The sequence below is a fragment of the Dipodomys merriami genome, unplaced genomic scaffold (genome assembly GCF_024711535.1).
Source record: "Dipodomys merriami isolate MVZ:Mamm:240054 unplaced genomic scaffold, mDipMer1.0.p SCAF_390, whole genome shotgun sequence".
NCBI lineage: Eukaryota > Metazoa > Chordata > Mammalia > Rodentia > Heteromyidae > Dipodomys > Dipodomys merriami.
Genome location: NW_027205493.1, coordinates 226285 through 370463, shown reverse-complemented (window position 1 = coordinate 370463; position 144179 = coordinate 226285). Strand labels below are relative to the sequence as shown.

At 37.3% G+C, this 144179-nt stretch overlaps 1 pseudogene; it reads left to right on the top strand.

Annotated features, from left to right (window-relative positions):
• Nucleotides 1-29920: 29920 nt before the first annotated feature.
• LOC138805376 (GATA zinc finger domain-containing protein 1 pseudogene) lies at nt 29921-82826 on the top strand (annotated as a pseudogene).
• Nucleotides 82827-144179: the final 61353 nt, after the last annotated feature.

Here is a 144179-nt window from a genome sequence, read left to right as displayed (position 1 = left end):
TAGTTTTCTCCATATATTTTTCATTTACTTAATAGTATTTTTTTTTGTTAAAATCTAGGTAAATAGAAACCATCCTGTTCTCTTTATCTCATTGATCAGCTTCATAGAATTATGAAATGATTATCATGGGAGTCAAGTGATAGTCTTAGCATGCTTAGATGTAATTTAGAGTTATATGAATCTGTAATATACTCAAGGGATTTTTGCAAACTAAAAAGAAACTATACAAAAATATGTAAGCATATTTAGGAAGATGCTAATGATTCTGATTTTACCTTTAGATCTAAGACCTTCCCTCCTTTTCCTTCTTAACAGTAATTCTTACAGCAAGATTATTAGGCTCAGTGCTGGAAGCGACACTCTCAATACCTCCCATGGACTCAATAGAGCTTAATTTGTGAATTTCAGTGGTGGTAGTACCTTATATGACAAAAATATTAGTTGCTAAATTGATCCCTAGTGCATTGCAATGTGGCTACCTTTTCAAACTATGCACAGGAAGCCACATTAGTTATTCAGAGTAATTTTTTCTCAAATCAATGACCATGAGACCCAAAAAAGTTCTGTGTCAAGCCACAGTACCACTCAGCATAAGATCTATACACTCTCTCTATTCACACCTGTTGACTGAGCATCTGACCGAAATGACATTTCAGCTCTCATTGTATAAATGACACAAAAAGAAATTTCTTGCAGGGTGTAATCATTATCTTGAAAACAGCAATAGTAAAATGAGTGATTGTCGCCTGGTATTGTGGTGCATACCTTTAATCCCAGTTACTCAGGAGGTAAGGTTTGAGTTTAAAACTCTGAGGCCACCTGGGCCAAAAAAAAATCATGAAATGGTGGCTGAATCTTGTAATCAGAAGACAGAAATTAGGAATATCCCAGTTTGAGAACAAGTAGAGAAACAGTGACACTTTTCATTTCAACCTATATAATGAGAATTGTGGCATTCTAGCTATGCAAAAAGAATGCATAGCAATTTTCTCCAGTTTCATTATTTTTCCTATGGAGTTACTGTAAATTTAAAAACATTAACATCTTGGAACTGTGAGTAAATTGCTTTGGTTTCTATTGTTACAGAGAGTAATGGATATACACTAAGCTATTCAGGAGGCTGAGATCTGAGGATCACGGTTCAAAGCCAGCTTGGGCAGGAAAAGCCGTGAAAACCTTATCTCCAATTAACCACCAGAAAACGGGAAGTGGTGTTGTAGAGCACTAACCTTGAGCTGAAGAGCTGAGGGACAGCACTCAGGCCCAGAGTTCAAGCCTCATGAGAGAGAGAGAGAGAGAGAGAGAGAGAGAGAGAGAGAGAGAGAGAGAGAGGAGAGAGAGAGAGAGAGAGAGAGAGAGAGAGAGCATTCTGGAATTGTGGCTCAAAGGACACCTGACATTTAATTCAGTTCCCAGCAATACACATAAATACACAAACACACACAACACACACACACACACACAGAGAGAGAGAGAGAGAGAGAGAGAGAGAGAGAGAGAGAGAGAGAGAGAGAGAGAGAGAGAGAGAGAGAGAGAGAGAGAGAGAGAGAGAGAAATTTACAAGAAAATCCCAGTAAAAATCCAACTCCAACACCAACCCCATTTCAACAGAAAAGGCTTATTGAGGCAGCATGTATGTGTGATTCAAGGTACAACAAAAAGGGAGAATAGGATTAGGGTCCAGGCTGGATGACCCAGGCAAACAGCAAGATTGTGTCTCAAAATTATCAGAATAAAAACTGGAGTTATGCTCAAGAAGTCAAACACCCACCTAGCAACTGCAAAGCCTCAACTTTAGAACTCTGGTTCTACCAATTAACAATGTTAAACTAGTCCTGTTTAAATTCTACAGTGAGATCCATCCACATTGTTTCCCCTCAGGTTAAAACAATGGAAATTAAAGAAAAATGGAAGATGGTAGAAATTGTCACACCTATGCCTCATTGGTTTTACAACACTAGCTATTACAAAGCTAAATTTTCTAGGGACAGCTACTGGGCATTTAGAATTTCCATATGATATCATCTGACTAATGGCCAGGTATGCACGGACATATCCTTCTGCTTTTTTAAAGTTATTATTGTTTCATTCAATGGTTTCTTGGCCTGACAGCTTCATTGTTTCCTTTCTGTACTCCTTTTTTTTGTCTGTCATGGGGCTTGAACTCTGGGCCTGGGCTTTTTCTCTGCACTCTTCAGCTCAAGGCAAGTGCTCTACCATTTGAGCCACAGCGCCACTTCCTTTGTACTCTTTTCTTAATATGAATCACAGACCAGAGATGCATTGCCAATATTCAACCAACATGTTGCTAGAGTTTTTAATCATTATTAGATTGTTTCTAATACTAATAGTGAGACCAGCAGAGCCAATGCCCACACAACTATCATAAATTAATTGTTCTTCAGCTTATCTCTGCAGGATCCTTCAATACCTTAGTGTATATTCACTACTCTCTGTAACAAAAGAAACCAGAGCAATTTACTCACAGTTCCAAGATGTTAATATGTTTTTAAATTTTCAGTAACTCCATAGGAAAAATAATGAAACTGGAGAAAATTGCTATTTTGATTTCAAAGAGTATCAAAGGAGATAGTGTTTTTTTGAAACCATACAATGGTGCTGAAAAAGTCTATTAAAATAGCAGCCGGTTATAGAGCTAATATATTATAGAATTATTATTTAAGTTATGAAGAAAGAAAACACCTATATGATATGTATTATACTTGAGGCATTCTAAAATTGAAAATATAGCCAAAATATTAATTTTCACCAAAGCTAGCCTTATTATTCCTTTGTCACTTACTGCATTGGTGTGTAATTGTATTTTTGTGGAAGAAAAACAATGACTGCTAATATGGCAGGGGATTGAAAAAATTAGAATTGGGATTTAACCTACTGATAATGCTACTAAATGTGCTTGAATATTAAGATTAATTTGTAAGACATTTTTGCAAAATTTCAATCAGAAAATTATACAAAACCATTTATACAATTCCTTTCAACACATTTAATCAATAAAACTGTTCTCATGGAGGGCACTTTTAACTAGGCATCTGCCTGTGAATATAATATATATATATATATTATATATATATATATATATTATAATATATATATGTATATATAAACAAAGAGACATGGCTGAATAGAAAACTTTTTCCCCCTTTATTCTTATGTGTCTGTTTCTATGTCAGTCCTGGGGCTTAAACTTCAGGCCCGTAGCTGTCCCTGAGTTTTTGTGCTGAGGCTAATGTTCTACCACTTGAACCACATCTCCACTTCCAGCTATTTAGTAAGTGTCTCAGAGCCTTCTCTGCCTGGGTTGGCTTCAAATCACGATTCTCAGATCACAACCTCCTGAGTAGCTAGGATTACAGGTGTGAGCCATCAGCTTCCATTTCTTTTTTCCTTTACTTTTCTTATTTTCGATGTGTGAGAACATACAAACAAAACTGACAAAAGATTAAGATGAAAAAGCCAAATATATGTAGCCCTCATGACCTCCTGGAGATGTAGCTCAAAGGACAATGAGATAATAGATTTGTAGGGTAACAAGTGGGGAATAAAAAAGACTGCTAGGGTTCCTGGTTAGGTATATTCGAATATATATAATATGTGTATACATGCATATGTATATATACATACGTATATATACACTTATAGATGGACAAAAGATTAATGAAGTCATCTTTCTTTGTGATGATCAGGATTATCTATCTTGGAAGAGGGAATTTTTGACAACCTTCATTAAGCTTCTGATTTCAGTCCAATAAAGGTTTCCTTTGCATCTGTTACATCTCATTTGGCTACAGATCAGCATAACAGGTATGTGAATTCCGATATTCTGTGGTGGCATGTGTGGATCTCAAGCACAATGCAATGTGCATCTATTTAAAAACCTTTAATCTGCCCTGCTCACCCACTGGCTCAGTACCTTCCTATCACTCACAAAATGCTTGCTCCCAAATGGAAGGCCAGTGCAGTTTGTCAGAGGCTGAGTTGTGATCTTACAAAAGTGAAATTCTTCTGAAGAACCAATGAACTTTTGACAAATATCAGGAAGCAGATATATGTTTGGGCAGAAGAGTGCAATAAGTATACAAATAGAGAAAGGAAGGGTGAACAAATACAGCCATTAGATTCAATGTATATTATGTAAAAATTGAACTACATGATCTGAGTATAGGAATGGAAACTAGGAAAATGGGAGAGAATGACAGCAGAAGTGACTTTGAGCAAGACGCATTGTAGATATAACTTGACCTATGGAACTGTAACATCTTTGTATAATGAATTTTTTTGAGTATAGATCACTTTAGAAGTAGAACATAAACATTATGGAAACTTTCTGGTGGTGGCAAATGTTTTTATCCTAACTTGCCCACCACCCAACATTTATTAGCATCAATTTGTACAAGAACCTTTCACTCTGACATGTCAAAATACATGCACAATTTATGTGCACCAGCCTCCTATCACTGGTTCCCTCCCTCATCTCTTTCTACCCTTTTCCCAAATCATTTCAATACATGCCATTGTTATTGGCTTTGTTTGTTCCTTTGTTTGGATGGGACTGGGATTTTGAGCTCAGTGCCTCACATTTTCTTGTGTGATTTGTTAAGCTGGTGCTCTACTAATTGAGCCACATCTCCAGATAAGTTTTGGTAAGTTGTTTTGGAGATTGAAGCTCTCAGACTTTGAACCACAATCCTCAGATCTCAGCCTTCTGTGCAGGTAGATTACAGTCATGAGCCAAAGGTGCCGGACAAAGCTTGTTTTCTTTACACTAACTGAGCTTTTAATTATTGGTTTTGAATAAGTGAGTGCTTAATGCCAAGGTGTCTCCATAGCATGATAAGATCAATGTGTCTCATTAATATTATGTTCTGGTCCCTAGGACATGAGTATTAGCACTTTTCTTGTTCATTGTCATTCCTGTCCCAGTTTTTATGGGGTAACTTGTCTTTTTCATGTTATTCCAAGAAGATAATAGAAAGAAGTTGTATTTCAATGGGAAAACTAGTGACCTCTTTGTTTTAAAAGGAGTTCATAGAAAACATTCAATGAGACTCTTGGAAACAACCTTGTTGATTGACATAGAATAGATGCATTAGAAAAAGAAAATGAAGAATATAGTCAAGACAGTAGATGTTCTGGTAAAAGATTAGCATGCACGTAAGGTTTGAAGTTCTTATTGCTTCCAGGTAGTGGCTATCAACAGAATGTTAAAATAAAATAAAACTCATGAAGCAGGTTTGATATTTTTAGCAAAAACAATTTTGAATTTTTCTTTGGTTTCCTTTTAATTCATCATTCATTGAAGTATATCCATTTTAATTTATTAATATCAATCAAATATTTCTTCCTTGAAATTTATCTATTTATCTCCACCACTGCACAGATACTTTTGTTTGAAAGAATTTAGATTCTATATATTATGCTGTGTAAAAATATTTCCTGTAATTTCTGGCCTTTTTATTCTAGATTTTAATGTGTACAATCCTTCACAAAGTTCTGTAATTTATTAAAACTTCTTGGTTAATTAAGTTGAATGATTATTTGAAAATATCTGTAGATCTTCATCTTTGAAGAGAGATTTTTAAATGACTGGCAATTAGATGAAACATCATGTATACCTTTAATAGAATGTATTAATTTTGGGATATATATCATGTTAAAGTCATAAAACTGTCATTTTTATAAGCTTTCTGTTGTATGCAGTTGTTAATTTTTTCAGTATTACATTATGTCATTGCAAAAAGGAAAACAACAAAGCCCTAAAGACAACTTTTCAACATTTTCACAGTTTTAATGTTTGTGACTATTAAAAGTCAGTATTTCTTTACAGAATTTTCCACAGACACTTGAGTTATTAAAGAAATCCTCACTTTACCTCACTAAAACGTTTGTCTCTGGTTGTCTTATTCTTCTTTCCTTTAGTATTAGGAACAGATGGAGAATCTAATAGTGGTTCAAATACATAATCAATGCTCACTAAAATGATGCCACACACACTTTATTCTTTCTAAAAATATAATGTGTAATGTAATAAATAAATGCAATCATTTCCATAAATATTTGACAATATTTGTTCATGTTTTATAATTGTAGATTTATAAGTGGTATTACCAATGGAGTAAAGATGAACTACTTTTTCTTAATTGACTTTAAGTTGAGATATTTATCATATTTGTAAACGGTAGGTACCAAGTCAATAGGGTTGAAAGTCCAAAATATGATTTCTCGGTTAACTTGTTGGTGGAATGAATGAGTCCCTGTTGTTGGTATAGGTGTTGAGTGAAAGCAGCACCTCTATTTTTGCTAACTACATTGTGTGTGCGTGTGTGTGTGTGTGTGGTGGTGGTGGTGTTGTTTTATAAGTAGAATCATTGGGGAAACTAGGGCAGAAGATGAAATGAAATTTAAGTAGAACTTTCCATTTTTGTACTAATCTTCTGAGAAAAGGAAGCAAGATTTATTTTGGCTTATAAGAGGCTTTTGCCCAAGATCTGTTTGGTTTCTTTTAGGCCTACAACTATGTTGAGGTAAGCAATGATTGTAATGACTATGGAAGAGAAGACTGATCACCTCGTGGCTGTCAGAAGGCAATGGAGTTACAGAAAGAGAAAAGAGAGACTTGCTATAACTCCCAAAGCCATGCTTTAAGGAGCCATTCTCTTTAAATAAATATACAACTCAAATTCCCATCAACTCCTAATATGCCATCAGGTTAAAATTGACAATTAATGCAACAATGAGGTCAAAATGCCAGCTTTAAACATCAATGCATTGAGAATCAACTATTCAGCATTGGATGCTTTAGTGAGCACTTAAACGTCTAAACTATCACATATATATGATTAAATTCCGTTCAGATACAATGTCAAGATATTACCCCAGAGAAATCACATCAAGAAAATACATTAATTTTTTTTCTTAAAATGTCATTTTCTCCAAAGAAAGTCACAAACACCCTTTAAAAGTCACATTGGTAGTGAGAATCATCAAACTTAGATAACAATTATCCTAAGAGAAACAGAGCATAAAATTCACACAGAAATTAGAGAACAACTGAGTTTGACCACTTCATAAGCCATATCTACAATTCATTCAAGAGCTAACATTCTCCTTTTATAGGCCTTAGGTTTTTCACCAAGAAAATTTTATAGCGTTGTTGAATTAATTAAATGAACCATGAGTTAAAGAAGTTAGTTCTGAGCAAATAGAATCGGTATGCAGATAACACTTAAAAACACTTAAGAATTTTGTCAGAAAAGAAAATAACATATATTTACGTTCTGGTCATAATATCTTGATATTCAGAAAGAAAAAAAATGTGTGCACCAGCTTTGTTAAAGTTAAGCTTATCTTTATAGTGTATGTTTTCCTACTCATAAATGCCATATTCTTAACTCTCAATTGAAATTCGTGACCAATTTGCTCTATATTTTCTATTTTGTTGACTTTTTCTCTTTTTATGTAATTCTTACACTGAGGATTTATTCAGGAAAAAATTTTTTTAATGAGGCTGTTAGCCCATATTAAAAACAAAAGAACATTGCTTTAGTTATTCTTTACCTTTGCTCTTGTAACTCATCATATAGGATCTTTCCACTTGGAAGTATTAATATGGCATGTTTTATGATTGGACTTTAAGTCTAACCTTTTAGTAGGCTTGGTACTGCTGTCTAGCAAGTACTAGTAAATAATATTTATCCTCAATTGCTATCTTTACAATTTATGAACTGTACTGTAAAATTTACAACTATTTTATACATGTTTTTATTATGAACAGTAAATTTACTTTATAGAAGGAAGTAAATGAAAAATGTTATGAAGATATAGTTATACTTATAAACTTTTGCTGATAACAGTCATAGTAATTGTACTGCTGAAGTATTTTATGCTCATTTCACCTCAACTTCACAAAGATATGTTTTAAATTAGAAATTCAGGTACCTACACAAATTACAGAGCAATGTCAATTCAAAATATATTCTATGCATTTCAGAAAATGTTGATAAATATTTTCTACTCAATATTATCTTCAAAATATCATAATACTAAAAAATGTCAATGCCTTATTTTCTCTTACCTGGTATTCCATACCAATACAATATGATCTCCATTATAATAACCAACTTTATGAAGATTAAATGCTTTTGCAATTCAAACATGGCAAAATTGTCTTAAAGCAAAATCACACTAGCTTGCTTGTTCAGGATTTGAATAGTGGAATGAGAAATCTCTCTTATATTGCTATTGTGCGCTGGTCAGCTAAGAAGTAATTGCTTTTAATAAGACAAATTTGCTTTTACTTTAATAAGGTAATGAAATGAACCTGAAACATTTTCTTGGAAATCAAAGTCACTATCCCTGAAATATCACCAGACAAATTTCATCATATAGGTTCAGCAAGCACATAATGAGAAAGTTGGGCTATGAGTTGATTGACAGTGTTCTATTAGGAAGCCTTCTCACAAATTCATCCATAATTATCTGTGTTGTACATCAATATCTATTTGACTTCTTCATATTTCTGTGCTGTTAACATGGAGAGGAAACCAAATCATATGTATTTCAAGGAGGAAAAAATGCAAAACATATGCAGATGTGTTAAGATGCCTAAAATGAGATTCTTGACCTATTTTTAGGTAATCTATCCAGTACTATAGTTGTTTGAAAAACTTATTAGCAACAAGCATACATGTTTGCATAAACAGCCTACACACATATATACATTCATATATATACATGTATATGTATATAATTTATATACATATATTATGGTGTGTAAAGAAAAGTTAATTCTATACCACTAATATTGATATAGTGCTGCCAACAAAACATGTTACTAACAAATGTTCAGTTCACCTTGATTAAATTATCACTTTATAAGTCAGGCACCAGTTGTTCACGCCTGTAAATCCTATCTATTCAGGAGGCTAATATCTGAGGTTGGCAGAAAGTCAGTGAGACTTTGCGCTTATAACCATCAAAAAGCCAGAAATGGAGCTGTGCCTTAAGTAGTAGAGTGCTAGCCTTGAGCAACAAAGCTTAGGGACGACACCTAGGCCCCAAGTTCAAGCCCCAAGATATGCACATGCGTGTGCATGTGCATGCGCGCGTGCACACAAACACACACACACACAGTTTGACTTGCTAAAAGTCAACTAATAGTTGAAAATATTCATATAGAAATTCTACAAATACATGAATTATGGTTTACAAAGATATTCACTGGGGTAGGAGTCTGAAAATATGAATGTTAATAATAACAGGATAGCATTTGTGTGTTGAATATACCTAAATAAATGACAGTTAAATGAAAAAAATTAGGCATGCAATGCATCTACATATTTCAATGCTATATTGTCTAGGTAGTATCTACTTGGGCTTTGGTACGAGTCATACATGCACTATGATATTTCCATTTCTCTCCTAGTTATACTTTCTCTAAAAGCAAGTTACTACTACATGAGTTGATTTTATTAGCAAGTTAGGAGCTTTCCCTTGGCAATTTGCAAAATTCCAGTCTTGTGAACTGTTTTATAAAAATATGGCATTCTTATGAAAGAAAATTGTGAACAGAATATAATAAATCACTATAACAGTAAAGGCAGGACAAAAGTATATAATATAAGGCAATGCAAATTTATATTTAGTATCAAGCCATTTACTCCCATTACAGTTTGTGTCACTAATTTTCTTTTTTTTCTTTTTTTATTTTTTATTGTGAAAATACTATACAGAAGGGTTACAATTAAAAACTTGAAAAAGGAAATCAAAACAGAACTTAGAAAGTGGCAAAAACTCCCATGCTCCTGGATTGGAAAGATCAACATCGTGAAAATGGCAATACTTCCCAAGGCTATCTACAAATTCAATGCAATACCTGTCAAAATTCCAACCTCATTTTTCAAGGAAATCGAAGAGGCAATCCAAAAATTCACATGGAACAATATAAGACCCCGAATAGCAAAAACACTCCTCAACAGAAAGAACAGTGCTGGAGGAATATCAATACCAAATTTCAAACTCTACTATAAAGCCATAGTAATCAAAACAGCTTGGTACTGGCACAAGAACAGACCTCAGGACCAATGAAATAGAATTGAAAACCCAGAAATTTTATTCTGCCTGACTCAGGATGCCTTGGGGATTTAAAAAGTTGTGCCTTATTGTTTGAATTCACATCTTGAGATGCAAATAACCTCTTCTATTTTTGGCTGCCTCGAAACTAAATATATTTCTCCCTCATTCATCTATCCATTAAGTGTATAATCCAATTATTTCCTTGCTGTATATATTTCATATCAACTATTATACATATATGCAACAGTAGCAGAAATAGTTCGTGCATATTAAGGATTGATTCCCAGGAAAATTTATGAAGCAGCTCCTTCAAACCTGATTGCACATAATTTTGTCTTATCTTCCTAATGTCAATTTTTTGAAGATAATTTAACTGGAATGAGAAGTTTTGTCAGAGAAAAACCCTGCTAGAAAGGTTGAAAGCTGGTGCTAGTGACTCACGCTTATAATCATAGCTACTCTGGAGGCTAGGAACAGAGAATCATGATTCCAAGTCAGTCTAATCAGAAACTCTTATCTTCAATTAACCAGCAAAGAAGCCAGTAGAGCTGTGGTTCAAGTGGTAGACTACATTTTCCAAAATATTTTTTTTTACCTTCCTTGTATGGCTTTATTGGCTATAAGTATATAGTTCAAAAGTAACATACAATTGGAGTTCTTTTTGGTTTCTGAAGGGAGTGAAAATAAATAATCTGTAAGATACCTTGTCAACCATCTGTACTTATAATGTAAAATCTGATATCATGATAACATTTCAGCAAAAATGAGGTAATATGTAGTCCTAATTAATGGGAATTTTCATGACAATATCTGTTGTTCATATAAAATCTATAGAAAGGTATAAGATTTTATTTTCCAGAATTTAATGCTCCTAAAAAATGAAAAAAGATGGCACCAAAATGGGTTATACTCACGAGTTGACATTGAATTTAAATTGTACGTTACTTAAACATAATAAAAATGAAAAAATACAAAAGCAATTTATGTTATATATAATCATAAATTACAAAAATGGAAAATGCTAAATAACAGACTCTCAAAACACGATGGTTTACCCTCAGAAACAAGTTGGAAAGCAATCGCTAGACAGTCAGGAGTGTTTTCACACCCCTCATTTCAATTGCATTATTTAGCGGCTTGATTCCTATTAACAAAAGGGACACTCACACAGCACGGGTTTAGGCCAGGCCACGTTCACATGCTTCGATTCTCACGTCCAGCACCCATGGCAGGGTGTTGGGGTAGGATATGGAGGGGAATCCATGGCACTGGGGTGCTGACCGATGTGTGGGATACCTCTCAACTCAGTCCCTAAATCCAATAGCTAGAATGGGATCTTTTGGACAATCCCACTGGTATTTAGCCCAACCACGTTGTGCTGCTCAACCTCCAGATGAGGGCCATCCCAGGTCTGAGAGGAGCCCTGGAAATGTGAAGTCTCTGTTGGTGGAGAGCTAGTGAGCCCCATCAAGAAGGCAGATAGCAGCCAAGATTACAAATGCAAGAATGGCCTCTGTCTTCTAAAGCCTCAGAGGTCAGGAAGGAGACCTCTCTAAAGGCATAACAGATTTGAAGCCATGTCACCAATGAGCCATCATATGTATTACTGGCTGGCTGTTGTTTTAATAAAGAAAAAGAAAAGAACCAAGGATATCTAATTGGCGCAAACCACTCTCTCCACCCACCTCACGGCAGCTGATAACTTTGTGTTTGAACCACGGTGATTGTGTTTGAGAAACACTTGATTTATGGATCAGTAGCAACAGAGACATAGGTACAAAGTACTAGGCTGCTGTGAGAGAGAGAGTATGGGAGCAGAGGCATGGAGTACAAGGAAAACTCATAGCCTGTGCCCAGTATCTCTCTTCCCCCCTCTCTCACACACACATACACACACACGTTTGCATGCATAGCACATTTTCACACCCCAGAACACAAGACTGACTTCCATTTCTCTCTGCCCAGTCCGCATCTTCGTGCCAGCGTTCAGGGCAGCAGGCCATTGGACCTAGAGAAAAATCCCAGCATTCCTTTGACCTCACCCCCAAAATAAAGCCACTCCTGCATCTGGGAACAACTGGCACCCTGGCTCCCACTTCAGTTTCTTTTTCATATTTAAAATTCTACTATGGGAACGGTATGATGGATATCCAGAGATCAAACAGCCCCAACTTTTGAGCCAGGCTCTGCTGAGATGGTGTTGATTGAGACAAGAATTTGCAGCGAAGATTTTCCTGTGATATGGAGTTTTTCTGCAAGGTTTACTGCTGTCCTTTCCATGTACATAAATACAGTCTTTTCCAAGGTTCTGCCTGAACTTACTTTGTAATGCCGTTGTTGGGACTTAGAGATGAGCAGAGCCAGATGAGAACTATAAACAATTATTAGACTGCCTTTACAAAAAAAGAAAATGTGCATTACAGTATAAGCAAATCAGCAAATGTACTTTAAAATTGGAGAAGGAAAAACTTTCTAATGAGGTTTCCACTGGCCCTTCACTTGTATAGTCATTATAGAAACTATATCATTTAATCTTTAATTCTTAGTAGCATATGTTAGCTCCCTAGAAGGTTTATTTATACATATATATGTATGCATGCAATGAACTTCAGTTTCACAAGGGAGTGGTATTGATTCATATCCTCAATTTTTTATAGTTTCTTGAGGAAACTACATATATTTCCATGAAATGAAATTCTCATGAATTGTGTATAAGTGTTCGATTTACTTCATTTTGCTAGTATTTCTTATTTGTGCTCTTGATGATAGACATTGTCACTGGAATGTGATAAAATTCAACCTCTTTTGGCTTTACGTTTCCTTTGTGCCCAGGATATTGAACACCTATTTTTGTTTTTTGTTTTTTTTGTTTTTTTGTTTTGGTCGGTCATGAGATTTGAACTCTGGGCCTGGGCGCTGTCCCTCAGCTCTTCAGCTCAAGAAGAGTGCTCTACCACTTGAGCCACAGTGCCACTTCCGGTTTTCTGGTGGTTTATTGGAGATAGGAGTCTCACAGTCTCTCCTGCCCGGGCTGGCTTTGAACCGCGATCCTCAGATCTCAGCCTCCTGAGTAGCTAAGATTACAGGCGTGAGCCACCAGCACCCGGCTGAACACCTATTTTTGTATTTTCATCAGCCCCTTTTACTTCTTGATTTGAGGAGCATCTTTACCTTTGCTTGAGGTATGGGCTTTGTCTACAGGAGGAAGAAGATACAGGATGGTGTGTTGTTTCTAAGCTCCATTTTAGCCCATGGCTCAGAGATGAGCCCTTTCACAACCTATTCTCATGACAGTGAAAGGAGGGCATGGAACATTCATACAAAGTTAGAGCTGATGACTCCTTTTTATCCCTTAATTCCTCCTTAGATGTTATCCTTAGTACCTATTTGGGTTTCCTATAATGTCACTGCCAAGGCAGAAAAGGGACTTAGATTTTGTTGTGCTAGTCTTTGAACTGATAGCAACAATCACTGATGCCAGCAACCATAGGGTGATGAGGGAGAATGAGGCCTTCTTTTGGGGTCAGGTTCTCTCCTATCTCCCTTAAGTGTCATCGGCTCCATCTTTGATGCATAGCTGGATTGAATACTCAGAGGCCTAACAATCCCCACAGTATACCTGCTCCAAAATCTCCTTACTCACCTGATATTCTATAAGCCTAAGTCAGACCTGAAATGCTGTGTCCACCTTCTACTAGTCCAGATGGAGTTCCAAGAGCCCTACAAAGCAAAGCATGATGGTTCAGATCCTGGAGCTGGCCAGGATATTTGGGCATGGATGATGCAGGGCACCACTAGGAAGAGGCTTCAACACTGTTGTTGATCCAGGAGTAACTAAGAGTCTGAAATCCAAAAGAGTGATTTTGAAGAGTTTTCTCTATGAAAGGTTGCAGATTGAGTATTATGAGTCTTTTCTTTGTCTTTTCAAAGACTCAGGAAATAGCCATAATGTTAGCACCATGTCACCTTATGTAGCCCTATCCACAACACAGTATACACTCTCAATGCAAAGATAGAGCTGGATTTAGCTCCCTCACTGACACTGACACTTATCCTAGTGGGAAAACCATGATCAGTGACATCTTCACACTCATTTTGATGTCCAGTCAACTGAGGTATTCATATTCTCATGCAGACAAAAAGAAATTTTAGACTCTTTCTGGTGCCCACTCTAGTGGGAACACTAGCATGAGTTCAAGAGCTAAAGCCAGAGCCAGCTGTAGCACCTTGTCTTGGCTTACAGGCTGAAACTGTGCAATTAATGTAGTGCACTAATCATCCACAGTACCTGTTTGATAGCCAAAGCAGATTTTCTGACTTTATTTATTATCTGAAACCAATCCAACACTAGTTCTGTCAGAAGAAGCTTATGGGCTGAGTAAGGAGAAGCCTCATCATTTGTCTTGCTTCCCCTATCTAATATCACATATTAGTTTATATGGTGAAGGACAAGACAGGGAACGATGGGTCAGAGATTCCTCTTATTCTTGTGTCTAGGATGAGTTTCCTTTGAAAATGTTTTTAGTGATACTATAAAGGTGATTCACAGAGGTGTTACAAGTACACAAGTTAGGACAAATACTGAAAGATTAAACATTAAAGTAGAGAGATGAGACCTTTTTCACTCCCAGTAGCTGTCAACAGTCAAGCACAGGAACAGAGCCAGGCAACCACTCAGATTCATCTGCTGGGGGATTTTTCCAAGCTCAGCATTTGTTGTGTCCCTGATATGTAGTGTAGCCCAGGGCACACACAAGGCTATCTGCTAGTAATAGGAAATATGTACACAGACCAGGAGATAGACAATTGCTTGATGGGCAAGGGCAGAAGTTTCTTCCATGGCCAAGAAGTCACATCTCCTCCCTGTGTTAGGATCGAGATTAGGGAATGAAAGTTTTGTTGTTCCTTTCCTATTTGCATTTCCTTCTGGGTACTCTTTTGCCAGGAACACTCTGTAGTTGAAATAATCTTGGCCAAGGAGGCAGAGTGAGCACAGTGACAAAGGAGTCTTTATTGGAATGCTAGTGGTGTGCATGTGGCCAATTACAAAGACCTGCAGCCATCAAATACACATAACTCAGGAAACAGACCAGGGGGAAACATAGGACAAAACAATACTAACAAACCCATTCAGCTCCAATGGAGAGCTGAATTGGGATGCCATGGTGACTGGAGAACAGACAGGAAACAGAAGACAGGACATGAACATGGAGATCCATGACATGGTGTAACGGCACCTGAGCTGGTCCACACCTAAATATAGTCAGGGGGCTGGGTCAAGAAAATTCCCAGTACCAGGCCCTGGACTGACCCAGAATTTCAAATTCTGCCATTACCAGTTTACTGTCTTATCAGTAATTTTTATACATTCTTTGTATTTTCCTTGTTTATTAATGTGTGTATCTTTTGGACTAAAAGACTTACTTCAGTTTTTTTTTTTCTTTGTCAGTTGTGAGGCTTGACTTCTGGGCCTTTGCGCTGCCCTTCAGCTCTTCAACTCAAGGCTAGTGCTCTACTACTTGAGTCACAGCAACACTTCCAGTTTTCTGAGTGGTTTATTGGAGATAAGAGTCTCATGGACTTTCCTGCCCAGGCTGGCTTTGAACCAAGAACTCAGCTTCCTGAATAGTTAGGATTACAAGTGTGAGCCACTGGTGCCAGGCTTACTTCAGTATTTTTTGTAGAATAGGTACAGTGAAGATGTATTCTCTTAACTGCACCTGTCTGGAAATATCTTTGTGTATTTGTCCCTTATCCTTCACTTGTGAAAGATATCTTTGCAAGGTAAAATAACCTTGGTGGATAGAATGCATTTTTTTCAAAAAGTACTCCCTGCCAACTGGTAGAGAAACAGAGGCACACCTAAGTGTTAGTTCCATTTCTTTTCTAGTCTAGAGAATCGTCCATACAAAATTCACTTTTGACAGCGATCATACATAGCTTGCTGTAGATGTGTAGATGTCATTGTCAAAAACTTGATTAACCTTTTATTTTTAAGTATCTTGGTATCATATTTTTTTTATCCTTGTGTATGTAGGAATTTTAAATTCTGTCATTACTTATTAGAATAAATATCTTAACTTGTTGGCACCATCAAACATTTACTGAATCCACAAAACACTAATACTCTTATATATACTTTATCAGCTTTTGAAAAAAACTTTGTCACATGACCTCATTCTTGGTTTTAATTTAGTCCTCCATATTTACATATTTGATTAGATTTTCTTCAACATACCTAATTTCTTCTGTTTAAAAGACATAACTAATCTGACAGGCATAAATTGAGAAAATTTAACTTTATATATACACTATATGTTGAAAAAGTTAATATTCTCATTTGAATTTTCATGTTGCCTCTAATGTTTTCTTTGAACAATTCATTTTGACTTCCTTATATTAATTCCCTTAGAATGTGCACACATACATACATACCTATCAATGCATGCATAAACATGACAGAAAAGAAAGAAATGTACTTTAATCCTCTCTACTCTTCTGTTTGCTTGCCTATGCACTTTCTCAAATTAAAAATATTGTGAAGATAATAATGATTACTACCTTTTATTATAGTGGCCTTGGAATTGGGATTTCAATGTAGAGTTTGCTCACAATTCTTTCCTCATCCCCTAGGTTGGATGTTCCTCTGTTCAGAATGAATTTCTTAGGGTTGAATGTTTCCCTTTGTTTGTGTTACATGAATGAAAATAAAATTCCCTCACCTGATACTTGAATTCTTGTTCTGGTTGATATTGCAGGAAATGTTGGTCACTATGTTGGGTCTGTGAGCAGAGCTTGCTATAAAATCATCCTTAAATGATACTTTGCTTCTGAAAACAATGTTCTTAAATTGAAAATTTGTTACTTAGCCTGAGCTCCCATGTAACCACATAACCGAAACTGTGTGACGAAAACACATGCTTTTCTTTTCTTTACTTTTCTTTTCTTTTTCAATACCCTGGCTTGAACTCAGGGCCTGGCTGTTGTCCATGAGCCTCTTTGTATTCAAAGCTAGCTATCACTAGAAACACGGCATCACTTCTGGCTTGTGAGTGGTTAATTGGAGATTAATATCCCAGGGGACTTTCCTACTCCTCCTGAGTAGCTAGAATTACAAGTGTGAAACAATGGTGCCAGGCAAAACAAATTTTTTTCACACACATGGAAATTTTTACCCTGAAATAAAGAGAACTGAATACTTGATGTCTAAAGAAAGTATCTTCCATATTTAAGAGACTGGTTTGTGCTGTGTTACATAGGGAAATGGAGATAAAGCAAGCTCCCTCACAGCTCAAGTTTCTGAATCTCATTCATGACAAATTTCCTTCATGTCCTTACCTATTCCTATTTACAAACATAGGTACACTATTTGCATTCCATCCTTATTGGGGGTAATGTTTTAATATATTCATTGGCAGAGAAGTAAGCATTTAATCCATCAAAATCTTAAGTTTGAAATATTCCTAAATTTCAGTGCTCATTATGCAGGTTTATTTTCAAGAATTACAATTTGTTTTTGGCTTGGTTTTTGCTAGTCAAGAGATTAAAAATAAAGTATAATCTTTTACATAACTTGATTCTGGGATTTGATATCTATGAGGTTCAATATGGAAGTTGCACAGCATTTAAAGATTCCCTTCATTTGCCTTGTTAGGAAGTACAAGATCTCTAATTACTCTTGTATGGAAGAATGTAAGACTGTAGCATTATTTACAGGACTATTGGGATTAAAAGTTGCCCAGACTGGGATACTACTGGACCTCTACAGGTTTCCATAGGTGTAAGTGGGATGAGTGAAGTGATATTTTAAAATGTCTAACTTGGTGCCCTTTCAAGTGTTAGAAAAGAATGAAAGGAGGCTGAGAAAACAGCACTGCTATGGAGAGGCAGCACACATCACAGCCATTAAGCCTCAAAAGCGTGGCTTAAAACAATTTATTGGACCAGAGCCTCAACTCCTGGCCAGTTTCCTTGCCAGTGAACCATTCACGAGTGAGTGATACCTGAGCTTGACCACCTCCACAGCCCTTGCGGGCTGGAGCAGGGCTACAATGAGGATTACAAAAGGAAGAAGCTAGCAGCTGATCAGAATTATTCATTTTTCAGCAATAGTTGGATTTATCTAGGTGTACATGACCAAACGGTTCAGGTGGGCAGTCTATAATTACAGCTAGATTTGCTTTTTTGTGTTTGGTGACAATTCCTCCATGGCCCATCTATTGACGACATCCTCTCAAATGGTTACCTATTCAAGACTCAGGAACAGAAGACAAGAAAACAGAGGGCAGAAAAATTAAGAAGCATGCTAAAAATAATTGATTGAGGTTTCATGACTCAATGCTTACTTTTGTTTTCTCTGCAGTGAGTTAAATTGCTATCACAACCAAATCATGAGCTTAAAACTCCCTGTGCTCATAAAGTTTTCTTTATGTTTCAAAGGCATTTAAATCTAAGTCAGCTGTGTTTGACTTAGAAATTCTTTAGACCAGGCTGGGAAGATGGCTCAGTGGTATAGCGTTTGCCTTGCATGCCTGAGGCCCTGGTTTCGATTCCTCAGGACCACATAAGCAAAAAGAAAAAAGCCTGAAGTGGCGCTGTGGCTCTAATGCTAGAGTGCTAGCCTTGAGCTGAAAAGCTGAGGGACAGCGCCCAGGCCCAGAGTTCAGGCTCCTTGACCGGACCCCCACCCCCACCCCCCCAAAAAAAGAAATTCTTTAGACCAACTCTTCATTATCTTGTTATGAAATGGAAAACAAAAAACACAAGTATGTAATGTTTCTTCCAGGTATAAATAATAAATGCTGCATAAATGACAGCAAAATAAAGAAAAGAAAGGAAAAGTGTTTATTTACAAACATTTCAAAGTCTATAATATCAAAGAATATGCATTCAAAGATAATGAGATATCTATAATCTAATTGGCTTGGAAAACAAAATGGAAAAGTTACAGCACAGTACAGCAGATTATTTGGAGTTTTATGCCTTATCAATAATTTCCTTTAAAAATTGGGAAGTTGTAAATGACTTTAGAGTTTTTGATAATATGATGAACTGGATGGTTCATACCTATTAATACTAGCTACTCAGGAGAATTATCTATAATTAACCAGCAAAATGCAGGAATAATCAATAGTTGAAGTGGTAAATTGCTAACCTTGAGGGAAAAGGCAAAAAAGTGAATGAGGCTCTGAGTTTGAAACCTGAACTAACACACACACACACACACACACACACACACACACACACACACACACACAAAATAAATATTCATGCTCATGTTCAAGGTATGTTGAATGAAGTAAGTCACTCTCAGAAAGAGAAATGGAGTGTGTGTCCTTTCATATATAATATTAGCTCTAAGATATGAACATGAAATATGAAAAATTAAACACATATCCATCTTCCTAAAGTATAGTTCATATGGTGGTAAAATTTTATGGTGTAACCTCTTTGAACAACTAACACAATCAAATGTGAACAGTACAAAGATGAAGCATATCTTGTCTGAGCAGGGTGTTAAAGGAGATGTGGAAAGAGGTAAAGGAATAGGGAGTAAATGTCTAGGAAAATACAACGTAAGATTCAATGTGCATATGTGGAAATGAAACTAGGAAAGTAAGGGGATGGGTGCCGTTTTATAGATTAGAAGAGTTGATGGAAACTGCGACAAATTCTGAGAGGCATTGTACAAACCAATTGATACATTGTACAACTGTTTAAAAAATTATTCCAGGTGCCAGTAATCCTAGTTACTCAAGAGGCTGAGAACTGAGGATTGTGGTTTAAGGCAGCCATGGCAGAAAAGTTCATGAGACTCATATCTCTAGCAAACTACTCAGAAAAGGCTGGAAATAGTGCTGTGGCTCAAGTTGTACAGGGCTAACCTTCAGCCCAAAGAGGTTCTTGAAAAGCACTCAGATCTTGATTTGAAGTGCCAGGACAGGCACAAAAACAAAACAAAACAAAAGAAATAAAGAAACTCAAACCAAATACAACAAAACATCTTAATTTTTACATTTTTGAAACTTACAAGAAAAACCTATGTTCCACATACTTCAAATAGTTATATAATATACATTATGATTGTGATTATGATGGATGGAAATTTTCTCATTTTTGTAGCCATCCAATAATCATTCCCTTTAGCTTATTTTGGAACTTTTTATCATGCCCTGAACAACAATAATATGTTTCCTGTTCTCTATCATATTGCTTAAAAGGAGACACCAATAGCCACTGCCCCGGTCTCATTATTGCATCACTTCAGCTGGGTGCGACTATTGTACAAGATGAGAATGGTTTGTGGATTCTTCCTGAATTGAAAGAAGAGTTGACTAAGAAATGAATTTTTATAACCTTTGAGATAGATAGAATTCCCAAACTCTGACATTTTATATATTTTCAAAATCATAGAATGTTGTAACTACATTAACACATCTTCATCAAATATCCTCATCATATATGGAAATAATGAATTCCTGCAATATTTAATGGTGTGTTTTGAACAATTTTTAATAAAATGCAAAGTTTGCATTATGAACTCACATTGGGATTTAACAATGAGAAGGAAGTATTTCATGCTAGGTTCATTGCATGTACCTCATTTTTTTTGCACCATCACCCAGATATTTCTGGATTCAGAGATTTTCTTAAGGCAGTTATTCCTTCCAAATACCCAGAATTTTTTTTTCCTTTCTGGGATATGGTTTCTGTTCTGATTGTGCAGATTCTAAGCCTGAATTTCTAATGTTTGAGAAATGTCCTCCTAATAACTCCTTTGACATAACTATGTGTGGACACAGTTACAATATATACAATGCTGTTCATGCTGTGATCCAGGCTCTCCAGGAGATGATTCTTTATCAAACAGAATACAAACAATGGGAAACAGAAAAGGGAGCATTCCTTTCCCTGTAAATGTAAGGCCTTCTGTTGTGGATAGTACAAACTGACAGGAAAGTCACTTCCTAGAGAGGTTTCTTAGTGTATAAAATTAAAAAAACTTATGGTATTTTTCCAAAACCTAACAAATTATACTTATTTAAATTTCTCTGAGATACTCTAGATATGGGCTCATGTGCTCAAGTAAAAACAGAACTTTAACAAAGACAAAATGTATTCAACCTTTCCATAATTCCTTTTAGCTACAAATAAGCTCAACATGCCCATAGCTAATGTTTTGAAAAGTAGTAACTCACCCTATCCCTATGAGTTTCATAAGTAAAAACCAAAGACAACCTGCTATAACTAATTATCCATATTTTTCAAAAGTGATCTAGATTCATTCTATTATATGTATTAAAAATTTACAAATCTCACACTGTAGACATAAATAAATTAGTTATTGTGGAAAAGTACGGCTGTGAATGATCTCATTCATGATTCTTTACATGGAATTGGCTTTTCTTGAAGAGTATATTTTTACTTCTTGGCTGAGTGATCAGGAATTCAAAAGATTATTTTGATTATTCTCCCTAGAATTTCTTATTTTATTAATAAGTTTTTTATTGTGAAAATACCATACAGAGAAGTTAACAATTACATGAGAAAGGAAAAGAGTACATTTCTTTTCAAGCATTGTTGCCTCCTCCTTTGTTCCCCTTACCATTCCTCATGATCATCTTATCCCCCCACCAAAGTTTTAAAGTACTTTTTTCTACATAACGTCTTGTACATTTCATTGTTACAAGGGGTCCACCTGTATCCCTATTTAGACAATTTGTTTTTTCTCTTCCTCTCCACAAATTATACCAACATCAAATACAGTTAAAACAGGGGCTATACCATGGGGGAGGGATCATACAAAGCAACAAAGAAATTATCTCATAAGTGGAGCTTGGAAGGTGGCTCAGTGATAAAGTGCTTGCCTTGCATGCAGGAGGCCCTGGGTTTGATTCCTCAGCACCATATAAGCAAAAAGAATAAAGCCAGAAGTGTCGCTGAGGCTCAAGTTGTAGAGTGCTAGCCTTGAGCTAAAGAGCTGAGGGACAGCGCCCAGGCCCAGAGTTCAGGCCCCAAGACCCATCTCCCCCCAAAAAGAAATCATCTTATAAATATGTTAGAAACAATAGCAAGAAAGAAAAAACAACCCAGATGCCCCTCAGTAGATAAATGGATCAAGAAAATGTGGTATATATACACGATGGAATTCTATGCCTCCATCAGAAGAAATGACATTGCCCCATTTGTTAGGAAATGGAAAGACTTGGAAAAAAATATATTAAGTAAAGTAAGCCAGGCCCATAGAAACATAGGTCCCATGATTTCCCTTATTTTCCATAACTAGTATATGTCTGAGACAAGCAGAAATGTTCAGACAAGTTGATGTTAGGTGAAATGTACACCAAGATAAGGACTCCCTAGAATTTCTTTCTTTCTTTCTTTCTTTCTTTCTTTCTTTCTTTCTTTCTTTCTTTCTTTCTTTCTTTCTTTCTTTCTTTCTTTCTTTCTTTCTTTCATTCTTCCTTTCTTTCTTTCTTTCCGGTTGTGGGCCCTGAACTCTGGGCCTGGGCGCTGTCCCTCAGCTCTTCAGTTCAAGGCTAACATTCTACCACTTGAGCCACAGAGCTACTTCTGGCTTTTTTCTTTTTGCATATGTGGTGTTGAGGAATCGAACCCAGGGCCTCAGGCATGCAAGGCAAGCACTTTACCACTGAGCCACCTTCCCACCCCTCCCTAGAATTTCTTACATGACAATTCATTAGAGATCTCTGCTATTTTCAAATTATGAATCTGAAATTAAACACAATCAGATTTTCTCTAGGATGTACTTCAATGTAAGATGGTATAACTCTTTTTGCTACACCCTTTCTGCTGAATATCCAATTTTACAATCCTGTGGGAGATCAAGATATTTTTGCATGAGAAAAGTAATTTAGAGGCAGAGTATGACATTGTGAATATTTGGATTTTTCCAGTTCTTCAACTTGAGGTGAAAGTAGGAAAGTTTTTTTCTGTATGCACTACGTGGTTATGACCTGTCTTTATTTGAAGATACGATAGAGTGGGCCATTGGAACTAGAGCATGTGTTGGATCTAACTCTAATGACGCAAAATTCACCCTTAAAATTGATTCTTGGTTGGTTTCCAGTAAATTAATCCTGTAATACAAGCGATTTAGATCGCTGAGATAGTAATATGATTTAAAATCATTAATAGCAGGGGAGCCTGTAAGATTCTTATCGCCAATTAATCACCAGAAGCATGGAAATGGAGCTGTGGATCAAGTTGTTCAGGTGGTGCTGCCTTGGACAGGACTCATAGCCTGGCCCGGACCGGAACAGGCAGTGCTGTCTTGGAAAAGAATCTGTGAACCTGGCCTGTGCCGGTCCAAGTGGCACTGGATTGGACAGGGCTTGTGAAGCTGACCCCGGGCTGTTCAAGGAGGAGCTGTCTTGGCCAGGGCTCTGTGAGGTTGGCCTGGTCCGGTCCTGGCTGTGCTTTCTTGGACAGGACCCTGTGAGCCTGGCACCGGCCAGTCCAAGAGGAGCTGGCTTCGACAGGGCTCTGTTAGCCTGGCTCAGGCCAGACCAGGGGGTGCTGGCTTGGACAGGGTTCTGTGAGTCTGCCAACACCAGTCCAGGTGCCACTGGCTTGGACAGGGCTCGTCAGGCTGGCCCAGTCCTGTCCAGGCAGCCCTGGCATGGACAGGGCTCTGTGAGCCTGGCTGGGGCCGGTCCAGGCAGCGCTGTCTTGGACAGGGTTCTGTGAGGCTAGTGCAGGTTGGTCCTGGTGGCGCTGGTTTGGCTCAGGCTCTGTGAGGCTGGCCAGGTCTGGTCTAGGAGGAGCTGCTTTGGGCTCTCTTAGCTGTCCCAGGCAGGTCCAGGTGGCCCTGGCTTGTACAAGACTCTGTGAGCCTGGTCCAGGCCAGTCCATATGGGGCTGCCTTAGACAGGGCCCTGTTAGACTGGTCCGGTCCAGTCCAGGAGGAGCTGGCTTAGGCAAGTCTCTGTGAGGTTGGTCCGTTCCAGTCTAGCAGGAACTGCCTTGGACAGGGCTCTGTGATGGTGGCCCGGGCCAATCCATGTGGCACTGGCTTGGACAATACTCTGTTAGCTTGGCCCGGGCCAGACCAGGTGGTGCTGTCTTGGACAGGATTCTGTGAACCTGGCCTGTGCTGGTCCAAGTGGTGCTGGCTTGGACAGGGCTTTTGCAGCTGGCCCCGGGCTGGTCCAGGAAGAGCTGACTTGGACAGGGCTCTGTGAGGCTGGCCCGGCCCAGTCTAGGAGGAGCTGGCTTGGACAGGGATCTTTGAGGCTGGCCCCCATCTGTCCAGGTGGCTCTGGCTGGGACAGGGATTGAAAGGCTGTCCCCAATCTGGTCCAGGCAGTGCTGGCTTGGACAGGGCTCTGTGAGGCTGGTGCAGTCTAGTCTAGTTGACCCTGGCTTTGACAGGGCTCTGTGAGCCTGGCTCAGGCCGGTAAAGGAGCAGCTGTCTTGGACAAGACTCTGTGAGGTTGGCCCCGGCCAGTCTAGGAGGAGCTGGCTTGGACAGGGCTCTGTGAGGCTGGCCCAGGCTGGTGCAGGTGTGGCTGGCTTGGACAGGACATTGAGAGACTGTCCCGCGCCAGTCCAGGCAGTACTGACATGGACAGGGCTCTGTGAGCCTGGCCTGCGTCGGTCCAGTTGGCGCTGGCTCTGTGAGGCTGGTGCAGGCCAGTCCAGGAGGAGCTGGCTTGGACAGGGCTTTGTGAGCCTGGCCTGGGCCACTTCAGGCAGAGCTGGCTTGGACAGGGCTCTGTGAAGCTGGCCCTGGCCAGTCCAGTTGGGGCTGCCATGGACAGGGCCCTGTTAGGATGGCCCGGTCAGGTCTAGGAGCAGCTGGCTTAAACAAGTCTCTGTGAGGTGGGTCCATTCCAGTCTAGGAGAAGCTGGCTTGGACAGGGCTCTGTGAGTCTGGTGCAGGATGGTCCAGGTGTCACTGGCTTGGACAGGGTTTGTGAGGCTGGCCTGGTCAGATTGAGGAGCAGCTGGCTTGAACAAGACTCTGTGAGGCTGGCCAGGCCCACTCTAGGAAAAGCTGGCTTGGACAGGGATCTGTGAGGCTGATTGGGCCTGTCCAGGCAGTGCTGGATTGGGCAGGACTCTATGAGCCTGGCCTGGGCTGCTTCAGTTGGAGCTGGCTTGGACAGGGCTCTGTGAGTCTGGTGCAGGCTGGTCCAGGTGGCACTGTGTTGGACAGGGCTTGTGGGGCTGGCCTGGACCGGTCCCGTAACAGCTGGCTTGGACAAGACTTTGAGGCTGGCACGGCCCAGTCTAGTAGGAGCTGGCTTGGACAGGGCTATTTGAGGCTGGCCTTCATCAGTCTAGGCAGTGCTGGCTTGCACAGGGCTCAAAAAGCTGTCACCAGGCTGGTCCAGGTGGCTTTGGCTTGGACAGGGCTCTGTGAGCCTGGCCCGCATTGGTCCATGCAGTGCTGGCTTGGACAGGGCTCAGTGAGTCTGTCCCAGTATGGTCCTGTTGACCCTGGCTTGGACAGTGCTCTGTGAGGCTGGCCTGGTCCGGTCCAGGAGGAGATGGCTTGGACAGGGCTCTGTGAGGTAGGCCCAGTACAGTCCAGGCGGCGCTGGCTTGGACAGGGCTCTGTGATCCTGTACAGGCTAGTTGAATAGGAGCTAGCTTGGACAGGGCTCTGTGAGCCTGGCCTGTGTCAGTTTAGGAGGCGTTGGCTTGGACAGGGCTCTGTGAGTGTGGTGCAGCCTCGTCCAGGTGGCACTGGCTTGGACAGGCTCTGGGAAGCTGGCCCCTTCGGGTATAAGAGCAGCTGGCTTGGACAAGACTCTGTGAGGCTGGCCCAACACAGTCTAGGAGGAGCTGGCTTGGACAGGGCTCTTTGAGGCTGGCCCCCATCAGTCCAGGTGGTGCAGTCTTGGACAGGGCTCGAAAGGCTGTCTTGAGGCTGGTCCAGGCGGCCCTGGCTTGGACAGGGCTCTGTGAGCCTGGCTCTTGTCAGTCCAGGCAGTGCTGGCTTGGACAGGGATCTGTGAACCTGGCACAGGCCAGTCCATGTGGCGCTGGCTTGGACAGGGCTCTTTGAGGCTGGTGCAGTCTGGTCCAGTTGGCACTTGCTTGGACAGGGCTCTGTGAGGCTGGCTCGGTCCATTCCAGGCGGTGCTGGCTTGGACAGGATTCTGTGAGCCTGGCCTGGTCCTGTCCAGGCTGTGCTGGCTTGGACAAAGCTCTGTGAGGCTTTACAGGTCCAGTCTAGGAGGAGCTGGCTTGGACAAGGCTCTGTGAGCCTGGCACAGGCCAGTGCATGTGGCGCTGGCTTGGACAAGGCTCTGTGAGGCTGGTTTGGTCTGGTCCAGGAGGAGCTGTCTTGGACAAGGCTCTGTGAGCCTGGACCGGGCCAGGCGAGGAGGAGCTGGCTTTGATAGGGATCTGTGAGCCTGGCCCGGGCTGGTCCAGGTGGCGCTGGCTTGGACAGGGCTCTGTGAGTCTGGCACAGGCCAGTCATGGAGGAGCTGGCTTGGACAGGGCTCTGTGAGCCTGGCCTGAGCCAATCCAGGTGTTGCTGGCTTGGACCGGGCTCCTTGAGTCTGGTGCAGGCTGGACCAGGTGGCGCTGGCTTGGACAGAGCTCTATGAGGCTGGCCCATTTGGTTCCAAGAGCAGCTGGCTTGGACAAGACTCTGTGAGTTTGGCCTGGACCAGTCTAGGAGGAACTGTCTTGGACAGGGCTTTTTGAGACTGGCCCACATCGGTCCAGGCGGCGCTGGCTTGGACAGGGCTCAAGAAGCTGTCCCCGGGCTGGTCCAGGTGACCCTGGCTTGGACAGGGCTCTGTGAGCCTGGCCCGTACCGGTCCAGGCAGTGATGGCTTGGACAGAGCTCAGTGAGTCTGGCCCGGTAAGGTCCAGGTGATACTGGTTTGGACAGGGCTGGGTGATCCTGGCCCAGGACGGTCCAGGTGGCACTGGCTTGGACAGGGCTCTGTGAGGCTGGTGCAGTCTAGTACTGTTGGCATTGGCTTGGACAGAGCTCTGTGAGGCTGCATGGTCCAGTCCAGAGGAGTTGGCTTGGACAGGGCTCTGTGAGGCTGGCCCAGGCCGGTCCAGGTGGCCCTGGCTTGTATAGGACACTGTTAGCCTGCCCCGGGGCCAGTTCATGTGGTGCTGGCTTGGACAAGGCTCATGAGGCTGGCCCCGGGCTGGTCCAGGAGGCTCTGTCTTGGACAGGGCTCTGCGAACCTGGCCCAGGCCGGTCCAGGTGGTGCTGCTTGGACAGGGCTCTGTGAGGTTGGTGTAGGCTGGTCCAGGTGGCGCTGGCTTGGACAAAGCTCTGTGAGGCTTTACCGGGCCAGTCGAGGAGGAGCTGCATTGGACAAGACTCTATGAGGCTGGACAGGGCCAGTCGTGGAGGAGCTGGCTTGGACAGGGCTATGTGAGGGTGGTCCGGTCTGGTCTAGGAGGAGCTGGTTTTGACAAGTCTCTGTGAGCCTGGACCAGGCCAGTCTAGGAAGAGCTGGTTTCGACAGGGATCTGTGAGGCTGGCCCGGGCTGGTCCACATGGTGCTGGCTTGGACAGAACTCTGTGAGCCTGGCCGGTGCCGGTTTCAGGCGGGGCTGTCCTGGACAGGGCTCCGAGAACATGGCCTGGTCCAGTCCAGGAGGAATTAGCTAGGACAGGGCTCTGTGAGTCTGGCCACAGCTGGTCCAGGAGGAGCGGGCTTGGACAGGGCTCTGTGAGGCTGGCCCGTTCCAGTCCAGGAGGACCTGGCTTGGACAGGGCTCGGTGAGGCTGGTGCAGACTAGTACTGTTGGCGCTGGCTTGGACAGAGCTCTGTGAGGCTGCCTGGTCCAGTCCAGAGGAGCTGGCTTGGACAGGGCTCTTGAGCTTGGCCCAGGGCTGGTCCAGGTGGCGCTGGCTTGGACAGGGCTCTGTGAGCCTGGCACAAGCCAGTCTAGGTGGCGCTGGCTTGGACAGGGCCCTGTTAGCCTGGCTGGTCCAGTCCAGGAGGAGCTGGCTTAGACAAGTCTCTGTGAGGCTGGACTGGGCCAGTCTAGGAGGTGGTGGATTGGACAGGGCTCTGTGAGGCTAGCCTGCGCCGGTCCTAGTGGTGGTGGCTTGGACAGGAATGGTAGCCTGGCCCAGGCCGGCCCAGGAGGAGCTGGATTAGACAAGTCTCTGTGAGGCTGGACTGGGCCAGTGTAGGAGGAGCTGGCTTGGACAAGGTTGTGTGAGCCTGGCCCATGCTGGTCCAGGTGGGGCTGTCTTGGACAGGGCTCCTGAGGCTGCCCCCAGGCTGGTCCAGGAGGAGCTGGCTTGGACAGGTCTCTGTGAGGCTGGCCCAGGCCAGGCCCATGTCGGTCCAGGCGGCACTGTCTTGTTCAGGGCTCGTGAGGCTGGACCTGGGCTGGTCCAGTCTGCCCTGTCTTGGACAAGGCTCTGTGAGCCTGGCCTGGGCTGGTCCAGATTGAACCACATATCGAGCTCTGCTTTTTGCTGGCTATTTTGGAGTGCAAGCCCTGTAGAGTTTTCTGCCCCAGCTTGCTTTGAACTGTGATCTTCTGGATCTCAGGCTTTTAAGTAGTTAGGATTCCAAACTGGTTGGATTTAGTTTATTTTAAAGAAAGGGCTCAGTCGGGCGCTGGTGGCTCATGCCTATAATCCTAGCTACTCAGGAGGCTGAGATCTGAGGATCACGGTTCAAAGCCAGCCGGGGCAGGAAAGTCCTTGAGACTCATCTCCAATAAACCACTAGAAAACCAGAAGTGGTGCTGTGGCTCAAGTGGTAGAGCACTGGCCTTGAGCTGAAGAGCACAGGGACAGCCTTGAGCTGAAGAGCACAGGGACAGCGCCCAAGCCCAGAGTTCAAGCGCCAGGACCGACCAAAAAAAAAAAAAAAAAAAAAAAAGAAAGGGTTCTATTTTTTAGATTGAACATGGCCACAGTGTGTGTTGTAAGCACATGTTTGAGGATGATGGAGGCTGTCATTGCTCTAGGCTGCAAGCGTAAATCACAGATGTGACTTTGTGGTTAATAGCTTGAATCCACTGAGACAGAAATACATAAACACAAATTAGAAAGCTCAGAACAGTCAAATTTACAGCCCTACCTTTGTTGAACAAATATCAGACTAATATTTATGGTGCATTGTATGCATAAAATATATATAGGATATTTTTATTTATAAATATAGTAAACATGCTGAGTTCAACAAACATTCTTGGTATGTGAGGTTTTTTTTTTTCCTCATGGGAATTGTTCCTTGCTTCTTTTTAGAAAAAGATGTTACCATCTTTGAGATTTTTATGAGCTCTTTTTACACGGATAAAATAGCTTTGGGAGGTTGGAGACATGGATGCTTTTGTGTATTGCTATCATTTATCAGGGGTATGTAGCTTGCCTATAAAAACTTGTCTTGCCCAAAGGAAGCTTGATGCATGGACTTGGTTACCAGGTGGTCTGCAAGCCCACGGGCCCTGCCACCTTCCTCCCTGTCTCCCAGAGCACATCCCAGATCTGGGGTGAAGGCCTGGGCAAAGCGGCTTAGAGAGCAAGGGAGGGAGGGAAGAAGGGCTGATGGACAAGTGGGCCATGGAAGCACCGGTTCCTATCTGGCAGTTCTGTTGGGCCTGGCTGTCCGGATGTCCCACTCAGCTGCTCCCTGCTCATATGGGGTCTTCTGCAAGTGGCTTACCCGCACGCTGCTCATCTTCTTCCACCTGGATTGGTGACTGAGCATCAACTTCCTCTGCCTGTACATCATGGCTTCCATGATGCTCAACGTTGTGCCTGCAGGTTTATATTGAGATCTACTGAAACCCCCTCTGCCAGACTCTCAGGTGCCCCCACCCCAGGCTCTTTGCAGCAGAGAAAACAAACATGAACGATGGAAAAGTGACCCTGGACACCTGCCTGGCAGAAGTGCAGAGGCTGGGAGGGGATGACTTGGACACACTTTGGTGTAGCCTTAAGAATCAGACACAGAAAGGGAGCCCCAGCTCTGCACATGTGGGGATAAAGCCACGTAGGTTTGATGGCAGTGGAAATTTCCAGGATGAGCAACAGACATGAAGCGGTGTTGGAGCCAGCCTGGCCTCCTGCTTCACTGGGCCAGCAAAGTGTCTCTGGGTCTGAAGGAGCTGATAGGAAAAAGTTCAGCCCCAGCTGCTCTGAGCCAGGCCATGGGGCCATGTGATGCCGTGTGTGTGTGTGGGGGGGGGTGTTTGTGTGTGTGTCCACCATTCCTGCAGAAGATGTTTGCTAGGGAAGCTCTCAGGTGGGACTGGCCAAAAAGATGGCCTGGAGCCCCCAACAGCCACAGAGGATCGCACCGCAAGGGAGAGCTCTGGGTTTCAGGAAGGCCCTCCATGTGTGAAGCCGGAGGTTTTAAAGGGGAACCACGAAGTGCTTTCCCCAGTGGGCTGGACCTACCTGTCCCCTTGTCCCAGCTGTCTGCAAGGCCACCTTACCCGGCCTGAAGGTCTCCCTGAGGGTGAAACCAGATGTGTTTCTCCTGTTTCCAGAGTGAACAATTGGGTACAAGAAGATTCTTCCAAGTGGCAAAAGTACATAAAGTGGTTTGCAGACAGCATTGGGATATTGGCACTATAGTTTTCAAATTACAAATCCCTAATGCCATAGTTAAGGTACAGTCATAACAGTAAAAATGCCTAATTTTAAGCATTGTCTTAGAATTAATTCTTTTGCATCAGTTTGGATAATGTATGCTGCTGCCTCATGAAACCAGACAAAGCAGGATGGCAAGTTGACCCTCACTCCAAGCCATTCATCTAGGAAGAGGATTTGGAACATGTTTTAAATTTTGCTTGACAGACATTCAGACTTGGGGAAGTCTCTCAGCAGAGGATTACTCGATGGTAGCTTGTCTGATGCCAGCATGAAGTACCATGGATTTCTGGATCTCCAGTGTCCACCCTGCAGTCTTCAGTCCCAAGCTCCATCTGTTGTTACTTCAGCTTCTCCCTGATCACCTGATGGGAGTGGAAATGTGCCACATTAGCCCCTCTGCTCTGATGAAGACTTGCTGAGTCCATGGCAAACTGTGCATTTTGGAAAATTATTTTGACCTGCAGCAAAATTTGATTTCCTTTCTCAAACCCTCTCCCTTCCAGCTTGAAATGCAGTTTGAAGAGAGGCCTGATGGTGAAAGTTGCAATATTAAATTAGCATAATCTTTTCAAATTAGGAACCTGAGCAGAAATGGAACTCTGACTCAAGTAGTAGAGAGCCAGTCTTGAACACAAGAGCTAAGATAACAGTACCAAGGCCCACTAAACGAAAGTCCAAATGGAGCATAATTTAAGCATTTAGGGAGTGAATGCATTCATAAGTCGGTATACATTTTTATTTATTATGATGCTCATGATTTTGGCAGTCTTTGGGGGTTTTACTCAGGGCCTTATGTTTATAAGACTGCCATGATCCCATAAACCCATAATTATAGCACTGTTCTTTGTTGGATAGTTTTAGGGTCCTATTTTCTGCAAAATATGCACCTGAGCTGCCATCCACCTACTTCTAAGGTTTCTGTAATCTCTAGCTATTCACTACTGTATCCAGCTTCCCTCTATACAAAAAAATCTCTGGACATTTTCGCTCTGGGTTGGCTTAGCATTGAGATCTGCCCAATGTCAGCTTCTACATGGGAATGATAGGTGCACATCATTCTGTGTAGCTGTAGTTCAGTTCTTCAATTTTTAGCTTCCTAACTAGCAAGAATTACAAGCATGAATCACCAACACCTAGATTATAAGCATTTTTAAATAGATTGCCTTCATTTGCTTTTTCATTGTATATCTTTCTCCCCTTGTAGTATTACTTGGTTCAAATGAAGTTTTTACCAGTATGCTGTAACATATGCAAGCCACACATCAGATAGAATCTGATCAAAATCAGAAGTGATAAATGATGGACACAAAGAGACCTGAGAATATTTGAATATTTGAATTTTTATGAAAGTTTATTCTTCTTTTTGAAACCAAGTTTGTCCTACAGTAAAATTCCTTTGAAACAATTCCAAAAGCAAGGTCATTCATAGTAAAAATTTGGAAGTTACTTCAATATTCACATTATGTATCTGTTAAATAAAGGTGCATTATATATCACTTAGTATTTTTTAATGTTTTGACATGCTATTAACTGCAAAAAGCAAATCTGTATACAAATTATGATTGCAACCACACACACACACACACACACACACACACACACACACACACACACACACACACACACACACACACACACAATATCTATTCAAAAATGTGGAAAGCTAAGCTGGGTGCCAGTGGCTCATGCCTATAATCATAGCTACTCAGAAGGATGAGATCTGAAGATCATGCCTGAATGGCAGCCCGGGCAGAAAAGTCCATTTGACTTTAATCTCCAATAAACTACTCAGAAAAAGCCAGAAATGGTGCTCAAGTAGTAGTGTGCTAACCTTGAGCACATAGAAGCTCAGGGACAGAGCCAAGGCCTTGAGTACAATCCCCATATCTGCCAAAAAAAAAAACCTGAAAGGAATTGGTTATATACTTTATATGTGTGTTACTTTTTCTATATTAATTCATAATTAAAATAACATCTATTATGTTAAAGTATATACTTTATATATATATACTTAAAGTATATATATATATATTATATTACTTTGATTATAGAATAAAATTACGTATATACATCATATTATAAAGTAACATATATATTAATTTAATTACAGAAATAAATTTTATGACATTTAAGTGAAATTAAGCCCAGAAGATAACTAATATCTGAACAAACCCTGGTGTTGAGTCATAGCTTTCTCTACCCATCTCTAGGTTATCACAGGCTTTTTCTCAATGCTCATATTAGTTTTCACTTATTTTTTGTGTGTTACTTAAAGCTTCCACGTGTTAATATAATTTGTGTGTGTGAAAAAGAGAGAGAGCAAGACCCCAACCACATGATAAGAGCAATGACCTGTCTCTGGAACTCAGAATTCAGAACCATTCCCCAAGTGTCCCACAGGAGTAATTTAACATTTAGATATTCTTTTAAATTATGCTTTTACAATGTAATCAACATGTATAAGAGAGCTACTGCATACTATTTTTCATATAAAATATCAGTGTATGAGACAAAAACTATTATGCCTTTTTATATATTAGAAAGTAGAGGTGGGTCTGTGAAGGTGGCTTAGTGGTAGAGTGCTTACCTTGCATGCATGAGGCCCTGGGTTCGATTCCTCAGCACCACAGAAACAGAAAAGTCCAGAAGTGGTGCTGTGGCTCAAGTGGTAGAGTGCTAGCCTTGAGCTGAAGAGTTCAGAGACAGTGCCCAGCCCTACACTTCAAGCCCCACTACTGACCAAAACAAAAAACAAAGACAGAAAAAAGAAACTAAATAAGTAGAGGCACAGAATAAATGACTTCCAAGAGTGCAACAGCTAACTAAAGATGGAATAAGGATATGAACCCAAGCCTAGTTCACAAACTCTCTGAAGCTATGACTTGGCATTTTTGAACTGAGTTTGAACAGAAACTGCTGTTTTCTCCAAGATGCTTTTAGTGGCACTAGTTGAGAATGCAGATGATGGTGGCTCATAGAGAATCAGTTAGCAGTTTGGCATTGCTCAGGAGACATTTAAGTCAACTTCATTCTTGTTTACCTCACGATTTGCCCGTTCTCCAACTATTTCCCATGTGCAGAATACTAGTTTCTACTCATCCTCCATTTGCAAGTCCAACAATGTAGGAATATTTCTTCCACTAACCAAACTTTTGTCCCTAAATTGCAGGTGGTCAAATAAAATAGCAGTAATAACTAGTTTTCCAAATGCAGACAGAAGTTATTAAGCTATAAACATTGCAAAGTTTTGACCAAATATTCTTTGGGTTTTTAAAAAATAATTTATAAAGTACCACATATAAAAACATGTAACAAATGGTACCATGAGCATCTGATACTCACCATTTAGTTTAAATATTAAGCAACAAGAATTTTTACAGTCTTTGAAGATATGCCTCTAATACCTTCCTAAACCCAACAGCACCCAAACCCCAATCCAGAGATCATCCCTATCCTGAATTGTTTCCCATTCCCTTGCTTTTCTTCATGTCTTTGGAGAGTTTATATAAATAGAATGAAACCAAATATGCTTTTCTGCAACTTGCTTTTATCACTAAACATTGTATCATTATGATTTACCAATAGTGATCTCAATGGCTACAGATTATTTTCTCTGCTATGTAATATTCCATTGTCTAAGTATAAGAATACACCATCATGTATTCATGCATACTATTGTATATTTACATCATTTACTGTTCTTTTATCCTTAGCAATAATGCAGCCACATTGCCCATGTCTTCTTGTATACTTGTTAGGAAGATGGATCTAACATTTAAATGGTTGATTCAAAAGTATGCCCATCTTCAATTTTATTAGTCAATGCCGTTGCTGTTCTAAACAATTATACACCTGTGACTCCCATTGCTGGAAAGCCCTTTCTGGAGTATATATTGTTTAGTTTCTTCAGTCCAACAGGTGCTCTGATTTAATTTGAGATTCTCCGATAAGAAGAAGAAGCTTATTTCTGTTTCTATGTTTCTGTTTCTTAAGACTGTTTTTATGATAGGACTATTTAAATATATGTCCACTTTTCCACCAGAGTGATGGTTCTGTCCATAGAATGCTGTGATGAAGGATGAAGAATTACTCATGAAACAATATATTGCCCAGAAGAAATGAGTTTAATCAGCAGACATGTTCCAACTGGAGTCTTTTCCACCCCCACATTTTTTAGGGGCTAAAACACTTTCTTGGGAAAGGTCTTGGTTGCAGATCAAAAGTCTCATTCCAAAGGACTGTTAACAGGATATAGGATGTAGTCAGATAAGTACACTCAGCCATTTGTCCTATCTTTTGGCAGGATTATTGCAGAAAATCAAATAGGCAGCAGGAATCTTGAGTCTTTACTCAGACACTGGATAAACATTCATACCAACAGTACTTTCCTGCTGGTATCGGGGACACTCCATGTGCACTCATACTTCCTGCTCCCAAGCATAGTTCTCATGAGGATATAGGGTTACACATATCTCCTGTTTTCATTTTGAAAACAGCCATTTGTTGTTGTGAAGAAAGCAGTATGATCATCTTCATTCTATTCTGTTCTGTTCTGTTCAGGATATAGCATCACATATTACTTGAAAGACTGAAACAATAAGAACAATTATTCCCATAGCATATAACCCAAATATGTAAAGATTCAGTTCAGAAAAGAAATTTTCAAGGTTTAGCCAATTAAGACGCTTTTGTGGTTTCTTGAGTACTGATTGATAAATATAGCTTTGAAGCTCATTTACTTTAGGTAATAAAGAATGTAACATTTCCATTTCCTGGTGCAGGGAATCAGAGAAAGCACCATGGAGATAATTTTTGTTTTTTTGATTAACAAATATTTTATTTAGCAATTTTGTATATAATTAGCTTCATACTTTTTAAGTATTTATTTATATTGTGAAAATAATGTACAGAGGGGCTACAATTACATGGGCAAGGTAATGAGTACATTTCTTATCAAGCATTGCCTCCTCCTTTGTTTCTCGTTCCCATCTCCCACCTCCCCCCCTCTGCCTTTGCCCCTCCCCCACCAAAGTTGTAATGGCCATTTTTTGACATAACGTCTTGTACATCTCATTGTTGCAATAGGTCCCCCTGTATCCCTATTTAAACAATTTGTTTTTTCCCTTCTGCTCCCTAAATTATACCAACATCAAATATAATGAAAGCAGGGGTTATACCATGGGGGAGCGACATACAAAGCAACAGAGAAATCATCTTATAAATATTTTAGAAACAATCGCAAGAAAGAAAAAAAACATTTGAATACTTGTCTTGGGGTTCGTTTCACCTAGTATCAACTTACCTGACCTTTTCTGCTTGTTTCAGACATATAGTAGTTATTGCAAATAAGGGAAACCATGGGACCAAAGTTTCTTTGGGCCTGGCTTACTTCACTTCATATAATTTTTTCCAAGTCTTTCCATTTCCTAACAAATGAGGAAATGTCATTCTTTATGATGGAGGCATAGAATTCCATTGTGTATATATACCACATTTTCTTGATCCATTCATCTACTAAGGGGCATCTGGGTTGGTTCCATATTTTAGATATGGCAACAAATAATGCTGCAATAAACATAGTTGTGCTGGTAGCTTTAGTATGGTCTTGTTTGTGATCATTTGGGTAAATGCCCAAAAGTGGGATTGTCGGGTCATAGGGGAGCTCTATGTGGAGCCTTTTGAGGAACCTCCATACTACTTTGCAAAGTGGTTGAACAAGTTTACACTCCCACCACCAATGCAGTAAGGTTCCCTTCTGTTCACATCCTTCCAGCATCTGTTGTTATTAGAGTTCTTGATTGTAGCCATTTTAACTGGGGTAAGGTGGTATCTCAATGTTGTCTCGATTTGCATTTCTTTTATGGTTAGAGAGACCTCATATCTAAGAAAAGCCTAGGACCAGATTGATTTACTGCAGAATTCTACAAGGCCTTCAAAGCAGAGCTCACACCAATACTCCTCCAACTCTTCAATGAAATTGAAAGAGAGAGTTCACTAACGAACTCATTCTATGAAGCCATCATAATCCTCATACTAAAACCAGGTAGGGACTCATCAAAGAAAGAGAACTACAGACCCATTATTTGAAGAACATTGATGCAAACTTCTTAACAAAATTTTGGCTAATCGACTTCAACAATTCATGGAGATGTTTTATCACTAGTTTCCAATCATGTTGGAAGGAATTATAAGGTAAAGGAGCCACACATTGTTTTTCAATAACAGGATCATACTGAGTTGCTGTCTCTCAAATGGAGCCTGCTGCCATTCAATGACTTACACTAAAACATCTAGCCTTGTCAGAATTATTTCGTCTGTATGAGTTTGTCTTACTCCCTGAATTGAGTAATTATCAATAGTGGATAAGTAAGATAAAAACTGATTTTCAGGATTTCAAGGACCTGAACTTGCTGGGTTCTTGCCAGGTCTACTTTCTATTTATGGCTGAGTTAAAGAACTGGTTTTTCCAGCTGTTGATAAATCTTGACACCGCTAGCGGGAACCACTACAGTCCTGTAGAAGAGAGAATACAAGCATATAATAATATGTACTAATACTTATTATAAGGTCCTTACCAGAACCTGCTTTCTTGAAGGTCTTTTGCCAGGACTTTGGGTTCAAGTTACTTAAACATGTATTTCAGCTGCTGCAAAACCATATTGGTCACAGTTAAAAATTTTTTAGGGTAAATGAGATTTTAGTTAATTGATCTCTAGGGGATGTATCCTTTTTCCTAGCAACTCTACCACTTGAGCCCTATCTTCACTTCTGTTTTGATTTTGGGTTGATTCAAGATAAGAATTCTTGTTCTTCCCAGAGTGGCTTTGACCTGTGATCCTCAGATCCACAGCTCCCTAACTAGAGAGGATTACAAGCATGAGCCACTGCAGCCTGGTCATTATTACATTTTAATAGTTATGGAATTCCCATGTGACTAAAAATTTCTAAGAAGTGAAATCTGAAATGTTTAGTTGCTTCTCCACTTGATGGAATGGCATGGAATGAGAAATGAGAAAAGTATCAATGAAAACAAAAACATAACATTGTCTCCAAACGAAGGGGACATGAGTAATATCAGTCTGGCAAATGGTATTGGAAATTGCAGAGTTTACTAGATTTAATTCTAAGTGCTTTCTCTTTTTTTAAAGTTTACATGACATGCATTTTATATTTTTTCTGATATTTGGAAAGACAACTGACTATTAGTTATCAAATTTTTGGTTTGACATCCATGCTTTTTATCGGTTTATATGTTCATTGCTTTGTGCTTTTTGTATTTCTCTAATAATTATATCATTGACATAGTATTTTTTCATTATCAGTAAATGTAATATTTTTTGCTTTCCTAACTTTATTATACCAGCCAGCAATTCAGAAATCATGGTTAAACAAATAGGAGTAGACATCTTTGCTTTCTTTCTGTCTCTAACGTGGATTCGTTTAATATTTCACTACTAATTATTAAGTTTAACATTGGCAATTCCTCTACATCCTTTATTACTTTATCAATGTCTATATCTATATATAAATTTATACATTATCTTAAATGAATATTAGTTTTTCTTTTATCATATGATTACAATTTTTTTTAATTGTGAAAATACCATATAGAGGGGTTACAATTACATGAGCAAGGTAATCAGTACATTTCTTATCAAGCATTGTTGCCTCCTCCTTTTTTCCCCTTACTATCCTTGCCCTCCCATCTCCCCCACCTCTATCCCCCTCCCCAAGTTGTAAAGTTCGTTTTTTGACATAATGTTTTGTACATCTCATTGTTGCAATGAGTCCACCTGGATTCCTATTTAAACAATTTGTTTTTTTCCTTCCCCTCCCCAAATTATACCAATATCAAATACTGTGAAAACAGGGGTTATACTGTGGGGGAGGGACATATAAAACAACAAAGAAATCATCTTATAAATACATTAGTGTATATAAATGTTACATAAACAAAAATTAAGCAAAGACAGTACATTTCTAGGATAGGGTATCATTAATTTCATTATAATATATTTCATTTCTACATATTGTTACTTTTTCAAGTACATATTATACTTTTTCAAAAATTTTCATTTATGTTTACAATTGAGGTTGGCCTATAAGTCTATACTACATTTTTCTCTGACTCAATTTTGTCATCAAAATTTGATAACTTCACAGAGTTGTCAGATAGCATTCTGCCTTTCATCTTATACTCTGGAATGATTGGCAAAATTATTTTTTTAGTTTTTTCAAAAAAATTAACTTTTGAAGCTGGTCATGATAATATGCATTTGTAATCCCAGTGATTCAGGAGACAGAGATCAGGGAAATTGTGATTAAATTCTAGCCTAGTAAAAAGTTAAGACACCATTTCAGAGAATGCACTGCGTGGCATGTCTTAATCCCAGCTAAGTGGGAGGCCGAGATGAGAGTACTATGGATCATGTATAAAATCAGGAGACCCTATCCAGAAAATAACTAAATCACAAGAATTCTGGGAGTATTGATAGATGGAAGAGCACTTGCTTAGCTGAATCAAATACCAATGTTACAAAAAAAAAAATAAACCTTCTGACATCATAAACTTTTAGTATCATTATTTTCTATTTCATTTATTCATACACTGTTCATCTTTTCATGAATTCTTTAGTTGGCTGCCTTGTCCATTGATTTTCAGGTTTTATTTTCTCATATAAGCATTTAAAGGTATATATAATCAATCACACCCACCAGTTGTTCTATAATCATTTTCATATCATTCAGATCTAACACATCTTAATGTCTACCAGACTATAAGTTATGATCCATGAGTTCCTTGTTTTTATTTCTGTATATGGTAACTTCATAGTTACTTTTTTTATTTATTTCTACCATTATTACACTAGGCTACATAATGTAAATATCGGTTAACGTTTACAAAGGCCCATTAGGTTTTAAAAATCCCTTACTTTTTTGAATGATTCACCTTATTTTCTATTTCTTTCTACATTTTTGAAGAAAAATTCTTATAAAAACTAAAATGTTAAGCCAGGCGCCAGTGTCTCACACCTGTAATCCTAGCTCTGAGGATTGCAGTTCAAAGGCAGCCCAGGCAGGAAAGTCCCTGAGAATCTTATCTCACATAAACCACCAGAAAACCAGAAATGGTGCTGAGGCTCAAATGGTACAACCCTATCATGGAGCTAAAGAGCTGAGGGAAAGCACCAATGCCCAGAATTCAAACCCCATTACCAACAAAACATAAATAAATTAACATGTTAGTAGCTTACATAAAAATAAGAAATTAAAATATTAGATCACTGGGAAAATGTATGATCTCAGAAAACAAAGGACAATGAAAGAAAAATAACTCCTGTTTCTGTTTTTTTAATGAGGTTTCTCTTACCTTTAATCATTTATCCATAAGACATGTTTCTGGAAAGTCCATGGAAAAGTTGATAATAATAATGTGTTCATGGGCATAAGCCCTGTAACCATGCTATATACACTGTCATTTGTTACCAAACTCAAAAATACTATGTTTATAAGGCAATGTGAAAAGAGTGAAGGGTAATTAAGCTAATCTGAATTGCATCTTAAAATATATAAATACCAGTTCAAGAAAAATGTATGAAATCTGGAAGAAGATGAAAACACACATGCAATGGCATACAGGCCAAAAATGTGGAAAGGTTTAATGTGAAGAATGAAGAATTACATTCTTTCTTCAGTGCACCACTGCCCTATGAGATGAGGGGTCTCCTGGGGCAAACATGTATTGTACCTGCCATCTGATTATCTCTGAAGGAATTCACTAGCCCACTGCCCAAAAGTTCACTCTCAGTAGATCTAACAGAAGAGCATTTTTATTTGAGGTTCTCAGTGCCTGAAAGGTTTGATTCTGCCCCTCCCCCCCAATAGCAATAAATTTGCTGGTGGTGCAATCCAATGACTACTGATTGGAATAAAAAGCCAAAAGCTGTTCAAGCCATGGTTCCTGATTTATCTGATTTTAATTGACCATTAAGCCTCTATAGGGACAGCTCACATCTATGCTTATCACTGCTATTTTCAGCCCAGAGGAAAACATTTTATGAACATAATAAGTACAAGAGACTGAGCTTACAAAGATAAATATGGTGACTCTAATTCTTGGGTAACTCAGTGTTCACAAAAACACAAATTTTAAGTCTTACAAGCCAAGTGATTTCAGATACACATAATTTTTCACATCTAATTTGTATCTTCACAACTTCTCTTTCCTATACCTTATCTCTCTGACAGTGTCAGGACCCAAAATATGTTTCTCTTTTCCTAGTGTCCAACCTATTTTTGTTTCTGTAAATAGTCTCATTGTATTGGAGTTATTTCACAATCAATTTATTTGCTTTCACATATAAATCTTACTAAAGAAATAACCACATGGATACAAATGATCTTTCTAAAGCACAAATCTAATCACTGAGTTCGCTTAAATTCTAACTTTAAAACTCCTCTCAGAGGCACATGGATCCTTTCTCTATCCCCTGACTAACCAGCTAATTATTGGTTCTGCTCCACCTAACAAATACTGTATCCAATCATACTAAAATATGTTAATCTCAATTTAGTCCTACAAACCTTGGACTTGATTAATCTATCCATAGGCAATTGACCATCGTACTTATATCAACTTATGCCTCCAAAATCAACACTACCTTTTTACTTACATGTCAAAGTCATAAGAAAATATACCTACCATTGATGGCTTTTCTGTATGCCAACATTGAGAAGAGTGCAGCTGAAATCAGGAAAGCAACTCCATTCATAATAGCCCCACAAAAAAAACTACCTAGAAATTAACTTAACCACAGAAGTGAAGGACCTCTATGATGAAAACTTTTAAAACCTGAAAAAGGAAAGTGGAAAAACCTTCCATGCTCCTGGATTGGAAGGATCAACATTGTGAAAATGGCAGTACTTCCCAAGGCTATCTACAAATTCAATGTGATACCCATCAATATTCCAACCCCATTTTTCATGGAAGTAGAAGAGGCAATCCAAAAATTTATATGAAACAATAAACGACCCTGAATAGTAAAAACGATCCTTAACAGAAAGAATAGTGCTGGAGGAATGCCAATACCAAATTTCAAACTCTAATACAAAGGCATAGTTATCAAAACAGCTTGATACTGGCACAAGAAGAGACCTCAGGACCAATGGAATAGAATTGAAAACCCAGAAATGATCCCACATATCTATAACAACCTAATGTTCGATAAGGGAGAAAGACAGCCTATTCAGTAAATAGTACTGGCAACATTGGCTAATCACCTGTACAAAATGAAAGCTAGATACTTAAACATTACTGTGCATCAGAATCAACTCCAAACAGATCAAAGTCTTCAAAGTCAAAGTAGACACCCTGAAATTATTATAGGAAGGGATAGAAGAAACTCTAGGGCTCCTTGGCACAGGCTTAAATTTCTTTAATAGAGACCCAGAAAAACAACAAATCAAAGGAAAGTTGGAAAAATGGGCTTCCATGAAACTGCAGAGCTTCTGCATGGCAAAGGACATAGCTACCAAGATCAATAGAAAGCCCATGGATTGGGAGAAGATCTTCACTAGCCATACAATGGATAAGGGTCTGGGAATATATACTTGGAACTCAAAAAAGTAAATTTTCCAACAACAAATCCTCAAAGAAACAACTGCCCAATAAATAAGTGGGCTATAGGCTTATAGAGAAACTTCTCTGAAGAGGAAAGAAGGATGGCCAATACACACATGAAAAATGCTCAACCTCTCTAGCCATAAAAGAAATGCAAATCAAAATAACATTGCGATACCACCTCACCCCAGTTAGATTGGCTAAAATCAAGAACTCTTATAACAACAAATGCTGGAAGGGATATGGCCAGAAAGGAACCCTACTGCATTGTTGGTGTGAATATAAACTTGTTCAATCTCTTTGGAAAGTAGTATGGGTGTTCCTCAAAAGACTCCCCACAGAGCTCCCGTATGATCCAGCAATCCCCCTTTTGGGCATTTACCCAAAGGATCACAAACAAGACCATAATAAAGCTACTAGCACGACTATGTTTATTGCAGCATTATTTACCACAGCTAAGAAAGATATGGAACCAACCCAGATACCCCTCAGTAGATGAATGGATTAAGAAAATGGTATATATACACAATGGAATTCTATGCTTCCAACAGAATGACATTGCCCCATTTGTTAGGAAATGGAAAGACTTGGAAAAAATTATCCTAAGTGAAGTAAGCCAGATCCAAAAAACATAAGGTCCCATGGTTTCTCTTATTTGCAATAACTAGTATATATCTGAGAGAAACAGAAAAAGTCAGATAAGATAATGTTAAGTGAAACGAACCCCAAGATAAGGACACAAGTGTTTTTTTCTTTCTTGCTATTGCTATTATAATGTACCACATGTTTTCTTTGTTGCTTTGTATGTCCCTCCCTCATGGTATGACCACCTATTTTCACTGTATTTGACGTTGGCATAATTTGGGGAGCAGCAGGAAAAAAACCACTTGTTTTAATAGGGAAACAGGTTGACCCATTGCAACAATGAGATGTACAAGATTCTATTTTGAAAAACAAACTTTACAATTTAGGCAGGAGGGTGGAGGAGAGTGTAGGTTTGGAGATGGGAGGGAAGGAATTGTAGGGAAAAAAACAAAGGAGGAGGCAACAATGCTTGATAAGAAATGTACTCATTACCTTGGTCATGTAACTGTAACCCCTTTATACAGTGTTTTCACAATAAAAAACTTAATGAAAAATATATCTGCCATTGATCCTACCAATGGACATACAATATTGTTATGTCCAATTTTCCTGAAGGCCTTTGTTTGCCAGTCATTTTGGTGACCTTCTTAAACTTGTCTACGTATGAAATTGTAGTATGATTATTACAAACCTATCATAATACATATTTAGTTGGATTGTATAACTAGGAAGGCTCAAAATTGGAGACTCTCAACTCTTCCCTCTTGTTCTCAGTCATCCAAGCATTGTCTCTACCTATTTCCCTACTTTTTCCTCTCTCTATCCAAGACACTCTATATATCCTGCATCCTCTTCTCTTGGTCTCCTGCTCCTCTCTTAGTCCCTTCCTTGACAATGTCCTCTTTCTCTACCTGCTTAGTCTGCTGCTCTGTTACCTAAGTGCTCTCTTGCTGTTTGCATTTTCTCTTCAATATTCTCTAGCGGGATGTTTCACCATTCCTATCCAGAGCCCCTCTATTTCAATAACAGCACCAGAGAAGAGACAAATTAAGCTTTTAGTTAAACCATGTTACATAACAAAATAAAAACTGGTCAAGTAAAAAAGTCACTGATTTTTCAAAATGCTGTTACCAATTTTCATTCAAAACCAATTACTATAACTGTGGTTATACAAAACAAACAAGTCTTAGTTAATTAAAAAATTGACAAATATGTCAAATTGGTTATAATGTGAAATTCAAAAATGAATTTCAATGATGTCAAAATATTAGCAAAACAGCAAATGACTCTAAGGATGATTTGAAAAAGTATACACTGAAAAACTTCTATAAGAAATAGTGTTAGTATATATTAGAAGAATATATTTACATACAAACTCAAGAAAGATGTACCTATAAGCATATGACTGAGTCTCACTATGAAACTTAGCTTTAAAAAGAATTGAACCAAGGGCTGTGGACATGACCTCAATGCTATGCATAAAGAAAAGGATATTCACTCACTTAGCAAGACGTCATGTTTGCTTGACTCTGTGTCAAAAACATTATGTTCTTATTAAGAAGACTAAATTATGACATCTAGTTGAGGTATATGATTTTTATTCTAGGACTAAGAAGGCTGAGGCTGGAGGATTATGAGTTCAAGGCCAACCTATGCTACATTCTAAGACCCTCTCAGAAAAAAGAAAAACCTTAAATATGTTGCCAAATAAATTTACAAATGAATTCATAAGTGATAGTTAGTTACCTATCTTAATCTGAAGTATTTTCTCCCTGTTGGATATATACCAAGGGAATCTAAATTTAAGTCAATGAGGGACAGAGAGAAAATCTTCCTTGCACTTGTACATTTTTACATACACATTCTCATAAATAATTTAGCTGAGTCCTAAAAGCAGATTTAAAGGAAATTTTCCAATGTTGGGCAAAATAAAATTGTACTATGTTGATTGCTTGGAGTGAAAATGAAACTTGGTTGAAAATGAAAATATTTTTGTTTATAATTATTACAAAGTCTTTAGCTATTCTTGGATTTATCCTGTAAACTTAGTATAACACCAAAAGGATTTTGAGGATTCTAGAAAAGGTTTTGAAGAAAATGTTCCCTGTGTCTATAGCAAATATATATGTATATGTGTTTGTATATGTGTGTACGTATGCATATATAATATATGCATATATACATATAGTAATAAATTTGTAAATATGCATTAATTGTATGTATGTATATATGCATATATTATATATTCATATGTATTTTTAAATATGAATTATTTGTACTGACTTTTGTTCTCTTATTTCTCCCACCACATACCCTACCCCTCACTCTTTTCAGGTAGCTTTATTAAAATATATAAATCAGGAATCAACTAAAAGCTGAAATACTAGCTAAGTAAGCCGCAAGGTACAAATATTTCTATTACAAATGATTATGCTTAGAACTGAGCACAAAATAATGGCATCTTGCTTTTTCCACCTATTATTGAAGGTAACTGAGGGTAGAAGGGAAGATACCACTTGATTAACCCATTTACAGACTGTAACCCATCCAGACTGGAAACACACTTTTCCACAGCTTTTTAGCGGGCCATAGGAAATACAAAGGCAATTATAATAGGACTATTTTTAAGTGCGTCACATAAAGGCAGTAACTTAAAAATTCAACCAAAAAATGTTCATCACCTACTGATTTCCTGGCTTTGTTTTCCACGTGAACTCAATATACTAAGTTTGTAGGAAGCAAGTCATGAATATATAACCACCTCTTCTCCTTAGCTACAATGCTCACCAAAAGTCCTCTCTTTCAAACATGAAAGTGAGAGAAAAAAGGGGACTTTGTCTCTCTCAAGCATTTCTTTAAACATCCAAGCTAAGCGCCAAGACATAAATATAAACTACAATCTAAAATTTATCTCCTAAGGTTTTCTCTCTATATCCTTTTTTTCTTTCTATTCTGCCTTGAGCTCAGATGTAGCCCATATTATCCTCTCCTAAATCAACATGTCTTCCTATTTCTATCTCTGATGTAAGTTTTCTCCCATTTTTAATGTACTAGCCACACAGCAACTACAGTGATCATTCTGTAATTCAGTTGTGATCCTGTCACTCCCTAGTTCTCATTAACTACAGGATAAAGGCCACATTCTATAGAATGATTTATGAAATACTTCAAACTTTTCCAAACCTACCTCTTCTTCTACAACACACTCTACCGATTATCATTAACATGTTTTTATTGTAAAAATACTGTACAAAGGGGTTACAGTGACATGAGTAAGGTCATGAGTACATTTCCTATTGAGCATTGTTACCGCCTCCGTTGTTTTTCCTCTACTATGCCTTTCTTCCCCACCCCCAAAGTTGTAAAGTCCGTTTTCAACATAGTGTCTTGTACAACTCATTGTTACAATGGATCAACCTGTATTATTTAAGCATTTTTATAATGTCTGATATCATAAATTTTCAAGTCTCCATTCATGTGACTCTTCCTATCAAACTATCTTCAATTCTTCATCTCATTTTGTTAACTCTGAATCAACCTTGAAGATTTCCATTTAAGACAATATTCATCAAGGAAGCCTTGTCTAACATCAATCCAAATCATGCTGGGATGCTACTTGCCTCCTGTAATCTCAGGAATCTTTAATTTAATTTCCCACTTTTTGTGGATATTTTTTCTTCTATTGTTTTGGTGAAGGTACTGGAGCTTGAACTCTAGGCCTGGGTGCTGTCCCTGGGTTTCTTTGGTTTTCTTTTCACTTCTGGCTTTTTTTTCTTGTTAACTGGAGATAGTTTCACAGATATTCCTACTTAGGATGACATCCTACTCAACATCCTGAGTAGCTAGGATTATAAATTTAAGCCACCAGAACACTGATATCTTCTTTCTACCTTTTTTTAATTGGGCAGGGACCATAACCCCAACCATAAGAATTTATCAGAACTCTTTTGCTCCCAGATTATTAGTCCCTTTATTAACTACATCAATTCAGTAATCACTAAGTGAACTCCATGGGTATAACTCACCTGCTTACCACTTACATTTTGCTAAGTAATATCTTGATTTACCAAAGGTCCATTGGCTATATAGAAATCAATTATTTTTTGCTCCTTTTTTTTAGCATTGGAGAATATGAAGACTATTTGTTAACTATTCTCAATTTCAAGTGTGAACTGATGGCCATGGCCTGAGCACTGTCTTTGAGCTTTTATGCTCAAGGCTAGAGCTCTATCACCTGAGCTACAGTTCCACTTCTGGCTTTTTAAATGTTTACTTTATTAAATCTTTTAGTAAATGTCTACTCCTTTGTACAACTACCTAAATATATATTTAAAGTCTCACAGACTTTCCTGCCCAGGCTGACTTCAAACCACCACTCTAAGATTTCAGCCTCCTGAGTAGGTAGGATTATAGGTGTGAGCCACCAGTGCTAGTTGTGATTTGTTTTTAAATCACCCATTTGAATCATTTTATACTTTTTATTCTTGTGATGTATCTGGCTGATTATGCTTCATCTCTTCTGTGGCTATGGAGTAATATAAATGACTTGTGGGACAGCCTAATACTCCAGGCCAATGCTCATCCTTTCCTGCTGTCCAACTGCAAGAAATGCAAATCTTAATGACAGTCATCATAGCTGAATACATGTTGGTAGATAATATTAGCAAAACAATAACATGTAATTGTTTCATTTCACAGAAAATATTTGAAGCTATTTGGCCTCAGCCTTGTCTTCCTACTTCAGAAGATTTCTTGCCTACTGTTCTTATCTTCTAATGGTAACAATTTATTTTCAAGTTTGCAAAGGATCAAGTTTAAAGAGCTTTTATATAAATCCTATATCCCAATAAAATCTCAAAATGTATTGCAGAAACTTAGAGGGTGAGTGATTGTCAGTCTGTGGAAATTAAAAGCAGAAAAGGATAGGTAATCCAAGAACACTTTTCTTGGGAGCTGGAAAATAATTTAAAATATGATTTTTATGCCTCTGATCATTGGCAATGAGTATCCAGTTGTGCATGAGGGGGGGAGGGGGGAAAACCTGGCAGTTCGTGGGCCATAAAAATGTAACTAATTTAGATATGCACTGAGGCTAACATCTGTAATGCTAGCCAGTCAGGAGACTATCTTGGGCAGAAAGGTCTGTGAGACTCTTATTTCCAATTAACCAATAAATAACAATAAATGAAGGTATGGCTCAAGTGCCAAATTTGAGAAAAACAACACAAGAGAAAGCTTATCACATTGAGTTCAACCTCACTATTGGCACAAAAAAAATTAGAAAAAAAAGATAATTTAGCTGTGATTCTCCACCTGCAATGGGGCTCTTTCCACTCATTGAAGAAAGAGTAAGATATACATAAGCTACCTCACAAGTAAACTCTAAGCAGTAACAATAAGCTAATTACCTAAGTGTGTACACTGGTAACCAAACTAATCAACAGTTTCCCCAGAATCTTCTGTAACTAAATATAGATCCAAACTCATATATTAATTTAACAATGATCCCATATTCTACCACCCAATTAGAACAGAGTTTAAGGTGCCATAAGCACGAGAAAGTGCAGTGGAGCACAAAGCTACTTATATACAGGTGTGCAAACAATGAACATCTTGTTCATTGCCTACAAAGTTGAATGCTAGATTCTACTCATTTCTTCCTCCAAAAAATATGAGTAATTAGGAATAAAAATCTCAAAGGAAACTGATTGCTTTGGTTTAAAGCTGAAAAAAATGACAAAGGGCTTTTCTATCCATTTTTGGGGCATTCATTTTTTTTCTCCTGTTTTCTACACACAAGGCCAGAAACATTTCCTCTACCAATGTCCTGATGTCCAAAAACATCCTTATCTAAGTAGAAATCAAGAGAGTGGACTTACCAGGCACTGGTGGTTCCTCTACTCAGGAGATTGAGATATGTGGATCAATGGTAGAAGTCAGCCCTGGAAGAGTTCATAAGACTCTTATCTCCAATTAACCACCAAAAAGCTGGAAGCTTTTGGCTCAAGGGTCCAATGTCAGCTTTGAGCAATAAAGCTAAGGGGACAGTACAGGCCCTGAGTTGAAGCACACAAAAAAGAGAGATTAGACTTTTAACTTGATGACCAGTCTTTCTGGAATTCTTGAGCATTGCCTTCCAATTCCACACTTGTATACAACACTCTGAACAACCAACACAACACCCCAGAATTTCTCATGTTTTTATACTATCTTTTCCAATCCAATCCCTCATTACTAAGAATTAAGTGATATTCATTTTCTTGCCATTTTGTCTTTTAGAAATCCTTTGGAAAATGATAGTAGTGTTAAGATGTTATAACATGCATGACTACCCATTGCTCTCCATTCCATTTTCTAATAAAAAGACTTATTAAATACTTACATGTCAGTTATTCTTGGATAATTGACCTCTGTTGTCTTATGCAGCAATAGGTCATTGAAACATTAATTCAACTCTGTAGAAAACTGGGGATCAGAAATATTAAGGAACTTGTTATTGATACACAGACAGTAGATGGTAAAATTAGGACTCCAACCTCATTTATTCATCTTATCCTTTTGCTCCAAAACAAACAACAAAAACAAAAGTATGGTTATAAATCTCAAGTCAATAGAGCCCAAAGCTATCATAAGTTTGAGACAAATATTAACCATAATAACTTCTATCTCTACTGAGGAAACATAAGGATTAAGTTAATAGATTCATAATATATGTTGTCATTTATTTGAATTCATGATTAAGTAGATAAAATTCTAAAATCTATCTATCATAATCACCTTGATAGATGGTAAAACCAATTAATCCAAGGTATTATTTTCAGAGTAAAAGGGATTGCTTTCTCTAGAATTGGAAAGAAGTAAATTTAATGGACTGTTAATATATGAGCCCCAAGGTAAAGACAGAATGGTAAGCTCCCATTCAGTTGGTGTGTTTATGTGTGGTTATGTGTGTGTGCTTACATGTGAGAGTATACATATATGTATGTGGGTATATAAGATTTCATGTGTTCATATGCTTTGGGAAGCAGTTGCCACCAATTGGGATTATACTTAGGCTGTTTTTAGAGAGTGCCTCTACATCTATCAGCCCTAGAAATGCAATGGCAGAAACTTTCCTGTAAGGGAAGAGTATGCTGATTAACAAACCTTCATGTAAGAGTCTATTGTTTTCAACTTCAGAAATGTCTAACAAAAAAATCAGGGATCATGACCTCCTGGACAAAAGTAAAACAGTCACAGCACTTACACCTGGAGAAGACCGGGCCTTTCTCTTGAAACTAGCCATGATGGTTTGCTCCATCATGATGTACTTTCTATTGAGAATCACACTCCTATGCTCATACAATGCAGAGGTAAGTTTGGTGGCTGGAACAGGAGGTTTCCCTATCCTCTCCCCTCTTCCTTTGTTCTATCAACCCTAAGGTCACTTTTCTCACCTTCTTTCCTTTTTGCAAAAAATTTCTGGTGTATGTGTACTTGGTGTTACCTAATAATAAAAGTAAGGATGACTTATGTTTAAATTGCTTACAATGTGCCAGAGACTTTTCATCTATGATTTGTTTTATTCTCATAGGCACTCCATAAAATATTTAAGTATTAATATAATCATAAAATGGCAAAACCAAGGTTCAAAAGAGAGATGTTATTTGATGTAACACAGCTCTGGATGTGGTAGACCTACCTAAGATTCAAACCCATATTCTACAAGTTCCAGAGTCAATATTCATGGCACATCATGCCTTTGTCTGCATTCCCCCTCATTCTTTTTCCACCCCACCCCAGCTCTCTCCTCTCCTTCATCACCCTTCAGGTCAGAAGTTCTCAATTTTTCATTCTAACTTCCTCAGAAACTTTGAAAATATTAACACCTAAGTCCTCCATTACTCACAATGGTCACATGAAGTTGATTAAAATAGCAATCCAGTCAGACATAGCTTTCAAAGTTTTCCAAATGATTCTAATATATTCTCAAGGTTGAAAAGCACTGTTAGGCATCAGATTTTTAAAATACCAGATTTTGGAACCCTTTTGAATATTTGCTCTACATTTGCTGAATATATAGGGATGTATACAATTAGGGATGTAAACAATTTCCTACTGAATGAAGTGTGTAAGTGCCAGCAGCATCTCTGGCTCTCTAATGGTCATAAATTTACCCCTTAGAGCATAGATGTACCTGGCATTTATTAAGTCTGACAGTTGTTCAACTTAAGGAAACAAGATCCTTTCACATAAAAAATTGAAGATTCATTCAAAAACAAAACCAGTTTTCCATGTCATTCATTTCACTATCAAATTAATACTTTCATTTGAGAAGCAAAATCTAGCTGAAATACAGTAATTTGCTAAAATTAAGACCTCATCTTTTCACATTCCTGGCTACTCTGCTAATTTTCCAACAGCCTTCAGCTGTACACTTTCTCTATGAGAGCACTGATGCCTTTAGCTCATTCCAAAACCTCTTTCAGAGTCAAACATCCACTTACAAACAAATAACACATTCTCATCTTTATATTAGTAAAATCGGATGAGATGACCCTGAAAAATACAATTTGCCACAACAAAGTGAGTTGGGTACAGGACGCCTACTTGTGGCATAAATCCTCACAAATATAATAGCCATCAATTCATGTTCATCAAAAGAGAGTGTATTAATATGCACAAAATCTTCTTGTTTTCCAGCCTCTATGGTAAATAGTGTATATCCAGAAGCAAAACAGTGATTTACCTGTGATACTTCCTAATTAGAACTATTCATCCTCATCAAAAAATTAAAGGTATCTTACAATGTACTTTTACCAGTGAACAGCAGGAATCCTCCAGTTGCGAGGCCCTAGGGGAATAGTAGTTTATTAGTCTAATATGAGGCTTTATTTCCCATTGCATTCCTGAGGAGTCATCACTCAATAGAAGAATGATCCAAAGCCTTACAGAAATATTGCATTGGAAGAAATCACAGTATCTTTCAGTGACCAGAAATACATTTTTGTGTATGTTACCCCAAATCTCTCTCTCATTCTGAATCCACTCACCTTTGTAAAGAATGAATATACTGCTTGTTAAGAAGACTACATAAGATATGTTTGGTAAAATACCAATTAGAGTTAAAATAGACATAATTATTGCTATTACTACAAAGTTTGGTGGTATTGAATAGTGTAGAAATACAGTTTAAGGACAAGTTATTTTAAAACATGCTTTGTGCTTTTCGGTGGATTTTATAAGTAAATAAAATTAGTCGAGCGTGAGTAAATATCATAATCTATTGATGTCATTGAGAAAATTCTCAGAAGCCCAAGTCTGTCTATGGTATGTTGAGTTTGCCTAAAGCTGCTCTTCTCTAGGATCTAAACTTTACACAAAATTGGAAAGGATTTCTCTGGTCCTGGAAATGAACAATGATTCCCACCCCCATGACTACTCCCTTCCTTGTATGTATCCCTTAGATTTGTGCTTATTCCTCTCTTTTCTCTATAGTGTGTGAACTGAAGAGTCTCAATGCACCTTGCTAAATATGTCCATTACAGAAACCTTTAATTGATCCTTCAACTGTGGTCCACACTGTTGGAAACTGTCTCAGTACCCTTGCCTCCAAGTATATGTGAACCTGACTTCCTTTGGGAAAAACTCATCCTCGACCATACTGAAGAGACAATGAAAATGAATCAGAAGGTAGGAGTGCATTCTAGTCATCCCTATAATTCTCTATGCCAACTCCTCTCTCCCTTCCACTACCCCACCAAGTTCCTTTTGTCAGCATTTCAAAGAAAATTCCACCAGGAAGCAGATTCAGCCTGTTCTATTCATAAAATTTGTTCATTTTACAGGAAATTTTTATTTCCTGTAAAAGCTGTAAGTCATTCCAGTATTTGTGCTAGAGTAGATTTGGTTCTAACTTCCATTTGTGAAGATAACATTTACTTATTTATACACAAATAGATTGATTCTTCAAAGAAACACCTGAGCTTAAAGATGGATGTACATGCCCACACCTGATATTTCAGCAAAGCATAGAATAAATTTCTATTTTACTATTTACAGTTAGTTCTTTTTTTTCGGGGGGTCCAGTCATGGGGCCTGAACTCTGGGCCTGGGCGCTGTCCCTCAGCTCTTCAGCTCAAGGCTAGCGCTCTACCACTTGAGCCACAGTGCCACTTCCGGCTTTTTTCTTTTTGCTTATGTGGTACTTAGGAATCGAACCCAGGTCCTCTGGAATGCAAGGCAAGTGCTCTACCACTGAGCCAACTTCCCAGCCCTTACAGTTAGTTCTTAAACTTTGGGAATGCATCTTAACCTTTCTACAAAATGATAAAAACAAATGCCTATTTGCAGGTCATTAATAAGAATTAGAGAAGAGTATGTAGTACTTGGCACAGAAGGGAACATCAACCTATGGCCACAGTGTGTGTGTGTGTTTGTATGTGTGTTTATGTGTGTGTGTTTCTTAATGTATACTACATTCATAAATGCTGAATTCCCCAGCACTGATATATTTGTCAACATGGTTGAGGTTAACACATATATACTGTGCTAACACTATACATAAAATTTACCACACTTATTACCAGATTTATCAGACTTATGGCTTATTACCAGATTTACCATTTATAAATTTGAAAGCTTCTATTAAGTTTTAAATGAACAATAATTACAAAATGTATAAGGTTTGGGATAATCAGTAGTGTTACATTCAACCTGCCATTATCAATTAATTATCAATTAAGTTAATCAAGTTTAAGTATATTGAGCTTTGGATTTATAGTAGCAATTTATATATCCATAATACTGTGTAAGATCAAGGTAATGTGATACCAATCTGTTATCCCTAGGAAATAATCTTTATAAACCCTAGTATTAAATATCAGTGGTGGCTCAGTCTGTAATTGTAGCTTTTCATAAGGCTGACATCTGAGGATTACAGTTTGAAGCAAGCCAGGGCAGGAAACTCCAAGAGACTCTTAAAACTACTGAAAAAGAAGTGATGCTGTAGATCAAGTGCAGAGCACTAGGCCATGAGCAAAAAGAAGCTCAGGAACAATGACCAGGCCCTGGGTTCAAGTACCAGAACTGGCAACAAACAAACCTTTCATTACAATTGCCAGCACTTAAAAGATGTAACTTACTGAAGGAAAATATAGTAGTTTAGCACTATACTAGAATATAGGGTGTGAGAACATTTGTTTTGGATACACTGACACCAGGAATATAACCCATCTTTCACATTCATTACAATAACTTGAAAGACTTATTGGAAATATATCTGAAGATTCACCTTAATGAATATTTTAGAAAGTGTTATTTGAAATCATTTTGTTCCAAATTTCTTTTATTTTTACTAGGCATAAACAACTGTCCTATTTCTGTGATGCATACTTATAAAGCATGGTTCCTTTACAAAATGTTTGGTTTTCAATAGCGCTTCCCTCAAGGCAGAGTTTTAAGTCAAAGCCTTCTGATAACAATGAATGTCTTATACAAACATGAACTCTCCAAGGAACTGAAAAGTTGCTACAGTTAAGTAGGCCTTCAAAATATTTGATCACTACAGCCCTGTGAATGTATTATTTAAGCTATGAGCAGTTTATTTAACTTAACAGTTGAACACTTATTTATTAATTGTAGTTAGCTACACTTAACAGTTTACTTATTTAAGCTTTATACCAAGTTAAATGTTTAGGACAAGTGTCTTGTCCTAGGTCACCATATGGTTTTGTCCCACTATCTTCTCTGTAAATATAACCTATAGCTCACATATAGGAACATACACACAATGAAAAAGTTTAGCTCAAGCATATATTATAAAGAAAATTTCCCATGTAGTCACTACAAAGTAAAACATTTCTTATAAGTAAAAGACATGTCATGCCTAATTTTTAAAAATGTAGGCTATGCCCCTTGCCAAAAATGATTATTCACCTAACTATTATGACAACATTTTCTCATTTTCTTTTCTACTTTTGTCACTTATACATACATATTTGCATTTTTTGCCAATACTGGGACTTTAACACAGGCCCTAAGCACTATTCCTTACCTTTTATCATACAAGGCGGGTGTTCTGTCACTTGAGCCACAGATTACTTCTGAAATTTTGGTTGTTAATTGAGGTAAGAGTCTCATCGACTTTCTTACACAGGATAGCTTTGAACATCAATCCTAAAATCTCAGCTTCCTGAGTAGCTGGAATTACAGTCTCAAGCCACCAGCACCCAACGTCTTAAGCACACACTTTTAAGCAGTGTATTTTAGTTTTGTCTCATTAAAAATTACATAAATGGAAGCACATAGGATGTTTTTGCTTATCTGGCTTATTCCATGCAACATGTTTATCAGACCTCATCCATTTGGTTGTAGTTCACTTGTGCACATTACTGTACCATATTCTATTGTATGGGCCTATTATTGACAAGCATTTTGTGCATTATCTTTGCTTTGGAGAGATATTCTTGTGTATTTCTCTTGGTACAGAAGCATACACATTTCTGTCAGGTATAAACCTGAAAATAAATTACCTGAATCATAGGATATGCCTATATTAATACAATTCCAAATGTTTTTCCAAGTGCCTATACCATTTACTTTCCCACCAGCCCTGTGAGTTCTTACTGCTCTGAATCTTCAGAACTTGCATACGTCTATAATGAAACTAGTTGCTTATGTATGGCATACATATATGCTTTTATATATGATTATATAAATATATCTACCTTTGAATTACATTTTTACTCTCTTGATCAAAATTTTAATGAAACCACATCTTGTCAGGAGGATTGTGAATTCAACACCAATTCAAGCTAAATATTAAAGCCACCTTTCAAAAAACAAAACGATTTTCAAGTGTTACCAAACAAATGCAAGATTTAGATTAATCTAGGTATTGTCTTATACCAAGAAATCTATTCAGTTTCTATCTTGTTAGTGGATTACCCTCTCCCAGTCCTTTAAACTTCTTTTCTGACAGAAATAGCGCATATGTAAACAAATGTAGAGACAGCCAACTCTTCCTTAAAAGAACTTCATCACAATACTGAGAGAAATGTTCATATATAGATTATAAATTGCTTTCTTTTTCACAAACACTTGTTTAAGACCTTGATTACACAAATTAAGCAAACACCAATGCAAACTAAAGAAATCTGAATTAAATTTGAGAGTATTTACCATTTTTAAAGTGATAAAAACATGAAAACTATGTCCCAATTTACTTTCCCAATTACACTGACCATCATTAATTTAAAGAATATTAAAAATGTAATGTATACAAAGTATTCACATTAACCCAAGGTATGCATTGTTTATTTCTACAGTCTTTTGGCATAGATATGTTTTAATTTCTAACCCAGAAAATGAAATCTGGCCTATTGTATATACTTAATATGTGATTATATAGTCACTCTTCAAAATGCTAGAAAATGTTTTGTCTGCTTTTGCGACAAAGAATGTTTCCTATGGGCAATTTTACTTGTTTGGCTCTTGGATATTGTAGATTAAGAGAGACTGTGTAATGGGGAGGTTTTAGAGTAATTGTAATTATTCATTGATCATATGGGCTTTGCTAAAATGCTTTGGAGACTTACTATGCCATCTTATTACTTTAACTCAAACTTGGTTTGTTTTTTTGTATGGCTCACTCTCTTGTATTGGTTATGTTTTAATTCAAAGACTTGTGCCTGCCAGGCAGGCAGTCTAACACTTGAGCCAGAACTCAGTGCTTTTTTCTTTAAACTTTCAGATAAGGTCCCATGCCTTCACCCACGTGACCTGAAATTGCAATCCTGAATGGCTGGGTTAAGATGTGTACCATATTTGGCTTGTTCTTGGTGTACCCTATTGTGTACCATATTTGGCTTGTTAATGAGAAAGAATCTCACTAAATTTTTATGGCCAGAATAGCCCCAAATCACAATTCTTCTATTTCCAACTCATACGAATCTGGGATTGCAGGTCTGTACTTAGTTATGTTTTTTGACATCTCCATCCAGTATGCTAGCTGGCATAATGGCACAATATTTTTTGGCACACAGTAAATATTTGGCTTTTATTAAACTTCTAACCTCTTCCTGATGAGAAACTACCTTTTTTTTTTTTTTACAAAAGAATAAAATTAAGAACAAACTCCACTTTTGAAAGGGTCCTGAGCAGCCAATAGCTCACTTCTCACTATCACAAGAAAGAAAGAGGCTGTCAGTAAGGTTCTTCAACCAGATCCTGATCCCACTGCTACCTCCTCTCTCCACATCTTTAATTTGTAGGATGAAGGCTTGTCACCCTGCTTCAAACATGACTAGTGGATGAAGCATGCCTAAGAAAACCCCAACAGGTATTTTCTCAAAATTTCCTGTCCATCATGAAAGTAAAAATAACTCAATCTTACAGGTTTTGTAAGTAAGGCTAAAAGAAGAAATAGTAGTCACATTCCAGAGAAAGTGTAATCGATGTATCTTCATTGACCATGTTAAAAAAATATTCAAGAAATTCTAAGGAGCCACCTTTCTACAGCTGGGATATAAATGTCATGCAGTTTTAAATACTAAATAGAAGTTTCTTTCCTTCAACTGTTTAAAGGCTGGGAAAAGAGCAAAGTCTACTAACAAAACTGAAGATTTAGAAAGTTGTAACTTTTTACATTTTTGGTACCATAATTGTTTCTAAGAAAGAGTATAGTGAGTTTTTCATCATATATTCTTTATTAAAATTTCTCAATTCTTAATATTCCAAATGCAATTCTACTGTAAAATTTCCATCAAGGGGGAGAATTCAGTCATAAAATTCAAAGCATATACAAAATTAAGAAAACAGAAAGGATGGGATTGGGAAGGATGGGGAGAATGATGACAGGGGTAATACTGATCAAGATGCATTGTATTCAACATCTTTGTTGAATAGCAACTCCTTTGTACACTACTTAAAGATTATTTAAAAATGTTTCCATGCACTTGTAGCTTATGCTTATGACCCACCTACTCAGGAGGCTAAGATCTGAGAATTTCAGTTGCAAGGAAGCCTGGGCAGGAAAGTTCATGAGACTCTTATCTCCAATAAACTAACCCCCCAAGAGCTGGAAATGGAGCTGTGGCTTATGTGGTAGAGCACTAGCCTTGAGCTAAAGAAGGTCAAGGACAATGCCCAAGCCTTGAGTTTAAGCCCAACACTGGGGCTTAATGTCTCATGATTGAAAAAAGTTTTAAAAATGAACAATAATTTTTAGTGTTTTTAAAATTTTTCCATCATGGATAGGAGAACAGAAATTTTGTCTAGATTTTGTAAAGTAAACAACTATCCTGAAATATGAGTGAGATGAGAGAGACAAAGAGAAGAGAGACAGAGAGAGAATGACAGAGTACTTTAAATCTTCTGCTGACCACCTATCTACATCAATAGTTTGGTTAACAGTAACCAAAAAATAATTACTTGCAAGCATAATACCTATCAATTAAATTTGACTGGTACCTAAATATATTTTGTTTTTAAAATAAAACTACTATATCCCTTACAACACCAGAACTACAAATCTAAAACTTAAGTGTTAGCCAGGTATGGTAATCTCATTAATTGGGGGCTGATAAAGGAAGGAGATGAGTAAAAGGCCAGCCTGGGCTATGTAGAGAAACTCTGCTTCAATAAATAAATAAATAAATAAATAAATACTAAATCTAATATCATACCTCCCACTAAATTAATATTTATCTAAAAATGCTGTTATTTTAGCTCTCCAGCTACACTACATTTTTTCAACTAAGTATAGATCAGATCATATAATTTCATTTGATGAAATTTGTGGTGTGTGTTTGTGTGTGTGTGTGTGTGTGTGTGTGTGTGTGTGTGCATGTGTGTGCTGTGTGCGTGCCACACGCGTTTGTATATGTGTGTGCTTGAACTTAGCAGCTAGTTCCTCCCCCCGAGTTTCTTTTGCTTAAGGCTAGGCTGGCTGCTAACTGCAATCCTCAGATCTCAGCATGAGTATTTTATGTAGCTAGGATTAGTGTCATGAGCCCCCAGCACCCAACTTGAAACACATCTCACATCTCTCTCTCTTTTCTTTTTGTCCATCTTGGAGCTTGAACTCAGGGCTTGGCTGCTGTCCCTAAGGTCTTTTGACTAAGGCTAGTGCTTTACTAGTTTGAACCTTTCAATTCTACTTCAGGTTATCTGGTAGTTAATGAGATAAAGTCTTGGAAACTTTATTGCCCAGGCTAGGATTACAGGCATAACTCATTAGCACTCAGCTTGAAACACATTTTTGACATTCAAAACCAATCATAAAATTATTCATTAAACACATGATAAAATCATAAAACAACTATATCTTCATTTTAAATTCACACCAGTCTCAGAAACATTTCCATAGCTACAATTTGAGCCAAAGAAAAAGCAGAATCCTAATGTGGAATTCAGCACTGAGTGCAAATCTAGATAAATAGATACAAGAGTGTAAGTTATCAGAAACCTTTTATCAGGAAGCTGACAAATGATTTGGCTGTGGAGGAACAGGAAAGAAGTGTAAACAAATAGAGGCTTATATTCGATGTGAAGTAAGTAAAAGACTGAACTATGTCACCTGAGAGTATGGATGGGTAGGGAAACAAAAGGGAGAACAATGAAATAGTTGGCATTGATCAATATGCATTATACACATAATTTTTTGTGAAGATACATTGCTGCCTTTTTTGTGGTTTTGAACCAGTAACTTTCTGGTGTTCTGTTACAGAAGCAATAGGAACTAACATTCTTATCCACATAATCATGTATAAGAAATAATTACAAAAATATTTTTCATTGGAAAGAACCATTGTTTTGTGTATCTAGTTTTCCATATGTGCAGCTTTAGTTCCATATGGTTCTATAAGATTAGACACATTTAAAAATAGCTTAATTTCCTGACTTCTTTGAAAGGCATTTGGCTCACAAAATGGATTGACCTCTGATACACTCCACTTTTTACCAGAAGTAAAAAGACACAAAGTTTATTTCTTTTCCTATTTTTTTTTCCATTACTCCATTATCAGTCACCATTTTATTGTACTTAAACATGAACAAAGCTTACAAACTCCAGTTTCATGGTTTTCTATGCTTATGATTAGGCATCAGAGAATAAATACATGAAATAAATTATGTATAATCTAAATTTTCTTCTGTGTACATCTATTTACCTACAAAGATGTCTAATGATTTCTGAACATTCAGTGCAAGTATTTTCTAAGATGTTCTGGATATTTCTCACACATACTCCAACAATCAGTCTTTTTTTTTCTTCTTTTTATTTTTTTCTTTTTTTTATTGTGAAAATACTGTACAGGGGGGTTACAATTACATGGGCAAGATAATCAGTCTTTTACCTCGGTTCATAGTTACTATGCCTTGGCATCGCTGGGAAATGTCCACGTTGCTTGATGGACTGCTCATAATTTCCTTAGACTTTGTAGGCCAAAACTTTGTGAAAGAATATTGCTAGAAAAGAATCTAAAGCATTGACTTTGGCCTTTGTACAAGATAGATATAAATGTAATGTAGTTATTTTAAGAAGTTAGGAATGAAGGGCATCTATATGTATTTATGACAAATAGCTATAAATTTACTATTCAACTCAGGAATGAATAGGTTATCAATAAATTTGAAGATCCTTGAGAAACTACTCCTATAACTTTCTTATCTTTGCTCAAATCATTAAATAAGTTACTATGCATATGTAACTTTAAACAAGAAAGCCTCATTCAAGAAGCTTATGTCTTTCAAACTTCATGCAAATTATAGTATGTGAACTCAATAAAGATGCAGTAGATATACCTTACAATATCTACCTGTTCTTAGCTATCCATTCCTTGTCTTTGGCCAGTATTATTATTTAGCTCATTACCAGCCTGGACTTCATAATTCAGCTCTGCTCTCCTGAAGCCCTCCTCCTTTTTTGTCACTTGTGGGGCTTGAACTCTGAGCCTGGGAGTTGTCCTTCAGCTTGTCAGCTCAAGCCAAACACTCTACCACTTGAGCCTGACACGCTTTCCTTGCCCAGGCTGGCTTTGAACAGCAATCTTCAGATCTCAGCCTCCTGAGTAGCCAGGACTACCACCAGTAGTAGGAACCACCAGTGCTTGGCTGGACCTCATTTCTTTTCTTTTTTCTTTTTCTTTTTTTTTTTTTTTTGGTCGGTCCTGGTCTTTATTAAGTTCTTAAATCATGTTTCGCTCCGCCAACATCTATATTAAATTAAAATTGGAATGTAATAAATACAGGCCTCCACTTCTAGTAACATACTTATTGTTAGGATTCTTGTGGTTCATGAACTATGCAAATACCTCCAATTTCAGCTTTTTAGGTTTTGCTGGTTAATCAGAGATGAGTGTTGCACATGTTTTTCAGCACAGGGTATAATCTTATAGACCAAGGCCCCTGCCACTTCCACCTCACTTCACCCAATCCCCACACTCCTGGACCCTTCTTCAGTAGACCCTCACTCCTGAACTTTGTTGTTGGTCTCAACTCATGGAAGCCTCCTGCAGCCATATATGTACCTTTTCTCTGACTAAGAAGCTTTATCAATGAGCATAGGAACCCTAAAATTAAACTGCTATCAGTCTGGACCACAGAGTTTGCTATTTAACTGAATCTCTGCTCATAAACTAAGTTTCCATAACAGGTACATTCCTAAATATTCCTACAATTCCAATTCTTTCAGCACACAAATTTTCTTCTGTATTTTCACTTGAAACAATCATCAAGAAATCACTTCAACTTCCTTATACTCTTCCTGAAAAAGCACACTGATGAACAGTTTCTGTTTCATCATTTGCCACTATTTTTTCTCCTTTTGCAACCATGTTTCATTTTATGCCTACAATAATTAGCCTGTATCAACCTTTTCCTATTTTTCATTCATTCTTTTCCTCCACTAAAAATGTCATATTAAATTAAAATAAAAAAGTAATACATATATCACCCCCAATTTATTTTCCCAATAATAATTATTGTTGCATTTTTATGTGCTTTGTGAAGGCCATTTTCTTCCTCTCTTATTATTCTTTCCTTCTGTTCTCTCATCTCTTCTCTCTTCTACCTCTGTCTTCTCTTCTCTCTACTCTTTCCTACATCTTCTATCTTCTCTCTCTTCCCTTCTCCCATCTCTCTCTCTTATCACTTCCAAGGTATACTTGAAGCTCCCAAATTCTCTTATTGCTTTTTGAGCTAGAACTAAAAACACAAACTATACCACCAGTCAAGTTCCTTTTTTGTTCTTCCTTAGTTTTTAGATTATTGGAGATAGATTCTTATGCATTTTTCTGAACAGGCCTGCTTTGAGTTCTGTTCCTCCAGTTTCCATCTCAAGGCCTCCTAGAATGACAGACATCATTTACCAGGGCCCAGCTTGTGCTAATTATCTACCACAACCTCTTATGGGCTGATACAATTTTTCTGTTCTTTTCACACGCGGAGCCTTGAAGGGTATTCATAAATGCTTCATCCCAAAATCTAGTGGATTTTGTGAGGTTCTCACTGGAATGGTCTTTTGGCCATTACTGAATTCACTAATGTTGCCCTGAACAATTTCTACATTCTCTGACTTATCTCATTTTCACCTTCACTTATAACCCTTCTGATTTTATCTGTTCTTAAGTTTTCCTTACAATGATTCTAGGAAGTGTGAATGACAGAAGTTTCCAGTAGGGTATACTTTACTGTGCTTACTAAAAATAGAAAGAAGAAAGTTAAGACTATCTTGTGAAAATTTTAAAAACTCAAAATCTTATGTTGGCATAAAAGAAAATTCTTGACCTTCTGAAAAAGTTTAGTTTTCTCCATAAGAAGAATGCTTCTAAAGAAAGACATCATGAAGCAAGGTGATGATGGCTCATGTTTGTAAACCTAGCTGGCATTCCAAGAATCTTAGATCTGAAGATTATAGTTCACAGTCAGCCAAGAGTAGAAAGACTGTAACCATCAAAAATCTGGAAGTGCAATGTGGTTTCAAGTAGTAGAAGTGGTAGGGCACTTGTCTTGAGCAAAAAAGCTCATAGAGACAACAGTGAGTCAAGACTAGGCACAGGCTTAAAGCTACTTGCAAACACTAGAATAACTAAGAGAAGACCCATACTTTTCAAGTGGAAACAAAAAGAATTCAGGAAGAATTCCAGAATCAGGAACAGATACCTGAATATGGTCACACTGTAATTTTATCTCAATAGCAATCTATTATGCTTTAATTCTGTAAGTTTTTTTATTGTGAAAATACTGTACATAGGGGTTACAATTACATGGGCAAAATAATGAGTACATTTCTTATCAAGCGTTGTAGCCTCCTCCTTTGTTTCCCCTTTCCATCGCTTCCCATCCTCCCCTCGCCCCCAATCCTCCCCGCTCCGCCGCCCACCTGCACCAAAATTGTAAAGTTCATTTTTCGACATAACGACTTGTACATCTCATTGTTGCAAGGAGTCCACCTGTATCCCTATTTGAAAGATTTGTTTTTCCCCTTCCCCTCCACAAATTATACCGACATCAAATACAGTGGAAGCAGGGGTTATACTGTGGAGGAGGGACATACAAAGCAACAAAGAAATAATCTTATAAATGTGTTTGAAACAATCACATGAAAGAAAAAACATTTGAATACATATCTTAGGGTTAAATTCTGTAAGTTTTTTTTTTTTTTTTGTTTTTTTGTTTTTTGGGTCTGGTCATGGTGCCTGAACTCTGTTCTGGGCGCTGTCCCTCAGTTCTTCAGCTCAAGGCTAGCGCTCTACTACTTGTGAGCCAGAGTGCCACTTTCAGCTTTTTTTTTCCCTGCTTATGTGGTGCTGAGGAATCGAACTCAGGGCCTCATGCATGTAAGGCAAGCGCTCTACCACTGAGCCACCTTCCCAGCCCCAATTCTGTAAGTTTTAAGAAGATAATTTTTTCCTTTTTTTCTCTCTTCTCTTCTCTCTCCTCTCTTTCTCATACTTTCTTTGCCCCTACGCTTATCCTCCCCTTCACCTCATCCCACACACAATGCTCCATGTGAACGACTTCAGGATTGTCTTTAAAACTCCCAGAAAAAAATCCTTATTTTACTGATCTTTGCAATAAAAGAACATATAGCACAACAAGGAATTAAACCGTAGATAATAATGCCTGCCTGGCTTGCACATTACAAAATAAGGGTAACCCAGAGCAAGATGATTAATACATAAATGGTATGTTAAATTTTAATTTTTTCATAAAAACATTTAAAAATTACAAATTTGTTTCCATTATTACCAGCCGCATTTAGTTCAGGGGAATAAATTTCTGGGTATCAAAGATTGAAACATATGAGCCTGTGAGTTAACTACATTAACTGCAATGTGCTATCCTTGGTTTCCAATATCTCTTGGCCATTTCATATCACAAACTGTATTTCATACACACTTGCAAATTTACGAAAATTTCATTTGTTTTATCATTGTTAAAATTAACACCAAAGCCTTTAACAGACTTTTGTAGTATCCAAATCTCCCTAGACTATGAATACAGTGGCCTCTAAGTGTTTGGGCAGGTACAACCAGAAAAATACAGCTGAAGATATTCTTCTAGAGCAATTTCCAATACAATCCCTCTTCCATCTGAAACGTGTCCATATTTCTGTCTGTAGGCTGATTTCCTTCAATCTCAACAGATTTGCCCATTAATCTCTGGGGACATTATTTTAGTGCATCTTTAGCCAACATCTCAAAACTATTCAAAATACTTTCTGTAAAACAATTCCAAAGACTTCTCAACTACATCATCAAGAATCACTACAACAACACAACAACTATATTTTGGACACCAACTTCCTTCATTAACTACTTCTCTATTCACTGTTACAAAACGCATCATAAAACCACTTAAGAAACAAATTATATTGGCTTCCAATTTTCATTTAACATCTATGGAAAAGAATGGTAAAGTAAAGCAATTCATACCACAGTGGCCAGGAATCAAAGAAAAGGGAATACAAAAATGGGTTAGGCATAGTATACCTTAAGAAGATATTTCTTGGTGAACTACTTCTAGCTATGACCCACAAGAAACAATTTTGAGGGAGAGAAAAACCTGTTAGGTAAAAGATTTTTTTTAAAGTTGTGAATTGACATGGTAGGAGATAACATGTGTGCTCTCCCATGTTTCCTGATGGCTACCTATGGGGCCCCTTGAAACAAAGATTTCCAGAGCATAAAATAAAAATCTTTTATACTTAAGGTTGGCCACATATCCCCTGGAGGAAAAAGACAAACCACTAGTGGGACTTTCTTGCCTGAAAATAATATTGTGTATGTCGTCCTCCTCACCCTCCTCTTCCCGCTCCTCTTCCCCCTCCTCCTCCTCCCTTCTCCTCCAGCCTCTTCCTTCCTCCTTCTTCTTCTAAAACAGAACACTGTTAATTTCATTGTTGGGGCAAAAGCTCAGACACCTTGAATGCAGTGGTTTAATGAACACATAAGGAACCAACATCCCCGTCTCCTTCAAAAACTCCTTTTTTAAAATTTTGTTAGCCAGAAGCCTGTAGCTTACTCCTGTAATCCTAGCTACATGGGAGGCTGAGATCTGAGGCTCGAGGTTCAATGCCAGCCTGGGCAGAAAAGTTCGTGAGAATCTTATATCCAATAAACCACTAGAAAACCGGAAATGGTGCTGTGACTCAGGGGTAGCGCACTTGCCTTGATCTGAAAAGTACAGGGACAGCACCCAACCCGAGTTCAAGCTGACTAATAAATAAATAAGTAAACAAGTAAGTAAGTAAGTGAATAAATGTTATTGTAAATATGATGTACAGAGGAGTTACAGTTACTCAGGTAATGTGCACATGTTCTTTTGAATTGTGTTACCCCCCCCTCCTTCATTCTCTTCTGAAAGACCAAGGCCTAAGCCAGAGTATACTTCCCTTCCTACCCAAGGAAACAATGTCTGAATGAAGAAAAGAATCCTATTTCAGTGTACCACATACTCTCTGTCATTTACAAAAATCAGAAAATGATCATAATCTTTCCCTAGAGATATTTTCTTCATGGTTAAGTGTCCACAGAGGCCATGTATCCATCTTTCTGAGAAATTAATCATGTTCTATTGCTCTAACTCTGGATAGACTTTGTGGTTCCATGGATTGACAAAAGTTAAAGCACAGGCAAATCAGTCATATCTTGGGTATTCAACAAGCTAATTCTCCCTAATTCCAAAGAACCCTTTCTCTAAAGAATAGTCCTTTATCTTCCATGCTCAGGCCTAAATTTTTAAAAAAATAGTAATCATCTTTTGATGACCAAAAGGTCTATCTAATAATACCCTCAATTAATATTTACATGTATCATTCTTGTACACTGGTCAATCAGGGAGTAACTGTGAAAAAGGCTTTCTTTGCCACCAGAATTATAGAAAGCAATTGAGTAGTTGTTATGGACAGCTCCAATTTGGAGCTCAACATTTATGCATGCTTAATGCAGTTAGACCCACACTTACTATGCACACTTATATTTTAATATGAAATGGCCTTATCATAAAGGTCATTATCAATTTTAAGGTTGGACACCATATCTCAATCAGGTCTAATAAAAATACTGACCTTTTAAAACTAACTCTGGGCACTGGTTGCTCACACCTATTATCCTAATTATTCAGGAGACTGAGATCTGAAGATCACAGTTCAAAGCTAGCCTGGGCTAGAAAGTCCCCATAACTCTTATTTCCAATTAACCACCAGAAAACCAGAAGTGGTTCTGTGGCTCAAAGTGGTAGAGTGCTGCCTTGAGCAAAAGAGCTCAGAGACAGAACCCTGCCCCTGTATTCAAGCCAAACAACTCAAAACAACAACAACAAAATATAAGTCTGGCCAAACCAAGGGGAAAATAGGGGACAATTTTAAGTTCAAGTATCAAACAAAGTTTTGAGATTTGGTTAGTGATAGTTTATGGATTTTGATAAATATGTTTTCTAACTTTTACAATAAACATACCAGTAATATTGCTTTTCATTCTAGATATAGGGTTATTTTATTTTCTCTAAAACTGTCATCTGATCCAGGAGCCAGTGGCTCATGCCTGTAATACTAGCTATTCAGGAGGCTGAGATCTGAGGATCACAGTTCAAATCCATCCTGAGTACAAAAGTTTCTGAAACTCTTATCTCCAATAAACCGCCAGAAAACCGGAAGTGTCACTTTAGCTCAATGGTATAGTGCTCGCTTTGAGCTGAAGAGCTGAGGGACAGCACTCAGGCCCAGAGTTCAAGCCCCACGACCGACAAAAAATAAAACAAAACAAAAACAAAAAAAACTGTCATCTTAGTTCAAAAGTTTTAAAATACAAGCTTTACAAAGTATAAAGTTTTAAGAATACAAACTAAAGAAAGAAAAAGATCGTGAAGAGGAGATGAAGACATATGATGGAGAACATTTTTAGAAAAGGTTTCATGATTTTGTATAAGAAAAAAATCCTGGGAAGTGGCACTGTGCTCAAGTGGTAGAGTGTGACCCTGGAGCTGAAGAGCTGAGGGACAGTTCCCAGGCCCAGAGTTCAGGCCCCATGACTGACAAAAAGAAAAAAGAAAAAAATCACGAAAGAGTAAGGTTACTATAAGAATTAAGACAAACCCCAGAAAGTTCAAGGAGATAATAAAGGGTAGGGGAGTATGTTTTCAAATATAGGTAAATAGATAGATAGAACTTACAAAATAATTACATGTGATTAGATTGGCTATAATTCAAATAATTGTCCACGGGTCTTACTTAGGTCATATTATTATGAAGCAAATGAGTTCTTTCAAATATTCCAAAGTGACTTAGAAAATATTATCAAAGTAATTTCTTGTGTACTATTGAGTGATATCAATCTTTTGACTACTTGAAAAACTGTATCCTAAGTCAATATTCAATCAAGTGACATCTATCTCAGGATCTTTTATTGATCATCCTACAACTAAGTATGTAAAAACTGTTGTTATGAGGCTGGGAAGGTGGCTCAGTGGTAGAGCACTTGCCTTGCATGCTCGAGGCCCTGGGTTCGATTCCTCAGCACCACAAAAGAAAAAAGAAAAAAAGCCAGAAGGGGCGCTATGGTTCAAGTGATAGAGCGCTAGCGTTGAGTTGAAGAGCTGAGGGACAGCGCCCAGGCCCAGAGTTCAGGCCCCATGACTGGACCAAAAAAACAAAACAAAACCAAAAATATTGTTAATTGTTGCTGTCTTTATATTTTAGTTCCTCTTTATGAACCCATTTTAGGATACAAAGCTGACAAGATAGGATACCAAGCAGGTACCCTTAAATTAATTATACCACACCAATCAAGCTTTTGTCCATGAGTCCCTATTGCAGTGATAGCTTTTCAAACTTAATGGGTTCAAGGTAATCCCTGTTTGGGAGTCATTTCTATTTATCATACTGTTGCTGCAATTTGGCCAGTTTTATTGACAGATTCTCTCCTTCCTGGCCTGTTAGTATTCTGACTGAAATGTAGAATATTACATGAACTGAGATATCTCATCACAGCACTGAACAAAATCACTTTCTGGATACTTTCTCAGCAACAAGAAAGATCAAAGTTTATCATGGGACAAAGTTTATCAAGGGAACAAAGTTTATCAAAGGCCAGCACAGAGCCACTTGAAAGAAATAACTGCTCAGGTAAGAAGTGATACTCCAAGTGAAGTCACTTGTGCTTGTAATTTCAAAATTAACTAAAGGTCGAGAAAAATATTTATAAGCATAGTACCTGATGCTGATGCCTGTCTATGCCCCAACAAGATGGGAATTTGTACCCTTGCCTTTCTTTTTTTTTTTTTGTATGTAATATATTTTTATTGTGAAAACACTGTACAGAGGGGTTACAATTACATGGGCAAGATAATGAGTACATTTCTTATCAAGCATTATAGCCTCCTCCTTGGTTTCCCCTTCCTATTCCTTCCCATCCTCCCCCCCCACCCAATCCTCCCCACTCCCAGCCCTCTCACCAAAGTTGTAAAGCTTGTTTTCGACATAACGACTTGCAAATCTCCTTGTTGCAATGGGTCTACCTGTATCGCTATTTAAACAATTTGTTTTTCCCCTTCCCCTCCACAAATTATACCGACATCAAATACAGTAAAAGCAGGGGTTATACTCTGGGGGAGGGACATACAAAGCAACAAAGAAATAATCTTATAAATGCGTTAGAAACAATCGTATGAAAGAAAGAAAATTTGAATATATATCTTAGGGTTCATTTACCTAACATCACATTATCTAATCTTTTCTGCTTCACTCACACATATATTAAATATTGCAAATAAGGGAAACCATGGGACCTATGTTTCTTTGGGCCTGGCTTACTTCACTTAATATAATATTTTCCAAGCCTTTCCATTTCCTAACAAATGGGGCAATGCCATTCTTTCTGATGGAGGCATAGAATTCCTTGTCTTTCTGTCACCAGCTATTAATAAGGCTCCACAAAAAAAAAAAAAAAAACAAAAAAAAAACTGAGATATTCCTTTCCATATACGGTGCTAACAACTTGAAATACCATGAAGCCTAGATTAAGAAATAGAAGACATTTTTCATGTGATCTAGTCAACAATAATTTGTAGCTAATTACTTAGTCCAAATGTTTATAGATCTACAGTAACAAACTGACTTCCTAGCAGCTATGATTTCATTTTTAAAAATTCTCAAATACAGATATGTGGATACAGGCAAAGGGCATGTCAAAGGGATGTCAGAACAAATCTTGTTCAAACTAACATCTAGAATAATCCCCACAACACATATCAACTTAGACAGTAAGATCCTCAACATGGGTCTCAGGAAAGATACCTGGTTTGGGTTGCCTTGACTATTACCTTTCCTGAGACCTCTATCTAATACAATATTTCTGGTATTTGGTCCCTCTAGTTTCAACCTGATTATTAAGCTTGAGATTGGAGCCTATCAAGCTACAAATTGCCATTAAAAGAAACTTAATATAAATTGTCCTTTGCAGTTTTAATGTATTCCAAAAGGACAACACACAAACTATATGCTATCTGCCTAAAAGACCCTTTCTTCTAGGGGGATGACAAACAAACTTGCTGCACTCTCCTCTCAGAAAAAGTGGCCTGGAGAAATCATTGCCAAGAGAGGCAGCATTATAGGGCAGGTCTCTAACAACCTGAATCTAATGTTTAACAAAAATAACAGCTTCCAATATTTTTCCAAACTTCAGTTTACCTGCACAAAAATAACAGCTTTAAAATTTCCCAAACTTCATTTTTATCCTGTGGAACTTTATCCACATGAATATCTTAGCAATAGAACGTGGTTTCATAAGAGCCACGAAACTTCCTCTCCACCAGAGGAAATACACTCATCGAAGCCCAACTATAGAATGAATCCTGTCACTGAAGTACAGATTATATAAAACAAAGAATTTAGCCAACCTACAGAAGCCCGAAGAAGATAGAGCACACCAAAAGATAAGAAAAAGGCACATCTTGTTGAAAAGAGATTCACTATGTCACATATTATTTAACAAAGAAAAAAAGGTACAGTTGCAGATTGAGAAAACACTATCCAAGGTCTGCAGGCTTGGGAATACCTGCCTGAGAGGAAAGACCAGAGGACTGTGAATCTTTATCACTAGGGCGCTCTAGGAAATCTGTGTCTATGAGAAAAACAGCTCAAATAAATCAAAGAAATGGAATCATTTGAATGAGAATGAAGCTGGTTTCTGCCAAACAGGCTTGGAACTCCCTGCTGAATCAAAGAATAGACACATAGCACCAGCCAGCAGCAAAATCTCAGAGGTCCTTTCCTCCACCTAAAGTTTCAATTAAAGTTTATAATACACACAGAGGGCAATATTGCCAGAACCAATACATCAAAATTACTGTGTTTTATTTATTGACTCAATTGTTCAACTCTGGTTTTACCAAATTGTAATTTATAATAAGGCCGTTTAACTTCACCAATCATTTAATCCATTTAATATTTGATTTCTCTCTTCTTTAGTCTCTATTTTGTTTATTTTTAAAATGAAGCTATCACATCTGAATCACATCCTAACAATCCTTTCTTTGAAATATATTTCCATCCCTTCATTGCCACTTCTCCTCATCTATACTACCCATACCTCATCATCCAAGATATAAACAAATTCAGAGAGGATGGATGAAAAAAGACCTTACAAAAATACTCATCAGGAATTAAGGAGTAACTATACTTATAACGAAATCAATTGCAGGTCAAAATCAGTAAGAATAGACTAAAATGTTATCACCTCATATAAAAAATGGAATGAATGTTCCATGAAGAAGAAATTATGGAGGTCAACATGTATTCACTTAATAGAGGAATACCAATTCAACAAACAATCCTGGACTTACCAGTACTGACAAAATCCCAAATAAATAAAAAATAATAATAAAACCCATTTTGTTTTATTATTATTCACATCTAAGGTGAATCTCTTCTTTAGTTAACTGGTTTTTTGGTGAGAGTGAAATATGGATATGAATCTAAGTAACTTGACTGCCATCTTGGCATCTTGCTATTAATTATACATGGGGACTTTCCAAACTCTAGAGGTTATAGAGGACACTCTTTGGACTGTAATAATTGTCATGGGCTCCAGGAAACTACCACTTCATCTAGGTAATTGGGGTCCTGATTTTCCTTTATTTTCCCTATGAATCATCACTTTATTAAAATTAAGTATCCCCACCTAATCATTTAACCTATATATTATCACTTTGTTAGAGTTAACTATCCCCACCTATTTTGCCTATGTATAACCATTTTATTAAGAATAAGTATATTCACTTTGCCTTTGTATAACCACTATTATTAGGAATAATATCCTCATTTAGCTTGTTTTGTTTTATGAATGACACTTTTGTTAGATTGTTAAGATTTGGTCTTCACCTCAAGTACACGTCCTTGTCTTTAGAAACTATGTGCTAGCTCTGTTCTGGGCTTCTGGTCTTTCAGACAGGAGTCCACCATGCAGTCGCTGGCTTTTTAATAAATACTCCAAATTCGACCTTCTAAATTGTGGCATCTCTGAATCCCAATAATTGAGAATACCTTACAACAAGAGTACATAAAGTCTTCCATTAACAAACACATTTTACAAACATATATACATATAGATATACCTATATATCTATATGTATATATACTTATATATCTGAATGTATATATATATATATATTTCCTCTAATATCAGGAAAAAGACAGGATATTCATTTTCTCTACTAATTTCCAATAAAGTGCTGAAATTCCTAACCTCAGCAATAAAAGGAAATGATACAAAAGGAACCCAAAGAGGGAAAGAAGTAAGGAAATTATCCTCATAAACAGATAAAAACTTACTTCTGAAGTACCTAGATAAACACCTCATTCTCAGGTGCTGAAGCCAATGAATACTTACAACAAATGAGCAGGAAAAGAAAGGAAAAGTAAAGGAAGGAAAGAGAAAAAAATCCATTCTTTCCCATATATGAAAAAAAATGAAGTTGAGGATTAAATTGGGAAAGAAATGCTCTAATAGTCTGAAAAAAGTAAATTAAAATACCAAGTAATCAATATATATGTATATATATATTGATTACTTGGTATATATATATTATATATATAATATATTATATATAATATATATAATATATTATATATATATATATTAACAGTTGAAGGACCACTACAATAAAACTATAAAATATTGAAGAAATAAACTGAAGAAATGATTAAGAGTGAAAATACCTCCAAGTTCTCAGACTTGCAAAATTAGTATTGTGAAAATGGACATACTGCCAAAGGAAATCTACAAATTCAGTACAACATACATAAAATCCCAATATCATTGTTGACTGAGATAAAGACAATATAAAAATTCTAATGAAAGTTCTAGAACAACAGAAGGAATTTTGGGTAAATTAGCAATAATGAACGAAGGTATGACATTCCAAAACTTTAACTTTACAATGAGCTACAGTAGCAAGTAAGATTGGTACTGGCACAAAAATAGGTTTGAAGACCAGTAGTATAAACTAGAAGTCGCATTAATAAACCCATATACTTGCATGCATCTGAGATTTGATAAAGTAGTAAAAAGTACATGTTGGAAAAAATGGCAATCTTTAACCAATGGTGTTAGGAAAATTGGATATTTGAATATGGCTGGCACCTTATTGGTTACAAGGTTGGGTGGCAGGACCTAGCATCTTGTCTTCTTGCTGGGGGAAGGAAATGCCCCCACCCATCACCTACCTCCCAGGTGATGGGCATGCCTGGAACCATGGAGGCTGTAGCCAGCACTTGGCTGAGAGGTTAATGAATCTGTCAGTCCATTGCCTGGGACTGGGAATTTCCTGTGGCCCTGCCCTGGGCTTGGGCCCTATTTAGGCCCAGACCAGCCTAGCTGCCTCTACCATCATGTCTCCATGATCCTGTCCTCTGTCCTGTCTTCTGGCTTGTCTCTGGTCATCATAACATCCCAAATTTTGTTCTCCATCAGAGCTGAATTAGCTTGCTGGTATTGTTTTTGTTCTTTTCTTCCTCTTTCTCGTTTTTCATAATTCTGTTTTGTGTAGTTGAGTGCAGCAGGCCTTTGTAACCAAGGTCTGCCTGTAGCCTGCTAATTGTATAATAAAGACTCCAATATTTTATATTCGAAAATGTGGCTTCTGGGATGATTAACCTTATAACACATCCATATGTAAAAAAACCAAAGCTGGATCTCTTGAGTGTCACATTGTCTACTCAAAATGGAACAAACACTTCAATTTAAGACCTAAAATCTTGAAACAAATACAAGACTGGTTAGGAGGAACACTAAAACTACTGGCATATTAGGAAGGAACTTTCTGAATACAGACCAGGGGTTCAGCTTATTGATAATTGAGAAATCATTTTGTAACAAGGCAAAAAATGTCTGTACAGCAAAGTTTGTATTTAATCAAGAAAAAAAATCAATGTACTGATAGCCAAAGTACAGCCATTCTGGACTTTTGAAGGCCTTTACTGAAAGTATCCATTGTAAAGGCCTTTACTGAAAGTATCCAATGTGAGGACTTTTACTGAAAGTATGAACTCAGGTTCCTGGAAAAACTGCAAAATGTCCTAATAACATTCTGCCCTAGCTACAGCCTAGCAATAGCCATCAGTGGATGACAGGAAGGTACCTAAAGCTCCAGATGTTTCTTAAGATAACATAGTTAACATAGTTTGCTGCTTAAAAACTTAGCTCATGCACGCCAGCCAATAAGATTGTTACAAGATTCACTCACTAAATTTCAACCAATCATATAACCCTTAAGTTGGAAACCCCCTACCCTTGCTAAACTGGGAAGTCAGGGCTCTCAACTCTGACCTGCTCCACAGGTGCCCGTTGTGAGTCCAGGCTGGAGCTTGCAATAAATGACTCTCTTGTGCTTGCATCAGAATCAGTTCCTTGGTGGTCTTTGGGAATCCTTATCTGGGCATAAGATCTCAAAATGGAACATCTTTATCAGCTATACATCTGACAAGGGCATAATATCCACAATAGACAAGGCACTCCCAAACTAAGCTGTCCTAAATTCAGTAAACCAATGAGTGGACAAAGAAATCACAGAATTTCTCACAAAAAGAAGAAAGAATTACCAATAAAGACATGAGGAAATGCTCAAAATTCTCATTTTAATATGAATCAAAGTAATATTGCGATTTCATCTTACCCCTGTGAAAGCATCCTATATCAAGTATACAAAAAATAAATGCTGGTTGTGAGTTGAGGAAAAAGGAGCTTTATTATACTGTTAGTGGGAATGAATGTAGTGTAATATTCAGGAAGACAGATTAAATATTCCTAAAAACTCAACATAAAACTAGCTTCTGATCAAGCAATACCATTTTTGGTCATCTATCCTGAATATTACAAGTCAGTTTGCAGTAAAGACTCTTGAACATCTATGTTTCTTTTTTCACAGTTTTCTATAACCAAGGAAATCAAACCGCCCAATGCTTTCTGAACGGATAATGAAAATGTTGTGTGTATTATATATGTGTGTATATATATATATATATATATATATATATATATATATATATATATATATATATATATAAACACTTTTAAATCAAATGTATAGCATAAATTATTACTCCTTTTAAATTCTTTAATAACTGATTAATAAGAAAAGTCAAAGGAATAAAATTGTTCTCTTGCTTTCCCTTATCTAGTTTTCCTGAATCATGTCTCTCTACTTTGTGTGATCACCTCCAACCATAGGCTACAGAGAATTACTAAACCTGGAAACTTGCTACTCTCTTCTTGAAAGGTTCTTCAGTTGTTCCACTCAGTATGATTATATCATCTTCTGCCATCAAAATAAATATAACACAATGGCTACCACTCAGAGTGCTATTTATTCATTCATTAGTTAACAGATTTAGCTGAGAGTAAATCACTGGGTAACTGTATTCATACACACACCTGTTCTCCTATGTCAGTTGAGGCCTCATTATCAACCAAAATAAAACCTTAAGTTCTATGACAAACAGCTGCTTGTCTCAAAACATGGCAATTGGTTCTGAGAAAGCAAATATTTTTAAGCGGTCCACTTAAGAGGACTTCTTAGGGTAACAAAACTAAACATGTTGCAATGTACAGAGAAGACATTATAAAATCAACTAAGACTTCACAATTGCTGTATGAAAGACAATCAGTCATTGACACTTTATTGGTTCAAACGTATTGGGTGGTCTATTTGTTCGTTGCCAGACTTATCAATCACACCAATCAACCATCTATGTATTATTCTTGACTTCCATATTGCACCCTCCCTCTCTGTTTTCTTTCTCTTTTTCTTTTTAAAATGGAAACCATCACATCTGAACCATAGTTTCTACAAGTTAATCCTCTTTCAAATTGGGCTGTAGATCCCAACTGTGTAAAATGTTAAGGGATCCCAGAAACCTAAAGAGGAGAATGGGCAGCCATCTTACAACAGCCTGAAAAGACCACTGACAGCAACTACTATAGGAAAAGTATTTTGGAGAACGACAGTACACTATCTTCTAGAGTCTGGTTTAACAAGGAAAGCTACAGCTAAAGATTCTTAAAATTACTCTTTGTAAGCCTATTAGCTATTAATCTGTATAAGATTATCTCTGGTTTCTCCAAGTTGTAAATCAGAAGGAGGTGATTCACCTTTCAATCTTACCACACTTTTCCCCATTTTTTCTTCCTTGCTCTTCTTAAGGGAAATGATTGTATCTGAAATATAATAGCCACCAATTATTCCTTTCTTCCTTTCTTTTTCTTTCTTTCTTTTTTTTTTTTTGCAGTCACAGGTTTTAAACTCTGGGCTTCGGCACTGTCTCTGACCTCTTTTGTTCATGGATGATGCTCTACTACTTTGAGCCACAGCTCTACTTCTGGTTTTCTGGTGGTTTTAGAGATAAGAATCTTACCAATCAACCTTCTCCATTTAATCCTTGAGCTTCATATCACCAAACTTTTCCCCCTTTTTTTCTTTTTCACACTTCTTTAATGGAAATCATCTTATCAGAACCATATTTCCCAACAATTATTGCTATCATATCTGAGTTTCAATCCCTGTATACAGTAATATATATTACTCATGTATCTCCCACCTCCATTCCCTAATTTTTATCAATAACAAACCACCTCCTAATAATCTGCTCAAATAATGATCATTTGTTTTTCTGTTCTATTTCCTTTGCTGTGTTTTTTATTTCAGCCTTCTATTTCCTGTTTCTGAATGTCCTATTGGCTAATGTACTTCTTTCTCTTCTTCTATTATCCTTTCGCTTTTTTCCTTGTCATTCCTCAGACTCCTTATTACTGAAGTTTGCACCTAAACATCTGTGTATGCATTTATTCTTTTCTCCACAGTTTCACAATACGGGGTCAATACCACATTAGATACCTTTCCCCTCCCCTGAATAACTCATTTCATCTCCCCACTAACCTGTGCTGTAAATACCTACTCTCAATACTTCCCAACCAATATTGTAAAATACTTCCAATTATTCCAACAGAACTTCCCCTTCATCTCTGAACTACTCCTACTCTGTGAATTATAACCTTTAAGAACAGGAAGTCTCTCAGGAAAATTCATATATTTATAGTAATTACTTATTTTTTTTCAAAAGTCAAGGGTACAGGATAGATTCTATTAGTGTTACAGGGTACAGGAGAAATCATGAACAAATTTCATGTACTTGAGTTAAAGTAAATTGAATATTGAGTGATGTAATGACAATAAAAGTAAGAAGAGTTGTACATATATTTAAGAGATGATCCATGACACACACACACACATAAAATGAATTCAAACAACACTAAAGTTCTAAAAATGTCATATCCTGTATTTTAAAAAGTCCTTGATTCCAACACAATAGTATGATATGTACAAAAATTGGTAAATAAGTACACAACAAGCATGAAAATAAAAAATACAAATAAGAAACCACTATGCATGGTGACAAATGCTTCTTATTTTCAACATGCTTTGTGCTAAGGCAGAACAATTGAGTGTTTATGGACAGCCTGTGCTAAAATAATAAAATTCTGTGGGAAAACAAAACCAAACAAACATAAGAATAAAAAAGTTTGTATGTGATCAACTCAAAGAAAAAATAAAAGTAATAACTCAGGGACACATAACATAGCAACAGATTCTCAAGGGGAATAAGGGAAGATAAAATTTGGCATATAACCAAGAAACCACACAGAAGAAAGTCAAAGTAGAAAAGTACATAGAGGGGGAAGAATGCTAACAGTTCTCTGGACCAGGAGAGGGAATAAGAAGTCAGCAAGACTTTTGATTTTTATCAATTTTTATCAAGTTATCCAACCTAGGGATCCGTAAACTCAGTGGTAGGAAAAATAAACCAAAATAAAGAGAAAATAAGTGAAATGAGGCAAAGCCCTCAATCAATTTTCTTATTTTTTAAAATATGTGGTTTCAACTAGAGAGAAAATAATGCTAATAACAATACCTAACTGCTAGCCAGCTACTGGAGGTTCACACATGCAATCCTAATAACTCAGGAGACAGAGATATGAGGACTGCAGTTCAAAGACAGCCAGAAGGTCAATCAGACCTCTTACTCCAATTGCACAGCAAAAAACTGAAGTTGTGATGCAAGTGGTAGAACTCCAGATTTGAACAAAGAAGCTGAGGAAATGAGATCCTGCATTGAGCTCCAGTTCTAACATAAAGCACACCCCAACAAATAACTAGTATGTTGCTGGCAATAATAGGAAAGGTACTACATTTAAATCTGTATTTCATAGCTAAAATGTAAATAAATTCATATATAGTTTAAATGAAGTCATGAAAGCATTTGAAGAAAACAGACATCAAGTTTTCTAACTGTGGTGTCAGGGAAAAATCTAAAAGCAAAACACAAAAATTAAAAGTAAGAAAATACCAAAAAATATTTGAAAAAATCATTTTTATATGCATGATAGGGTGACCTCTACAGTGATTGGTTAGTTCCTTTTCCTCCCCTTTTATGCCATGCAGGTTTTTTTGCTTTAAAAATGTTTGTTGTGTGATAATAAATTCCTGCTTGACTTGACTCCCTGCTGCATCTGTCTGTCTCTGAGGCTAAGGGAGGCTGGGGAATGGGCAAGCGGCCCACTTACCTTTCCTCGGACCCTGTCCATCTTCCATGAGATGGACAAAAACCCAACAGATATGTTTATGGTTTATAAAAATTAATTTGCAATACATTTGATAGTTAATATCATAAACTTTTTAAAAGGTTTTAAAGCCTTTAGATACAAGTGTGCAGGCAGCAAAATGAATACTACAACTTTTTTTAGTTGTTTTTCAAAACTCGCTAAAATGAAATCTTTCTATTCTACAGTAGTGGCTCACACTTTTAATCATAGCATCTCAGAAGGCTGAGGGTCTTAGCTCAAAGACAGCCCAAGCCAGAATGTCCTTAAGACTCTCATTTCTAATTATAAACCAAAAAGCTACAAGTAGAGTTTATAGCTCAAGTTGTAGAGGACAATAAACTACAAAGCACCAGTAAGGCCCTGAGTTTCCTCCCCAGTACTGGCACAAAAGACAAAATAAAACATATTTGTAATCAAATGAAATAAATTCATGTATTACTGAGAGTAATATAAATTGTCATAAATTTTCTAGAAGGCCCATTGAAAATATGTATAAAAAGTACTAAATGCACAAATGTTCTTTAATCAGTTGGCCTTTTACTCAGTGTAGCATACATTAAAATTAAGGCAGCTTGGTAAGATAAAGTAATACTTATCTTAACTTAAAAGTACTATTCTAAGATATTAAAAGTTGCCGCCAGTATTTCTCATTCTCATTTCTTGCTTCCTCCCTCAACATATAAGATTAATAAACTAATATTATTAAATAACCAATATTATCTACTGGTTAGCAAGAACTTATCCAGCGACTGAAGGAAAATAAACTCCTCCAACAGCTCACTCAAAAAGTTCACTTCATCTTCTACCACAAAGTACATCTATTCACTTTCAATTCACCTATTGCCTTTATAAATATAATCCCTTTCCTGCTTCTAGTGACTAAAAATCCAAATGGTCATCTTCTTCATAAACAACCTCAGTAAAGATACAGCACAATTACATCCTTGGACTCACATGACTTAACCAAAAGAAAACTTCAATTAAAGAGGTAGCAAGGCATTTGTTAATGGAATATATAAATTAATCTATTCCATTACCATTTGCTCTATACCTGCTGCATGAAAGCAGGACATATTTTCTAGAGCTAGGATTAGAACTCAGAAATCAAGACTCAAATTCAAGAATAAATATAACAAGCACTTTGGAAAAACGAGGAATGGAAGGGTATCAATTCGTTATCATCACAGTGATTGAGAATTGTATCCTCCCTTCCCTCCCTGAGTCTCACTGAAGATTATGTGACAGGGAATTAGTTCTTTGCAAAGAGCACAGAGTTCATTTTTGAGATTCCAGCCAGCAACGTTTTCTGGATTATGAGGGAGATAAGTAGCTTAGGTGCTACCTATCATCTGTACCTAGATACTGAATCCCCTTACATAAAATCCTCTGTATTTCTTCAACATTTTCAATGGCATGCTAATTTCTTTTATTGTTTCTTTGTTCATTTTTTTGGTTTTTGATTGTAAAAATACTGAACAGAGGAGTTACAGTTACATGAAGATGGTAATGAATACATTTCATATCAAGCATTATTAGCTGCTATGTTTTTAATATCTTAAATTTCTTAATTATTTTATTCATGCCTTAAGAGGACTAGAATGGAAAAAATAACATTTTTCCACCATGAGCTCATATTTACTCTAAGATACCAAAATTGCTTATAATTGTATATATTTCTCCAAACTCATTTTTCTGCTATGGCTCCATGGATTGTATATCTTTATATGCCAATTAAATTTGGTATGCCACACATGCAATAACTGACCTAGGGTATGAGGTTGCCATGTTTCTATTTCTCACTGTATATGTATAAACATATGTATGTTTATACAGAAGCCAATTTCTTTTCATTCTAATTTATATGAATTGGACTTTTGTCCACTTTCGTCCAAGTTTTCTGGTGTCAAGTAATTTTTTCTACTTTGAACACAATGTGAATCACATGTCATACACTCAACTTTTATGGAGAAATTTTTGCCAACTGTGATGTGGTTTATCTACCAGATTCCATCCATGCGGGAACCATATGGCAAAGGTGCTTTCTATCTATGCTACATTTCATTTTGTTAGTCACTGAAGAGTTAGTGACTGCATTTTAGGTACAGGTTCAATAGTAACAGTGGGGCAATAAGATGCCTTAGAAAATAAGACTATTAACATGTGATAGTTATACTGGCATAAATTTGTGTGCATATGACATCACAAAGCTGATAGCTCATCACAATTTTATCACAGCTTAGTGTTCAGACAAACATGAATGCTAGAGTTGTACTAAAAACTGCAGATGCTAATCTTACTGAATTCTGTTCAGGATGTGACACTGCTGCTTGCTATTATAGCTACAGTAATCCAGAGGGCAGTGGATTTCAGTATGGCCAAAGATTACTTCATTTGTGAATCTAGTCATTTGGGTTGAAATCATTGACTATTTTTTGTTTCAATGCTCATTTCGATAATGCTGCTCCATAGCTATTTTCACCTCTTGGACCACCAAGACTTACTGAATTAATCTATTTTCATTGAGAAGCACCATATAAGGTACTGTATTATTTTGTTTCTGATTATTTCTATTTATTCATTTATTTAAAAAGCTTCCAGAAAGAAAGTTTCCACTAAAGGAAAAGGGTGAAGACATATTTTTATTTTTATTTTATTTTATTTGTGAACATACTGTACAGAGGGGTTACAATTACATGGGCAGGATAATGCATACATTTCTTAACAAGCATTGCAGCCTCCTCCTTTGTTTACCCTTCACTTCCTTTCCCAACCTCCCCACTCTCCCGCACCCAATCCTTCCCCCATTATCCCCCACCGACATTGTAAAGCTCGTTTTTGACATGAAAATTTGTACTTCTCATTGTTGCAACAGGTCCACCTGAATCCTTAAACGACTTGTTTGTCCCCATCTCCTCCACAAGTTATACTGACATCAAATATAATGAAAGCGGGGGTAATAATGTGGGGGAGGGACATACAAAGCAAAAAAGAAATAATCTTATAAATGCGTTAGAAACACATGCATGAAAGAAGAAAAAAACATTAAAATACATATCTAAGGGTTCATTTTCCTACCATCACATTATCTGACCTTTTTGGCTTGACTCATACATATACTAGATATTAAAAATAAGGAAAACCATGGGACCTGTGTTTCTTTTGGCCTGGCTTACTTCCCTTAATATAATTTTTTCCAAGTTTTTCCAATTCCTAACAAATGGGGCAATGCCATTCTTTCTGATGGAGGCATAGAATTCATTGTGTATATATACCACATTTTCTTGATCCATTCATCTACTGAAGGGCATCTGGGTTGGTTCCATATCTTAACTATGGTAAATAATGCTGCAATACACATAGTTGTGCTGGTAGCTTTAGTGTGGTCTTGTTTGTAAACATTTGGGTAAATGCCCAAAAGTGGGATTCCTTGGTCATAGGGGAGCTCTATGTGAAGTCTTTTGAAGAACCTCCATACTGCTTTCCAAAGTGGTTGAACAAGTTTACATTCCCACCAACAATGAAGTAAGGTTCCCTTCTGTCCACATCCCCTCCAGCATCTGTTGTTGTTAGAGTTCTTGATTTTTGCCATTCTAACTGGAGTGAGGTGGTATCTCAATGTTGTTTTGATTTGCATTTCTTTTATGGCTAGTGATGTTGAGCATTTCTTCATGTGTATATTGGCCATCCTTCTTTCTTGTTCAGAGAAGTTTCTCTTTATGTCTTTAGCCCACTTATTTATTGGGCAGTTGTTTATTTGAGAATTTGTTGTTTGGGGATTTAATTTTTTGAGTTCCAAGTATATTTTAGATATGAGACCCTTGTCGGTTGTATGGCTAGTAAAGATTGAAGACATATTTTTAAATTAAAAAATCCCATCAGAGCTCCTGAGTCTGTTTCCACCATCATCACTGCAAAATCAATGTTCTACAACGGAGTATATTACCAAAATGGTGATGATGTTTCTGTGATTGATAATCAACATGGAAAGCTCTACTATGCTCAGATCAGGGGTTTTATCTACGACCAGTATTGAGAGAAGAGCGCAGCACTGATGTAGCTCATTCCCACTCTCTCTAACCCCACAGATCAGTTTGATCCTTTGTCTCAAATCATATGGCCAGAGGAAGACCTTCCCAGGAAGATGGAATACTTGGAATTTGTTTGTCATGCACCGTCTGAGTATTTCAAGTCAAGGTCACCACTATTTCCCACTGTCTCCACCAGACCAGAAAAGGGCTATATATGGACTCATGTTGGACCTACTCCTGCAATAATGATTAGGAGACAGTTACCAAACACTTGTAGTTACAACTAAATCCGAGGCTGGGAAACTCAGTAATATATCCCTTACCCAGCATGCCTAAGACCCTGGGTTCAAAACAAACAAACCCAAAAGTGGATTTTTCATTTTCTTATATTTATACAACTCTGAAGAAGATAACTTCTTCCACGAATTGCTTTTTTTGGTCGGTCGTGGGGCTTGAACATGAGGCCTAGGTGCTGTCTCTGAGCTCTTTTTGCTCAAGGCTAGTACTCTACCACTTTGAGCCACAGCTCCACTTCCAGTTTTCTAGTGGTTAATTGGAGATAAGAATCTCATGGACTTTCTTCCCTGGCGTGGCTTTGAACCATGATCCTCCTTGCTAAGTAGCTAGGATTACAGGAGCCACCAGAGCTGAGCCCATAAAATTCTTATATGGGAAACTAAAAAGTGTGTTCCCAATGACCTAGTAATTGTTAACAAATTCTGCCAAGTCTAGCATGGGGCAGATTCAGCTCAACCAGTCATGATGGAGGTTCTTTGATCAGGCAGGACCCCATTTCCCTGTTTGGGGTGGATATGTTCTGCCCTCAGAACAATTTCCAACAAGTCTTTCTCCATCTTCTGTATCATCTCTATGAGGAGCCCTGGTTGTCCCTTTCAAGCTAGCATCCCATCTTTGTGTCTACTATTTCCACGCAGACATTTCTTTGTCAGTACATGGGCTTGAACCTCACACTTGGCATTGTACTGCTTGATTCATGCCTCAAAAAGTCATGACTTAGAGAAAACAAAATGTATTTGAAGGTGAATGTTAGCTTTCTGTTTGTGTATCTTCCCAGGCAAAGGATGCAATTTCTGAGAGACCATTAGGAGTAGGCACGATCTGTTTTTATTCATAATTTACTTCCAGAAACTCAAAAAATGGATTATATTTTTATATAACTACAAAATATTCAATTTTAAACTTCTCCTCAAAGGTTTAATCAAGTAAAATGTTGCCTTGATCAACAATAAAAAAAGTAGTGTGGGCTTCCTTTAATGATTATTTCTAATTCAGATTAAAATAGGCCTGAAGAAAGTTTATCTGTAAAGCTGGAAATTCTGATAATTACTCTAATTCTCTTATAAATAAAATATTAAAGCTTTCTATACATGTTCCTAATAATTAAATGTACCTGATTTGTATGTAAAGTTCTTCTTTTGAAATTTTATTCTATACAATGTTTTCTATATATGACATACATATTTTATATCTATTATACTATTTTATTATTGAATTAGATGTGTACACCTATTATGTTATGTTTTTTATGACTTTATTCTATTTAAATTTCAATTTTATCAGTAAGATTTTGACTTCCTCACATCCTTACTTCTGATCTTATGCCAGCTACTCTTCTTATTCTTACTGTCCTCCACAGGTGCTCATACGTACTATGTATAGTTGAAATCTCCTATGGTGTGATCTTACCTTATGGTCCTTATTCATTGTCCCTTTGCTTTCTTTCCTTTGTATTTTAATACTTGGCAGCTTAGGAATTTTACTTGTGCCATCTTACCCTTTTTGTGTGTTCTAGATGAAAGTGTATATCTGTGATTATTTGTGTCACTGTAGGTTTTAATATTTGGCTCTCTACCTTAATATTTTGTGTTAATATAACTAACTGGTTGCTGTAGTTATTTTCTGAATTATAAATTTGTTAGGCCAATTTGAATTTGATAATTATGCTACATATTGTGAGCTTCTTCTAATTCTAAATTCTTCTAACTCTAAAGATCTTTGCCACTGATTTCATAAACATTATGTGTCCATTTGTGTAATCACAAGGCTTCACCATCTGTGACAGCCTGTAAATACATACCGCCTGTTGCTCAATTACATACTGAGTGCAAGTACCACAGCAATGATTTCTGCATGTCATGCAGACAGTGAGGTGCCTTACTCCATGAGGCATGTGCCGTTCTGAGGTTTGGGGCATGCTGCTTTCCTTGGGCCATGGGGGCTAACCCATCTCAAACAGGGATTAGGGAGGTTATTTGACCAGGCAGGACCCCATTTCCCAGTTTAGGGGTGGAGTTGTTCTGCCCTCAGAACGAATTCTAGCAAGTCTCACTCCTGGCTGATACAGCTCAATCAGCCATGATGGGGGATCTTCGACCAGGCAGGACCCCATTTCCCAGTTTTGGGGTGGATATGTTCTGCCCTCGGAACAATTTCCGGCAAGTCTCTCTTCATCTTGTGTATCTTCTCCTCTATGAGGAGTCCTGGCTGGCCCTTTCAAGCTAACATCCCATCTTTGTGTCCACCATTTCCAGGCAGACACTTCTTTGTCAGTATATGAGCTTGAACTCACACTTGGCATTTTACCACTTGAATCATGCCTTTACTTTTGACATTTTGCTGGTAAATTGGAGATAAGAGTTTCTGGGATTTGTCTGCCCATGTTGGCTTCAAACCAAGATTCTCAGATCTCAGTCTCCTCAGTAGCTAGGATTACAAGCATGAGCCACTAGTGCCCAGCTTTTTAGCTAACCAGGTTTTGATCAATCTGGATACCAGCGAACTGTTCAGGACACAGCTCTATGTACTGCAGCAAAGGTACCATACATCATATGGTAATAAGTCTCGCTTGTTTTTATCTTGATCAGCATGGGGTTTCAGCTCAGGGCATGGCACTATCCTTGAGCATTTTCCAAGGCTAGGGCTCTACCACATTGAGCCACAGCTACACTTCCAGTTTTCAGGCAATTAATTGCAGATACATGTCTAATGGTCCTTCCTGCCCTGGGTTGGCTTTGAACCTAGATCCTCAAATCTCATCAACTTGAGTTGCTAAGACTATAAGCATGAAGCATCAACACTCAGCATCCATATTGTTTAATAACTCAAAGCTAGCCAAATATATTTTTCAAAAATATGTACGTTTTGATGTATGTGGAAATTCTCTTCTGTGTAACCCTTCTGGAAGAAATTATTTTCTTGGTCCTTAATGACCTGGGGCCATAATCTTGTGTCATCATGATATCTAATTTCAATTGAGCCACAAGTGTTGCATAATGTAGAGTTCTGTTTGGAAGGAAAAGATATATGTTCTTACTGCATATTGTTATTTTGCTCTCCCTGTGAAGTACTGTGAATTCTTTGCAGTTTTATATGTAGTAGTTTGTCTGGCTTTTGTTTCCTGGTTAGATATAGTGCCTCTATTGCCATAGATTTGTCAGTCACTGTCTTTGGTGTATCTCTGAAATATGATGACCATGTAACTACTAAAAATTTGCAAGTGGTATCTTGTCAGATTTTCATTCCCTCAATAATTCACATTCACTTTCTAAATTCCTCGATAACGTGCATTTTTATGCTGCTAATATTTCCCTGTCTTGCTCATTATTATATTATCTATCTATGATAAGATGAATTAGTTTTGGAAGAATACTATTGAATACACTATTGTTAAATAGCTAGTGGGAGTATTATAAGTAATATTGTTTATCATATGGAAATTTGATTCACTATAAGTATTACAAAGCACTTCCCAATTTTTTGACAATTGTTTAATTAAACTTATTGTACAATAAGATGGAATTCTAATTATACCAATCTATCCTGAACAAACCATGTGAGAAGCATTGATGGATCTTTCTACAATGTCAGTGTTAAGTATTACTTTCTAGCATTAAAAAAAAATATGAATGAATTATTCTATATGAAGAAAGACACATGGGAGTTTACTGCCTTGTTTAGTTTTCTCCACTGTACTGTTAATATTTATCATCTATTAGTTTGCAAAACTTTTTTTAATGTGTTACACTTCCAGGAATTTATTTTTCCAAGGGCTCCCATAATCTATATATAAATAATTTCACAGGAGTAGGAAATGTGATAGGTACTATATTTTTGCTAATCTACATTAAACAATTTTACATATTTTATTGGCCATCTTTTTTAATACTATTAGTACAAATTTAATGTATATTTCTACCTTCGATGATATTGGGTCACTATTACAGCAAATTTTCCTATTTTTGTTGGACTATGAATTTTCTTAGTGATACTATGGCTTTTATCAGGGATACTGTACACTAAAAATATGTGTGTGCTTATTTTTTCTTCTGAATTTCTATTGCGAATTATATGTCAGGCCTATTATTCACTGACATTATGAAGCTATTTCTGAACTGCATCTCATTTGGCTTTTGAAATTTTTTTCATGTTTCTATAGCTCTCATTTTGCATATTTCTTTGTTGATTAAGAAAGGAACTTTTTCTCTGAAAATTATTTCTATTTTCCTGAATTTGATTTCACATGTAGTTATTTAAGGTCCAGTTTGCCTTGGTTTTAGGTTGTGCCTCATAGTGTTTTCTCTGTTGAGACTTAGTAGTAAATGTGAAGAGTATAGGACCTGATTTGGGTGTAAGTTTCTCCTAAATATGATCTGGTGTTGTGTAGAGAGTTGTGATAATAATTTAAAGGCTTGTAATATATCATAAATCATCTGGCATGGCCAATTGTTTTAAATTTTTTGAACAGTTGAATTAATTCTACATGGATAAAATTCTTAGTTCACCAATCTATTCTGAGCAAATGATGTCAGAAACATCAATGGCTCTTTCCACAATGTCAGAACCTATCAGGTAACAAACATATTCAAAAGCTGTATCAGGGGCTGGGAAGGTGGTTCAGTTGTAGAGTGCTTGGCTTGCATGCATGAGGCCCTGGGTTTGATTCCACAGTACCACAGAAAATGCTGGAAGTGGGGCTGGGAAGGTGGCTCAGTGGTAGAGCACTTGCCTTGCATGCCTGGGGGCCTGGGTTCAATTCCTCAGCACCACATAAGCAAAAAGAAAAATGCTGTAAGTGGCGGTGTGGCTCAAGTTGTAGAGCGCTAGCCTTGAGCTAAAGAGCTGAGGGACAGCGCCCAGGCCCAGAGTTCAGGCCCCACGACCGGACCCCAAAATAAAAATTCTGGAAGTGGCATTGAGGTTCAAGTGGTAGAGTAGTAGCCTTGAGTTGAAGAGCTGAGGTACAGTGCTCAGGCCTGCGTTCAGGCCCCACGATTGACAAAAAAAAAAAAAAAAAAAGCTACATCCATTAACTTTGGAATAACTTAAATTTCCAAGCATGACTGAGGTTACATGATAGTCAAGATATTGACAATACAAAGCTCTTATTTCCCCAAACTTAATTGCTAATATTAACTCTCAGATCATACAGTAAAATTCACCTTTATATGGTCACTGCTATAATTTTAGCAAACTGTTATATTGTTCTTTCCTAATTCTTAAAAATATAATTTTCCTCTTTATCTCCCTGTCCCATCCTTCATATGAAAGAATTCAAGATTGTCTTTAAAACTCCTTATTTTACTGAACTTGGAAGTAAAAGAACACTCGGTACAACAAATAATTAAACTATAAAGATTGTTTAGCCTTCATATCACAAAATGAGGTCACTATGATCAAAATTACACATAAATAAACATGTTAATAATGAAGTTTGTTGTACAAATGTGTGAGGACTGAAATTAATGTGAAATGATCAATAAAATTCTAAAACGTTCACAAAAGTAAAAGGATATTCTATTTTAAAAATGTCCTTTAACTCCCAACCCACTAGACTGTGCTTGGGGACAGCCCATGGGTCCACATTTTGCCTGGAAATAATTAGTACACATTTATTTTTTTTATTTATGAAACCCAGATCTCATTACTAGTACAATTTTGTTGAGTTAGGGGGACTGAATTTCAGGGTTTCAAAACTCTTAACATATGAGTATGTGATTAACCATTTATATTCATTGTAATACACTACACCAAAATTTTTGCTCCCAAAATCTGTTGGCCATTTCACATCCCAAACTGTATTTCATCCACACTTTCAAAGTTTCCCAGAATCTCATCAATTTGATTATTGTTAAAATTAACACCAAGGTCTTTATCATAATCTTATAGTGTCCAGATCTGCCTGACTATCAATACAGTAGGCAGTAAGTGTTTGGGCAGGTGGAAAAAGGAAACTATTGTTTAAGATGATGTTAAAATACAATTTCTAATAGTGTCCTTTTTACATATGAAACAAATGAGTTTTTACTATCCACATTTCTAACTGTAGTCTGATTTGTTTAGATTCTAACAGATTTACCCACTAAGTTTGGCTGGCAGCAATATAGAGGAGACTCTAGCTAACCACTCAAAACTATTTAAAATACCTTCTGCAAAACAATTCCAAAGATTACTGAAGCACATCATCAGTTAGACCTGCAGCAACAACCCCACTTTTGCTACCAATTTTCTATATTAACTACTTGTCTCTTCACTGTGACCAAATGCATCATACAATCACTTAAGATGGAAAAATATTATATTGGTTCCTAATTTTGGAGATGTTAATTAATCAACCAGGGAAATAAATGGTAAGTTAAAGGAATTCACATCACAGTGGCCAGGAATCACAGAAAAGGGAACACAGGAATTGGGTCAGGCAAGATATACCTTAAAAAGATATCCCTTGGTCAATTGCTTCTTCTAATTATGACACAATACCAAAAATTTTGCGAGAAGGAAAAACATTTGCTAGGCAAATAAAGAAAAAAAGAAGCAAATATAACATGAAACACTGGGAAAGTTAGGATTTCCAGAGCATAAAATAAAACCTTTTGCTGAGGATTGGCCATAATATCCCTTAAAGCCTGAAAAAAATTAAAAGAAGACCCCCCCAGAAGGAAGGTCCTGGCAGCACTGGCTTTCTTGCTTTGAAAAATAATCTCTTCTTAAAGGCCATGGCCTAAGTTAGAATATACTTCCCTTCCAATCCTGAGGAAACAAAGTCTGAATGAGCACAAAAATCAGATTTGAGTATACCACATACACTCTTTACAAGATCTTAGGCAGATTAAGGCTCACCTAGAGAATGCTCAAAGATCAATTTAATATTCTAATATAAAGGCTCAGTTCTTTTTCAAATCAGTCCTTTTAATAATATTCTATTCATGGTTAACAGCATTTGTTTTTAGGATTTCTCTCATAGTTACATATGACCTTTTTCCAGACGATGTACAATGATGTCCAGCTCTTTTCTGATCCTTTATGGTGTAAAATATAGTTTCTTGTCCTTTGTCCTTTTAGCACAGGACATGTGGTTTCTCTCATCCACCTTATGGTACTAGCCTGTCAATCAAAAATCAAAAAGTGACTTAAGATCATTTCCTAGAGAGAGGTTTTTGATGGTTAAGTCTCTAGTGGATCCTCTTTTTTGAAAAAAAAAATAACCATGTTTTCTTTCTCTAACTCTGGACAAACTTTGTGGTTCAATGTTCCCAGAAAGGTATTCACTCCATCTTTGTGATACCAGTTAAAGCACAAACAAATCTGTCTAATCTTGTTCCTCAAAAGGCGTTTTCTCTCTAATTTTAGAGAGGCTCTTATCTTGATTCCATTCTCAGACCTTAATTTTTTAAATAGTAATTATTTTATGATTAAAGAGTTTTTCTAATAATACCCTAAACTAATATTTACACATATTTATTTTTGTGTTTTCACCAATCAAGCAGTGTGTAAAGCCTTTGTCACTAGAATTAATAGAAAACAAATACTTTGACCGTTTTTCATTTTTGAGCCAAATATTTATGCATAATTCAAGTACACATGTATGTAAGCATTTTTAAATGGCTTATTTTTAATACATAATGCTATTAGAAGAGTTGGACATCATATCTTAATCAGGTTTAATCAAAATACAGTCTTTCAGAAATTAATAATGGGGAGATAGGGGATAAAGGGTACAATTTTAAACTCAAGTGTCAAACAAGGTTTTGAGATTTGGTTTTTGACAGCGTATAGAGATTTTAACAATAACTTTTGCATTAAAAATACCAGTATAAGATTACTTTTCTTTCTAGATACAGAGCATTTTATTTTCTTCAATAGCAATATAGTATAATTTAAAGGTTGTTTCAAAGACATTTTAAACTACTAACAGGACAATGACAGTGAAGAGTACATATAGAGGATATGCTTTTAAAAGGACTGCTAATTTTGTATAAGGAAAAAACTTGAAAAGAGAGAAATTTATCTTAACTAGTTATCTAACAAAATTAAAAGATATATCCAAATGTTAATAATAATAGAAGGTCTGATAATAATAGATAATAATAGAAGGTCTGAGTATGTTTCCAAATAGAGATTAGATAGAACTTACAAAATTTTTGCATGTGATTAGATTGGTTGTAATTTAAATGATTATGTATAAATCAAGGTTAATATAATGAAGCTAAACTAGCCACCAATTCTTGTCTATAATGGTGGTATGTCTTAAGAATATTGTAAAACTGACAGAAAATATTACTTATCAAAGTAATTCCCCCTGTACTATTAATTAGTGTGTCAAGCTACTGACAACCTGAAAACTGTCTTATGTAAAATTCAATCAAGTGTCTGTCTATCTCGAGGCCTTTTAGTGGTCAGCTTACAACTAAGTATATAAAACTATAATGTTAATTGTTGCTGTCTCTATATTTCAGTTCTCCAAGTAGGAAACTTTTGTAGGATACAAAACTGGCAAAGACAGGATACCAAGCAGATACCCTTTAAATTATACCACACAAATCAAACTTTGTGCATGTATCCCTAATTGTACTCCAAATATTTACTGGCAACTAAAATGATATCAATCAGAATGAATATTCTAAAATACTATATACAATGAAAATAATTAAACTGTGTATTCTTTTGCTCTTTTAAATTTTAGCCACAGCTACTCTTGTATCTTTTGCTATTGCAGATTAAGTCTTATTCATATTTGCAGTCAGGACTACATAGGAATGTTTCTTACAAGGAATTATTTGTCAAAATTAGCTTTTCAAACTTAATGTGTTCAAGGTAATTTTGGCTTGAAAGTTAATTCTATTAACTCACTGTTACTGAAATTTGGCCAATTTTCTTGACACAGACTCCTTCGCAATTTACCTGTGTGAATCCTTGCTCCAACAATGGATTACACTAACTGGAATATCTCATCAAAACAATGAACAAAAACACTAACTCGGACAGTACCTCAGAAACAAAAGGGACCAGTTATAATAAAACTTGTCCTGGTATATACCGACCACACAGAGTCAGCTGAAAACACAACTGTTCAGGTAAGAAGGGATGCTCTAAGATTGTACATGGAGTTACTTGTAATAGCCCTTTCAGAGTTAACTAAGGTTGATTGTCAAGAACAAGAATTCATAAGCACTGCCACCTGATCTTTATGCTTATCTATGCTCCCAGGAGAGGGAACTTGTGCCCTTGCCTATCTGTTACTTACTATTTCTACAGCTCCAGGAAAAACCCAGATTCTCCTTGCCCTATATATGCTTTCAACTTGAAATAACATCAAACCTCTAGTAAAAAAAATTTTTTTTTTCCTTTGGCTCTAGCCTACAATGTGTTGCTAGATAGCCAATGACTTATTCTAAACCATTATAAATCTACTGGAACAGATTGACTCCCTAGCAGTTGTGATTCACAAAACAAAGAAGTTTTTAAATATAGAAAGGGGAACACAGGGGAAAGGCTTGGGATGTCAGAACCGATGGAGTTCAAACCAATAAACAATAATTCACAAGGCCTGTCAACTTAAATAAGCTACATAAGGATGGCTCTCAGTGGAGATTCCTGGTACAGGTTGTCTTGAATACTACCTTTCTTGACATCCTCGCTTTGTTCAGTAATTCTGACAACATTTGTCACCTCTATTACCTATCTGATTGTCAAATTTGATTCTTCTAGATCAGAAGTCCACCAAGTGGCAAATTGTCATAAAAAAGTAGCTTCATTGAAACCGTCCTTCACAATTTTACTCTAGTCCATAGGAACAACACATATACTGCATGCTATATGCCTAAAAGACCCTTCTTCATGGAAGGTCTCAGACTGCCTTACTCCACTCTCCCCTCACAACAGAAAGTAGCCTGAAACAGTCATTCAATGTCCCTATTCCTTAAGAGCAAGTTAAGTTTTCCATCAGAGAGGGAGGATTAGCGACCAAGGGAAACAGGAATTTAAGGATAAAAGGTGAAGAGTGTAACATAGTGGCAGGTAATGCATCCAGTTATGGTACTTCTTATTCCCATAGTATTTCTTTTTTCCATAATACTGTGAGCTCCTGCTTAAATGCTTCTCATGATGCCCTGGGTGAACACACAACCAGTGACAAAGTAGGGACAGGCTATCTACAAGCCTTCAACAAATCTGTACAAAGCTAAGAAGAGGAAATAAAAGAGAAACCCAGTAATATAAAAGCCGCTCTCTGAGAGGGCTCCACTGGCCTCCTCTGAGTCCCCTCTTTGGATGAAAAGGCTCTATTTTCCATTCATACCTTTCCTTTCATTTTCAAATAAACTTACTCAGTTTATCTCAATTCTATAATATGTGGAGGGGAATAATCTGTTCCCTTAGATAACATCTCAAAATAATGCTACCAGATAGGAACCTATCTCTGGTAGACATTTTGTAGTAAAACTATAACACTATGTTTAAAGCTAGTGAACTGAATCCACAGCTCCCAATTTGTTTTTTCATTGTCTTCTCTTGAATGCTTACTCCAATATAATAATTTATCTTCTATTGCATGATTAAATCTTGTTTCTTCATTCTAAATCTTCTAACCTTTCCAACAATGCATTTTACCTTTTTCTAAATCACAATGGCCTCTCATATTCTGATTTTTATAGCTATCTATGGAAGGATGTTGAACCTCAAGACATAGGCTATGTATGTGTATGAATCTTTTTTGTTTGCTATCTTTTGTGTTACCTAGCATTTATTCCTATTTTTCTCCCCATGTGAAGTTATTTATTTGTAATTTTATATGTAGATGTTGATATATTAAAATAAAGAATGTGATCTGTCTGGTAAGTAATTCTATATTTTTGTTGACTAGTGTCAATCATTTGACCACTTAAAAAATTGAGGATTAATTAAATCAGGACTCATCTAAGTTTCTATTTCAAGGTCTTTTAAATGGTCATTATATAACTAAGTATGTAACACTATAATGCTAATTGTGACTGTCCATATATTTCTGTTCTGCTAAAGACTTCTAAGATACAATGCTGAAGAAGACAGTATACCAAGCTGGTACTCCCTAATTTAATGACACTACAGCAAGCAAACATGTACCCATGCATTCCTAATTGTAATGACATAAGCTTAGCAGCACCTACAGTGATGTCAGTCTTAATATACTAAAATGCTGTATGCAATAGATATAACTTGATAGTTTAGTCTCTTGCTGCTTTCAAACTTTAACCATGGTTACTCAAGTTATTTCCCATGGAAGATTTAATCCTCTGATGCATTTTCAGTCAGTACCACAGAGGGATGGCTCTTCCTGTAGTAGCAAAAGAAAGACTACATGACAGGGAGCAACTCTCCCTTTTTGTTACTTTTTTGCAAGCACAGTCCATAGAGGGCTTCACCTACAACCGTACTAACTATTCACTATGCTCCCACAATAATCAACATACCTGTTTCAACCCTAACTACCAACCTCAAGAACAATGATTAAATGTCCATAATTCTTTTAGTGACCCAAACAAGCCTGGGTATAATATCTAAAAACATTGCTGTTTGGGACTTCTCACATGCCTAACCTGAAAAATTACCTATAAGCTAGATGAAAATATATGTATGAAGAGCATACTAGTTCTTAGCTCGGCTGTGCATACTAAGAAGGTTTCTTCTGCCCATACTAAAATTATAGGAAATGGACAAATTGGCAGGGAAAACAAAACTACTGCCCTTTACCAGAAAAAAAAAAAAGGAACTTCTGACTGCACACTAAGCACGTGAAAATTTCACCCAAGCAGGGGACAGGAAACTCTATTGGCATTCAAACTGATTTTTTTAAGGGTGGGGGGTACAGACCTAATATGAGGAGCCTGCAGCTCAGGTCTGTAATCACAGCTACTCAGAAGGCTGAGATCCTCAGATCTCAAGTCAAAGTCAATGTGGGCTTTGAGAGTCCTTGAGATTCATCTCCAATTAACCGCCAAAAAAAATGCTGGCAATAGAACTGTGGCTCAACAGGTAGAGTGCTAGCCTTGAGAGCTCAGGGGCAGTGCCCAGGCCCTGAGTTCCAGCCTCAGGACCAGCACACACACACACACACACACACACACACACGTAAACACACACACACACACACACACACACGTAAAGGTATAATGACCTTACTATATTTCAAACTTCTCACAATCACCCATGTGAATTCCTAATACAAAATCTTTCTGTCATTATATGAAAAATTGTGGTGTGAGTTTCTTATCTGTATAAAGGTTAAAGAACTGTTCTTCTAACTAGCTAAGTCTATAACCAGACTGAAGGTCACTATATGCTATTTTTGTGAGGATACCAACCTGGAAGACTATTGGCCATGGACAGAAAAAGATCTGGATCATAGCAATCCTTTAATAATCACTTGCCCCAACCAGGAAAAAGTGTCTGATTTAAAAACTTCTATTATCAGAAATTATTGTACCTCTTCCGCAAAAGGCAAGTTCACTAATTCAGTGTGAGGTTTAATTGGGTAAGACAAAAGTTTTATAACACTGCCCAAAAGACTCAATTATGGAGAATTCCAAATCACACAGAAAACCCCAATCTCACCCTCTAGTCAATTTCCCCAACCTCCAGCTGGCACCCAGGTGAACACCCAAGGGATGCACTCTTACATACTGTGACTCAGCAGCTGATTTCTTGCATACTATTCACAATCAGGCTGTCCTTCTACTTGATTCCGTCAGACAGTGTAAGAAGTTGGAAGTTCTCATATATAAACAAAGAGTAAAAGAACAAAAGTGGGGTTCCCATAAAATTAAAACAAAATATAATGAGCACATCATTCAGTATTATGGTTCTGCCTCTTGAGCAGAACAGTTGTGGGACTATTATGCCCTGATTTGTATGCTGAATCACATTATTTGGCTCCACATGGAAACTGTGATTATAACTACAAGCCCATAACACATAGGCAAAAAAATAGCAAAACAAAGCAGGCAAGGTAGTATATCAAAACCCCTTAGCATTATACTATTTACTTGCCTCTGAGGAGGTGTAGGTAAGAAATTCAACTGAAGTAACTATTATTTACAAATTAGTAATAAGGTAAAGGTTATAAAAAATCACAGACAGGATGATGAAGACTGCCCATGAATACATCCCAATTCAGAAAGTATGAAATCCAAATTATCGGCATGGAGGGTAGTTCTCTGCCTTGGATAGATTAAATAACCTGATACAGGCAAAGATCCTTGTCTTGGGAGCAGGTATATTATTACCCTGCTCAGTTCTCTTGATAGTGTGATCTATCAAAAACCATTATGAAGGTCATTTTAAAAAGACAATAACCCATGTAATGAAGCTACGAAAATACAAGCCTCTAAATCAGGATGATGAACTTTGATACTGGTTAGGTTGAGGCACGAAGAAAGAAATGTAATAGGGTATAGAAAGTCTAAGGGACAGGGAACAAGTTTTACCTTGTCAAGACTAGCCACTATTATAAATTGTCTTTTGTCCTGCTAGAGCTACCCACCACTTAACACTACCAACTCATTCCTTCAGGACTTATTTGCTGCATTTGTGAGTTAGAAATTTTCCATTGCTAGCCCTTCTGTTCTTTGATAATCACAATAGATAATGCTGTCTTTCTTCAGTAACTGGCTTACAAAAGCATTTAATTTAGCCAAGTATCCTTTGTTCCAAGCCTCAGCATTTGGGCACAAGTCAGCTTGGGCCTCTGGAACACCAATAAAACTTGCTTCTTGAAAAGCCCTGGTGTCCTAGTTCTCTTTTTGGGTTTCCCACAATATCACAAGTACTTGTCAAAGCTTAACATTTTTAACTTAAAGTGTATTAGGTAAGATCTGCTTGGATGCTATTTCTATTGATACCTCCTTTGCTTAAATTTGATGAATATAAATTTTTGGCAAACTCTCTCTCTCTCATTTGACCTGTCAGTCTCTCACATCCAACATGGGATCACATCAGCTGGAATATTTTATCTCAGCAATTAAAAAACACTAACTGGAACATCACACCAGCAAAAAGGACAGATCTACTAAGACAAAGTTTATCGTATTTTAGAAGGGACCGTACAAAGATATTATGGGAAAAAAATGCTCAAATAAGAATGGATGCTGTTAATTTCCAAATGGAGTCAAGCTTAATTGCCTCTTTGAAACTACTAAACTCAAGAGGTGAAAAAAAAGTTCCAGGCACTGGCTTGTCCTTGCTCTTTAATAAAATGCATGCTAGCTGAGAGCTTGTGGCTCACACCTGTAATCCTAGCTACTTAGGAGGCTGAGATCTGAAGATTGCAGTTCAAAGCAAGCATGGAAAGGAATATCCGTGAGACTCTTTCTCCAGTAAACCACCAGAAAACTGGAAGTGGCACTGTGGCTCACATGGTAGAATGCTTGCCTTGAGCTGAAGAGCTCAAGAGTTTCAAGCTCCATGACCAAAAAAAAAGATAGTAAGCATTATTACCTGATGCTAAAGCCTGTCAACCCCCCAACTGACTGGAAATACACACTTTTACATTTATGTCACTTCCTATTTCCTTTTTTTTTTATTTTGTCGGTTGTGGGGCCTGAACTCTAGGACTGAGCACTGTCCCTCAGCATTTCAGTTCAAGGCTAGTCCTCTACCACTTGAGCCACAGTGCCACTTCTGGTTTCTTCTGCTTATGTCGTGCTGAGGAATTGAACCCAGGGCCTCATGCATGCAAGGCAAGCACTCTACCACAGAGCCACCTTCCCAATCCCTCATCTCCTATATCTAAAGCTAAGTTTCAGCACATGTAGGAACATGTGCACCATTTTAGAAGAAGGATATCTAATTTGAAATACATCGGGCCTAGTTCCAGAATCATTTCATGCCTTTCCTTGTACTGTCAAATAAACTTACTCTGTTTACCTTAAATTATATCTTGCCTTTTAATTCTTTAATAGGTGGAGAAAACAAATCCATTCCCCTATACAGCATCAGTTTCTGCATCTCCCAAAATACACTACCGGATGGGTACCTAAGGATATGTTGATGGTTTCACTTATAACACATTGTTTATAGCCAGTAAACTGAATACACACCTCCTCCAAACTTGTGTATCCTCTTGATGTTCTTCAATTTATTTTATTCTTATATTATAATCTTTCATTATATGATAAAACATGTCTCTTTTCTCAGTCAATATCTTATCTAACCTCCACAATAACAATCCAGTATTTTATATTTCTTTTAAATTTTCTTTCACCTCATAGTCATGTAGGTTTCAACTGAAGGAAAAGCTTCCAAAAGTCATATTCTATGTAACACTAATATTGAGGGTGAAATATGAAATATAAAAATTTTTGAAATAATCAATTAAGGAAGAAAATAGGAGTTTCCTTAAAACAAGAGGAGGTACAGAAATTTAGCAAGGATGTTCAGTTTAACCCAAGATTCCATACAAAGGATAAACAGAGTCTAGTAGACATCAATATTTGAATTTTATGCTTCCAAAAAGTGGAGAATAAAACCATCCAAGTAAAACTCTTTACACAAACAGATACTGACATGGTTAGAGTTCTGCTGCACCTGCATAAATCCAGGTGTTTTTTTTTTTGTTTTGTTTTGTTTTTTTTTTGGGGGGGGGGTTAGGTCATGGGGCCTGAACTCTGGGCCTGGGCACTGTCCTCAGCTCTTGAGATCAAGACTAGCACTCTACCACTTGAGCCACAACACCACTTCTGGCTTTTTTCCCCCTGCTTATGTGTTGCTGAGGAATCAAACCCAGGGCCTCATGCATGCAAGGCAAGCGCTCTAATACTGAGCCACCTTCCAAGCCCAAGTGTTTTTTTTTTTCTTTTAAATCTCCTGGTGTGTCCCACACATCTTCCACATTTGCAAAAGCAAACAAAAACAGCAAAACAGCATTTGGAGGTATGAGAAAATCCATGGCACAGACAGTAACAGCCATTCACTGAGAACAACAGAAGATCAGTAAATAAAAGAACTGTATGCTGTACCCAAGGAGAATCTCCATGCTACAACAATAATTATACCATCAGGTATATCCAAGAAAAAAGCCATGCTAATATTCAAGGCAAGTGAATCACACTCCCCTACCCAACCCACAGCACTCACTAAGATCTACAGAGCCAGAGACAGGGCTGCTAAAAATTCACACAACACAAAACTGCACTGACTTAGTGGGTCCCAGAAGTTATCACTGCCAAATAAAGTTATAACCCAGTTCCCCACATAACATATCACATATTTATAATGTACTATGTGATTTTCTTTTGTTTCTTTGGTATGTTCTTCCCCCACGGTATAACCCCTGTTTTCACTGTATTTGTTTCCGGTTCTCAGCATCTTGTATATACATTTTTCTAATTTGGGGAGGGGAAGGGAAATAATAAAATGCTGAAATAAGGACACAGGTCGACGCATTGTAACAATGAGATGTACAAGGCACTATGTTGAAAACAAACTTTACAACTTCGGTGGGTCAGGGGTTGGATGGGGAAGCAGTGGGGGAGGAGTTGGGGAGGTGGGAGGGAAGGGATGGTATGGGCAAAACAAAGGAGGAGCTAACAATGATAGGAAATGTACTCATTACCTTACTCATGGGACTGTAACCCCTCTGTACAGTCTTTTCACAATTAAAAAAAAAACATTTTAAAAAGACCTAACAAAGAAATACAAGAAATATGAGAAAGCTGGAAATACAAAGAGAGAAATAAAGAATTCCATTGAGAAAGTAGATAAACTGCTAAAGGAAATCCAAATGATTACAAAGAAGTGAGTTCAAAGGGAATGGGACCATGCAACTAAAATAAATTTTAAAAAGCCACAGCTAAACTAAGTTAAGAAGTCATTACGGGACATTAAACATAATCCTGAAAAGCAATCAAACTGAAGACAGACAGAGAAAAACATGTAGAATATTTCACCAGCAGAAAAGATGATATTAAAGACCAAACTTCCTGAGCTTGACTATAGAGTAGATATAAAAGAGAGAGAGATAGTAAACACACACACCTACACACACACACACTCACACACACACTCACACACACACAAATCCAAGAATTGTGAAAAATTATTGCAAGAACTTTAGGACTGGATTCAAAGACCAAAATCCCTAATCAATTTTAAGGAAGGAGAATAACAGATAAATAAAAGCATACTAGATATATTTAAGTTTCTTCTCAAACAATGAGAAATAGAAGCTCATGAACTTCAAGAAAATTTTAAAACACCCAGAAGACCAAATCAAAAAAATAATCTTTCCACAGATAAAGAATACTCAAATACATACTAGTAACTAGAATATGAGCACAATTTTTTTGTTGTTTTATGCTGTTTATATGTGATATATTTTTTGTTCTTTATGCTGTTTGCCCTATTAGAGTGTTTACCTGTTTCTTTTATATGTTCCTATTTTTTTTTGTTTTTCATAACTTCTATTGCCTTGAACATTAGTATAACACGGCCCGAATTTATCTGTGTGTACAAACATTACTTTCTTTCCACTGTTTGGTGATTATAATTAACATCTCACCATCCAAGATAACCACAAATTCAGAGTGAAAGGGCAGAAAAAGACCTTCGAAGCAAACTCATCCTGTGAAAAGGTAGGAGTAATCATCCTTTTTATTTTGTCAGTCCTGGGAGCTGAACTCTGGGCCTTGGCACTATCCCTCAGCTCTTTAGCTCAAGGCTAGTGCTCTACCACTTGAACCGCAGCACCACTTCTGGCTTTTTTCTGCTTATGTGGTGCTAAAGAATCAAACTCAGGGCCTTATGCATTCGAGGCAAGCACTCTACCACTGAATATCAGTAAGTTGCCTCATATTAGTAAGAAGTAATTTGAGTGGTCTACATATATGCATGTAACAGTGCCACACCCAAATTCATTAAACACTCACCCATGGACTTACAAGAGCTGATAGATAATACATAATAAAGAGAATTTCATGCTGCACTCTTTATAAAAGATGCGTTAACCAAATAAAACTTAAGCAAGGAAATCTCAGAACTAAATGTTAGTATAACATTTAATATATAAAACATTTCTTTTAGTAACACCCCAATACATATTGGACTTTTTCCAAAAGATATATCCTAGGACATTCAGTAAGCTAAAAAATGCTGGCTCTTTGAAAAAAATAAGATTACCAACTTTAATCTAGTATGACTATAAAAATTTAGAGACCCAAATAAACAAAATGAGATATTAAAAAAGAAATGACAACAAATATCAAAGAAATACTAAAGACTATATAAGTATTAGAGTTTTCAAAAACTTATACCCAAATAAATTGGAAAAACTTATAAGAAATTCATAAATTTCACAAGGAATACACACTGAACTAAAGACAAGAATCACATGAATATCGCAATATTTGCCAAAAAAATCTTTAACAAAATCCAATACACCTCTTTATGATAAAAGCTCTGTTGAAGCTAGAAAAAGAAAATACATACCTGAACATAAAAACGTCTGTCTGTGACAACCTACAGCCAACATTATACTAAATAGTGAAAATGTAAAACCATTTTTTCTAAAAATAAGAAAAAAAGGATGTCCACTTTATATGATCAAAGCACTGCAAAAGCTATGAATAGGAGTAATAACCCTGAACACAGAGCAAGCTATCTATGACAAAACTACCATGAACATTATACTAAATGGTACAAAACTAAAACCAGTTTCTCTAAAATTGAGAACAAAAAAAGAATGTTCATTCTCTCAACTCCTTTTCAGTACATGAATGGAATTCCTATCCAGAGACATGGGTTCGATTCCTCAGCACCACATACGCAGAAAAAAACCAAATGTGGCACTGTGGCTCAAGTGGTAGAGCACTAGCCTTGAGCTGAAGAGTTGAGGGACAGTGCATAGGCCCAGAGTTCAGGCCCCACGACTGGACCCCCAAAAATATTTGTATGTATAAAAATCTTCAATATATAATTAATTTTTAAAAAAGTTTTTAAGTCCTCCTAAAAACTTCTAGACCCAATTTTCTTTTCACTGAAGAATTCTGTCAGAGGATTTTGACACAGTGAATAATTTTACAATAAATGATGTCCTAGGAGTTGGAATATATAGTTTTAAAAAGTGGCTTGGGAAAATTGGGAGGGAGCAAAGGAAGGGGTGACCTTGTCCTAAAGAAATGGACTCATTAATTGCCTTATGAAACGGTAACCATTCTGTAAATCTTAATTATCAAAATATTTTTTAAATATGCCAAGTTTAAAAAAAACCTCATAGATCTAAACATTACTCACAAAGCACAACACTTTAAACGAAAGCACATGAAACTTCATGTATTTGTGTCGCTTGGAAAATGACTTCTGTGTACACTTAGTGGGTTTTTTTGTTTGTGGTTTTAGTTTTGTCTTTGGATTGTTGTTAGTCTTTGTCATTGATGTCATGAAGATTGGTCTCAGCCTTGCCGCTGTCACTAAGCTCTTTAGTTCGAGGATAGTGGTCTACCACTTTGAGCTACATCTCTACTTCCAGGTTTTGAGGACTTTTCATGAGTGCACCACTAGTGCCAGGCTACACTTCAGATTTTATTTTATTTTTTGTTGAACATGGGGCTTGGTGTCTGGGCTTGGGCATTGTCTCCTCAACACTCTACCACTTGAGCCACAGTGCCACTTCCGGTCTTCGAGAGATAAGAGTCCCAGGGACTTTCCTGCTTGGGCTGGCTTTGAACCATGATCCTCAGATTTTAGCCTCCTGAGTTGCTAGGATTATAGGTGTGACCCACCAGCACCTGGCCACTTCAGTTTTTTATTAGGAGATAATATACAAAATTTATTTTTTTAGTAAAGATTTGGCAAATAGTCAGGAAGCAAATGTATCTCAAGTGATGAAAGTTCATGTGTGAACTTTATGAAGATGCAATAAATAACCTAAATAACCATTATTTCTGCTATATCTATTCCTTAGTCTCTTTGAACATATTTCTTTTGGGACATTATTTGGATCAGTTCTAACCTGGGCTACAATGTAACTCATTAAGCTCTGTTCTCCTGGACCCCTCTTCTCTAGACCCTCATTCCTGAATCAACGTTATTGGTCTCAATTCACAAAGCCTCCTTGCAACGATATCTGTAACTTTTCTCTGACCAAAGAGATGTTTCAATGAGCATCTGGACACACATCTACCCTGTAAAGAACTGTTATCAGTCTGACCCATGGAACTTGGCTGTTTATAATTGGCTTCCTGCTTAATGGAAATTCCAATTTCTAAATACTCATTCCCAATTCCTTCAGCAAATAAGTACCTCTGAATATTTACTCTGAACAACAATCTAGAAAGTGCTGGAATACTCTTCTTGAAAAAGCAAACTGGTAAACACCCTCTTTCTTTCATCATTAACCACTCTTTCTCTTCTTGCAAACATATGGCCCTTTCTACTTACAATATTATCTTATATCGAATATTTTCTTTTCTTCACCCACTTCCTTCTCTTCAAGACATTACACATACATACATGGATATATATATATATATATATATATATATATATATATATGCATATATATGTGTGTGTGTGTGTATACATGTATATTAACCACCTCCAACTTCTTTTTAAACAGTAATAAATATTGTGTCAAAACACTGCTTTATGGGTTTCTTTCCTTCTTTCCTTCTTTTTTACTCTCCTTTCTTTTACCTTTCTCTCTTATCTTCTATCTCCTCTGTTTCTCTCTCCCTTACTCTTGTTGTCACTACCAAAGCTTTAAGGGAAGTTTCAAGTTCTCACTTGGCTTTTGTTTTTTTCTTAAAAATAGCACTCAAACACATGAGCTACCCCTCCAAGCAATTTTGTTTATCTACTTATTTTGCTTATTTCTTTTTTTTTCCTAGTTATTTCTAGTTAATTGGAGATAGATTCTCAACAAACTGTTCAGAAAGGCTGGCTTTGAGCTGTGAGCCTCAGAATGAATGCGTTCCTAAGATTACAGACATGAGCTACCAGGGCCCAGTTTGTGCTGTCTATATGCTTTATAACATTTACATCCTCCTGAGATGGTAAATGTTATTAGTTCTTCTGTATATATAAGGAAAGTGTTGCAGATCTATTTTTCAGAACCAAAGTTAATAAATATTAAAACGTGGATTTAGGCACAGGTTATCTAACTAAAAATACTATACAATAGATAAGCTGGACCTGTCCCTCACAGAGTGTCCCTCCCCTCCTCACACTCTTATGGACTGACATCAGTCTGCTGTTTTACTTGCTCTGCTGAAACTGTTCCTTGAATTCAGGCCATTTGTAAATGCTTGATTCCAAAATTCAGTGATTTTTTTTTCCAGGTCTTTACTTCTCAATTGAGAAATGAAGTCCTCCACAATTTTTCCCTTCTCTGATTTTTCCCACTTTCACCTCTTCTTCATCCCCTTCTTGATCATATCAGTTCTTGATTTTCTTATTTTTGATTCTTACAAATTCAGATAAAAATTAGCCATATATTTTGGACTTTTTAGTAACTCAGTAATCATTTTTTGAGGCTCTCATCTTCTGCACTTGGATAAAATTGGCCAGCTATTCCCTGGTGAAATTTGTACACCAAATGCATTGGAGAAGCTTTAAAGATATTTAAGAAAAGGAAGCAAAACACCATTTCTAGAAAGATGGCTTACATTTATATTTTCATTCTAAGAAGGCACCCTCTAAACTTCCTTCCTATTCATAATGTCCAAGTAATGCCATCAAAAGATAGCAACAGCACATAAATAGTCCTCAATATGACACAAAAACAGCAAAGATGTAAGCCATGAAGTATTATATAAAGAACTGAAAATATTCAAACAAGACCAAGAAAAATGATCCCATTTATACTATGTATCTCCTATAAGCTTACTTATAATGCAAAATTATATGGGCCAACCTTGTCTATCTGCTTGTTTTCTTGATTTGTATAGAACTTAAATATGGTACACTTGTAGAGGTTCTACCAAGTTAAAGACTATTTCTGGGAAATGTTAAAATACATGATGTATAAAGCAAAGCTGTAATGAGATGATGTTTGGTTATTAAATTGGTGAGCAGTTATGCTTTAAATTTTTAATTGAAAGGCTTAAACTCCAATTTGGTTTAGGAACACAGCAACATATTCTAATGTGACATAGATAGGGAAAATTTCTTTGTCTTTAATCAACTTATCATGAAAAAATGTCCAGGACTTTTTTATTACCTAGAGATATCTCTGGCTGTCATTAATGATTTCTCAAAAACACAGTATTAGTAGTGGCCAGCAAAAGGAAGGTGAAGTGAAGTAGTATACACGTGCAAAAAAAAAATTCCTTCCCTTCTATAAGTTATCCCTGTCTCCACTGCTAAGTTTATCTATTATCGTCAGTTTCTGTATTCACTAACGTAATTTTCCCAAAAAATGACTGACCTCAACTTTGTTACCAATTCTGTTTTTCTTACTTTCTTATACATTCTAAAGTTCAAAAAAATAATGCTTTCTCAGTAACAAGAATACTTCTAAAGAAAGACATCATGAAACAAGGCACTGGTGGTTCAAGCATACAAATTTAGCTTTTCAGGAAACTGAGATGTGAGGACCATGGTTCAAACTCAACCTACGTTAGACAGTCTGTGAAAGTTTTATTTCCATTTCATTACCAAAAACCTGGAATTGTAACTGTGGCTCAAATGTTAGTGCACTAGTCAAGCAAATAAAAGTTCAAAAACCTCAAGGATAGTGTACAGGCACTGAGTTCACACCTCAGAACTTGTTCTCTCCCTCAAACAAAAAGAAAAATGACCAGAAAAGATAAACATCATAATCCAGCAGGAAACCACTGGCCCAGAATACCAATTTGGGGCATATAAATCCAGTACTAGCTCAGAACAGGAAAATTGCTAAAGCATAACATAACCATTACAATACTTGAGAGGAAGATAGTACAATGATCATTTTTTGTTCTTTAGGTAATATATGAGAAAATTATCAATTGCAATATGACTCCAACTGACAAATTCTCAAACAATTCATCTGCCTGCTCATCAAGGAAATTTTTCGTTATTAATAGTGTTTCCCAAATATAGCAAACCCAAGAATGTATGCACCTTTAATGGAGCCATAAAATCCTTCCTATCTACAAAAATAAATGACCTTCATGGTATACTAATAAGTTACCATTTTGGTTCACTCATTAGTTTCCTACTACTGTGATTTTGTCTACGTTTGTGGAAGAATTGGTGAAAGCCCAGATTCTGAAGTTTAAAGATTCAAGCTTCACTTTGAAGCCACTTATTTTCTCCACTGTCCCCTCTCTAGTTCCCATGGCATGTGCTTTATACTTTCAAATATAAACCAAGATCCTTCCAATCATAAAACACATTAACAAGCAAGTTGAGAAAATGAGTAATACTTAGTAAATGTAAAAAAAATCTATTGCTTTATTTATATTGAGAGTATGTAGGTAGCTCTAACATAAGGTAAAATTCTCTTTCTATATAGCAAAATGAAAAACATATATATGTCTGTGTGTGTGTTTGTATATATAAAACATACCCAAATGCTATAAAATATATTACTAACTAGAAGACCACATTCCAAATGAAAAGATGTGAAATTAATTTTTTCTGTATAAAGAAATTTCTATCAAACTTTTAAAAGTAGAAGAAAATTGACAAAAGTTTTTAACCTTTACTGAGAGTAAATTTATCTGAGAGATTTTTGAATTGAAGATTTAAAAAAAAAACCCATCTTACCACATAAGGGGACAGAAATTAGTCAACCTAGTACTACTGCCAAAATCAGACAAAACAAATGAAATAGTACAAAACCCAGAATCACATCTTCTGTTTGACAAACATGGGCTTTTCAAGTAAAGGAAAAATAATGTTTATAATATGTAGCTGCTAGGCAGAAACTGGTGTCTCCCAACTTTAGCTCCAAGTACCCAGGAAGCTGTGGTCACAGGATCTCAGAAAAGAAAAGACGATCTCATGGCAGAAAAGTTCATGAGAACCTCATCACCAATTAGGCAGAAAATAGCCACAAATGAAGGTGTGACACAAGAGGTAGACCTCAAGCCTTTAACAAAAAGCCAAGTAAGAAAAGCAAGGTCCTGAGTTCAAACCCCAGTACTAGCACAAAAAAATAAAACAATTATTATCTCAATGAAAATAATAGGAAATGTAGTGCCATTACATCAGTATTTCAGAGCTTAAATATAAATCAATTGATATGTTACTTACATAAAATTAGGAATGTATATGGAGGAAACAGAGATTATGTTTTCTAACTGTGGAGTTAGGGAGGAACTTTAAAGCAAAATGTAAATATCAGAAACAAGAAAAAAAAGATGGACTAAATTTGGCATAAAATATATATCACAAACAAAAACTAGGAGAACTTATTTATAAAAAATAATCTGGAACACATTTGTTAGGTAATAGAAGTTATAAAGATATTTTTAAGCTTTCAGATGCAGAGTTGTAGCCCAACAAAATGAAGCTGGCAATTGAAAGATAAGAGGGGAAAGTAAAGGGGAGGAGTGTAAACGAATGAAGAGTGGATGGTAATGGCAGTATGCAGTCATAATATTCAATGCATATCCTATGAAACTAGGAAAGTTGAAGAAATGGCTTGGGTTAGTAGGAGGGAGGTGGTAGAATGATGATAGGATTGATATTGAGCAAGATACTTTGTACTTATAAACTGGTATATTGACAGATAAACCCTTTGTACAACTACTTGAAGATAATAAAAATATTATAAAAAACAAAAAAAATTAGCTGGGTACCAGTGTCTACAACTGTAACCCTGGCTACTTAGGAGGATTTGAGTACTGAAGCCAGCCTGGGCAGGAAAGTCCATGAGATTTTCATCTCTAATCAATCACCAAAATGTCAGAAATAAGAGTTCTGGCTCAAGTGGTAGAGCACTAGCCCCAAGCAAATAGAGCTCAAGAATAGTGCCCAGACCCCTTAGGGCCAACACACACACGCGCACACGGACGCATGCACGCACGCACGCACACACACACACGCGCACACACACACACACACACACACACACACACACACACACACACACACACACACACACACACGTCTTTCAAAATTCACTAAAAAGAAATCTTCCTAGGCCGGTAGTAGTGACTCACACCTCTAATCTGAGCTACTCAGCTTGATATCTGAGACACTTGGTTCAAAGACAATACAAGCAAGAAGATCCTTAAACCTTATATGAAAATAAATAATAAAAAGCCAGAAGAGGAGCAGTGGCAATACAGAATACAGGCATAAAAGGCAAAACAAAACTTGTTTCAGTCAAATAACAACATGTACTGAGAGTAATATAAATTGTCAAAAAGACCTTTTGAAAATATATACAAAAAGCACTAAAAGTACAAGTACCCTTTAACCCACTGGCTGTAACAAAACAATAAAAGAGGGGCAACTTGATAAGCTAAGCTGATGTTTACCATGCTAATTCATAACTTTAACAGTGAAGAAACATATAAACTAGCTAGCAAGTTACTGAATAAGACAATACTTTTTATTCTGACATTCAGACATCACAATGATAGTGTACGTATATATTGATGTAGATAGATGATAAATAGCTAGATAGGTAGATATATAAGTAGAAATATATTTGCTGCTAATTATTCATTATTAAAAGCCTTCACAAGAATTTATATATTCCTATTCTAAGCTCTTGTCTCCTGCCTCAACATAAAAGGAAAATAAACATCCATAACTAGCATTTTACTTTTACAGGAACTAAGCACAAGCTCCTCAAAAGCTCACTCCATCTTTCACCACATAGTCAAGCCCTCTACTTTTTAAATTTACATATCTCCTTTTTAAATTTGAGCTTAGAATTCTTACCTTTCTCTCTCTCCCCCTTTTCTATCTCTCTCTCTCTCCTCTCTCTCTCTCTCTCTCTCTCTCTCTCTCTCTCTCTCTCTCTCTCTCTCTCTCTCTCTCTCTCTCTCTCTCTCTCTCTCTCTCTCTCTCTCTCTTTCTCTCTCTCTCTCTCACTCTCTCTCCTGAAAACTAAAAGTCTAAATGGTCATAATCTTTTTTTAAATACTCTCATTGAAGCCAGGACCCAATCACCTTCTTAGTCTTAATTTATTTCCATTCTTTTTGTTGTTATTGCTGCTCTTGGGGCTTGAACTCTGGTCCTGAATGCTATCCCTCAGCTCTTCAGCTCAAGGTTAGCACTCTACCACTTGAGCCACAGTGCCACTTCCAGTTTTCTGAGTGGTTTATTGGAGATAAGGGTCTCAAGGCCTTTCCTGCCTGGGTTGGCTTTGAAACGTGATCCTCAGATCTCAGCCTCCTGAGTAACTAGGATTACAGGTGTGAGCCACCAGTGCCCAGCCTCACTTTATTTCCAAAATAAAGCTTCCACCTCTCAAAGCAGAGCATTATACAAAGCATGTACCAAATAAATTTATTCCATTAACATTTTCTATGTACCTACTGCATGACAGCAGGACAATATGATGCTGAGTTTGGTTCTCAAAGATCATGAAATATGTTCATGTATAAATATGACTAGTGCTTGGGAAAATTGGGAAGTGGAGTAGAAGTATCAATAGGTTATTGATATATTATTATTGTCACCATAGTATGTATATCAGCTCAAATTCCCAAAAATAACACACTTAACAATGTCTTATGCATGTTTTAAATATTTGATAACAATATGTATCTATATAAATATATAAAGTATCAATAGATATTTGGGAATAAGAGAAGTAAGATAGAGAAAAAAGGTTTGATTAACCTAGATAAACAATAAACAAGTACTACTATTCTGAAGCCTATATCTTGAGAAGGTGGAGATTACCACTGTCAAATTCAGGTTCACCATACATTTTCCAAATTTACAATTCTCAAGTTATACAAGCAAAAGTTATGGTTATAGTTTGGAAAGAATCCAATGATAGATTTGAAGTTTGTCTCATGAAAGGGTAATTTGTCTTCCTTTCTTAGGGAAAGAGAAAAGTAAGAGTAAATATCAAAACATTCCCAACACAACAGTTGATTTCCTCCTGGTATCATTTAGTGCATTTTTAATCTAACTTGTTTCATTTTCTAAATTGTTACAGTTCCTCAAACAATGGTGCAGAATGACAATATGAAAAGAATGAAAATGCAGTGAGACAAAGGTAATCTCTATAAATGAGTTGATTTAAACTTGCTTGCCATTTTCTCATTCATAAACACTACATTGATGCATTTCACTTACAGTGGATTTCACTCACAGTATTCTTTTGCTTGCTTGCATTTTGAGTTCTGCTGCCTAATTTGTTAGCATATGGGTTGAGTAAGGGTAGTTCATGTTGTAAAACAAGAAACAAAATAATGTCTGTAATCTTTTTTTGGGGGGGAGAGGGGATCCGGTCGTGGGGCCTGAACGCTGGGAATTGTCCCTCAGCTCTTCAGCTCAAGGCTAGCGCTCTACCACTTGAGCCACAGCGCCATTTCTGGCTTTTTTCTTTTTGCTTATGTGGTGCTGAGGAATCAAACCCAGGGCCTTGAGCATGCAAGGCAAGCGCTCTACCACTGAGCCACCTTCCCAGCCCAGTCTGTAATCTTAATGCAAAATGTTGCCATCTATTGTTAGAGGAAATGAGGTGGAAATTTCAAAACCTAAATGAGTAAGATGAATCAGTAACTGAATAGAATTTGTCACATATCGTTTCCAATGGGAATAATAAAACAGTACAACCCATCAAAGCATTTTTAAAAAGAAAAGGTAGGCATGGTGATTCACATCTGAAATCCCTACTCACTCGACTAAGAAAGATCATCGTTCAAGGTCAATGTGAGACAGAACTTTACAAGACCCTATTCTCAACCAAAAGGTGTGTAAAGGTGCACACCTATCATCTCAGCTAGGGCACACAGGCACACACACAAACACACACACACATAAAGAACAGGAGGATTACAGTCTATACTGGCTCATACCAAAAGCAGAGATTATTATCTCAAAACTCACAAGCACTTCTTTGCTCATGAGAGAGTAACTGACTACCAAGTCAAAGACTTGAATTCAAATCCTAGTATTTCCAGAAAAAAAAAGAGAAGAGAAAAAATACATTAAGTGATGAAAATATAGCCACTTTCAATTGATTTTCCTTTGAAAAGGGGGATTTAAAGATAGATATTTGAGGCATCAGAACACTGGTTTTAAGGTGAAAGGTTCCAAGACTTGGCTGGGAAGGAATTCTGGACATGGGTTCTCTGCAGTTTTTCAGTGCATGAAAATAGCATGGCAAGGGCACTGAAAACCAGTGAAATAGAAGTCTTCCTTGTATTTTACTGCAAATCTTCAGAAATACAAGAGAAGCCTCATTGGTCTAAAGATTAACAAGAATATTGTTTCATTAGGAGATAATTGTGTTTTTCAGCCACTGTCTTATCCTAATACATGGAACAGATTTTTAGTAAATAATGTGCAATTGATTTCGTACAACTGAAAATTTTGAGGAAGGGAGTAAAACCAGATCTTTGGAAACAAGAATCAAAAAATGGAACAGTAAAACTGGGCAGAGTTAAAGGGGGAATAAGAAACAAAGGAAGTAAGCAAGAAAGAATAAAGGAAGGGGTAATAAAAGATTATAAGTAAAAGAATCAACACATTATAAAAATTGAAGCTAATCAAAATACATCACAGTATCTTACTGACTTGGTCAATCTTTCTAGCTTTAATTCTATCCTAGTTATTATGGCTACTCAGTCTCTGAAGACTAAGATCTACAATGTTTAGAATTAAGAAGCAAATTGATACAATATCAAAAATAGGAAAGTAGCACATATTATTTTATTTGTAACATTTTCACATCCTTCAAATTTAAAATACATCATGGGAAATTACAGATAAATAATTACCTGGTAGAGCCAATAACATTTGACTAAGTTTGGGGGAAAAGATTAAGGTGGTTATGTATTTAGAATTTCTTACAATGAGATGTACAAGGCATTATGTCGAAAAATGAATTTTACAACTTTAGCAGGGGTGGGGGGCATGGGATGGGAGGGCAGGGATGTTAAGGAGGAGGCAACAATGCTTAGTAAGAAATGTACTCATTACCTTGCTCATGTAATTGTAACCCTTCTGTACGGTATTTTCACAATAATAAAACTTATTCATAGTAAGTTTTAGAAATGTTTATCTTACATCTCTAATTGTGATAATCATCAAAAGAAGGCTGACTCTTTTTTTATTGTGAAAATACTGTTAAGACCTCATACTTTGTAGGTCCTTGTTCTGGTGATAGGTCAACATGTGCCACTGTGTTAGGAGCCCCTCCATGTATACAATTCAGGTGAGGGTGTTTTGTCAAGTTTGGAGTGGTATCTTTGATTAACTTATGTCTGGTATTTCTAATATGATTTTATGTATTTGCTTATGTATTGTCTATTGACACAAATAAAATATTAGTTTGTGCCTCATGGTATGCTGCCACAAACACTGCACAATTGTTCATGTTTTGACACGGATACTTTACTCTGAAGTTACAACATTGAATACTCTCTAGATATGTCTTTAAAAATAAATTTTAAATACCTCTGATTATATTGAACATATCTGAAAAGAATGCATATAACATTGGTTTCATCTGACTTTAATAAGTAGGCACCCAAATTCTTAGAGGAAAAAAAAATAAAATCTCCCTTGAAGTTCAAATACATACATAAAAATGCTTCAAGTTTATAAGAAAAAGACAACTGATCAAAAGATTAAGTTTGATTAGAAAGGCTTAGTGGTTCTGAAAGATAATGAAATTAAAATACTGTTTAACTGAAATTGTTTCTGGAGCTACTCTTTTATTATTATTAGCACACTAAGCTTAGAAATGGATCTATTATTTCCTTTAAATAAAAGTTATAGGTCAAATGGCTTTATTTTCATAATTTTTAAAAATGTGACTTGAAGGTAGTAGGTAGGCCAAAAGGAATAAAATTGCTGTCTTGCTTACACTTCATTAGATCCCCCTTTGGTCATGTCACTCTTCTTGGTGTGATCACCTCAAAAGCAAACTGCATTTAGAAATCAATGATCCCAGAAAATCTTTGGCTACCCACTTATCCTGATAGGTCTCTTCAATTTTCCCATTTTCCCTGGGTCGTCATATTTTACTGCTAAAATAATAAACAAAACAAGCCTGTCATGGTTAGAGTGCTAGCCATTTATTCTTCATTGATAAAATAGACATTGATGAGTTTCCTAGTATATATCCTCTGTGTCAAAGGCTAGAGATATGATAATAAAATAACAGGAATTTTCTATTGTAGGAAAAAGATACAGTAGATAATGGACAAATATCACACAAACCAAGTGATGAACAGTATTAATACCACAAAGAGGGAGAAAGGTACTCACCTATTCAGGTCAATAATCTAAAGAAAAGTTGATGGAAAAGTGCCTCCAGGAGACTAAAAAGGCCAACAGGGATCCCAAGAAGCTTATTATTAGCAACGTCCTGTGGGAAGTAATAGTTAACACTAGCACCTTTTCCTGCTTCCTATGAAGGATGCTGATGGCCTATTACAAAAAAGCTAACTACACTGAACTTTATCACTGAGATATCAGTATGTCACAAAAGAAAGGTATAGCCATAGTTTCCACTGTGTTCCAGCAGTGACATCAAATATGCTGAGTATTCCAACATGACATTATTTAGTAAGGAATGTGTTCTTCAGTGATATTGGGAAGCTGGGATGCAGTCGATACTATTCTCACAGGTGTACACCAAATTCAAAACATTTCTCCTCACTTACTGTTAGCAAGAAAACATTTCCTTGATATGCTTCACTTGTTGACCTCTCTAGGCTGGTCCCAACTTTGCCTATTCACAAGAAGATGAAGGGTTCAATCTTCTAAAATGAATTTATAATGCTTCTGTACTATTCATTTCAGTTTGACAGAAGCTCTAAAATCTGACGTTCTTATTTATCTAATGAAACTTTAATTTACAAATCAAACTAATATACAGGGGTAAATTTGGGTCAAATTACACATTATTGACTAAAACTATGCAAAAATTCCAGGGTTATAATACTGTTGAACATAACTGATAAGAATGTAGTTGAAGTTATTTTACCTGATTTTTAACTAGGCAACAGATCTCCATGAGGGAGAAATGTAATCTCTCTTGGGAGCTCAATGTGTATATATAATATGTTTCAAGATTATTAGACAAAGACAAGAGGCCTAAAAATAAATTTTCGCTAAAAATCTTGCCCTGAAAAACAATTAGTAGTAGGAAAATATTGAGGGGGAAAAAACTAATAACTAAAACTGCTTCTGGAACTTTATAAAATTATTATCAAACACAAAAAGGAGTTGATGTTTTTAAATCAAAGGTATAGGATAAATGGTTATTATTTTTCATGAAGTTTTTTAAATGACTGGTAGACAGAACAGAAAAATTTATGTCTTGCTTTCCGTTCATCTGGCTCTCCTAATTCCATTTTGGATATTTTGAAGTGTGCTGTCACCTCAACCCAAGGTTATATTCAGAAATCACTAATCATGGAATTTATTTTGGTACTCTTATTCTGAATGATTCATCAATTATTTTACTGAATATCAATGTAAGTTATGATATGCCACTTTCAAAATAAAAAAAAACATAAAACAATTATCACTCATACAATGCTATTCATTCATTAATCATTTAACAAATATATTTTGAACAGTTTTGTGGGTTGGAGGACATGGGTATGCTTTTGGTCTAAACCCTTTATCCCTAAGGAGTTAGGTGAGTCACAAAGGAATGGATTGGTCACAGAGAGCCTTGTTTCCTAGTAGTGATCAAGAAACCTGAGTATCCAATGTTATGACCTCAGGTGAGGGATGTCTTTTTTATACTGTCCTTGAGCAGCTGGAGGTTATAGACATAATGACATAAGACTATATTCAGTAGGCTAGAAGACACTTATCTGCACTTGCTGTTAGCAAGGAAGCTTCTCCCCAGTGTTTTCAAAGGTCTAGCCTCTCTATAGTAGGTTCAGTTTTGGACAAATGGGTGGAGGAGCCATGCGGCAAGAGAAATAGCAGGAATTTTGCCAAAAAGAAATCGCCCATTCACTTCAGGGTGAAAAATATGTTTTAGTACAGACTTAGAAGAGTGTGGCTTCTCATCAGTGGCATAAGCTCAGCAGCATCATGGGATAAGCCACTGATACATGCTGTATTGCAGGAACTCCAAAACATGACAAGAAATGTCACAAATGCTAACATACACCATATCCTTTTTGTAACGAGTACAGAAAAGTTATATGGATATATAGAACCGGTAAGTAGTCTCTCTTGTGGCCAAGTATCAGAATGGGGTTTGCCACATTGATCCCAAGATACTTAAAAAAGTGATGGATGTGTCATAATTGAATGGGGCATGGCATGGTAGGGTGTGTCTGTTTTCTAGGCTACTAAAAAATTAGAGGCAGAAAGAATTACTCGAACCCAGGAACATAAGCCTACCCAAACATAATATAAGATAGACAAATACCAAACAAAAAAGCATTAGTAGCTCCCCTACTGGTAGGGTAAAGAGGCTTCATGGAGGCCGTTCAGGTAGCAGTCCTTGTCTTTAATTGTTCCAGCCCAAGGACCACACATGAGAGTAGTCAAGCCTTTAGATCTGTGAAGATTTGGCCTGAGTTATCACAGCATGTAGGACCTAGCATCCATGACCAGTACTAAAACTGCACCATTATATACATCTAATCCAGATGAGCTTTCAGAGAGCAAAAAATATTTTTAAAAATACAGAAAAGAAATTCAAATAAACAAATGTTTCACTTTTGTATTCTTATTTATTATCCCAGTAGGAAGATCATAAATAGATGAGGGAGCCGTCTGTGGTAGAAATGATAAAGAAATGAAATAGAAGGAAAAAGTTGTTTTTTCTGAGTACCTTGCCTTATATTTAGTCGTGAAAGATCTGACCAGGCTATATACTCTCTTTCAGAAGTTCGTATACAGAACCTTCTATAGAGGAGAAAGAAGATCAACTGACTTGTCTGGATGGGATTGTTATAGATCACATTTTTTCCTAAGCTGGGGGTCTTAGAAGTCTACTGATGTCTTTTGCACTGCATATGGAAAAGTCAGACCCATAAAAATACAAACTTATTTCTATTTTTTTTTTTTTACAAAAACTTCCATACATTTATTGCTCAGCTCATTCTTAGGGCAAAGAAAAAGAAAAAGGGAAATCAGACTTTTAATTTAAACTACAAATCTTTCTAGGTAGTATTAAATTTTTCAGTCTGAATTAAATAGAGCATAAATATTTATGAATTATCTTGATTCTCCTCCAGTGAAGGAGTTGTACATGATTTTGTTGCGAGTTTTGTATTTTTTCCCAAAACCATTAGAAAATGAGCCACTTTTGCTTTTGTTTCTTGAACGACTACACTCACTTCATCCTGAAAGTCTTGTAAAAAGACCTAGTAAAGAGCCCTTCTAAATACAGACATCAAAATTGAAGGCATAGAAAAACATATCTACTGAAAGTTCAAAATCTGTTGTTGTTCTATGTTAAGAAATCAAACAACTTTGCCACACAATACCCAGTCTTTTTATATTGGTATTAAATTGATACCCTAAAAAAACATCTAGTGATTGTTTATATGGTGAGTTTGTCTAAGTTGTCAAAGCCCTTTGATTTATTTCAATTTTATGTCCGAGACCGGAACTCTAACTCAGTATCCTTCTGCTTTCGCTCATTGGCTCTACCAACTGAGCCAAGCTTCCAATCCCAATTAAATCCCCTTTAAAATAAGAATAACTGATTTAGGAGTCACTTTTTTTGCGTACTTCTGTTTTTTTTTCTATACTGTTAAATAATTTTTGATGCAGTTAAATCATATTTCCTTTGTTACAAATGTTTTACGTTGTTTTTACATTACATAATCCTTGTACTTGGTTTTCTAGAATGATTTTTAAATCTCTAGTCATTTTAGTTGGACATAAAGCTTTACAAACTGACATTTTTAACATATATCTAGTATGACTCTATAATCCACAAATCAAACTAATTGATTGGAAGCCAATAAGAGTCAAATTGTTGGTTACTAAGAACTTGGAAAATTCACCAGGTTTGTTATGATGTCGAAAAGTTTAGATGATAAAAATGCATTTCAAGTTGTTTAGCATGATTTGTCTAGGCACCAGAGTTCTGTGAGGGGGAAAAAATGAAATCTCTCTTGAAGTTCACATAGATATATAAAAAGTGCTTCAAGTTTATAAGGCATAAAGCCAATAGGCCCCAAATAAAGTTTAATTATAAAGCCATGCTGGATATGAAAAACAATGAGGTCAAGTAGAAAGTTCTTCAAGGAAAATTAATATATAACTGAAATGGTATCTGGAGCTTTAAAAATTATAACTAGCAGACTAAGCTTAGAAATCAATCATCTTATAAATATGTTAGAAACAATAGCAAGAAAGAAAAACAAATTGAGTCTTGAGGTAAATGCTTGATGAGAAATGTACTCATCACCTTGTTCATGTAATTGTAACCCCTCTGTATGGTATTTTCATAGTAAAAAAATAACTTATTAATAAAAAATCAATCAATTGCCTTTAAATCAAAGATTGGATGATTATTCTTCATCAAAATTTCTTAACATATGACTGGTGCATATATTAGAAGTCATTAAATTGTTGCTTTGCTGTTATCTGGCCCTTCTGATACAATTAGGGATACTGTATTACTCTTTGTGTAATCACCTCAAATCCAGACTTCTTTTGAATAACTCAACATAGAAGTTCCTTTGCTATACTCATATCCTGACACACTCTTTAACTATTCTATACTTGAGTATTGATATAGTGAACAATATTCGTGTCAAAATAATAAACAATAAGCTACCACTAATTGAGGGCTATTCATTCACAATTCAATTAAGAAATTATTTTAGGCAGTTTTATGTACATAGCCTCTGCTAAGGGCTGAAGATACAATGATGAGCAAGACAAAGGTTATTTCTAGTCTTGTGAACTGTAAAGTTTTGTATGGAAAAGAGACACTATGCTTGTAGCTCATGCCTATTGTCCTAGCTACTCAAGAGCCTCATGTGGTAGACAACTAGCCATCACATACACACACACAAACAACCTCGGGGATACCGTTCCAATCCTTAGTTCATGCCCCCATAATGGTAATAAATAAAAGAATTAAGAGGTACAAGACAATTATCACACAAACCATATGACTGACAGTGTTACACAGCAAGGAAAGGAAAGAAGGTACTCACCTATTCAGATCCACAGTCTAAGAACAAGTTGGTGAAAAAATGTTCCCAGAAGACCAAACAGGAGCATAGGGGACCCAAGAAACTTCCCAATAGCAACCTCTTATGGGTAGGCACAGTTAAGTATCACATTTTCGTTCTTGCTCTGAAGAATGCTATGACCAATTACAGAAAACCTAATGGGTTAGGTGACTCATAAAGGAATGGAATGTTCATAGATACCTTCTATAGTTTTCCAGTAGTGTTATCAAGTAAATTGAATAGGTCTGGGAAGTTGACTCAGTGGTAGAGTGCTTGCCTTAAAAGCATGAGTCCCTGGGTTCGATTCATCAGCACCACATAAGCAGAAAAAAGCTGGAAGTGGTGCTGTGGCTCAAGTCGCTAGCCATAAGCTGAAGAGCTGAGGGACAGCACCCAGGCCGAGTTCAGGCCCCACAACCAACAACAACAAAAAAGAAAGAAACTTGAGTAGTCCAATGTGATAGCTTAAGATCAGAAATATCTTTTTTTTTCAGTTATACCCAACACTGAACAACTTTACACCCAGGGAATGTGTAGACGCTGAGCAAGCAGTATTTGAAGGAGGAAGGACTATCCCTCCTGCATCTTTTACAGGAATCATATTCAAAACAATAAAACTTTAGTACCAAAAAAAGAAATACCTTTTCTCATGATACTTGCATAGGGGGAGGACTGCTACACAAAGTCCAACACAAAACATTTCTTCTCAGTTATAGTAAGTAAGAAATCTTTTCTTCGGTGTGCTTCACTATACAGGCTTCACTAAGGTGAACTCAGTTTTGCCTATTCCCCAGAGGATAGAGAAGCCATGAATCAGGAGCATGGGCACAACTTTTGCCAGAAAAAGAACTGCCAGTTTCCTTTAAGGAGAGAGGACAAAACAGATCACGGGAAAAGTGTGTTAAGAAATAAGGTAAAGACTGTGGTTCCTGATCAGTGGAATGTGCTTACAGCCATGAAGGATAAGCCATGTATTAAATGCTGTACTATGGAGGAACCAATAGACAGCTGTCTATTTGCCTATGTGCAAATGGGGATTGGCTACACTGAACATAAGATCACGTTATAGAATTATTAAAAAGAAATTTATTAATAAGGTTCTTAGTGAAAATACTGTACAGAGGGGTTACAATTACATGAGCAAGGTAAAGTTAAGGAGTACATTTCTTATCAAGCATTGTTGCCTCCTCCTTTGTTTCCCCTTACCATCCCGGCCCCCCCACTCCCCTGCCCCAACCCCACCCTGCCCCCCCTCCCACCAATCCCCCCATACACACGCCAAAGGGAACCAGGCACCAGTAGTTCAAACTTGTAATCTTAGCTACTTAGGAGACTAAAATCTAAGGATCAAGATTCTAAACCAGCCCATTCTGTAAGAACCTTACCTCCAATTAACCCACAATAGCTGGATGTAGAGCTGTGATTCAAGTGGTAGAGCACTAGTCTTGAGCAAAATAGTTGAGGGACTGCCCAAGGCCTGAGATTAATCTCTAATACCAACACATACACAAACACACACACACACACACACACACACACACACACACACACACACACACACACACACACACACACACACACATGCACGCACACACACACCACAAAACTGGATTGAGCCTAACATGGTAGGGGTGTGCCTATGGTCCCAGGTGCACAAAAAGCTGAGAAAGTAGAAATCAATTGAGACCTTATACTAAAAGGAACAGCAAATAAAAGGCATTAGTTGTTTCCCACCTCAGGCTGGAGGGCCCCTATAGCAATAGTTTAGATAAAAGCATGATCTCTATCTAGTTCAGCTCAGATACTACACTGTGAGTAAATAAGTCTTTAGATGATTAAACATAGGGCCTTCAGCCATCACACACTGTGTATCAGCCAGCAATAGTGACCCATAACCTCAAATGTACCATTATGTACATCTACGCTGAGAAAGCTTTCAGATATGTAGCCCAGAAAGTATCTGATAGCCATTGTATAGAAACTCACCAAAGTAAAAAACCATACCTGTCTTGAATTTCTGATTTATAAAGTTATGAGCAAATAGTTGTTTTAAGGTGCTAGGATTTGAGTAATTTGTACATAGCAGAAACCAGGTGAAGGGAAGTGATTGGGTAGAGAGGAAGGTTAGCCAAGAGTTAAATCCTTAAAAAAAAGAAGAGTTAAGCCCTCAAGTTAGCTAAGAGATGAAGTTCATTATACTACTTAACTACTTCTGTGAATATTTCAATTTTGACTTTGTAAAACCCACTGACATAACCATATTATATACAGCATATTACAATATAGGAAAAATTATAATCACCATATTTCGATTATAATCAAAAATATAATCAGCCTATTTTAGAATGTTGCAAATTCTACCAACATTTCACAGATTTCTTCAACAAGTAAAGATTTAAAAAAGGGGGATTGTCCCCCAACAACAAATCTTCAAGAAACAGCTGACTGTATTCATGATTTCAATATACATGTACACTCCCCTACCCCCCCCACCCCCCCACACCCCCCCCCACACGAATGTATGCAACAGCTCAACCTACTCACAAACATCCACTCAACATGAATCAAGGATCTTCCTGTAGTAGTTAAACTTTTAAATTTTTCAAGTGTTGTAAATAATTGATAACAGATACATAAGCAATTATTTTCTGAACAGCACTATGCTATGGAAATGAGAGTTCACTATGATTATTACATAAAATATCTTTGAATCTCAAAAGAATTAAATAAGAGGATCTGAATTTGGGGGCTATATTTCTACCAGCTATCCTACAAATGCTTAATGAGATGATACTAATAAGATCCAAAAATTAAGCACTAAATTAATACAATGAAATGTATATATGAGTAAGTGAAGGGAAAGCCACTGGTCAGAGAGACCTATGCTGTCTCCATCTTTCAGCCGGTGGTACACTGTGGCCATTTTGATGCTGCCTGGGCCATGGAGTTGTCTTCACCAGAGCAGTACCCATGCTGGCATTGGAACTGGGGGTGGTGGGGAGGGAAGAGAAGGCCACTGGGGTGGCCACCCTGGGGAAGGGGATGGGGCAGTGGGAAGGGAGGTGAGGCCCTGGCAGAGGCTGGTGAGGGGAGGAAGTAGGCAGCAGGCCAGTGGCACAGGCAGCAGCAGCCCAGCTGCAAGTTCTGGTGGCTAGGCTCTGGGGAACTTCTGTGAGGTGGGATGGTGACGATGGATCCCCTAGGGCTTGGCAGCCTCCTAAGGAATGGACAATGAGAAATGAGATAAATAAGCAGGCTAAAGACTTAAAGAGAAACTTCTCTAAAGAGGAAAAAAGGATGGCCAATATACACATGAAGAAATGCTCAACGTCCCTAGCCATAAAAGAAATGCAAATCAAAACAACATTGAGATAGCACCTCACCCCAGTTAGAATGGCTATAATCAAGAACTCTAATATCAACAGATGCTGGTGGGGATGTGGACAGAAGGGAAACCTACTGCATTGTTGGTGGAGTGTAAACTTGTTCAACCACTTTGGAAAGCAGTATGGAGGTTCCTCAAAAGACTCCACATATAGAGCTCCCCTATGACCCAGCAATCCCACTCTTGGGCATTTACCCAAATGCTCACAAACAAGACCACACTAAAGTTACCAGCACAACTATGTTTATTGCAGCATTATTTACCCTAGCTAAGATATGGAACCAACCCAGATGCCCCTCAGTTGATGAATGGATCAAGAAAATGTGGTATATACACAAATGGAATTCTATGCCTCCATCAGAAAGAATGTCATTACCCCATTTGTTAGGAAATGGAAAGACTTGGAAACAATTATATGAAGTGAAGTAAGCCAGGCCCAAAGAAACATAGGTCCCATGGTTTCCCTTATTTTCAATATCTAGTATATGTCTGAGTAAAGCAGAAAAGGTCAGATAAGTTGATGTTAGAGAAATAAACCCTAAGATATCAATTGAAATTCTTTCAGGTGATTGTTTCTAACACATTTATAAGATTATTTCTTTGTTGCTTTGTATGTCCCTCCCCCATGGTATAACCCCTGCTTTCACTGTACTTGATGTCGGTATAATTTGTGGAGGGGAAGGGAAAAAACAAATCATTTAAATAGGTATACAAGTGGATCCATTGCAACAATGAGATATACAAGTTGTTATGTCGAAAACGAACTTTACAACTTTGGTGGGGGGGGTAGGATTGGGTGAGGGGTGGGAGGAGGTTGGAGGGAAGAATGGGAAGGGATGGGAAGGGGAAACAAAGGAGGAGGCTACAATGCTTAATAAGAAATGTACTCATTATTTTCCCCATGTAATTGTAACCCTTCTGTACAGTATTTTCACAATAAAAAAGGGATTGTTATGAGGAATCTGTGCTAACTAGGATTCAAATGTACTTGTGGACCTGGGATAGTTTATCATGAAGAATAAAGTTAGATAATAATAAAAATAAAAATATAAATGATAATAATAATAATGATAATGATAATAATAAGTTGATGTTAAGGTGGAGCCATAGCACAGTGGTAATCCTTGCCTAACACACAAGACTCTGCAGTACCACAGTATATGTGTGTTTCTGTGTGTGTGTGTTTGTGTGTGTGTGTTTGTTTGTGTGTATTTCATAACTTGTTGAAACTTGTTCAAACTAGGTACAAGCTTTAGACCACTTTGGATTACATTTTCATTTCCTTACATTTACATTATTCATAAATGTATAAAGATACTAAAAATAAAACATTTTAAATTATAAAAAGAAAAATAGTAGACAATTTTCCATTGTGCTATATGCTCTAAAAATACAAGATTATTTGAGAAATGTGTAACAGAGATTCCTTCACTTTCAAGGATCCAAAGATTCACAGAAAGAAGTAATATTCAGTAAATGTTAATCTGTAAACTAGGAATTAAAAAGGAGGTAACTAAATGATGATAGGAAGGAAGATTAAGAGAAGAAACAGGAACTAAGTGATATAGGGTTGATTGTATTGGTTTATAGAAAATGCAAAGCGAGAACTTGACAAGAAGAGAGGAAAGTGTTTCCATCAAGATATATCTTTGTTAGCTGGAGATTTGACAGGTTAGGATAAACTTATTGGATCAGTATCTCTTCATCCTAATTGGCTGAAAAAAATCACAGTAATAAGAAGACCAATTATATATTTACCTATCTAAACCAGGTCAGCACAGAATACACACAGGAACTCAGAGTAGCCTATATCATAAGACAGTGAAAAAGCTATTTACTAGAGTTTGGGGAGGTACATGTATCTCTTTTATGTTATTCTAGTAATGGCTTAATATTTTAGCTTTGTATAAAAGATTTAAAACTGCTTTTGAATTACCATCTATTTCACAAGGATTCCAGAGTTTAAACCTTTCATCTCTGGCTGCACAGAATAAATCAGTAGTACCTGAAATTTACTAACTACTTAAAAAGTAGGTATGTGGAATAAAAAGATACAGAATATAATGCAACACAGGCAGGTTTTCACAGCTCAGGGTGACATTTAGCCAGTGATGCAAATGAAAGAGCTAGGTGACATGGAAAAACCTAAACTAATCTAGCCAGGTGCTTATTCCTAAACAAAAGAGAAGGAAGTTTAACAGGTGAATGAACACAGAAGGACTGTTATTTCAGAGGTCACATGACTTGCTGTCAAAGCACCAGCTTTGACTGTACTTTCTAACCTGCTTAATGCATGATACACGCCACTATGTGCACAAGTACACACACATACCCGCACACACATTGAACAACCAGTTGTTTTCATTCTAGTAATTTTTATCTTTAGATGTTCTCTCACAGTTATTCAGAGTCTTCTGAACTGTAAGAGACCTGAAAGCTACTATACTATATAACAGAAGGAAGAAGAAAACGAAATTCCCATATCTTGATTCTTTCACTATATACTCAGAAGGGGATTGCGATATATATATATATATATATATATATATATATATATATATATATATATATTGTATACACACGTATATATACATATATACATACATGTGTGTAAATACACACATACATGTATATGTGCACATGCATGTTTATGTATATACACGTGTATACATACACACATACATATATACATAAATATATACATATATACATACATCTATATCCTCTTCTCCTGAATTTTTTTTTAAAATATTATTTTATTTTATTTGAGAACATACTGTACAGAGGGGCTACAATTACATGGGCAGGCATACGTCATTCCAGGCTCTTCTTGCTTTGATTGTCTCTGCTGAGAAATCTGAGGTAATTCTAATTGCTTTCCCTTTGTAGGTGATTACCCTTTTCTCCCTGACAGCTTTAAGGATCTTTTCCTTGGTCTGGGTTGATCCTGTGTGGATTATAATGTGACGGTGGGATGTCCTATTCTGGTCTGGTCTATTTGGGGTTCTAAAAGCTTCTTGTATCTGAATAGGCCTATCTTTTTGTATGTTTGGGAAGTTCTCTGCTAGGATCCTGTTAAACAAATTTCCTAGACCATTAACTTCTGTTTCTAGGTGCTCCTCTACACCCATTATCCTTAGATTGGGCCTTCTGATGGTGTCTTCCAGGTGTTGGATAGACCTATCAAATTTCTTGGACTTGTCTTGGATGGTTGTATGTTCTTTCTCTATAATATCTAGGCTGTCTTCAATCCCTGAGATTCGATCTTCTGCATGGTCTAACCTGCTGTCAAGACTCTCTACTTTGTTTTTTATCTCTTTTCCTTCTAATTGGTCAGCTTTGATGGCTTCAAGTTCTTTGTTGAAGCTCTGTTTTAGGTCTTGTATGAATTTCTTTACTTCCTTAATTTGGTGTTCAGTGTTTGTTCTCAAATCACTTAGTTGATTGGTTATGGTTTCTTTGGACTCCCATTCCTTCTGTTGGGTTCCATTCAGCATTCCCTTTGTGGTCTCCCTGACTTCCTTCAGCTCTTTGTTAATGGATTCCATGAATGCCTTTAGTGATCTTTGTGTATTCTCTACCTGGTCTCTCAATTCCTGAATTACTCTTTGATTAGCTTCTTCCCGTCTGTGGGATTCTTGCAGTTCTCTTTCTTCCCGTTCGTGGGAATCCTGCAGTTCTCTTTGAGTGTTCTCTGCCTGCTCACGCCATTCCTCCCTTTCTCTTTGAGCATTCTCAAGTTGTTCACGCAAATGCTGTATCAGTTTTTGAGTAGCTTCCTCAAGCTTATGATATTCCTGTATAAACTTCTGGGATGCCTCCTCTCTCTCCCTATCACGCTCATACAGAGTCCTTTGTACATTGTCAAACTTCTCATTAATCATGTTTGCTATTAGTGTTTGTAGAGCTATTTGGGAACTCTCCTCTGGATTATTCTTTATCTGTTCTGACCCATGATTATCAAGATTGGGAATTGAGATACCCGAATTTGCCATTTTTCTTGTGTTTTTCCGGCTTACTCGGCCCATTTGAGATGAAGATTGCACCAGTTTTATGCTAGAACACTATCTTAAGATAACCATCAACCAAAGTTTGCGTTTGTACAGTCAATAGTCTACAGATACAATCTAGTTCAACAGATACATCTCTTCAACATTAAACAACTATATGTTAAAGTACTTCGAACCGCAGAAAAGAATTTGGAAAACCAGAAATTATTAGGATTAGGGAGAGATGTGGGTAAAAAATAGGAATAGATTGGTGTGGGGAGGCACAGGGAGAGTTAACTATGTCCTAATCACAATGCAGGAAATGGGTTGGGTAGGATGGAAGTAGAGAGACAGAGAGAGACCAGAAAAAATAGAAACGTAAAAATTAATGTTATTATAGAAGTTAAAAGACCGTCTATTTAGAGAGGAATGTGAATATGTTCCGAGAAGGGGAGGGACATAGAGGAGATGTGAAAAGCTTTAAGGATGGGAAAGGGAGAAGAAAAGATCAGAAGTTCAGTAGAGCTAGACAAAAAACAAAAAGATAATTAAGAAAGAAAAAAAAAGAGAAAGAAGACAAGAAAAAGAAAGGAAAACGCTCATTCACATATTCCTAAAATAAAAATTATAAGATGAGAAAAAAAAAGTTACTGGAAAACAATTATTTTTTCAGAAGAGGCAAAAATTAAAGATTAATAAAAGTTTTAGAAGGGAAAAAATATATATATAAGGTAGCAAAAATCAAAAAACAAGCAAAAAAAGAAAAGAAGAAGAAGAAAAAAAAAAGAAAAAAAAAGTCTTTTGATTTTTTTGGGAGGAGGGGGAGGAGTGGGAAGAATACTGTATCTCCCTTTTGTCTCTAACCAGTCTCTTGTTGGAGTCTCTGGTCAGCTTGAGGTCCTGTGGCTTGATTGGTTTCTTAAGTCGGTTGGTTGGAAGAGGCAGAAAAATGCTCTGCTTTAAACAAGATTTTGAGATCCCCCTCCCAGGTTAGTTTTCTGGGAGGGTGATCTGCTTTGAGAGTCACAAAAGAGGGGGATGTGGTGATGGGGCTAGGTTCTGGGTAGAGTTGAGGCCTTTCAACAAACAGTAGCTTTTCCCTGGGGCTATTTTGTGATAAAGCTCACAGCGCCCAGCCTGGAGCCATTCTCAGGGTTTCTGTTTTTCAATTGATTGTGGTGGCTGCTAGAGGGAGGGGCAGCCTCTGGCTCTGGTTACCCAGTGAGGCAAGGCACTCCTATGGCTGGCGCCTGAGCTGGGTGACTTTTCCCTGGATGGTGCTGAGTCTGGTAGGTCACTTCGCCTTTAAGTTCTTGTGACCTGCTAAATGACTCGTTTTATTCCAAGGCCTGAGCTGGAGCTAGCAGCTCCTCTGAGCTTTGTCGGTATCCAAGATGGAGATCACTGGTGCTGGGGGGGGAGGGGTAGCCTTCCCTCCTCTGCTTCCTGAGAAGGAGTGAGGATGTCGGGCTTGTACTCACGCCGAGTCTTGGATCCTGGGTCGTCTCTGGTCTGCAAACAGCAGGATGAAGTTTTCCGCTCCTTGTCGGTTCTTGTTGGTGTTGAGTAGAATCCGCTAGTCTGCTGCGTCTGGCTCCTTCGTCCCGGACTCTCTGTGTCTCAGGTATGACCCCGCGGCGGTGGTCGCCGCTGCGACCCTGCCGCCGTAGCGGCAGCGGATATGTTTCCTTGGTTTCCCCTCTCTTGTCTAACTCTCTGTCCTGTGATGGCACACTTGGTGTGATTCTCTGGCTTAGGACTGTTCACTAGAACTCTAAAATTGCTTTCTATGCGAGAGCTTGTTCAGATTCCAGCTTCTCCTCCGCCATCTTCCCTGAGTCTTTCTCCTGAATTTTTTATTCAAAACAAAATTTTTAGACTTCAAAGATTGCAGAGGAGCAGCTGGGAGCTAACTGAGATCTCATGAAGAAACCAGTTTTAGTGTTCCAGTGAAAAATCCAAGGCTGAAGAGTCACCCAAGTGAACCATCATAGTACAGAGAGTTTGGTCAGAGAGGAAAAATTCAGGCAGCCTGTTTCAGGAGACAGATTTGAGCATACACCAGTGACCGAGGTGGCAGTGGCTGTGGCTGCCAACATAGCAGTAGACCAAGCCTGAGAAAAAGGTGCCAGAAACGGAGTGCAAGCATCTTCTACTCACCACCAGTGTGAACTGACAAGGAGCAAAAATCTTCATCCTGCTGACCACAGATGGACACAGATCACAGATGGCCTGAAAAACCAAGGGAAGGTGTGAGTACCCAAAAAGACATTCCCACTCCTTCTCACAGAACAGCATTTGGAAGGTAGCTCTTCCCCTATCACTCCAGATGTATGTCATCTTTCATACTGGCAAAGACCGGGCCAGGGCAGCCAGTAGATACCTCAGGCCTTAGAATTAGACACTGCTGAGCCATTCTTCAACAGGTCAAAGCAACCCAACCAGTGGGACTCAGCTCCATCCTGAGGAAAGTTGACCTTTCCAGACGGGGGAAGGATCACCCAAGGCAGGGCAACTTTCTTCACAGAGTAAACAGCCAGAAGAGTCCCCACCCCTCTGCAGCATGGCAGCAGCAACTCTCCATGCTGCGGGAGGTTAAAATAAATAAATTCAAAACTGAAGAGAAAGAGAAAATCCCAGGACCAGATGGATTCACAGCTGAATTCTACAAGGCCTTTGAAGCAGATCTCAATTGATACTCCCCCAACTCTTCAATGAAAATGAAAGTGCACTACCAATCTCATTCTAGGAAGCCTCCAAAACTGTCATCCTCAAAACAGACAGGGAATCATCAAAGAAACAGAACTCTAGACCCATTTCTCAGATGACCATCAGTGCAAAACTACAAAATCCTCGCCAATCAACTTCAACAATTCATCAAAAAAATCAAACACTATGATCAAACAGGATTCATTCCATGGATGCAAAGCTGGTTTAATATATGCAAATCAATAAATGTAATGCATCACATCAACAGGAGCAAGGAGAAGAATCAAATGGTAATCTCAATACATGCAGAAAAAAGATTTGACAAGATCTAACACCACTTTATGATGAAAGATATGCAGAAACTAGGAATCCATAGAATGAACATTCCTCAATATAAGAAAAGCTGTGTATGACAAACTTACATTACAAATTATATTATAACTAGCATTATACTTAATGGCAAAAAGCTAAAGCCATTTCCTCTAATTTCAGGAACAAGACAAACTGTCCATCTCTCCACTCCTTCTAGTATTAGATTGCCTAGCTACAGCAATAAAACAAGATGCAATCTTTAAGAAGATCCAAATGGGGAAAGATGAAGTAAAACTCTCCCTCTTAGTAGATGACATGATCTTGTATTGAAAGAATCCCCTAGACTCCACCCCCAAGTTATTTGAGCTGATCTGAATCTTTGGCAAAGTAGCAAGGTATATAAAATTAACCCTCAAAAGTCAGTGGCTTTTCTGTATGCCAACAATGAGAGTACCTCTAACTCCTCAAATAGTTATGCTTTCTTTCTGTTAAAGCATTCAAACTCCTCTCATTGCTCTTTTGGAAACATGCATTATATATTTTCGTATTCACTCTGCCATAAATACAAGTTACTTCTACTGAATTATAACTCTGTACATACTGGCCATCTCTCCATTCCCATTCCTAACATCTATCTCTTATAAAATAACTGTTCTATTTTCAATTTTTGAGAATTTAAGTCCTAGCATGAGTGAAATTATGCAGTATTTGCTTTTTTGTGCTTGCCTTACCTCACTTAACATGTTCTCCAAAGGCCACAGTAACGTCAGCATCAAAGGCCAACACTGTTCCAACCACAATAGAAACCAGTTCTATTCAAAGTTCTAAGTAGGTGAGTGACTACTGTCCCTCCATAGAAAGCAGTCACAGCTTCCCTCTGTTTCTAAACCCTTTGAAAGACAACTGTACATTAGCCAGAAAATAGGGATGAATTAAGCAGTTAATAAATTTTAAAAACCCAACCTATATACTAAGTATCATATTAACCTCAGATTCATAATTAGAAAATGCATAGTTTGCAATAAAAGTATTTGCTATTAATGAATGTAAATTAAAGCAACCAGTTTAATAAATGTTGAACTATTGAAACTAATATTGAAGCATTTGTTTGCCCTCTTCACAAGTTAATAAAAAAAACAAGTAAATTAGAGCACTGTGACATATCTCAATTTAAGAAAGAAAATCCTTCCTTTTAGAATGACTGATTAATGAAACTTGAATTAAAAATCAACCTCAAAGATATTATGAGTGAAGGGGCTGGGAAGATGGCTCCGTGGTAGAGCACTTGCCTTGCATACATGAGGCCCTGGGTTCAATTCCTCAGCACCACATAAGCAAAAAGAAAAAAGCCAGAAATGGCGCTGTGGCTCAAGTAGTAGAGTGCTAGCCTTGAGCTGAAGACCTGAGGGACAGCAGCCAGGCCCAGAGTTCAGGCCCACATCCAGAACCCCCCCCCAAAAAAAAAAAACTTATGAGTGGAAACTATTGTCTACACTACTCTAGAAGACAAAGCCAATTTCAGTGTAGAACTTTTCTGGCATACAACAAATGCTTACAGTCTCATTGAATTATTTCATTACCATAATATCCTAGGTGTTATATATAGAAGGCACATAGGATGCCTACACAAATGAGAGATGGTGTTAACAGTCCTATAGTTAAGACTTTTCTTCATGTATCCCAGTTAAAACACAACTATCCTCAAAACCTTACCCATGGCTGCACACTGGTGGATATCCATAAACTAAGCAAATAGCTCTCAAGAAATTTCCACAGCAAAGTCAAATCATGCTCAAGAAAACTCTTAAAACTCGTCTTAATGCCGGGCGCTGGTGGCTCACGCCTGTAATCCTAGCTACGCAGGAGGCTGAGATCTGAGGATCACGGTTCAAAGCCAGCCCGGGCAGGAGAGACCATGAGACTCCTATCTCCAATAAACCACCAGAAAACCGGAAGTGGCGCTGTAGCTCAAGTGGTAGAGCGCTCGCCTTGAGCTGAAGAGCTGAGGGACAGCTCCCAGGCCCAGAGTTCAAGCCCCACGACCGAAAAAAAAAAAAAAAAGTCGTCTTAATGATATTTTTGTTTCATTTCTCCTCAGTACTATTTCGAAGTTCTTTCCAAAATTTTCCCTTGTCCTTTGATTGTCACGTAATTAACTATTAGTTAATTCACCTAATTCTAGCCTTAAGAGCCTATAATAATAAATTTAGAAGAGATGTTATAGATGTTCAATACATTTTCCTAAAATCAAACTATACACTATGGAAGCAATAATATCAGGGAAGTCTCCAATCTTTTGCCAACCTAATTACTTCCTAAATTATCTTGTGTCAGACTATTTTGAAAGAGCTATATAATCTATTCCCTGAGAGCTTCTACCTACCGATTGAACCTTACCATTTGAAGCTATATACCTAAAAGCAGATATAGTGTTCCATAACTTTGTTTTCCTAAAGTTTCAGAAAACATAAAATTTTAGCTTCTTTTCCTATAGCACAATTGGAAATTCCTTCCTATCTTGGTTTCATTCTTCTGAATATTCTGAGACAGCCTTATATTTCTTCATTAAAAGCTATTGTTGGGTTGAACCTGATGCCATCCCTTTCACCTATTAGATTCATTTTTGTAAATTGAGTGCACATTTACTCAATGGATAAGCAAAGGATATTTTTGATACTCGGTGCTAAGTAAAATTATTCTGCTCCAGAGTGAGTGAGATAGTTAACAGTTCTATGTGGAGAATATAACATTTACCTCTACAAAATTTAGTCATTTCAGCCTGATCAAATTTCCCAAAATGCAAATTCCATAATCCAGCATTAAAAATAAAAGTAAGTCACTGTTGAAACTTACTGAATTGGATTTGCATAAATAGGTAAAGCGTCCGTCCGTGTGTGTGTGTGTGTGTGTGTGTGTGTGTTAGAAAACCTGTTTTCTGTGTTTTTTGCCTTATCTAAAAGTCCATTATATATGTCAAAAATATTATTTTGAAAAATACAATAATAAGTAGCTTTTAACTGCTATGGATCTTAATAATAAGACTCTATTAGCCTTTGAAATTCTAAATTAAAATTTGTCACATTTTGTTAATCTAACAAAAATATACACTTTCTTTTGAATTAAACTATGAATTAGCAGAGTAAGTCAGAGTAACTCGTATATAGCAATAAAATTAGTTCTATGATTAACTTCATCATGTAAATAATATTAGTGATTACAATGTCATGTGCAACTTCAGAAGACACATATAATCTTTGCTAAGGTTCTAGAAGTCGTTGATAAATACTCAACAACCAGCTTGAAGTCTTCATGCTCTGTGCCAAGCAAGTACGGTCTAGTTTAAGTGAGATGGGAAGAGTCAGAATACAATACATCCTGAAGCCACCAGCAGCAATTCAGAGCCAGTAAGTCCCTCAAGAATACTCATTTGGGGGGGGGATCCAGTCGGGGGGCCTGAACTCTGGGCCTGGGCACTGTCCCTCAGCTCTAAATCTCAAGGCTAGTACTCTACCACTTAAGCCACAGTGCTACTTCCAGCTTTTTTCTTTTTGCTTATGTGGTGATGAGGAAAAGAACCCAGGGCCTCAGGCATGCAAGGCAAACCCGCTACCACTAAGCCACTTTCTCAGCCCAAGAATATTCATTTTTTAGGTCTCAAAAATAACCTGAATTTCAATGGCTTTGCAGTATCCCACTGTATTTGGTTTCAACTAGAATTTATGCCTGAAAACTCTTAATTTCTAATTTTGAAACATTTTAGTTTTAGGAGTTCCGCGAAGATGGCGGAGGAGAAGCTGGAATCTGAACAAGCTCTCGCATAGAAAGCAGTTTTAGAGTTCTAGTGAACAGTCCTAAGCCAGAGAATCTCACCAAGTGAGCCATCACAGGACAGAGAGTTAGACAAGAGAGGGGAAGCCAAGGAAACACATCAGCTGCCGCTGCGGCGGCAGGGTCTCAGCGGCGACCATCGCCGCGGGGTCATACCTGTGACACAGAGAGTCCGGGACGAAGGACCCAGACGCAGCGGATGAGCGGATTCTACTCAACACCAACAAGAACCGAAAAGGAGCGGACATCTTCATCCGGATGTTTGCAGACCAGAGACATCCCAGGATCCAAGACGTGGCGTGAGTACAAACCCGACGTCCTCAGTCCTTCTCAGGGAGCAGAGGAGGGAAGGCCACCCCTCTCCCCCCAGCACCGGTGATCTCCATCTTGGATACCGACAAAGCTCGGAGGAGCTGCTAGCTCCAGCTCAGGCCTTGGAATAAAACGAGTCATTTAGCAGGTCACAAGAACTGAACTGCGAAGTGACCTGCCAGACTCAGCTCCATCCAGGGAAAAGTCACCCAGCTCAGGCGCCAGCCATTGGAGTGACTTGCCTCACTGGGTAACCAGAGCCAGAGGCTGCCCCTCCCTCTAGCAACCACCACAATCAATTGAAAAACAGAAAACCTGAGAATGGCTCCAGGCTGGGCGCTGTGAGCTTTATCACAAAATAGCCCCAGGGAAAAGCTACTGTCTGTTGAAAGGCCTCAGCTCTACCCAGAACCTAGCCTCATCACCACATCCCCCTCTTTTGTGATTCTCAAAGCAGATCAACCTCCCAGAAAACTAACCTGGGAGGGGGAACTCAAAATCTTGTTTAAAGCAGAGCATTTTTCTGCCTCTTCCAACCAACCGACTTAAGAAACCAATCAAGCCACAGGACCTCAAGCTGACCAGAGACTCCAACAAGAGACTGGTTACAGACAAAAGGGAGATACAGGATTCTTCCCAGCCCTCCCCCCCAAAAAAAAAATCAAAAGACTTCTTTTTTTTCTTTTTTTTCTTCTTCTTCTTTTCTTTTTTTTTATTTGTTTTTTGTTTTTTGTTACCATATATATATATATATATATATATATATATATATATATAAATTTTTTTCCCTTCTAAAACTTTTATTAATCTTTAATTTTTGCCTCTTCTGAAAAAATAATTGTTTTCCAGTAACTTTTTTTTCTCATCTTATAATTTTTATTTTAGGAATATGTGAATGAGCGTTTTCCTTTCTTTTCTTGCCTTCTTTCTCTTTTTCTTTCTTTCTTAATTATCTTTTTGTTTTTTGTCTAGCTCTACTGAACTTCTGATCTTTTCTTCTCCCTTTCCCATCATTAAAGTTTTTCACATCTCCTCTATGTCCCTCCCCTTCTCGGAACATATTCACATTCCTCTCTAAATAGTCGGTCTTTTAACTTCTATAATAACATTAATTTTTACGTTTCTATTTTTTTCTGGTTTGTTTCCATTCCCCTTTCCATCTCTTCTTTTTGTCTCTCTCTCTACTTGCTTCCTACCCAACCCAGTTCCTGCATTGTGATTAGGACATAGTTAACTCTCCCTGTGCCTCCCCACACCAATCTATTCCTATTTTTTACCCACATCTCTCCCTAATCCTAATAATTTCTGGTTTTCCAAATTCTTTTCTGCGGTTTGAAGTCCGTTAACATATAGTTGTTTGATGTTGAATAGATGTATCTGTTGAACTAGATTTTATCTGTAGACTATTGACTGTACAAACACAAACATTGGTTGATGGTTGCCTTAAGATAGTGTTCTACCACAAAACTGGTGCAATCTTCATCTCAAATGGGCAGAGTAAGCCGGAAAAAAACAAGAGAAATGGCAAATTCGGGTATCTCAATTCCCAATCTTGATAATCAGGGATTAGAACAGATAAAGAATAATCCAGAGGAGAGTTGCTAAATAGCTCTACAAACACTACTTGCAAAAATGATAAATGAGAAGTTTGACAATGTACAAAGGACTCTGTATGAACGTGATAGGGAGAGAGAGGAGGCATCCCAGAAGTTTATTCAGGAATATCATAAGCGTGAGGAAGCTACTCAAAAACTGATACAGCATTTGCGTGAACAACTTGAGAATACTCAAAGAGAAAGGGAGGAATGGCGTGAGCAGGCAGAGAACACTCAAAGAGGACTGCAGGATTCCCACGAACGGGAAGAAAGAGAACTGCAAGAATCCCACAAATGGGAGGAAGCTAATCAAAGAGTAATTCAGGAATTGAGAGACCAGGTAGAGAATACAAAAAGATCACTAAAGGCATTCATGGAATCCATTAACAAAGAGCTGAAGGAAGTCAGTGAGACCACAAAGGGAATGCTGAATGGAACCCAACAGAAGGAATGGGAGTCCAAAGAAACCATAACCAATCAACTAAGTGATTTGAGAACAAACACTGACCACCAAATTAAGGAAGTAAAGAAATTCATACAAGACCTAAAACAGAGCTTCAACAAAGAACTTGAAGCCATCAAAGCTGACCAATTAGAAGGAAAAGAGATAAAAAACAAAGTAGAGAGTCTTGACAGCAGGTTAGACCAAGCAGAAGATCCAATCTCAGGGATTGAAGACAGCCTAGATATTATAGAGAAAGAACATAAAACCATCCAAGACAAGTCCTAGAAATATGATAGGTTTATCCAACACTTGGAAGACACCATCAGAAGGCCCAATCTAAGGATAATGGGTGTAGAGGAGCACCTAGAAACAGAAGTTAATGGTCTAGGAAATTTGTTCAACAGGATTCTAGCAGAGAACTTCCCAAACATACAAAAAGATAGGCCTATTCAGATACAAGAAGCTTTTAGAACCCCAAATAGACCAGACCAGTATAGGACATCCCACCATCATATTATAATCCACACAGGATCAACCCAGACCAAGGAAAAGATCCTTAAAGCTGTCAAGGAGAAAAGGTTAATCACCTATAAAGGGAAAGCAATTAGAATTACCTCAGATTTCTCAGCAGAGACAATCAAAGCAAGAAGAGCCTGGAATGACGTATGCCATGCCCTAAAAACAAACAAATATCAACCATGAATACTGTACCCAGCTAAACTCTCCTTCATAACTGAAGGCCAAATAAAAACCTTCCATAGCAAAGAAAAATTGAAACAATACATCCCCACCAAACAAGCCCTACAAAAGATTCTTGAAGATATCCTACACCTAGAAAACCAACAAGACCGCAACAAAGACCAAGAAACTGCACCCAAACTGAGAATCCAAGAACCTTAGGAAGAACCCAGATTTCGCAGCCCCCAAGAAGGTGGATAACATGGCAGGAACTCCCAAATACCTCTCAGTCCTATCTCTAAATGTTAACGGACTGAACTCTCCAATTAAGCGACACAGACTGTGTGGTTGGATTAAAAAACAAGACCCTTATATCTGCTGCCTGCAGGAGTCACATCTTGCCCATATAAACAAACACATTTTCAATGTTAAAGGCTGGAACAAAATCTACCAAGCAAACGGCCCTCATAAACAGGCGGGAGTTGCAATCCTAATATCAGATAAAATAGACTTCCAATTAAAATTCGTGAGAAGAGATAAAGAAGGTCGCTACATACTAATTAAAGGATCTCTCCTTCAGGAGGATATTACAATTCTAAATATCTATTCGCCAAACAATGGAGCACGCAAATTTATCAAAGAAACACTACTTTCCCTCAAATCCCATATAGATCCAAAGACATTAATTGTTGGGGATTTTAACACACCACTCTCCCCACTAGATATATCAACTCGGCAAGAACTCAACAGAGAAACCGCTGATCTAAACAGCTGCATAGATCAACTAGACTTAACAGACATTTACCGAACATTTCACCCAGCAGCATCAGAATACACGTTCTTCTCAGCAGCACATGGAATATTTTTTTAAAATACACCACATTTTAGGCCACAAAGCAAACTTGTCTAAATTCAGAAACATTGAAGTTATACCTTGCATTCTCTCTGACCAAAAGGGAATAAAATTAGAACTCAACACCAAAAGCCACCACGAAAGTCCAGTATCACATGGAGGCTGAACAACACACTGCTGAATCATCAGTGGGTCATGGAAGAGATTAGACAGGAAATTCAAATGTTCATGCTATTCAACAAAAATGAACACACAAATTACCAGCTCCTCTGGGACACAGCAAAGGCAGTACTCAGAGGCAAGTTTATAGCTCTGAGCTATTACATCAACAAATTGGAGAGATCTGAAACTAACAATTTAATGACACATCTAAACCTCCTTGAAAAAGAGCAGCAAGATAAACCCCAATCCAGTAGACGGAAAGAAATAATCAAAATTAAATCAGAATTAAATGAATTAGAATCCAAAAAAACTATATAAAGAATCAACAAAACAAAGAGTTGGTTCTTCGAAAAACTTAACAAAATTGAATGACCCTTAGCAAACCTTATCAGAAAAAGGAGAGAACATACCCAAATTAATAAACTCAGAGATGAGAATGGAAACATCACCACGGAAACAACCAAGATTCAGAACGTTATAAGTGAATACTTCTCAAAACTTTATGCTAATAAGTTTGAGAACTTGACAGAAATGGACCTTTTCCTAGCAAATATTGACATGCCAAAACTAAACCAAGATGAGTTAAACCAGCTTAACAGGCCCATATCAAGCATTGAAATAGAAACAGCAATAAGAGACCTCCCAGCTAAGAAAAGTCCAGGAGCAGATGGGTTTACAGCGGAATTTTACAAGGCTTTCAAAGCAGAGCTCACACCAATACTCCCCCAACTCTTCAATGAAATTGAACGAGAAAGCTCACTACCGAACCCATTCTATGAAGCCATCATAACCCTCATCCCAAAACCAGGCAGGGACTCATCAAAGAAAGAGAACTATAGACCCATTTCTTTGATGAACATTGATGCAAAACTTCTCACCAAAATTTTGGCCAATCGACTTCAATAATTCATCCAAAAAATCATACACCATGATCAAACAGGATTTATTTCGGGGATGCAAAGCTGGTTCAATATACGCAAAACAATTAATATTATTCATCACATCAACAGGAGCAAGAATAAGAACCACATGGTTATCTCAATAGATGCAGAAAAAGCATTCGACAAGATCCAACACCCCTTTATGATGAAGGTTTTGGAAAAATTAGGAATCCATGGAACATTCCTCAATACAATAAAGGCTGTATATGACTAACCTACAGCCAGCATTATACTCAATGTTGAAAAACTAAAGCTATTTCCTCTTAACTCAGGAACAAGACAAGGATGCCCACTCTCTCCACTTCTCTTCAATCTAGTATTAGAATGCCTAGCTACAGCAGTAAGACAAGATGCAGACATAAAGGGGATCCAAATAGGGAAAGAAAAAATAAACTCTCCCTCTTTGCAGATGACATGATCTTGTATTTAAAGAATCCCATAGACTCCACTCCCAAATTACTCAAGCTGATTCAGAACTTTGGCAAAGTAGCAGGTTATAAAATTTACCCCCCAAAATCAATGGCTTTTCTGTATGCCAACAATGAGAAAAGTGTGGCTGAAATTAGGAAAGCAACTCCATTTTAAATAGCCCCACAAAAAATAAAATACCTAGGAATTAACTTAACCAAAGAAGTGAAGGATCTCTATGATGAAAATTTTAAAATCTTGAAAAAGGAAATCAACACAGAACTTAAAAAATGGCAAAACCTCCCATGCTCCTGGATTGGCAAGATTAACATCGTGAAAATGGCAATCCTTCCAAAGGCTATCTACAAATTCAACCTGATACCTATCAAAATTCCACCCTCATTCTTCAAGGAAATAGAAGAGGCAATCCAAAAATTCATATGGAACAATAAAAGACCCCGAATAGCAAAAACGGTCCTCAACGGAAAGAACAGTGCTGGAGGAATATCAATACCAAATTTCAAACTCTACTATAAAGCCATAGTAATCAAAACAGCTTGGTATTGGCATAAGAACAGACCTCAGGATCAATGGAATAGAATTGAAAACCCATAAATGAACCTACAGACCTATAGCCATCTAATCTTTGATAAGGAAGCTAAAACAATAGAATGGAAGAAAGACAGACTCTTCAGTAAATGGTGCTGGCAAAATTGGTTAACTACATGTAGAAAACTAAAGCTAGATCCTTATATATCACCCTGTACCAGAATCAACTCCAAATGGATCAAAGACCTTGAACTCAAAGCAGACACTCTGAAAACATTACAGGATGGAATAGGAGAAACCCTAGGTCTCCTTGGCTCAGGCCGAAATTTCTGAATAGAGACCCGGAAGCACAACAAATCAAAGAAAGGTTGGACAAATGGGATTGCATACGGTTGCAGAGCTTCTGCAGGGCAAATGACATAGCTAGCAAGATCAATAGAAAGCCCACCGATTGGGAGAAGATCTTTACTAGCCATACAACGGACAAGGGTCTCATATCTCAAATATACTTGGAACTCAAAAAATTAAACCACCCAACAACAAATCCTCAAAGAAACAACTGCCCAATAAATAAGTGGCTGAAAGACTTAAAGAGAAGCTTCTCTGAAGAAGAAAGAAGGATGGCCAATAGACACATGAAGAAATGTTCAACATCCCTAGCCATAATAGAAATGCAAATCAAAACAACGTTGAGATATCACCTCACTCCAGTTAGAAAAGCAAAAATCAAGAACTCTAACCACAACAGATGCTGGAGGGGATGTGGACAGAAAGGAACCTTACTTCATTGTTGGTGGGAATGTAAACTTGTTCAACCACTTCGGAAAAAAGTATGGAGGTTCCTCAAAAGACTTCACATATAGCTCCCCTATGATCCAGCAATCCCACTTTTGGGCATTTACCCAAATGTTTACAAACAAGACCACACTAAAGCTACCAGCACAACTATGTTTATTGCAGCATTATTTACCATAGCTAAGATATGGAACCAACCCAGATGCCCCTCAGTAGATGAATGGATCAAGAAAATGTGGTATATATACACAATGGAATTCTATGCCTCCATCAGAAAGAATGACATTTCCCCATTTGTTAGGAAATGGAAAGGTTTGGAAAAAATTATATTAAGTGAAGTAAGCCAGGCCCAAAGAAGCATAGGTCCCATGGTTTCCCTTATTTGCAATATCTAGTATAGGTATGAGTCAAGCGGAAAAGGTCAGATAATGTGATGTTAGGAAAATGAACCCTTAAATATGTATTTTAATGTTTTCGTTTCTTTCATGCATGTGTTTCTAACGCATTTATAAGATTATTTCTTTGTTGCTTTGTATGTCCCTCCCCCACAGTGTAACCCCCGCTTTCACTATATTTGATGTCAGTATAACATGTGGAGGAGATGGGGACAAACAAGTGATTTAAGGATTCAGGTGGACCTGTTGCAACAATGAGAAGTACAAAATGTCATATCAAAACCAGCTTTACAAAGTCGGTGTGGTGGGGGGGAGTGGGGTATAGTTAGGTGGGGGGAGGAGGGAGGCTGGGAAGGGAGGTGAAGGGTAAACAAAGGAGGAGGCTGCAATGCTTGGTAAGAAATGTATGCATTATCCTGCCCATGTAATTGTAGCCCCTCTGTACAGTATGTTCTCAAATAAAATAAAATAAAATTACAAAAAAAAACAAAAAACAAAAAACAAAAAAACATTTTAGTTTTATGTACTCAAACATTTACTTAGTGCTCTAAATGAGGATCATCTCGTCCTCTGACCTACCCCATGAAAAACATTGTGTGATCAAATAAGCAGAAAATCTATTGCGTTTGGGTATCTATAATCCTCTTTATGTATAATCCTCATTAACTTTCTGTTTAAGTTGGGTACAACATTCCCTAACTCACCTAACCATATAATCTTTCCACATACTAGCCTGAATATTCATTAACATTTCACTGACCTACAGAACACGTGGGGAAATTTTTTCTTCTTTACTTTAGTTATACATTTATCCCAGTACTATTACATAGAGCTTTGTATTCATATGTTAAATTTGTCCAGATTTGTGAAGAAATCTCTCCAACTCCTTTAAGATCCTCTAAACGCTAGATGCACATACTTTTTCTAAAAGAAGCTGGCAATATAGGTGGGAAAAAGAAAGTTTAGTGATAATCCTTATCATCTGAGACACTGAAGATCATTAATTACTTGGATCTTTCTAACATATTCGGAGAGTCTCAGAAAAGACAACACAACAAAGAGGAGTCACCAGTACTTTCTGGAGGTCCCTTAAAAACACTAAAACCCTCATTTCTGTTTGGTAAGAAAAATTCCCTTTCTCATTACCTAAAATGCTTGACCAATCTTACCTCTCTGAAATGAGGGCTTTTCCTTTTTATTAAAAAAAGAGTCTCTGTTACAGATTATTTTGTTTTATTATTTGTAGTTTTTTCCTAGCTGTTCTGAAAAATAAAAGGAATTTCTAAAACCATAGATAGCTAATGCTATTTTTTCAGAAGTACACAGCCAGGAAGAATGAGTTTATATATAAAGAAAATGTTTATATAGGAAATGTGACTTCAAATTCCAGACTTGTTTAGAGCTTGTACAAAGTTTTTGATAGACTGATAGACTCAAACACTGAGTTAGACCAAAAGATGGTAAAATTCTTTCTTTAATTTTTTGAGGGACAGCTGTGCTCTTCAGCTCAAGACTAGCACTCTAGCACTTGAGCCATAGTGCCACTGGCTTATTTTTTTTTGCTTATGTAGTACTGAGGACTCGAACCCAGGGCCTCAGGCATGCAAGGCAAGCACTCTACCACTGAGCCAGCTTCCCAGCCCCAAGATGGTGAAATTCTTTAAATGTCTCTATGTGTGAAAGAAGGATCCACTTGAGAACAATAATCATAGTTTAGCTGAAGAGGGAGGGAAGGAGCAAACTTCCAGAGTTCTTTTGGACTTTACCCTGAAGCAAACCAAATAAAACTAAATGTTTAATGAAATCTGTCTAAATCCAACCAACACATGCAGAAAAATGCCAAGAGGTCACTCACCCAGGGATACTAATGGTGGGACAAGTAAAGCAAAGGATGGACCTAATTCTGGGGTGATTTGAATCATAGCCACAATTAAAGCTTCAGTACCATGTCAAATACATTTCAACTTTAAAATCCTTTGCTTGCATAAAGTTTTTAAGTCGACTAATGACTAATGACTACGTGAAACAAAAGCAATGTATGAGAATTGCAATTATCACCACAACAAAGGAAAGGAAGCATAGTTGATATTAATGGCCCACTGTATAAAACTCACATTAATTTCTCTCCATGAGTAAATGAAATAACTTCTTAAATGTGACTCCTGCTCAACATTCAAACTCAATGCAATCGATCATTCACACTATAACCAGAGGAACCTTACAAGCCTGATCATAGTCATTTCACTAAATAATGTCAATAGCATCCTGCTTCCCCAGAACTAAACTACAAATCACTGGTTTAACCTGAAAGTCCTTCCCAGTTTCCCTTTGTCCAACCCCTCTTCAGCTACATCATTTGCCCTAACTTCTCCATCCTCACCGCATTTCCACAATTCATCCAGAGCACCACACATAATACACTTCTTAATTTTTTCATACCTGAACCATTTCATCAGCTTTCTCTCTGTTTGGATTGCCTTCCCTTCAATGCATCCCTTAGGAAATGATCTGTTGATCAAAATTATGTTCAAAGATCATTATCTCTTTGAAGATCTTCTTTGGTCCCCTAGGTCAAATTAATGTTGCTCTTCCTGTGCCCACAGGAACCTCCTACAGTAGATAATAAATTTTTACACATTAACATTATTAAGAAGTGATTTTCTAGACATAGTTTTACTCAATTTAACCCTAACAATAACCTCATGAGGCTGGTACTATGATTATTATCACCAATTTTCAAGTAAGACAGTCTGAGACATACATACACTGAGTGTCCTATATGAGGTCATTCAAGTATTCACTGACAAACACAAATTTGGAATACAGTTGGTCTGTCCCCATATTAACTCTTAAAGATTATCCCAAAGTTCCATTGCTTGAGGGTCCCCTGGGATCAAGCTAAAAAGAGAATCCAGGGCTTTGTTTGGCTAGAGGTTCCATGAGGCAGGAGTCAACTTCCATAGGAAGCCTTGAAATCAGGGGAAAAAAAGCAGATCCATGATCTAAAATGGGCGATTAAGTCAAGCAAACCAAAGAGATAAGATTTCACAAGCCCTCAAATAAAGAGCAAATACAAATGTCAGAAACTGGGCTATGAAATAAATAAAAAGTGAGAATAAGTCTGGTTCCATAAGCAGGGTAATTTCTAACTCCTTATGTCCTGAAAAATGAGCTAAGAGATGTTCTCCCTTAGAGGAAGTAGAAATAAATCTATCCATGTACTTACAAGTGTCAGAAAAGTATAAACTCCCCCTTCAAAGCTTCTTCACTTCCCTGTTCAGGATAGGGGAGTTCAAATTTTGAACAGCTCCTCACTAGCCTGGGCAAGATTCTCTCCCATGTGAACAGCACATTCCCCATATTGCAAAACAAGGACCACAGTCATTTATTTATAAATCATACACTGCTCAATTGTAATTTTTGTGTGAGTGATGCTGGGATTAACCTCTTGTAATTGTTAAACAAGCACTCAATACTTAGCCAGTCCCTGCCTAGCCCTCATTTGTAATTTTTATCATCTTGCTATTTGTCTTAATTAGCACTGCATTTCAGGTCAAAATTCACCAAATTTCTTTAGCAATAGCCTTGTTCCCTCTGGTACCCTGTTCTGCAAATTACATTTTTCTTCACAGATTTAGTGAGAAAGGAGCACATTTTTTAGGACCCTACTCAAATGCATTTTTCTTCATGAAGTGTTACATTTTCAACTTTATTGAAAGTAAACTGATTCTCTCAAATTCCTATACACATTCTTTGTACCAATTAAAGTTATTCTCTGTATTTTTATGTCAATAGCCTTGACTGATGATTCTATTCCCACTGCAACTACCACTAATACTTGTAGCTATCTCTTTTTTTTTTCCTGTGCTAGAACTGAGCTTCAACTCATGGCTTGGAATTCTGAAGGTTTCAGTTGACCATACCTTCACTTCCAACATTTTTCTGATTAGTTGAAGGTAAGAATCTCACTGTTTTTTCTATTCCAAACCCCGCAATTCTTAGACTGAACCACTTGAGTAGCTAAGCTTATACATGTGAGCCACTAGCACCTGGGTTCACTTCTTAACAATATGCTATGGGGGCTGGGATGGTGGCTCAATGGTATAGCGCTCGCCTTGCATGAGGCCCTGGGTTCGATTCCTCAGCACCACATAAGCAAAAAGAAAAAAAGCCAGAAGAGGTGCTTTGGCACAAGTGGTAGAGTGCTAGCCTTGAGCTGAAGAACTGAGGGATAGCACCCAGGCGCAGAGGTCAGGCCTCATGATCAGATCCCCTGCCCCCCCCCAAAAAAAAAGAATATACTATGGGCCTTTACATATAGTCAATTATTCAACAACCTGAAATGCAGCTGTTTCATGTCAGGAAATAAGAATCACTTTTAAAAACTATGAAATAATCTTTTGTAAAAAGACATATTCTTATCTTTATTTTATAAACATGAAAGCTAAGGTACTAAATCATTGACAATCTTGTCAAGTTCACACACCAGTTAGCCATAGAGACGTGAAAGGACTCCAGGCCTTATTTCTACATACAGTTGTACTTACTATCTTTGTGCTGACTCAGTTTTTCTGTTTCCATGTAATAAGGCTGATATCATGTGAACATGGACTGAATGCAGAACAAATTATAAGCAATAGAAAATGTGTCTATCTTCTGAGCTGAGGCATTTTAGAATACAACCATGGAAGCCACAAAAGAGAGAGCCTGGATCTAAAA